The sequence below is a fragment of the Crinia signifera genome, chromosome 2, assembly GCF_055691185.1.
Source record: "Crinia signifera chromosome 2, ASM5569118v1, whole genome shotgun sequence".
NCBI classification, from domain to species: Eukaryota; Metazoa; Chordata; class Amphibia; order Anura; family Myobatrachidae; genus Crinia; species Crinia signifera.
Window position 1 is genome coordinate 119,936,125 of NC_139218.1, and position 144,179 is coordinate 120,080,303.

The 144,179-nt window shown below is 43.5% G+C and overlaps 2 protein-coding genes and 1 long non-coding RNA gene across 3 annotated transcripts; 2 read left to right on the plus strand and 1 right to left on the minus strand.

Moving 5' to 3' along the window:
- The first annotated feature begins 60,267 nt into the window (after positions 1-60,267).
- On the plus strand, positions 60,268-66,127 carry LOC146060006 (uncharacterized). Its single transcript, XM_083172774.1, has 2 exons — positions 60,268-60,831; positions 64,380-66,127. Exon 2 carries the CDS (start codon positions 64,399-64,401, stop codon positions 65,788-65,790), a length of 1,392 nt encoding a protein of 463 aa, XP_083028900.1. The 5' UTR covers positions 60,268-60,831; positions 64,380-64,398; the 3' UTR covers positions 65,791-66,127.
- Positions 66,128-70,753: 4,626 nt separating this feature from the next.
- LOC146060007 (uncharacterized) lies at positions 70,754-73,373 on the minus strand. The gene is made up of 3 exons (XR_014470353.1): positions 73,305-73,373; positions 72,836-72,949; positions 70,754-70,824 (listed from the first exon to the last, which is right to left on the minus strand). It is a non-coding gene; the product is annotated as an uncharacterized LOC146060007 (long non-coding RNA).
- A 13,275-nt stretch (positions 73,374-86,648) lies between these two features.
- On the plus strand, positions 86,649-96,157 carry LOC146060008 (uncharacterized). Its single transcript, XM_083172775.1, has 9 exons — positions 86,649-86,787; positions 87,181-87,240; positions 87,440-87,520; positions 89,321-89,398; positions 90,055-90,123; positions 91,514-91,690; positions 92,546-92,596; positions 94,540-94,578; positions 94,769-96,157. The coding sequence occupies exons 1-9, from the start codon at positions 86,778-86,780 to the stop codon at positions 94,843-94,845; spliced, it is 642 nt and encodes a 213-aa protein (XP_083028901.1). The 5' UTR covers positions 86,649-86,777; the 3' UTR covers positions 94,846-96,157.
- The last annotated feature ends 48,022 nt before the right edge of the window (positions 96,158-144,179 follow it).

A 144,179-nucleotide genomic window follows, 5' to 3' on the forward strand; every position in this document is an offset into this window, starting at 1 on the left:
GAAGAGGTGAGTTTTCAGGGAACGCTTGAAGATTTGGTGACTGGAGGGGAGTCTTATGCTGTGTACACACGGTCCGATTTCCTTTCCGATGTTGACGTTATAGTCAACATCGGATCGGCATCGGATCAACATCGGATGCAAATCGCAAGGGTTTTAACCCTTGCGATCCCGATCCGATCCCGATGCGCGTTCATGTATTGGAAGCCAGAAAGTCTTGGCTGCCTTGTCTATATAGTGCAGATCTGCACTATATAGTCAAGATAGGATGCAAATCGGATGTGCCTTAAGATCCTATCCACGATCCTATCTGATCAGATCGTGGATAGGATCTTAAGGCACATCTAACGTGTGTACACACCATTATTGTGTGTGGCAGCTTGTGGGTGCAGCCCGAAGAAAGTACTGTAATTGTGAATGGGAGATGTAGACCTTGTGAAGAGCAAAGAGGACGAGATGGGAGATATTTCAAGATAAAATAAGAGATGTACAGTACGTTGGTGTAGTTTGGTTTATGGCCAAAGTAAAAGTATTTTATATTGAATATGGTAGAATACAGGTTAATTATTATTATTATTATAATTTTATTTATAAGGCGCCACAAGTGTTTCGCAGCACCATACAAAGGAACAATACAGGGAGACAAAACTTGGCATAACATTGAATAAATAACAAAAATAGAGTACAAATAAAGAGTGCCACAGTTCAATACACATTACAGCTTAAATATAAGTAGTGAGGACTCAAACATACAACTAGAGACTTGAGACCAAAGATGGAGATGAGTATGCAGACGAAGATGGTCACTGAGTGTTTGAGTATAGGAGAGCTGTGAGTGAAATGTGAAGAGAAGCGGGCTTTGACAACAGGAGGGAAGAGGGCCCTGCTTGGAGGAGCTTACAATCTAGTAGGAAGGGGAGACAGACAGAATACAAGAGGTGCAAGCAAGTGGGTGGTGGCTAGATACAGGATATAAACAGGCAAGGGGTCGGAAAACCAGCTAGTTCACACAGTGGAAGGGTACGCTTTGATGAAAAGGTGAGTTTTCAGTGCCCGTTTGAAGCTTTGCAAGGTCGGGGAGAGTCTAATGGAGCGAGGGAGTGTGTTCCACTGAAGGGGTTCAGCACGGGCAAAGTCCTGTACTCTAGGATGGGAAGCAGTGATCAGGGTGGAGGAGAGACTACAGTCATCAGCCGACTGTAGAGGACTGGAGGGTGTATGAATGGAGATGAGGTTAGAGATATATGGAGCAATGGAATTAGAGATGGCCCTGTATGTGAGTGTGAGTTGTGTGAAGAGGATTCTGTAGGGGAATGGGAGCCAGTGCCGATTTTTTTGAGGCGGAGTGGCAGAATTAGAGTGGCGGGGGAGGGAGATAAGCCTGGCTGCAGAGTTGAGGACAGATTGGAGAGGTTGGGATCAAGCGAGACCGGTGAGGAGAGCATTACAGTAGTCAAGTCGTGAGATGACCAGTGAGTGGATGATAAGCTTAGTTGCACTCTGTGAGAGAAAGGGCCTGATGCAAGCAATGTTGCGTAACTGGAACCGGCAAGAATGGGCCAGGGCTTGGATGTGGGGTGCAAAGGAGAGGGGGGAGTCGAGAGTGACACCCAGGCAGCGGAGTTGGGGAACGGGGGAGATGATGGTGTTGTTAACAGTGATAGAGATATTAGTAGGGGGCATAGCTCTGGGTGGGGGAAAGACAATAAGTCCGGTTTTGTCCATATTCAGCTTCAGAAATCGCTCAGACACCCAGGAGAAGATGGCTGAGAGGCAGTTGGAAACCTGAGAGAAAACAGTGGGGGTCAGATCTGAAGAGGAGATGTAGATTTGGGTGTCATCAGCATAGAGGTGATATTGGAAGCCAAAAGAGTTAATAAGTGCACCCAGAGAGGAGGTATACAGGGAGAACAGAAGGGGGCCAAGGACGGAACCCTGAGGGACCCCGAAAGGAAGGATGGAAGGTGGTGAGGTGGAGCCAGAGGCAGACACTGAGAAGGAACAGTTGGAGAGGTAAGAGGAAAACCAGTTGAAGACCGCCAGAGAGGCCAATGTTTTGGAGTGTGTGGAGGAGGAGAGGGTGATCCACAGTGTCAAAGGCAGAAGATAGGTCCAAAAGGATAAGCAGGGAGAAGTGACCCTTGGATTTGGCTGACAGCAGGTCATTGGTGACTTTCACTAGGGCAGTCTCAGTGGAGTGAAGTGGGCGAAAGCCAGATTGAAGGGGTAGCTAATATGGAGGGACTGACAGAGCAGTTTTATAGATGATGAATATCTAGCAAGGCAAATCAACCTTGCAGCTATATTCATGATGGATTGTAGAGGTGGAAGTCTTTATTGTGGAAGACCAGTAAAGAGACTATTGCAATAATCACTGTGGGAGATGGTGAGAGTATGGATTAATTCAAAGGTTATATTTGGAATGAATTTATTTATATACAGTATATATATATATATATATATATATATATATATATCAGTGGCGTAACTAGAGCCCCGCAGCCCTTAGTAAGTGAGGGCGCCGGGGGGGCTGCGAGGCTTTTGTTACCCGCTGCCTCCACTTAATGCTGCCGCCGGTACCTGCTGCTGTGCCGCATCAGTCTGCGGTCCCGGCTCTCCCTGCTCTCCCGGCTCCTGCTAATGAAAACTGACACTTAGAAAACGGCTGCACCCGTACTGCAGACCATTTTTGAGTATGCTAGAGGAGGCACAGGCCTCCTCTAGCATCCTTAAAAATGGTCTGCTGTACGGGGGGGTAAGGTGTGGGGGCGGGGGGAGCTTAAATAATAGTTACACCACTGATATATATATATATATATATCGATAGTACAGAGGGTGGTTCAGGAGTTGCGCTAGTGAAGTAAAATACCAAGCTTCAACTCTGAGGTGTCCCCCCTGTTAGTGAAGGACACAGATAAAGAACATTGAAACAGAATGATCAGAGTGCGCTCCAACTGTACTACCTAACGTTTATAAATAAACATCATAATTATACAATCAGTGATTTTCCATAGATGATTTCAGATTTTCAACAATGAAACGTAGACTTCGTTCGAAAAAGCATTCTCTTTATTTTCTCTCTTTTCCATTTTCTTTTATTGAAGCGTTTGCAAAAATTCTTTACAGTTAGTTTATACACACATTACAAAGTACAAACACAAGAAAAATAAATAATATGTAGAATATCAATGCATGGCATGGGGGTTCCGGTTATTTATTTCCAATCAATATCCCCACTATTTGGTAATCCCAAATTAAATCTAAACTATTGGTATTATTTAATAATTACCTGAAAAGGATCGGTGGGTCTTGTGCATTCATACGTGTTTCATACCAAATTGTGTTCCGAAAACATTTCCATATCTTATCTTTTAAAGTATTGGGTTGGGTATTAATATAACTCCATTTTAAATACATGGTGTAATTTATTAAGAAAAAGAGTGAACGGAGGAGCTATAGGCTGTACCCAATTTTGTAAGATGCATTTCTTAGCAATTGCTTATATAATGATCAATAGTTTACGTACTCCCTTTGTAATGTGTGTACCTTCAGGCATAATTCCAAATATAGCCCATTCTGCAGTCAGGCATAAAGCCGATACTAGGTACTGTGTGGTGTATATCAGGAGCCCTGATGAAGAGACACTAGTCTCGAAACATGTCGACTCAATGTGCATTAGCTGTAGGACTGCGACTTGGACCAGGTGAGTGTATATGTGTTAGTCCGCTTTCTCCTGGATCCGGAATACCAGTTGAAAGGGTTGACCTCACATTATCACCATCTGTATCCTTATTGTACTTTAGACAGCATAATTTGTGTCAGATATTTTAATAATTTTGTTTGCTGTGTATATGGAATAAAGCATTTTTAGAAGAAAAAAAGAGGAGAAAGATACCTTTATATACTTCACACAGCTACAAACATCGTGAGTACGGGTGCGTCACCCAGTAGAAAAGATACCTTGATATGTGTATTTGTCAATTTCCAATAGTGAGTTGGGTACGCCCGATCATTAACCATAAGAACCTGAAAGATTCCTATTAATGTATCTAAGGTTAAACAGTCAGAATATAACCTATTGTGTATATATTCTTTTGCACATATTCTGCGATACTTCTAAGACGAAAGGAGGACTAAATTTAAAGAAAAAACATCTTTAAGAAAACCCTATTCCCCACAGAAAAGGGAAGTATTTTTCTAATATTTTCACTCTTTAGACCTATCTATGCCCGTATAGAGAGCGCCTATATCCTGAATTTACATTTTCTTATATATCACCTCCCCCTGCCCAGCCAGGGCTACAGTACATGCCCACCATCCACCATTACTCCACAGCCACCAGGTGACACACACCCCCGCGACTCCCCCTCCTGCAATTTGCGGGCACCCCATGCCCCCCTCTCTCGATTCATTGCACCCCCGTGACCCCCTTCCTCCAGTTATTCGTGCCCCTACCACGATTCACCGACCCACGTGCCCCCCTTCCCGCATTTCACGCCCCCGCACCCCCATCCCGCGATTCACAGACCCCCGTGCCCCCCTCCCATTATTCGCGCCCCGTGCCCCCCGTGATTCACGGCACCCCCACCCCCTCCCACGATTCACCGACCCACGTGACCCCCCTTCACGCGTTTCACGCCCCCGCGATTCATGCCACTCCTGCGCCCCCTCCCGCGATTCACTGACCCCCACAACCCACCTCCCGCAATTCGCAGACACCCGTGACACCCCTTCCTGCGATTCACGCCCCCTGCGATTCGCAGCACCCCCGTGCCCTCCCGCAATTCTCAGACCCCCGCGACCCCCCCTCCAGCGATTCGCTCCCCCCTCCCTCAATTCACGGACCACCACAACCCAGAAATTAATTATTTCCTCTTCTCTGCTATACTCACAAGTTTGCCTCAGTTTATAACATGCCTGGCTACAGTACAGCATGGCAGTTATTTCAGTTGTTGGTTTCTAGTCCAACCCAGTTTTCATTCTCCTTCCAGTGGAGTTTCTCAGATCTGATCTATGTTCATTATGAATGTTCTAGTTAACATTTATTTTTGCATACAACGGTCTTTGCATACAACGGTATTTCTCTCTTGTTCCACTTTAGGATTGCCATCTGCAAGCTCTGTAAAATCTGACATCAGGGGGTGGGGCTTAGCCTTATATACAGCAGGTGCATGTGACTAGAGTGCACGTGCATGACCTGCCATGCACATTCACTGCCTGTGCACATGTCATGCATCAGCAGCTAAGCTCCCTACTCCCCTGGCTGTGGTAGGGTAAGTGAACATTTTCTTTCACTATACCATTCCAGCATATGTCTGGAGGCTTACACCTAACCCAGCAGCTGTTGCTAGGTGGCAATCCTATTCCCTAGAACAAAGACAGTTTGCAGATCATAGATTCCTGCAAACTAGTGTAGCTGCGCTACATAAGAAACTGCTAAGAAACAATTAAACATTGGGACTGGCCTAGCAGAGAATTCACCTGCTTTTCCTCTGGGCCAATCTATATCTGTTTACAGGTACTTCCAGTTTATTTCTACAGGATTTAAATTACATTTTTTTTTTGTAAAGTCCAGTTTGTATTATAGTTAAGTGGATCAAATGCATCCCCCATTATTATGTATGCTCTATGTTACAGAATATACAATATACACTGTAAGTAATAAAAAAGTAAAAGTCGTAAATTGATGCAATGTGCTCTTTTAATTCCCCATACAAGCAAACACACATTCTAAACAATCTGCATAACATAATCCAGCACTGCTAGCTTTCTGTTGTAGGTAATCTCTGAAAGGTGAAATGATAACATGACACACAAGAAAGCTACATTACTAATATGGATTGCTTCTTTAAAACTGCACTCTTTCTTTTTGTACAGGATACAAGCTCTTTTAGTTGCTCCTTTATCATTTGAGAGTGTCTATTTTGTTACTTTCCGTGTCCACAGTGCTATCTGAAAGAGTATCTAATTGAATTAAGCCTCAATGAAAAATTGAGATAATAGATTGAAAAAATAAATCAAGTGAAAAGTCTGGTGAAGCCATTTTTCTCTTTTGATATTTCTGTTTCTTCGCTGTCCTTGGCGATCATTCTTATCAAGGACTGCAGAAGAAAAGCTGTAAGAGAATAATTTTGCTATTGAGGAGATCTACAGCATCGTCCCGACTCTGCAGCGTAATGTATGTGCCAGTCTAACCTTATAAAGATACAAGAGATCTCACCGTGCACAGGTCGAAATGTGCTGAGGAATAAGAGAGATAGTGCTGGGATAGACAATCTGTGTCGCAGAGAGAAAATGTGGATGAGAAGATGCAAAAGTTACAAAATTCTAGGGAATAGAGAAAACGAAAACAGACCTTGGTGACCACTTAACCGTTTCAGTGCCTAGTGAATTTGTCAAAATTGTTGTGAAAATTGCTAAGCAACCATTTTTATTTATCATAATGACCTGTAATGTCTATATTATATAGGAATGACCTTATATAGGAAATATAATCTTTTTTTACACATTTTTTTATTTCAATTTATAGAACAAACGGGAGCGATGCTGGTATTTTTAGCTGATATTTTGTGCATTTCTCACATAGATGTTGGCACTCAAAGGGTTAATGCAGTTCATGAAATGAACAGAAAAATGAACTAGAACATACTAGGATTTTGGGGGCTAATAAGGATATGAAGTATCATATGAACAGGTATATCAGTAATTAAAATATGTAAAAATTATATAAGACAATGGGGCAGATGTATTAAGACTTAATAAGAGATAGATACAAGGGTGATAAAGAGAGATAAACGTCCAGCCAATCAGCTCCTTACTGACTTTTTTCAAACACCGTCTGAAACATGGCAGTTAGGAGGTGATTGGCTGGACGTTTATCACCCTTGCATTTATCTCTTGTAAAGGCTTAATACATCTGCCCCATTTATACCATGGACATATATAAAACAAATAGAAATATTGAAAATGATAAAGTTTATACATTTATTACATAATAAATAACATGATTTGGCGGCCATCTTTAATCAATGAACAATCACATATAATAAAACACAAATATATAAAAATAAATATATTAACTAAGCCTCTGAATTGGTCACTTTTAAATAGAAATCATTTTAACGCTACATATGTTCTTACTAGGTGATTCATCGCGCCCTACGGGCGCTCTTCACACCGGCGTAAGGGGCTACGCCCCTTAATTTGTGAACATTTGTATTGTGAGAAATATGGTTAGAATTGTATGAAAGATGCCCTGTATTGCAGCTTCTGGCAGTGGGTGAGGGTCCAGCGTGGCAGCACAGGAGTACCGGACGGTGGCCCTGAGTCAGTGTCTCCTCCTACTGGGTGGGAGTTAGGGTGCATGAGAGCAGGAGGCTGGGATGTGAGGCATGATAGGGGTATGTGGGCAACACAGCGTCAGCGATTACCCAGTGGTGGAAGTTACGGTTCAGGAGAGCAGGAAGCTGGGTAGTGATAGGGGTGTGTGGGCATACGGGGGACTAAAGAGGGTGGTGGACACTGTGCAGCTTCTGCCAGTGGGTGAGGGTCCAGCGTGGCAGCACAGAAATACAGGAGTCAGTGTCTCCTCCGACTGGGTGGGAGTTAGGGTGCATGAGAGCAGGAGGCTGGGCGGTAAAGCATGATAGGGGAATGTGGGCAACACAGGGTGAGCGGGTCTCCACTGGCGGAAGTTACGGGGCAGGAGAACAGGAGGCAGGGCAGTGTCCTCCCACATTGATGGCAAAAGTATTCAACATCGGCCATAAACCATCGATTATTTGAAAATCATTGATGGTCGATGGGCATCCCTAGAACTGGAGGAGGGTGGGGGACAGTATGCAGCTCCCGGCAGTGGGTGAGCGTCTCCTCCCACTGGGAGGGAGTGAGCGTGCATGAGAGCAGGAGGCTGTATAATAGTGGTATGTGGGCAAGACATTGATAAAAGTTGTGGCGCTGGTGCAGAGGGCAGTGGGGAAACCTGCAGTGCGGCAGCCAGGGCCGGATTTCCCACCTAGGGGCGGTACCTGCTTGTGGTGGTACAGGATCCCCCATTGTCACGGGGGTACGTGAAATGCGGGAGCGGGGGCCGCGGTGGTCCGCTGGGGGGTGGAATTGCCGAAAGGGGGTCTGGGGGGTCTGCAAATTGCGGGAGGGGGGGTGGTGTGTGGGGATCCGCGGTTAGCGGGAGGGGGCGGGGGTCCGCAAATCGTGGGCGGGGGCGCGGGGGGGCTTGAATCGTGGGAAGGGGGGTCCGCAAATTGCGGGAGGGGGGTTGTCGGGGTTAGTGAATTGCGGGAGGGGGGGTTGCGGAGGTCCGTGAATTGCGGGAGGGGCGCGTGGGGTGCCGTGAGTCAAGGGGGGGTGGTGCGGGGGTCCGTGAATCGCGGGAGGGGGCATGAATCGCGGGAGGGGGGGTCGTGGGGGGTTCCGAATCGCAGGAAGGGGGGTATGGGGGGTGCCGTGAATTGCGTGAGGGGGGCATGAATCGCGGGAGGGGGGGTCCCCGAATGTGTGAATAACGGGGCGGTCGCAAATCGCGATAGGTGCCGAGGGGGCCCGCAAATCGCGGGAGGGGGGCGCTACGGGGGGTTTCGTGAATCGCGGGAGGGGTGGTCGTGGGGGGTTCCGAATCGCAGGAAGGGGGGTATGGTGCCGTGAATTGCGTGAGGGGGCATGAATCGTGGGAGGTGGGGTCCCCGAATGTGTGAATTAGGGGGCGGTCGCAAATCGCGAGAAGTGCCGAGGGGGCCCGTAAATCGCGGGAGGGGGGCGCTACGGGGGGTTCCGTGAATCGCAGGAGGGGGCGGCGCGAATTGCGGGAGGGGGGTCGCAAATCACAGTAGGGGGGGGTGGCGTAAATCGCGGGAGGGGGGGGTCGCGGGGGGCCCTTTTAATGCCGGGAGGGGGGGTCGCAGGGGTCCCGCGAATCGCGGGAGGGGAGGATGCAGGGGTCCTGCGAATCGCGGGAGGGGGCTCGCGGGAGGGAGGGGTCGCTGGGGTCCCGCGATTTGCGGGAGGGTCGCGGGGGGTCCCGCGTTTCGCGGGAGGTGGTGGTCGCGGAGGTCCAGCGAATCGCGGGAGGGGGTGGTCGGGTCTGGGACGGATATTAGACAGCACTTACATCGACAGCCATTACATCGACACCATTAGTTCGACAGCTCAATAGGTCGACATGGTTTTAGGTCGACATACCATTAGGTCAACATGTCATTAGGTCGACAGCTCATTAGGTCGACAGCTCATTAGGTCGACACTGCCATTAGGTCGACAGAGTCTATGTCGACAGTCAAAAGGTCGACATGGGTTTTTTCACTGTTTTTTGGCCGAAATGTCGACACCGTTGACATGGACACAGTTTGAAGTGTACCGCAGCCGCTCGCTATGCTTCGGGCACGGTGCCTCGCTGCGCTCGGCACACTATTTTATTCTCCCACCACGCCCTAGTGGATAGTAGGGCATGAAATACCGCCTGTCGGCACATGTCGGCTCAATAAACAGTGAAAAAACCCATGTCGACCTTTTGACTGTCGACATAGACACTGTCGACCTAATGGCAGTGTCGACCTAAAAACATGTCGACCTAATGAGCTGTCGACCTAATGAGCTGTCGACCTAATGAGCTGTCGACATAATGACATGTCGACCTAATGGTATGTCGACCTAAAACCATGTCGACCTATTGAGGTGTCGAACTAATGGTGTCGATGTAATGGCTGTCAATGTAAGTGCTGTCTAACAATAGTCCGGATACCGGGGTGGTCGCGGGGGTCCCGCGAATCGTGGGAGGGGGGTCGCGGGGGTCCCGCGAATCACGGGAGGGGGGGTTCGCGGGGGTCCCGCGAATCACGGGAGGGGGGGTCGCGGGGGTCCCGCGACTCGCGGGGAGGGTGGAAAGCGGGGGTCCCGCGAATCGCGGGAGGGGGGGTGCGGGGTCCTGCGAATGGCGGGAGGGGGGGTCACGGGGGTTCCGCAAATCGCGGGAGGGGGGGGTCGCGGGGGTCCCGCGAATCGCGGGAGGGGGGGTCGCGGGGGTCCCGCGAATCGCGGGAGGGGGGTCGCGGGGGTCCCGCGATTCACGGGAGGGGGGGGGTCGCGGGGGTCCCGCGATTCGCGGGAGGGGGGGTCACGGGGGTCCCGCGAATCGCGGGAGGGGGGGTCGCGGGGGGGTCCCGCAAATCGCGGGAGGGGGGGTCGCAGGGGGTCCCGCGGGGGTCCTGGCAGAGGGTAGGGATGTGCAGGAGTAATGGTGGATGGTGGCTGTGGAGTAATGGTGGATGGTGGGCGTGTACTGTAGCCCTGGCTGGGCAGGGGGAGGTGATGTCAAGGGGGTGGAACGTTAGACACATGAAAGTGAAACTGTTCTACACAGGAACGTTCTCCACAGGGGTTGAGTGACAGATCTGGCTAAATATATAAGAGATACCATATTGTAATCTGTCTATTATCCAGCTGTTGTATAGAAACAGTATCAAAGTTCCATACTGATGTTTACATTTATGACAAAACACTTGAAGTGATGGATACAGTATGTTCCCGTTCCCAAGGGGTCGGGCTGCTTTTAACCCTCAGTGGTGCCAGGACACTGTACCCACAGCGGGGCATACTGCAGTGATGAACAATCACATGCCAGGAGGCTAACACAGCTCTCACCTGCACTGCGCTCACTTCGGCATCTCTCACAGAGATGTTGGCACTCATAGTGTGAATATAGTTCATGAAAATATTGGATAGTGGCAATCATGATGAAAGCATACTTAAAAAAAATTGATTCGGTAAGTAGCGTACATTCGCCAATTACAGAGCAGTTAGACGCCTTCTGTCAGATGAGTGGATCTCACTCCCCCCTATCTTGAGCGAACGTCCGCATTTGCATGCGCATTTATGTGTACGCTCATACATCCATTCGCATGCGAGTGTACGGAGGAAAAAATTATGTCTGCCCCCTTCCCTCTCCTACCCATGCGAATGCCTCAGCGAGTATGATAATCACAGAAGGTGTACGCAGAGCAACACTGTGCACATGTATATTCACAAATACACATGCGCAGTGCCACACCCTTGGTCCCCAGAACTAATTCGGCTCTTTGCCAGCTAACCAGAATCACCCCCATAGTGCAGTATAGAAATGCAGGGTGTACTGTAGGTGCAGGAATCAATAACAAGAATTCAAAGGTCTATGGGGGTTATTCTGGTTCACTTCTTCTGGCAAATTCCTTCTTACATGGACAAAACCATGTGCACTGCAGGGGGGCAGATGCAAAATGTGCACAGAGATTTAGATTTGGGTGAGTTATTTTGTTTCTTTGCAGGGAAAATACTGACTGCTTTATTTTTACACTGCAATATAGATCTCATTTTGAAGTAAAACCCCACCCAAATCTAACTCTCTCTGCACAAGTAACATCTACCCCACCTGCAGTGCACATGGTTTTGTTCATCTAAGAAGGAATTTGCCAGAAGGAGTGAACCAGAATAATCCCCCTATGTACTAACCCTTGGAGAGAGATAAAGTGGCTGGACATAAATTTACAACCAATTAGCTCCTATCATTTTTTCAAACACAGCCTACAACATAGCAGTAAGGATGATTGGCTGATAGTTTATCTCTGTCTACTTTACAGTATCTCTCTCAAACACATAGACCTCTGAATTCTTGTTACTGATTTCTTCACACTTTCACTTGTGTACACCCTGCCTTAATATTAAACCCCTTTTGTCTATCTTCTTTGTACTAAATAACTTATTATACATTCATGACTATTCTCCTACTATATGACATGTTTGTGGGTCCCAAAGAAAATGGATAAAAGGGAAATTGCTAAAGATTAAATATACAGTGAAGGTGCTGAAGAATGGGTAGGAGTGGAATTCTTATGACACTCAGAGTACCTTGTATAATATTTAAGGCACACATATTTTATTTTTTTCTGCTCGTCAATTCCATTATGTCTCCAGCTATTTTCTGTGCTGTGAAATTACAGTGGTGTTAACATCTTCCATCCAGAACAAAATTTCCATTGTACTGGAAAGAAACCCTTCAGGTTTGGGCAGAAAATATTGTCTTTATTAAATTATTGGTGCGTGTGTCAAATCCAATAATGTGCAGCGCTGCCTGGGAACTCTAAGCACACTATGTTATTGGAATGTTTGAGAAGAAACTAATGACATTTCAGAATCCATTTAGAAATTCATCCAGCAGGAGGCATTTACAAAAGGCCCCTAATTTCAAAACGGGAATGAAGCGGCGTGCTACCATAAAAGGAATAGTAGAAATATCTACAGTATACTAGTAATCGAATGCTGATAGAAATTATCGAGTGCTGATATAAATTATGCAATCACTTTGGAATGTAATAACAATTGGTATGGAATCTGATGGCTCCCACCTGTGTCAGAGATACACAGGGGAGAGTATGGGGATCTGATAGAGATGCTTAGTGGTGGAGGTACAGATTGAACCACGCTCATCATGGGTGCGACTAGGCATGGGTGCAACTAATTTGCCAGAATGCCTGTGCATGCCAACATGTGTATACATCTTAGCTGCCCCTGCAGCCATTACGTTTACTTTAGGTGGAGTGCCCGAGTCTTAGGAAAGGGAGAAAGAGTGATGGTGGTGGTGGAGGGGGTGAGAGTAAGAGGGCATTACAGCTGGGATCCGTTCTGTGCGGAATCCTTCTGTACCCTTTTAAGGAACCTCATGTATGACCAGAAATAAGAAAGGCAGTAAATAATCCCAATCTCTTACATCTTTATCCACCACTTTCCTCAGCATGGTTTTTTTAAAAGTGTTATTAAACCTCTCCATTATCCCATTATACCCCTTTTACATGAAAACGGCAGGCCGCCACTTGGAGATGACATCATCTCCGAGTGTCAGGACCCCTGCAACATCATTGCCACGCTGGGGGCAAGCCCAGCCCCGAGGTGAATGGATGCCACACACAGGCATCCATTCACCTCCTCCCTGACTCTGCTGCTGTCTGCAGAGTAAAGTGGACAGCAGCGGAGGCTGTGTGCACCCCCGCCCAACCTCCATGTTGACTGCAGGATGCTGCCATCTGGAGGTTGGGCTTCCCCCATTGCTTTAAACCGGAGCTGGGTCGGATGACCCAGCGTACCCCTTTACACTACCCTCTACCCAGGTTCTGCCCCTGCTCTACCTTAGTCAGGACCTGGGTAGAAGTCCTGTGTAAAGGGACACAGATTAATCTCTTTTAAGCCGCTGCTGACCCGGGTCCACAAGGGAAAAACCCGGGTTTTTGTGGCAGTGTAAAATGGGTATTAGTCTGGAGGTTATACACAGTATCTTATTAGTTTTAAAAAGAAGACAAAATTATTTTATAAATTTTTTGACATAAATGGGGTACCCTGCTCAGACAGTATTTCTTCAGGGATACTCAACCTGCCAAAGACATGTACTAGTTGTCTTGCAATGGAAAATGTGGAAGTATTGCGCAATGGTATTGATTCCCAGGTATCTGGTAGTGTAATCCATTATCACTAAAATATATGATGGCCCGTTTGGATACTTTTAAAGTGTTGTGCAGTTGAGAGAGGCATAGATGGGTCAGCATTAGGAGGGATTGCTGACACCTGAGTGCCATTGGAGAAGCCAGGGGTATCTCCAGGTAAGCTGGCTCTCAGATGTTGTAAGCCATTATCATGTGGCCTTACACTGGGCTATTAGGTCCAAAAATTTGTTATTGTGCATGGGATGGGTTTGGGAGTGTGATTCCCTCTTTGTTGGTATGGCTGGTCTGCTCCAGGTTAGCACACCCTAACACTTTATTAACATTTATGTTTTTCCCTATCACATTGTATGTATTATTTTAACCACACCTTCACCTCCTTACGTAGCACTTATGTGCTTCTTATTAACACCTACTAATTTTCATTTGTGTGCTGCCCTGGAGTAGTCAGCCTGTGCCGGCATATTGGGGGCCCACACCCCAGACCCATACCCAGTGCTGCCGCCCCCTTCCCTCCTCTAACAGTGTGAATGCCTTGGCGAGTGTTATTCTTGCCAACGCATTCACACAGGGTGTTTGCACATGCGCATATTCGCGCATGAACATGTGAAAACCCCCACCATTGAAAATGGGGTCGAATTCAAACCGGACCGAACCAGTCTGAATTGGCCACATCATTTAATATTGTTTTTAAAAATTTCTCAATAAGAACCTTTTAGTCTAGGGATGCCGTAAAAACAATTATGATACCAGGATCTAACAAAGCATCTACCCAGTTCCTTCTATACAGACTATACAAATTTGCTTATTTGTCTCAACCTGGTGTGCAGTACAGGCTGCCAGAGCAAATGAAAACACTCTGTGACATAAGCAGTATCACATTGCATACATTTAGAGGTAAGTGAACAATTAGTTGCAATGTGCCCCAATCCCCCACACTGAAAATATTTGATCATATTATTATTGAGTCATTTACAGGGTAGGAACCTTTCTGGCACTGCTGGTCAACTTCCAGGTTCCAAACCCACAGTTTTAGGTTTATTCCACCTGCCTGCCAACATATTTTTCTCCTGTAACAGTCTTACCAGTGGGGTACACTTAATTGTTCCTCAGTCCCCATATACCTCTCCATCATTTCAACCAACTGGCCTGCTGTTTGAGTCTTCATTGCTCACCCACGTACGCTGAGTTGTAGGAAGAGACCATAGGTATCTATCCATAATTACCATTTCAATGATCTATGATCCTGTTAGAGACACTGGCTGTAGCCAGTAAGGTCATGAATTTGAGAGCGGGGAGGATTTTCTATTTGTTACTCCCAGCAGTGAACTTGTTGAGTTACAACACTGCGATTCCCAATTGAGTTAGAATTTCTTGACTTAAGGGTAGATTTTTCAAAAACTTATTGAGGTGGGACATAGGGGGCTAATCTGTTAAATGATGGTCCTGGAAAAGTGTCCCAAGATTATCCCAGTAAAAGGCATTTTTTTATAATATACTTCCAACCTGAATTGGGTTGCACAGTCCGAGTCCCGCAATTTCTACGCTTCGGGTTCATAGTGGGGGTGGCGTGGGTGTGCATTTAACATTGTAAGCACCCATTAGGGTTCTTATACAATTAAAAATCGTATAGGGGGCCAAAATTGCATTGCATCGCATGCGACTATATGGCATGCAATGCGATACAATGCATAAGATGCCATACGATTGAAAATCGTGGGTGCCGTGCTAGGAAACAAGTACCAAAATAATATATTTAATTCAAACTCATGAAAAATTAATAAATGAAACATACAAAAAATCATATAAACTACACAAAGCAATTATACAAAAATAATATAAAACGACAATAAAAAAGTCACTTCTAATAAGGCTATATGTGGAGAGGTAGAATTTTTTCACTTTTAATAAAGCAGCAAGAATGTCAATCAACTTGCATAAGGCCAGTAACCAAAAATGTAGCAGGAGTTTATTGTGCATCTGCTGTCTTTGGATTATCAGACAAGGCTTCAAATTCACAGCCATTCAAATGGGTCTCAATCGGCCCATTGTGTACATTTTTGCTTTTAAATGTACTGTAAATTACTTCCCTTGTGTACAGCCTTGCATAAGAAGGTGTAATCAATGAAACATCTTTAGATGCCACCATCGATTCCAGCATTAAAACTTTTACCAGTAGTCTGGTATGTGCAAATTTTCAATTTAGTCTGCCATGAGAATAATGTTTAATTACCTTCCAACATTTATGACCTTGAACTCTGTATTTACTTGCATGGCCCTTAAAAAGGTTGTGCATATATAAAAGGGGATGTGGTTTGCAGGAATGATGCGATCTTGAGTTTTCTTCACTTTCGGGGCATGCCCAACTCTCTTTGAGCTGTTGGCATGCCCCTAGAATCTCAGTCTCCCATAAATAGATATTGTGCACATGCGCACAGCATCTATTCACTGCTGAGCAACAAGTGACCTCCCAACTACCCCCCATCCCCTACATCACACATCATAGGACACTACAGCCCATGGGTGGGACAGAAGGACAGTCCCAAAAAAATGACTGTCCCTCAAAAATCGGGACAGTTGGGTGGCATGATTTTACAGCCACCCAGTCATCGCCCAGAGAACATCCAGCACTACTATGTACTATGGCTGATGTAACATATGTAGAGAGCATTACATTTGGGTGGAGTGTGTTCTCTTCAAATTGAAATCTAAATTGCAGTGTAAAAATAAAGCTGCCAGTATTTACTCTGCACAGAAGCAAAATAACTCACCCAAATGTGACTCTCTCTGCATATGTTACATCAGCTCCACCTGCAGTGTGCATGGTTTTGTCCATTAAAGAAGGAGTTTGCTTGGTAGTTCCTCATCTTTGTGGCCACAACTTAGGCCAGTTACGTTAGCCGCTTTCAGAATAGCACCATTGTCCTCTTGCGGGCTTCGCTCACCACTCTTCGGGCTCTGTCTTGCTTCACTCTGCTTCACTCTCCACAACTTTACTCAAGGTAATAGATGGTGGCGTGGACACAGGAGGGTGGTGCTGACCCAGGGTGGTGCGGGTTACGCTACATAACTTCCGTAGTGTAAGCTGTGGCCGCAAAGATGAGGAAGTACCGTTTCCTTTTGCAAACCAAACTAAATCACCTCCTAAGTGTAGAGTTTTAAAACTTACTACATTTGAGAGAAAATGTAACGTGGATATTGTGTTTCTGCAGTATCATATCCCTGAAATATTGTTTGCCATTCATTATTTATTCTAAGCTTCTGTACCACTAGACATAGTGTATGTAGTTTTGCAAGTTTATAAAAATTATATTTAATGAAGGATAATGCTGAAATATAAGAACACTTTTAGGAAGTATTAAAGAATAAGATTTTTTTCATGACTTGGAAGAAATACTGCATTATTAAAAATAGTGCATTAACTTGAGTACATTTTATGTTGCATATGCTTCCTGTAATAGAACAAAGTGAGAATTTCTTGGCTCAGTAAATCCGTGTGAAGAAAATGAGAAATTAAAATTTCCATCCAAAAAATCCAATAAAGCTTTACCCCACCCATGCAAATCATACTGTATGTACATTAAATCACTTGGATTTTTCTTATGAAACCCCTTTTTTTTTTTTTTTAAGTAAAAAAAACTTTTTAAAAATGAATGCTCCATCTAGCTCTTTGCTTTTTAATCATTTTTTTAAACTCAGTTTTCTCATAAAAATCAGATTTGGTCGTCATATCTCTTAACTTTACTGAATTTCAGGATAGTCTAATTTTTATTAGAGCATTCTGTATCCTACTCTGTGTACTACCCAGTATACCTAGCAGCGGCTCCTACCCACAATTTGCAGTGGGGCTACTACTACTCACAGCCCTGGGTGCCCCCCCCCCCCATTCTGGCTTAATTTGGCTTATAGAAAGATTAGTACATTGCCATCCTTTACTAAAATCTTGAATTATACAAACACTACTAGCATGAGTTGTTAAGCTATGAAATCATAATTCTGTATTATTTACTGACATACCTAAGGTATGTCTAAAGAATTGGGCAATGTTTGTCCTTTTTATTCAAACATTTACATCTACAATTTTTCCCATAGAGATTTCACAGGATTTTCTGTGGTTCCTTCTGCGGTGAGGAAGCAGGGATTCTGTTTGCACCGTGGGACTTTAAAATCTGTTTGTTTTGACATTTAGGGTGAAATTTACTAAGATATGAAATACACTTCACAGGAAATGTTGCTATGGGCAACCAATCAGATGCTACTTCTTATTTATTTACCACCCTCTAGAAGATAGTAGACAGGATGTGATTGGTTGCCCATAGCAGCATGTATTTCACATCTTAGTAAATATAACCCTTAATCTCTTAGTCCCTAATCTTTTAGTTCCAACTCTGCAACATCACTAATATCAAACCCTTCCACTCCCAGGATGCATCCAAAACCATTTTTGAATATACTGTATCTTACTTCAACTACTGCAACATTCTCCTCAATGGACTCTCACCCATCTTGCTCTAATTCAATTTGTAGTAAAAAATACAGATAGATATTTTTCACCACTCCCTACAGTATCTGCCTCTCCTTTTTGCCAAGCACTCTACTGACACCGCTTCTTCTGCAGAATACTTATCAAACTTCTTTCCATCTGCTCCTCACTACTCCAACTTCATCTCCTTACACGGTTCCTCCCATCCTCTCTGGTCATCCAGTGACCACCGACTTTCCTCGCCTCTTGTTAATACATCTCACATCGGAATCAAATTTCTCCTGTGCTATCTCCCACCATTGAAAAGATCCCCCACACTGAAAACTCACATGTTTATAAAAGCGTACCCAAATACTCTACTTGCACTTCTTGCACCCTCCAATTATCCCACTCCTGTTTCCTGATCATAGCACCACATTACTCCGGCTCACTCCTTATATCTTACAGTTCCTTTAGATTGCTAGTTCAATTAGCAGAACCCATCTCTCTCCTTTGCTCATTCTCTTACATACACCTACACTCTACACCTCCTCCTTGTGCTCTCCCTCCCTGCTCTCTACTCCTTCATCTGCACCCACACTAACAGGTTCATGTTTCAGATAATTTCCATTGCAACCCTTGTATCAGTGGCTATATTAAGTGGTATTTGCTACTTGTCTACTTTATTGTACTTAGTGGCGATTCTAGGGGTGGGCAAGCACAATGAGCTGTGGGCAAAGTTTCATTCACCTTGCAAGCCACCTTGCACCTTACCGCCATCATTTGCAAACTCCAATGCAGCTATTGATCCCTCCCACTTTCCCAGATTGACATTTCGGCACAATGACATTGTCATTCGCGGCATCCTGGGAGTGGCCGTGGTGAAAAAAGGATGGATTTGCAGGCAAGGAGGAGGGGCCCACTATCTCCTCACTACCTTCTTGGAAAATGGCTCTGCTCCTTGGCAAGTTGTGCACATCTTGTTCTATGGAAACACACCCAATCATATACAGAACAAAAAGTTATCCCACCTATGGCACTGCCCTTCAAAGCAGCATGAATCGTACCATAAATAAGTCAACAAATCATATATATAATGGTCAATAAGAAAAAAAGGAAAGATTACATGCTTAAAATCGTCTAATAGTTCTTAATGGAAGAGCATCTTTTTTTTATTTCAGATGACAATAGTCCATGAATGTAGACATAAAAACATAAAACAATATTATACTGTCGTGTACTATTGTCAAGACATTTTAAATCCCAAGGAAAAGGTGAGTTCAGTGCCATCCAAGGAGTCAAAGTTTCCAAATTCCATTCTGAGTGATGGGTAGAATGCTTACCTCAGAAAAGCTTGTGGCACATCCATCCCAGCCACCTGTTACAGTCAAGTCCCCTTGGGTCCCACCCAGTGGACCACAGTCAACCCTCCTGCACTCAACTCCAGATCTTCCGAGGTGAAGTATATACAGGTATCGAAAGCAGGTCAGTAGACTGCAACTGATTGGCGGTCCACCACGTATCTACCATCATTGACCACAGGATATCCAGGTCCCTTTGGATTCACACTGCTTTGACTAAAATTGAGTGGACACAACACTCCTCGGCACCTTTTCAAATATTGGAATATATTAACAGTGGCTACAGCACTTCGCACCTCCCAAAAGGAACAATATTACAGTTCCAAGTTCTGGTGGCTTCAATTTCCTTCCTGACAGTGAGACCATTTTATCTAAATACTAATATATATATATATTATGCTATTTTTTATGTACTGAATTTATGTGTATTTTGATTAAAATGTATTCTATATATCCCATGGTGTTTATTCCTCCTCAAACCAGCGCTGTGCTACCATTCTTTTCCTCTTTCTGTTTGTGGGACTAACTACCCCTCTTTTGCACAGCAGCTTGAATCTGAACCAATACCAGCGCCTGTCCATCCCCTAGGGGACCACCTTTTGCATTTCTTATATGGATTCAGTATGAAATACCGACAGTCAAAATACCGACAGCTATTGACCGACGGTCAAAATCCTGGCAAGGTCAAAATCCCGACATGGTCAAAATACCGACATTTAAAATCCCGACAAGGTCAAAATCCCGACAAAAGTCAATATCCCGACAAGTTCAAAACACTGACATTTAAAATCCCGACAAGGTCAAAATACCAACATATAGAATGTAGACAGATAAAAAAGTCAACATGACTTTCGGTCGACAGGCCGCGAGGTCGACATGGGTTTTTGACTGTTGGGATTTTGACTGCATCCCTCTTATATATTGCAGGAGATTCCATTGCACTTTACAATTGTAGACAGTAATAAATCACACTGGGTAACAGACAGACGGAGGTAAAAGGGCCCTGCTGCAAGCTTACAATCTATAGGGACAATAAAAAAACACTTTGTCTTTATAAGTAAACTCACCATGAGCTAAGGACAATGTGACGCCCCCACTTAGACCAAGCCCCTTGATCTCAGCGCCACAAAGGAAACTTCCGCTCTGAGCTTTGCAAACTCTAGATGCAGCGCCGATACTATTACTGTTCGCTGCAAGGTATTGTTTTGGTCATACTGTAGGTTCGACTCAATTAAGGTTGACAGTCAATAAATCAGCCAATATTGGTCAACAGGCCATAGGTCGACATATAAAAACTGTCGACATGGCTAAGGTCAACATGGTTAAAAGGTTCAACACAAGCAACAGGTCGACATGATAAATGTCAACATGAGTTTTACCCTTGTTTTAGATGTTTATGTTGACATAGACATATAAATTTACCATATCCCCTCGAAGGGCTCGCTTTGCGCTCCATGCTTCGGGCACAATATACATTTTTCCCTTTATGTCCACATGGTTAGATAAGTATGAAAAGAAACCTGTGTGAAAAACTCATGTCAACCTTTTGTGTGTTGACCTAAGGCATGGCAACCTTTTTTATGTGTCGACCTATGGCCTGCCAACCATTAGTGGTTGACCTATTGACTGTTGAACCTTATCACTATCGACCAGCCGACCGCATCCCATTGTTTGACCCTGTACTGTCACTGCACTGTTCTTATGGCACATATAAACACTGTTTGCTGGAACTGCTGGGTGTAGGTGCAGTCACGAAGAACTGGAAAATGCATATTCATCCCCCCCCCCCCCCCTTGAAAAGCCATGAATCCTGGCAATTTAACTCCACCGGGGAGATGCAGGGGGTCCAGCGGTATACGGGAGGGTTGCCCACCTTTCCGGGGGCCGGAGGGGACCCAATTTTTAGGAGCCTCCCAGCCATTCTGGGTGGGTAGGCAACCCTAGTATAAAATGAGCATAAAATATATACAAGTTTGTCATAAATTAAGCCTTATAACATACTATAGGTAACAAGCATGCAGTAGATTCCCACCACAATACTATAGCTGAAACAGAAATTACAAGGAGACTGCAGAGGCTTCATTTAAAAGGAAGAAGAGGCTATTGAAGCAAACAGCTAAATAATGTTCGTCAAGCTGTAATTTGAGTGTTTTCACATAGGAAGCCACTTGTTAGTCACAGTGCAAGAGACAGATAATTGAAGCTGTTCATTGTGCTTTTACAGTGGGCAATTACAGTGAAGGAGAAAATAATGTAATCATGTATGTTTATTGTAACTTAAATAGATTTTTACACTGATGTGATAGAATGCATTGCAAAAAATGGTTAGATCTTTGATTTCAGTTTTCATGTTGCTTAACCATATGTTCACGGGTCTACCTATCCTTTTAGTTCAATCATTAAATGAAATACAGTCTATTTTGCAGCTAGAACAAGCTAGCTACAGTAGCATCTACTGTACTTTGTTACAAATACTGTACATTGGACCCCTGTAGGGTGATAACATTGATAAAGGCCTACAGTATGTAATTTCATTAGTAGCCGAATCTTGTTAAAACTAGAGCTGATTAAATAAATTGTGTAGATTATAAACTTTGACTAGAATTTTAGAAGTCTACAGGGTTTATTTTACTAAGATGGGAATTCTATTGAAGATGGAATGTTGCTATTGGCAACCAATCAGAATCTACTTCTTATTTATTTAGCAGCTTATAGAAAATAATAGATAGTATCTGATTGGTTGCCTATAGCAACATCCCATCTTCAAAAGAACTCCCATCTTAGTAAATACACCTCTAGAAGTCTACTCCTTTTTTATTTTTATTGGAACTGTTAGGAATGAATAACTTTACGTTTCTATACAAATATAGGTAATCAGATATCCGGGAATGAATTTACAGTGATAATGAAAGTTTTGAATTTCTATAATTTTCTTTCAAATTGTGACACAGGTTGTTTAGGCTGCACCCCCGCAATTAAGATTATAAAGAAATACAAAATTGCATGGATATTAATATAAACCTTTTCAAATTGTGATAAAATAAGTTCCTTTATGTAACAACATTGACCCACCCTTGTTACACCACTGCTCACATAGCATGTGCTCAGTATACTCATAATACTGTATATCCGGCATTGTTGTGACCAACAGCAGTAGATAATCTGATACAAGGCTAGCAAAACGCATGTGCACTATTTTGGTAATCATAGTTATTTTTATTAAAAGTCTATTCATCGTTCCTTAAAGTCTGTGAAAACAAAACTTTCCTCTACTTTTATAGGAATGAAATTATTATTATAATGTTAATGTAGAAGGTGTTTGAGGCTAAGCAAACTCAAAACAAATAAGTCACCAGGGCCAGATGGGATTCATCTGAGGGTATTAATGGAATTAAGGGATGAACTAGCTACCCCCCTACATTATATCTTTAGCAAGTCACTATCGTCAGGTATAGTACCAAAAGATTGGAGAATAGCAGAGGTAGTGCCAATATTCAAAAAAGGAAAAAAGGAAGATCCCGCTAATTACAGACCCGTTAGTTTAACATCAATTGTGGGTAAACTATTTGAAGGATTTTTAAGGGATGGTATCCAGGAATATTTAGATCATCACCGTCTACTCAGTACTAACCAACATGGGTTCGTGAAAAATCGTTCATGCCAAACTAATCTACTAGGGTTCTATGAAGAGGTTAGCAAAAACCTTGATAATGGAAATGCTGTAGATGTGATTTTCCTAGTTTTCGCTAAAGCATTTGATACTGTCCCACACAAGAGATTGATTAATAAAATGGAGAACCTAGGATTGGGTGAAAATATCTGCAGATGGGTAGGGAATTGGCTATGTAATAGAGAACAAAGAGTGGTTGTGAATGGTGCCGTATCAGATATGATACCGGTACTAAGTGGAGTGCCCCAGGGTTCGGTTTTGGGGCCCATTTTGTTTAACATTTTTATAAACGATATTGGGATAGGGTTACTCAGCAATGTATCCATCTTTGCGGACGATACAAAACTTAGCAAAGTCATCAAATCACCAGAAGATGTCACCATGCTTCAAAATGATCTTGCAATTCTAGATGAGTGGGCAAAAAAATGGAAGATGAGGTTCAATGTAGATAAATGTAAGGTTATGCACCTTGGGAGACACAACCAGTGTGCAAGTTACAACCTTAGCAGAGAGGAACTGGGTAATTCCATACTTGAAAAGGATCTAGGAGTCCAAATAGACAGCAATCTAGGATGTAGTGCCCATTGTAATGTAGCTACAAAAAAGGCCAACAAAATTCTGGCATGTATTAAGAGGGGAATGGAAACTAGGGACTCAAGGGTAATTATGCCACTATATAAAGCATTGGTGAGACCTCACCTAGAGTACGGAGTACAGTTCTGGGCCCCACACTATAAAAAGGACATCATAGAATTAGAAAGGCCAAAGGCGAGCAACAAAGCTTATTAGGGGAATGGAGAATTTAAGCTACTGGGAGAGATTAAGCAATTTGGGACTATTTACATTAGAAAAGAGACGTTTAAGGGGGGATATGCTCAACATGTACAAGTATATCAAGGGCCAATATAAGGAACTGTCACACACCCTATTTTCTACTAGAAAGGAATCTAGGACGCGAGGGCATGAGTATAGATTAGAAGAAAAAAGATTTAATTCAGCTAGTAGAAAGAATTTCTTTACGGTCAGAACAGTCAAACTCTGGAACTCTCTTCCCAGAGAGGTGGTAACGGCTGGCTCATTAAATGCGTTCAAGGCAAAGTTGGACAAACATTTACTGGAGAAAAACATCCATGGGTACAAATAAGAAATATAATTTGTCTGTAAAATACCAGAACCTACCAAATCAGCAATGGATATCTATACCAGGTTGAACTAGATGGACGCAAGTCTTTTTTCAGCCTTACCTACTATGTAACTATGTAACAAATATCTCCTGCTTACCTCCCAGTACCGTTGTGGTCACACAGGGCTCTCACTGGCTGCTACTGCTCCGCTGGCAAAGCCAGTCCTAGGGGCCAGCTCCGCTAACTGTAGTGGTCAATGGGGGGCACTGCCGGTGTTGCTTCTGCTCATGCACTTCTGAACTGAGCCCCCCCCCCCCCCCCCGCTAGCAGTAGTACCATAACAAGTGTTGTCTAGAGAGTCGTGACTGAGGCACTGCTGGTGAGCCTGTCTGGTTGCTCCTAACAAAAAGGAAATGGTGGAATAGAGAAGAGAGCACAAAACCAATTAGCAAATACAGGATTTAACAAATATATTGTTGATAATTTGAATCAATAAAACATACTGTATAAAAAAGATTCAATTCAATATAATATATATAACCACATTCCACTTGTTTCAGTTCAGCCTCCTAATTGTGGAAATGTCCCGTAATTGCTGGGAAGAGAGTTCCTTCATTTTTCCCATAAAGTTTTTTTTTTATATGGTAAATACAATTATGTATAGATGGAGAGCATCTAAAGGTGCTAGTAATAAAAGCTCACATACACATGGGTTTAAAATGATAGGTTCAGCAATAATCACCACAGCAGTTTATACAGCGGATCCCAGGTGATCAGACATCGTTATGAAGTCTGTGGCGTCGAAACATGTTGAGGCGTGGTGGTTTCCAGTAGTGATGCTGAGAGCTGTCTTTTGATCCCTCCAGGTCCAGGAGCTGCCTGCACCTGCAGTGTGAGGCCACCTTGGATCTGCTGTATAAACTGCTGTGGTGATTATTGCTGAACCTTTTTTTTTTATTAAACTGGTTGCTATCGTTGCTGATTATAATATTCAATAAATATATAGTTATGTTTTGAAAATGTACAAACTGGTACACAGATTATATCTCACCTACCTACCTACCTGCACTTTAACCTTTGCATTTGTACATTGCATTTGGCTCTTTAACTGTGGAGTTATGCATCAGACCCCGACTGTCTGGCTACCATATCTGCTACACAGCCCTCTTAACTGTTAAATAACTTACTACTGTATGTATATAGTTGCTTGTCTGAAACAACATTTTTCTGCCAGTGGTGTTCATATTGTAATGCCAGGAACCAGGAACGTTACATCTGACACACAGTGCTGTATTCAACTGCATGGCAAGCACAGCTCAGCGTCCTCTGTTTTAGGTACGCCATGCGCTTGCCGTGCTTGTGCTTTCTGCTCCGTCCACCGCCAGCACGGCCGGTCACCCTATTCAACGCCTCAGGGGCTCGCTGCCCCTGATGGCGAAAATAGCAAAATCCGGCGCACACATTCTGCAGTGTAACGGCGGCAGGCAGGATGGCAGCACATGAGGCGCTGGCAGGGAGGGGGAGTGGCCGGTGCAGAGGACATGGCCCAGCAGCAGCAGCTGAGCTTCCCACAGACCTCTGGCTCCTGGTCTCGGCAGCCGCAGTGCTGACATCTACATAATCACCACACTGAAGCAGCAGTAGCATGTGAACACTGCTTGCTCGTGTATTGCTGCTTTAGTGTGGTGATTGTTAGTAGATGCCAGCGCTGGGGCTACCGAGACCAGAAGCAGGAGGTCAGGTTAAAGCCCCCCTGGCAGTGAGCAGTATAACCCTCCCTGGCAGTGAGTAGTTTAAACCCCCCTGGCAGTGAGCAGTTTACCACCCCCCCTCTGGCAGTGAGCATGTTAACCCGCCAGACAGAGATCATGTTAAACCCCCCCCCTGGAAAAAAGCATGTTATCCCCATCTAGCGGCAACTATAAAACGGCGAACAGGCCAAGGCTCGCTTTTCACTTTTGGACAAAAATTAGCCCTGTTCGGTGAATGAAGAGCATTGAATACTGCCCACAGTGGAGAGTACATTGTGGAAGGAGAGACGAAAGCTAGTGCCAATAGTAATGAAGCAAGGGACAGTAGTGCTGATATATACAGCATCATACAATTTATGTAGAGGTAAACATAATTTGCGAACATTTGTCAATTGCATGTAAAGTAAAGCCATTTGTGTGTGATGCTGGAGACAAAGCCTCACAAAATGAAATTAATACAGACACTATTTTTTTTAGAAACTGTGAAGATGTAATAAATGCACCTGTAATTCAGCGTGCACATGAAAATTGTGTTCTCCCCCATCAATAGATATGGGTTCCGTTTGGTCACTAAGAACATCAGCCTGGACCCAACATTCAGTACAATGACTTTATAGTTTTCATTAGAAGAAACTCAAACATGTAAATCAAACATTGTAACAATGTTAAGTGAAACCTAGAAACAGTCAATCATCAAAATAATAACTGGAAAAGCTAAGTAAATCATAGTGTTAAATGTAATAAATAGTGTAATTATTATTAACTTAATTCGTAGATACGAGGAAACTAAATTGATAAACCAAGTTCTATTCACACCGGAGTGGGCGATTTTAGGAATATTTCCTTCCCATCAACGTATGACTTTAAATAGTAAGAAACTGTTAGCCCTTAGTGCTGCGGGTCGTAAGACAAACTTAAAAGAATGGCTGGACTGCACACCTCCACAAATACCATTATTTTTGCAAAAATTAAATCTTATTTATAGAATGGATTGGATGGAAACGTTTTTGTTTAAAGAAAAAAAATAGCGGGCTCCTTGACCCTTTGGGAACCTTATACAGATAATTTGCCACTTTCCATAAGGAAACAATTGCATGGTAGGTTCAAAAATACTACAGTACCTGGTACCTTACTAAGCTAGCAACTAATAACACCTCGATAAACTTACACTGATTGTGTTTGTCTTGGGCCTGGTTTCCCTGGGCCCCTGGAATTACTACAACTAACGACCCTTCCACATCTATAAAGCTTGATATATAATGACACGTTCACATCAGTAATGCTCCTGTTCACATGTGTAATTTGCACCCACACAAACTTCACTACTTGCTATGAAACAAACTACCTGATATCATTGGACATCAGGAGACCCCATGCTGTTCAAAGATTCTGTAAGAAGAACGGAATGACTGACATAGGAAAGCAGTGTGTTAAACATTCGAGGCTGTGGATGGCCTTGGGGAAGCATGTGACTCTGGATAAGGATGCAGGGATGGTAAAGTTAGCTGGATTACAGGATTTCAGGAAGAGGAAGAGTCAGCCTCTTGTTCCTGTTCTTTTTCCCGCTCTTCCTCCAATTTCTTCGTGTTGGTGGGTGGTTTTTCTTTATGTTGACTGTTTGGTGGGAAAGAATGCCAGTTTACTTGGTTTTGGGTCTGATTTAAGGTTTGAGTGACTGTTCGTAGTTGGTTTTGATGCGCTCACCTTTGTTGACTATAGGCCTCTGCTGGATCTTCCGGGTGGGGACAGCAACACCACCCAGACAGGTGGGTAGTCAAATTAGAAGGTCAAGTGGATACAGCTTGTTGTTAGGCTGTTATTGTTTAAGTAGGATAGTTATGGCTGGGGTTAGATGATAGCTGTTCCTTGTTGGCCACCATTATTTAATACTGTACTCTTAATTAATCATTTAAGTGGAGAGTTGTTTAAATAAATTACAGCTAACATTTTCTGCCAAACCCAAGTCTCCAAGTCATTATTTTAGGAAAAGATGAGTTAAGTGTTAAGTATCAAGCAAACACAATGCCATACTGTACTTCAGTCGCTAGGATGTTTCGCTGATGAGGACTCTTAATTGGCAGTGAGATTCTTTCATTGCTGCTTTAGAACTTTCCCCAGTATGCAGTTGAATTCTTCCCTAGGAATGACTTTGAGGTCAGTATTGCTGTACAAGTCACTACATCCAGGAGGAGTATTCAGTTTTCATATAAAATGGCAATCAGGTTCATATTTGTGGGCCTTTATACTGTACAATGCAAGTATGTATCAGCTGAAACTGTACCCCACATCTAATGCATGCCAAATATACCATGCATTAAACATACAACATATAAATCAATCTTTCTGCTTAAATTATTACTGTATGTGCATATATTCGTGTGTCACTTCCAGTGAGTGGAAATTTGCATATTTGTGGGTAAATGTATTAACCTTTTCAGTTTGACATTTTATTTTATTGCATTGAGATACTGTATCAGGCCAAAAGATATTACAACAGTGTGAAACAGTAGACAGCAATCACCGTAGAGTAATACAATCATGGTAAAGAGAGACAGTACTATCTTTCAGTTTCCAGATAATTGCTGTCATAATAACAAAGACATTATGATAAAATAAACAAGTATGTTTTCAGTTGTAAATAAACATTGAAAAGGTACAGTATAGTAAACAATTTAAGGAGCATTACTGATGTGAATGTGTAATTCGTTACAGATGTGAAAGTGACGTTAGTTGTAGTTTTTCCAGGGGCCCAGGGAAACAAGTCCCAAGACAAACACAATCAGTGTAAGTCTATCGGGGTGTTATTAGTTGCTAGCTTAGTAAGGTACCAGTAAGGTACCAGGTAGTATTTTTGAACCTAGCATGCAAATGTTTCCTTATGAAAAGTGGCAAATTATCTATATAAGGTTCCAAAGGGTCAAGGAGCCCGCTCCTTTGTTGTTTAAACAACGTTTCCATCCAATACATTCTAAAAATAAAATAAAATTTTAGCAAAAATAATGGTATTTGTGGAGGCTTGCAGTCCAACTATCCTTATAAGATTGTCATGCGACCCGCCACACTGACATGTCCCGATGTACCGTGGGAGGTAAAGTTCTTAAGGTGACTGCAGGTGGATGTGCCAATGTGTATGTATCAGATGGACCATAACTTATATTAGAATATAATATGCTGCTTGTGCCCTTTTTGTGTGTGAAATACTGACAGATCTACAGTAGAATACAATCTTTAATTAGGGAATATGTGTAAAATAGATGATAGTGTAGATTTTATGGAAGCAGTGGGGGGAATGTTAGGCTGGATTAGGGTTAGATTTTGGATTTATAGTAGAATTTTATTAAATATAGATGGAGCCGCTCTCATCGGCCCTCCATCTGTTGTTGATCTTCACATCCCAGCATGCCCTGCACCAGTTTTAGGGCCAGATGTATCAAGCTTCAAAAGTGATAAAATGGAGAGTGATAAACAGCCAGCCAATCAGCTCCTACCGGTCATGTCACAGGCTGTGTTTGAAAAATAGCAGGTAGGAGCTGATTGGCTGGCTGTTTTTCACTCTCACTTTTTGAAGCTTGATACATCTGGCCCTTTGTATGTCCAAGTAGCAAAACTGTAACAGGGCATGCTGGGATATGCAGTTCAACAAAAGCTGAGGTCCCCATCCCTGTTTTAGAATGTGTAAATAAGAAGTAGATTCTGAATGGTTGCCCATAGCAACATCCTACAGATGTGTCCTCATACATCGTGGCTCACAACGCGTTTTTTAGGCCTCGGAGTCGCGAGTTGTAGATTGCGTTATGACCTGCATTATGTTCCACGCCATGTAATACATAGTTTTACCACTGGGTGACTAATGTTCTACGTTAAGACTACGGTGCCGAATACAACGATGTTGGAGTTGACATTGAGAGAATGAGAAACTGGCCAATCAACGTTCTTCCCTTTATAAAATAAAAAAAGTCCACAGTACTGTACAGTATCTTCTACAAAACGCAATGTCAGGTTGCCACGCAACTTCACACCACAGATTTTGTCCTTACTTTAGGGACAGTGTACTAGGATAAAATGTGCAGCAACAGATGTTTACGGTTATACATGTGAACAGAGCTCCCATCTTTGTAAAATCCCTCACTGTGTACTCTCCTCTCTCCTGAGTCTCATCCAGTGCAGATATTTTTCTTAAAACAAACATTATTAACAAGCAGACAAAGTGACACTTTCTGTTTGTTCTGGTATTGGCAGCTAGAGGTGATGATGTCAGAGGTAGGAGAATACACCCAATGGCAAGTGACATCTTTTCTTAATAACACCTGGCATGCAATGCAGCCATAGGCATTGGTGACATTGGGGCAGATGTATTAAGCTTTAACAAGAGATAAATCCAAGGGTGATAAGGAGAGATAAACGTCCAGCCAATCACCTGCTAACTGCCATGTTACAGCCTGTGTTTGAAAAAAGTCAGTAAGAAGCTGATTGGCTGGACGTTTATCTCTCCTCATCACCCTTGCATTTATCTCTTGTTAAGGCTTAATACATCTGCCCCATTGTTGCCAGCCATCACTGCTAGCACACTGCAGACAGAGAAACACCCTTTAGTACATATCAAAAAGCAGTATGTTCATGGATTTTCTCTATCTTTTTGTTTAGCCCCCTTATCTACACATAGTAAATGGACTCCTGTATTTTTTCAAGCATTATTTTATTGAGGTCAAGCTCGCTTAATTCATTTTATTGTGAGGACCCCAATTATTTTTGCCTATCGCTCATCTCCACCATAAGAAAGGTAGCATTTACCTTTGGTGCCCCATGGTGCCCCATGGTGCATTTACCATGGTGCCCTGGGATCACACAGGCTACTTGGCCTCAGGCTAACAGGGCTTCTCCTCTGCAGCTTTTTCTCCAGCCCATTTCCTTCACTCAACTCTCTCCCATGCCATGTGCGAAACCTCTTGAAACCTTCCCCACTCCCATGATACTCTGCTCTCCTGGTGCAGCTGCACAGTGGCCTTATTGGTGGGGCTTTAATTAAGCTCTTAGAAAGTGTCTCAGAGCAGCCTGGAGTCTTCGGTGACATGATGTCTAGAAACAGTCCTGTTAGAACAAAGGGCAGGCAATTAGGCAGAGCAGGGGGTAGAATAATAAAATTAGTCACATTTAACCCCTTGTCATCATTGTGATGTCACAGGCCCTCCAGCTGATTGCAGTTTCATGAGGGGGGGGGGGGGTGTTGAGATATGGGTGGCAGCCTTCCTGGTGGGCATATACTTGACAACAATACATTACACCCAGGCTATAACAGTACATTCCTGTGACACACACATATCGAGCTCCGGGGTATATTCCCTTAGATGCACAACACAACACTCATACACTCACAAGGGACTATTTCCCACCGCCGGTCCACATCTGGTACCTAATTAAGTCACTTTTTATTAATAAACAATTCACAATCCAGTTATGTCTGGCAGTCTGTATTTTTCTACTGAGACGCAGAAAGAGGCGGGCAAAAAATACATCACAGGATACTGGTATGACCACGTTCCATCACAATGATATAATTACCTGTATAGGTATATTAGTTTCATTAGCACTGGACAGACCTACAAGACTGCACAAACAAATTCTAGTCACCTAAACCTGGCAGTAGAGCGAAATCCAGTCATCTTGCTTATGTGAAAAATGTTAAAAGCAGTTTTCCCAAGGTCTATGGATGTAGGGGGTATGACACTGCGGACCACTCAGAGCTGGATTTAGACCTCATAGGGCAATAGGCAAGATATTGTTCTTTGGCCCCCAAAACCCAAACTCCTAATCTAATTCTAATACACTAATCCCAAACTGTTACAACAATCATAATACATTATCCATAATTACCTAACAAACCACCTGACCCTCTCCTTCAGAGAGAAAATGCTCTGTTCTTGGACTTCCCTGGTAATGTATGATTGCCATCACCTGTGGTGAGCTAGGTAATTGATAATAAAGCTGTTTCCCCACAGGTGATGGCAATCATACATTACCAGGGAAGGCTTGGAACAGAGCATTTTCTCCCTCATGGAGAGGGTCAGGTAGGCAACCCTGATATATATATATATATATATATATATATATATATATATATATATATATATACATACACACTACTGCTGCCTTTCTCTGTCCAACCTCACCAGCAGTCCTCCTGATGTTGATCATACATGATCACAAATTACATACCCCCAGATTCATCTGTATATGGGGGGTCTCTCATGCTCTTTTTAGTGGTTAAACAGATAGAAATAGTCTCCCATATGGAGGAAACCATATTGGTGACACAAATAAAGCAATGGAAGCATTGATTACCCTGTCATACATTTCATGGGGCCCATCCATGGGCATCTTAAGACCTGCCAAGCCTTAGGTGGTCACTAAGGTTCAGCTGTGGCAAATCTTTCCTAAGATCAATACAGCTGCCGTGTCATATAATCCTGTGGGACACAAATTTAAGTGGTTAACCCATTAATATGCTGAGGCTATTCCTCTTTAACAAACTAGTGTTAAGACCCCATAGAACTATTTGTATCTACTTTGTAAGACCCCAGCACACTACAGCATGTCATTGCAATGATGGTTTGTTCTATTTTGCATTATGGAATTAAAAATAACCTCATCTCACAGCGCTGAATGTAACAAAAGCATCACTTTAATGACTGTGTGACACTGCATATTTGGGATTAAAGATAAGAGCAACTAGGTCTGATGTCTTAACATTCTCATTATTCCAATAGATTTTGCAAGAGGAAATTTACATTCTTAGTTCCAAAGATTTTAAACCTTGTTCCGCTCATACATGAAAATTATGGTAATTCTTCCATTTCTGACTTTGCAATGATGAGATGAGCCTCTTAACTTTGCTGGGTATTAAATCTTCTGCAGACAAAAAGTGAGGATTTGGGCATTTTATTCTGCACGTATAGGTAATATAAGAAAACAGTCTATAAAATATCCACAGACATTTTTATTTATGTTGCACCGTAACTTTTCAGCTTCAACCTATTCCTTACTAAGAATTATAGCAAGAGTGAAATATCAAGAGTGAAATATTTCCATGAATGTAATATAAAATGTATTATTATTATTTCCCAGGAACAGCACACAACCAAAGCATACCACTGATTTGTGCATTTTAAATTTGTGTAAAATCAGCACTTCCGTAGTGTTAAATCATTTGCACTTGAACATTAAAAGTGACAAAATACATGAATGAAAAACGGCATTTACATGATCAGACACATCTCACTTAATCAGATCTGGATGGAAACACAGACAAACTATGCAAGCAACATGAACAACGTACCCGAGTTGGAGTTTGTAAGATTTTACAAACAGATATAGTGGTTCTGCTGACCAACATTATACCATCACCTAACATAACTTTGGTGAATGATGAGCCACAAGAAAAATAGCTATTGGCAGGTATATCTGCATCCAGGTGGTGGTGGTGGTTGTGGTGAGGGTTCTGGACTTCACACCCTAGCTACTTATAATGGGCTCTGTTACCTAGCTGAGATAGTACTACAATATAGAAACAACAGAGCAGGTTTACCATAAAGCCTATACAATTATAATAAATGTAATAATTATCATAAACAAGTATTTTGGTAATATTTGCTGGGTAGTTTGGGGTTTCCTGTGCCCTGGAACTGAACCCCTAAAAATGGTTAGGGACTTACCCGATGAGGTTACCTTGACGTTTGTGGGTAGGCTCATAATGTTGGCCAATTTTATGCAAATGATATATATTTATTACATTTATTTGACTTGTAATAGATGTATGGTGCACCTGCTCTCTTGTATCTGCATGCAGGTCTACCTAAATTGGAAATGCATAAACATGTCTTAAGTCTACACTTGTCCATTTGTTCCCTCCCATTATGCCTCTCCAGTAGTAAAATTTGAAATCTGCATAAACATTTTTGGTCCACAAATGTAGTATGGAAAATAAAATGCATTTTTATTTGCAAATAGATTTATGTCAAACTCTAAACCCATCATGTTTACTATGGATAAGTATGCTCAAATTGATCTGGATTCCAAGTACAGTGCCTGTCTGTAGGAAATCAAAATCAGCTTTATTGGCCAGCTATACTTGCGTATACTAGGAATTAGATTTGGATTGCTGCGCAACAGCCAGTGTAGGGACAAGTAAAGAGTGACAGTACAGGTATATATAACACATACAGATATGCACTAGCCATAGCCTGATGAGGGACACAGACATGAGGAACATACTGTATATTTACTGAGCTGTACATCACCCTGGCAGCATTCAGCGGCGCCACTCGTTGATTGCACTAGCCAGATAGGTAGACAAGTAAAAGCAGTACAGATATAGGACACATACAGAAATGCACTAGACATATTCTGATGAGGGGCACGGACATGGGGAACATATATTTACGGAGCTGTACAGCACCCAGGCAGCAATTCAGTGGGTCCACTTGGTGATTGCAACAGCCAGATAGGTAACAAGTAAAAAACAGTGCGGAACACTATAGGGGAGACAAGGGGTACATATTTTGGCTGGGTGGCACAGATCTTAGGCATCCATCAGCTTGGCTTTGCTACTTCCAGGGCAGCAGTGAGAGGGCTCAAACAGGCCATCTCCCCACGGCCAGCATGGATGGATCCAGAGGCTGGCCTGCTGTGGGGATGGGGGTGGGCCAGCGTGTCAGGGGCCCTGGCTGGAGTTGTGGCTGGAAGAAGAGCCAGTGTCGGGTGGAGGGGAGAGAGTCAGTCAATGAGGCGGTGGGGGAGTCAATGATGCTGGGGGATAATAGTTGGGCACTCTTACAGATGCTGTTACCTCCTCTCTTGGGGGGTTCTCCCGCGGGGGGGGGGCACTGCTAAGTTCACCTGGCAGGCTGGAGCAGGAACATCAAATGAGGCTCCGGCTGTCCTCCTTGGCTAGGGTCCGCAGGCGGAGAATCCCCGATGCCGGGGGACCTTCCTTCCATCCGGGGCGTAACTGGTGGTCTCCATCGGGGTCCCCTGGCCGATGGTGCTCTCTGCATCTCTGTCCTGGGGTCCACAGCACCGTCTGCCTCCGGCCGGGTGTCATCACGTCCTATGCCAGGATACTCCATCTTCCAACCTCCTCCCTCTCTGCTCGCCCCCTCTGTCTGTCTCCTGTCGCTATCTCCACCACACTTCTCGGGGTGAGGATGGGGTGCTCTGTGGATGGGAGAATGGTGCTCCACGTATATGCGACCATCCCCGGTCCCCATGTCCTTGTTTACATATCTCAGCCAATAGGAATGTCAAATCAGAATCTTCTTATCCTAATGTCTGATATTCTCCATGCGTTATGACACAATAGTGTAAAATATATTTAAATAAAATTATGGTTGACAGAAAGATATAGAGAGCGAACAGAATCCTACACCCATTAACATACAGATAAGTGAAGCAAAATCCAAATCTATCTTCCATGTGTTATAAGGATAAAAACCCCTTAGGTTAATATGCTTAAAAGTACCAAAGTGAAGATCAATAACATTTTCAACTAGTCAGCTCTCTTTCACATTGACATCTGTTTGACTGAAGCAGGTACCCCGGCCTAAAATTTCACCCATGAACCATTGCTTACTGCAGGAGGAAGGGTTCTGTGCAATGGGATCCCAAGCACCAGCATACCGATAACATCCCATTATAACAAGTGTTATGAAACTAAATCACCTGCTGAAAGGTGGCCATACACGTACAGATTACCCAGTACTTTTTGTGCTAAAATAGCATCGTTGTGCATGTGATGCAATGCTATTTTAGCACAAAAAGTACCGGGTAATCGGTATGTGTATGGGCACCTTAAGGAAGAGTTAAGTTTGGGAAAAAAATATGAGCAGCAATGCTCTTTTCAGAAAACAAGTAAATAGTATTGATTGCTATTGTACCTACTAATGCATTCTGAAAAATACATATATTCAATGTATATTCATTGTGTTTTGCAATGAATATTTAATATCTGTAGTTTCACAAAATGAGCTCATGAATTATTTCACAGCTGACTTGTGAAATACATCTGAAGGTAAGAGAAATGAGTCTATTCCAGCTTGCTGTAACACGCACCGACATTTAATCAAGTACAAATCTTGATTTTTCTGGAGTCTAACTGGGTAATAAAATTGCAAATAGCTAAATGCATGGCTAAAAAGTTTGATTATTAGCCATAATGGTATGCAGTTAGATGCAATGCTTAACTCCAAACTACAAGCCCAAAAAGCATTTATAGTGATACAGTTCGAGTATCCCGTATCCGAATATCCGTTATCCGAATTATTCCGAAATACGGACATTCCAGAAAGTGAAAAAAAAATTTTTTTTTGCTAAAAACTCACTGGGGACATGATATGTAACTGGCACTATATATGTGCAAGACAATGATTGCTTGGCATTTAAATTCAGTGCTGAGATAGTACACACATTTTGTTTCACGTTTTGAAACCTTGTTTTTTGAACAATTAAAATATGTTTGTGTGTATTTTATGTGGTAATAAAATATATTTGTGTGTATATTATGTGTTTATACAGCATAAATGCAAGATACTTCAAAATACATCATTGAAATATTAAAATATTCCGAAATACGGAATAATCCGTTATCCAAAATTCTCCTGGTCCCGAGCATTTTGGATACGGGATACTCAACCTGTATATAACTTTACACTCGTGACAGGGGTACAGTTGTTTATTTACCATTCAGCTGCTATTAACTATCCTCTCAATCTAGCCATAATGTTCATTCCAATCAACAAAACTATTTCTCAAGAACCCATTTATAGAGAATTACAATCAAATCTACCGTTACTGCATTCTAGTTGTTATGATGAATTAAGAAAATCCTCTTGTTTACCTCTTTCACTGGAATCATCATTTAAATAATGTAGTGTGACTGCATAATACGTTCTGTAGGATGTAATGATAAAGCACATTAATTCTCTGTATGCCATACCAAATCACATCATTAATCAGTTATTTTCGAGAAGCAGGCACAGTGCAATAATGCAAATCTATACTTCCGTCTAAATGTGACGACACTTATAAAATAACAAGCACACACGCAGTACAATTACCTAATAAATCGCTCACGGTTTAGGATGACACTGTGCTTCCATAAACACAATGTGCAAAATCAAGCATTGATAACTGGTAAGACTAAATAAATCACAATTACCTTAGTATGGACAGTGGAATGCTCTACTCGTCTGTCAATTTAGTATTAAAGAGGAATCAAAGTATCAATGTAAATATATTGATAGCAAATTAAACTAAGTATTTTTTATTTGCTTTTTCAAAATGTTGCTGCTGATCTACTTTTTATCGTTTTAGCTGCATCATTTTATTTTGACATTCCTAAAATTATATCAGTATTCTAATTCCAGCCCTTTATCATAATCAGAGAACAATGGGGCAGATGTATTAAGCCTTAACAAGAGATAAATGCAAGGGTGAGATAAACGTCCAGCCAATCAGCTCCTTACTGACTTTTTTCAAACACAGCCTGTAACATGGCAGTTGGCAGGTGATTGGCTGGATGTTTATCTCTCTTTATCACCCTTGCATTTATCTCTTGTTAAGGCTTTATACATCTGCCCCAGTATATAAAGGTACTATTAAGGCGGGTAATGAAATGTTGTCAGGTATTAAACTTTTAAGATGTATCTTACAACTTACAAATAAATACTGCGTTAGTATGAGTTGTCCATATCTTACAGTACATGCAACTCAATAGATACATTTAAGGCCACGATTTTAATGACATTATGCATTTTTTTGCTGTACAATACAGTATGTAGTTGTACAGTATAAAGCTCTTAATCAGGCCCATAAAGTGCAGTGGACAACATACAAAAGGACACACTTATGGGTAATATGGGGAGCCATCAGAAATAAGAAAAAGAGATTGTCCAGTTAGGGACAACTTATTATAATTAATTCTAAAAAATGATCTGCAGCACCTGTGGGCGCAAGACAAATGATTGTGTTATCACTGTCCAAACCTCCCACTCCAGAATCAAATCTAAACCACATTTATGCATTACATGGCACACATGTCTATGTGACAGCATACCTCCCAACATTGCAGTGTTTGAAATCAAGAGACATTGCTAGCCGGAGGCACACCCAGCTGAAAAGGGGGCAGAGCTTTGTGGTGAGAGAGATGGAGCCTCAAGGCAACCCCCCAATTGTACCACTGTGGGGGCACGCCCAGCCTTTCCAGGACTCTGGAAAAAGAAAAGTGTACCAGCGCTGGCTGAAAACTAAAAAATAATAATATAGAGCGTTATCCTTTACAAAATTTATTTGTCAATAAAACATGCTAAAAATAGCTGTACCGTAGTAATTTAGGTATGCTTTTGTATAAAACAGGGGGTTACAATAAAAATATCAATGACATGAAAGGACATTTAATATGCATCATAGTAATTATATTGAACGGGCATTGAGTGTATATTACCACAAGGATGTCGCAGGTGGTAGTCCCATAAAGCAGCAGGTAGCCAGGTGGCCAAAAGCAGTCCCAAAACACAGAGTCCAATGGTGGAATTAGGTTCCTCTGGTGGGAAAAGATGGTAAACCTGGAGGATGATTGAGTTTTCCGGTCGCTGCCTCGGATGATGAGTCCGGATGGGATGGTGCAAACTGCACAAAGCGTGGGTCCGTTGTGGTATAGATTGAGCCCGGTAGGATGATGCAGTATAGGTAATGTCCAGTTTATGAAGGGCTCAACGCGTTTCTCTGGGTCAAACACCCAGCTTCTTCAGGAGCAAGTATGCATGTGTCTCAATACTGAGCTGTATAAATACCCTGGTGGTAATTACCAAATTAGGTGCAGCTGTACAATGTAAATAGATATTAGGATACCGTTCATTAAAGTAAATAAAATGACATAAAACCAGAAGGCAGATAGAATAAGGCAATTGAAAAAAAGTATATGTTTATAATAATAATAGTGAAAAGTGGTTTTTAAACCATTTAATTTGCAAATTCAATCCGTGTCATGTGACTTGTAATGGTCACATGACCCGGAAGTCACATAGAAATACATATTTATCCAGTTTCAATAATATATACCACGTACTTTAATGAAAGAAAAAAAAAGTAAAAACTATTTTAAAGCATATATCCTTGTATCTATCTCTATCCACTCGCTCCTCAAATACAGAGCGAGCTGAACATCTATAGTATGCCTCATTACATGAGAGGTATATATTATTGAAACTGGATAAATATGTATTTCTATGTGACTTCCGGGTCATGTGACCATTACAAGTCACATGACACAGATTGAATTTGCAAATTAAATGGTTTAAAAACCACTTTTCACTATTATTATTATAAACATATACTTTTTTTCAATTGCCTTATTCTATCTGCCTTCTGGTTTTATGTCATTTTATTTACTTTAATGAACGGTATCCTAATATCTATTTACATTGTACAGCTGCACCTAATTTGGTAATTACCACCAGGGTATTTATACAGCTCAGTATTGAGACACATGCATACTTGCTCCTGAAGAAGCTGGGTGTTTGACCCAGAGAAACGCGTTGAGCCCTTCATAAACTGGACATTACCTATACTGCATCATCCTACCGGGCTCAATCTATACCACAACGGACCCACGCTTTGTGCAGTTTGCACCATCCCATCCGGACTCATCATCCGAGGCAGCGACCGGAAAACTCAATCATCCTCCAGGTTTACCATCTTTTCCCACCAGAGGAACCTAATTCCACCATTGGACTCTGTGTTTTGGGACTGCTTTTGGCCACCTGGCTACCTGCTGCTTTATGGGACTACCACCTGCGACATCCTTGTGGTAATATACACTCAATGCCCGTTCAATATATTTACTATGATGCATATTAAATGTCCTTTCATGTCATTGATATTTTTATTGTAACCCCCTGTTTTATACAAAAGCCCAGGGGCTGGCTGGCAACTTTCAGCCTGGGGGGCAACACAAGCAAGTGGCCCATCACCATCGCCATTGTTTCACCACCCTATCCTCTCCCGTCTAGTATGCAGCAAGGATTAAACAATCCTTCCCCCCACACACACACATACAACAGAAACAGGGAAAGTGCGCGCCTAATAAAAATTTACACTGTGATGCCCATTACACCTAAAGCCATCACTGTAATGCTAATTACACATAATGCCACACACCGTAATGCCCATTACACATAAAGCCATCACAGACGTAATGCCAATTAAAGATAATGCCACACCGTAATGCCCAAACATAATGCCACACACTGTAATGCCCATTACACATAATGCCAACAGCGTAATCCCCATTACACATAAAGCCAACACCGTAATGCCCATTACACATAAAGCCATCACCGTAATGCCAATTAAACATAATGCCACACACCGTAATGCCCATTACACATAATGCCACACCGTAATGCCCATTACACATAATGCCACACCGTAATGCCCATTACATATAATGCCACACACCGAAATGCCCATTACACATAATGCCAACACCGAAATGCCCATTACACATAATGCCAACATCGTAATGCCCATTACACATAAAACCATCACCGTAATGCCCATTAAACATAATGCCACACACCGTAATGCCCATTACACATAATGCCACACCGTAATGCCCATTACACATAATGCCACACCTTAATGCCAATTACATATAATGCCACACACCGAATGCCCATAACACATAATGCCAACACCGTAATGCCCATTACACATAATGTCATCACCATAATACCCATTACACATAATACCAGCAACGTAATGCCCATAAAACATAATGCCAATACCGTAATGCCCATTAAACTAAATAATTATACCAGTACTACAGTAGCAGAAGAAAACTCTGGAAAACTCTGGGCCTGATTCAGATGTCGATGCTGCTGTATGCAACACTGCATTATATGTTTTAAAGAAAATATTTCTGCCTCTCTTGCTGCCTATCCTGAGACAAAGTGAGAAGTAAAGAGAGACCGAGAATGCATGTGTAATGCTGTGTACACACGGAGCAATATATCGCTGAGCAATTTATTGCTCAGTGTCCTGTTTTCAAGCAATATATTGCTCAATGTCTCCTTTTCATCAGCGACCAGAGATGATCGCTGATGAGAAGGAGAAACTGGGGGAAACAGGTGACTGCCGGGGAAAGCGCTGGTGGCAGGAGCATGCTCCTGCGACAAGCGACCATTGCAGGGCTGGCCACGGGAGCGCGCTCCCGGCAATTTATCGCCCATAGCACATGAAATCACTGGCAATATGGTCGCTCAGCGACCATATTGCCAGCGATATGTGCGAAATATCGCCCCGTGTGTACACAGCTTAAGAGACAGAGGGGCGGAGTGTGTGAGACAGAGGTGGGAGAGAGAGTGGGAATGTGTGTGAGAGGGAGAGTGTGAGGAATGAAAAGAGAGTTTGTGAGAGAGACAGACAGGGAGAGAGTGTGAGGGAGAAAGGGCAACCAGTTGCATGCGCCATCAGTGGCGTAAGGTCCTTGACCGGAGGCAAGATAAATGTTGGTCTACCACAGTCCCCTCACCAATGTATACAGTATCTATATACACACACATAGACACCTCTGTCACTCAATAAAAACACACACCTCTGTCCCACTGATGTGTCACAGCTCCCGATGTGTGTCCCGGCCCCCTCAAGAGGGGGCTTGTGGGTCATCTGGCTACTGTGAGAGGTGGTTTGCTTGTCGTCTGGCTACTGTGAAAGGTGGCTTGCGGGTCGTCTGGCTCCTGTTCTATCACTTAAAAACCCTCAAAACCCCTCACTTAAATACACCACATACCTGTTTCACTAAAAACACACATGCACATACAACTTTCACTGCACACACTCAGGGTAGTATTCAATGCGGCCGGCGAGGGGGTTAAACAGTGAGGATCGCAGAAAACCAGCGATCATCCCTGTTTAACCCCCTCGCCAGCCGCTTGCCCTATTCAACGTTCTGGGGGAATCCTCGCCATCACAGGACGGCAAGGATTCCCCCAAACAGCGAGACCCGCGGCTAATGCAGTGAACCCGCTGTATATAGCCGCGAGTCTCGCAGCTTCTGCAGCCGCATCCGCCAATTCTCCCTCGCTCAAAAATTGGAGCGAGGGGGAATTGGCGTATGAAGGGGGTGAGTTTAATACTGACAGGGTGAGTGTTGATAGCGAGCAGGAAGCCCTGCTCGCTGTCGCCGCTTGCCCACAGCATTGAATACATCCCACACACCTCTGTCACTTTAAAAAACATACATACACCTCATTCACTAATAAACATCAATCACAGGCCTCTTAAAAAAATAAAAAAACGTGCAGAACATATACAGTACCATTATATTACACACATCCCCCATATTACAGCCAATACATTATGCACACCAGCCCCCCCATATTACAGCCTGTCCACATATCCATAACATTATATTACATTATGTAGCCCCCTGCCCCCCCTTCCCCACACACTGATATATTATACACTCCCCTCACACTGTGATGCATCATACACCCTCCCCCCCTCCAAACACTGTGTTACATTATACATCCTCCCCCCCAAAAAAACACTGTGATACATTATACACTCCCCCCCCCCCCACACACACACACACACACACACTGTGATACATTATACAACCCCCCCCCCCACACACACACACACTGTGTTACATTATACACCCTTCCCCTCCCCCCTCTGCATTAAATTATACACACACACACATTATACACAGCCTCCCTCTCCCCCAGTACACACTCACATGTCTGTGTTGCTCCTTCCTGGGAGGAGCAGGGACTTCCTGGAGAAGGTCTGAGGGAGGCAGCTGACAGCAGCATAGGAGCAGGGACAGAGAGCAGGGCTGGCCTGATGGATGGAGCCTGAGCCTCCTGCCGTGCTCAGTGTTTGCGGTGGGCGGGGCCAGCCTCCGGGAAGCAGCAGAGGCAAGCCCTGGCTGTCAGCTCTCTGTCAGCGATTTAAATAGCGCGCCAGCGCTACCCGAATCCGCACTTCCGGGTAGCGCTGGCCGCACTGTTCTCTTCTGACAGACACTAGAGGTATAGCAGTACCTCTAGTGTCTGTCTCCTATAAGGTGGCGGCCATTTTGGGAGAGGCCGTCACCTTACATTCGTAAGCTTGTGCTGAACACACGGAGGTGGCCGGAGGCTGCTGCGATGATGGCTGGGCTGCGGCAGCGTGTGCAAGATGCACACAGCGGCCCAGCCAGTAGATAGTCATACCGGCCTGGGGGGCATGTGGCACTCTGCCCCCCGGCCCAGCCCGCCTCTGCAAAAGCATACCTAAATTACTACGGTACAGCTATTTTTAGCATGTTTTATTGACAAATAAATTTTGTAAAGGATACCGCTCTATATTATTATTTTTTAGTTTTCAGCCAGCGCTGGTACACTTTTCTTTTTCCTCTTTACCCACCACGAGACCTGACAAGTCTCAGTACCAGCTGCAGATAGTAGCGCACTGATCATACAACCGCTGTATCTTCTTTCCAGGACTCTATATGCTTTCTCTTTATGCTTATTCTACCAAGTTCCTGTGAATAGATGCTGGGAATTGGTACCATGCCCAGTGCACAGCATCTATTCGTATGCTGCTCCGCAGAGCAGTGGTGACAGTACTCCCTTCACTCTACTCATCCCACACCCCTTGGGACACTGTGGCTCACTGGAGGGACAGCATTAAGGTCCCAGAAAAATGCTCGTACCATGTCCCACTCTGAAGAGTCTAATACAATTAACTCCATGCTTTTCACTCCCATATCTAATTCTGGGATTATCTCAATACACCACAAGTTATTCTGCTAAACCCTCCATTTGCCTCAGAACTGGTTTCTCCCATTGTTTAGATATTTTCCCACACTGATGATTTAATTCAATATCTCCTATATATTTAGCCAGATCTGTCAATCATGTGTGTATAATGCTGGGCGGAGTTTTGAACTCCGCCCCCTTCCAGCGTTATACACAGAGCCCAGCAAGACACAGATCTGGCCTTCCTTTTAAAGTACAGCACAGTCAGCAGAGTCACCCACCGAAACTCACATATACCTCTGCATACCTCCCAACTTCTGCAGATGAGAGACACTTGCGCCGCTGAAAAGGGGACGTGGTCTATGCTAAATAGGTTGCGCCATATACAAATTAGTCGTGATTAGGTCACACGCATGCGCACAGCATCTATTCAATTCAGGCTGGAGGGACTCCCAACTGACCCCCCCCCCACCACGGACACTGCCGGCCCCGGGTGGGACACAGGACCGTCCCAAATAAAGGGACGGTCCCGTGAAAAATGGGACAGTTGGGAGGTTGCCTTTGCGTGCTGCGGCCAGTGCTGGATTTACTAAACTGGGAAGCGGGAGGTCCCCCCGCATGGTCCCCCTGCCCCCTCCTCCCGTGCTGCCAAGCTCCGGAGCGTCAGACCTGGAAGTGTGCGTACTGCGGCCAGTGATGGCTGTGTTACTTTCACCGGGGAGCAGGAGACACAGAGGATGAGCTGAGCCAGTGGGGCCAGTGCACATGGAGTGGGGCTGCGCCGGCTGCATTCCAGTTTAAGGCTGACAGTGGTGAAGGTGCAGGATCAGGGGGAACATGAAGGTGGTCTGGGATTCAGGCGACACAAGGAACACCTGAGGATGGGGGTTGTCCTCCTGTCAGTGCTGCCAGTGGAAGGGGGGTAGGTAGGCTGTTGGCTCATGTGGATAATATCAAGGCAAAAGGCTGACATATCACTTGGAGAATGAAGGTGTAAGGGATTTTGTGGGATTCGGGGTGTGATAGTTGATGTGGAAAATTAGTGTGGGGGGGGGGCACTAGCTGATGGGAATAATTGGGATAGCACCCCCGGACACCCTCCCGCACCCTCAGCAGCACTGCATGCACACCTCCTACACAGTGGCGTAACTATACATTTTGCTCGCCCCAGCCAAAAACGTTGTGGTCCCCTTCCCCGGGGTCCTCTCCAGCGTGTTTTCCCAGTGTGTGACATGATGACGTCACACGCATAATGGAGAAGCTGAAGCAGGATAGAGGCAGAGAGACCAGCAGACACTGCTGCTTCCCCTGGCTCCGACGCATACCAGGCTGCCCATCTGCCTGCCCCTCCTGTACACAGAAGCCAATAGCTGAATCTGTATTCAGAGTTGCAAGCTAAGCAAAAAAAAAGCCATGCTGCACTGCAGTGGGGTCGATGCAACCACGCACAGATAGACCCAGACTTGGGTGGGACACATTTTTTCTGTGCAGGGTAAATACTGTCTGCTTTTGCATGCAGCCCAACAATGTTAGACAGCTATATTTTTACAGTGTAATTTAGATTTCAGTTTTAATATACCCGAGTCCTGCACATGCCACATCAGCCCCACATGCAGTGAAACATGGCCTCACCCAGCCAGCTCCCATATTTTATAATTCTTTATTTTAAAATGGTCAACCAACAGAGAAACAAACATAGAAACACAAGGGCCACAATATCCCAATACAGACCAAATTTTCAAAACATATTAGGAAATAAAAGAGGAAGTGGATATTCGAGGGTGATAGAAGGTATGGGAGGTAGGTGAAGAAAAGGAAGCAAAGGGGGACCATGAAACAGTATCGGAAAAGGTAGCTATACAAGTATCATCCAATAAAAAGAAAAGACAGCAACATGGTGGTGGAATTTCAGAAACAAAGAGGGGGTGGTATATGTTACCCTTGGGTCTATCTGTGAAATTAACATTCAGGAAGAAGGGCATGAGGGCCTACATTCGGCATGTAACCAAGGCACCAAACTTGGGTAAAAATATGACCTTGATCATGGAGATAATAACTTATTTCCTCCATTGCAGCAACATGCCAAATCTAGGTCTTAAGTGCAGCGAGAAGAGGAAATCTCTCAGGGTTGTGCATGGCTAGTTTTTTTAGAGAATTTATTGAGACCTTGAGGGGGGGGGGGGGGGGGGATATCACAACAACAATTTCCAGGGATCTTTTGGTACCAGTGTCACTAGGAGAGAGTTCAATAAGCCATCATTGAACTCCTGCAGCCACACCCAGGCAACAGTTGGGTGATGAAGACGGAAGCATTTTATTAAGTCTCTCAGGTATATAATACCAGTGATAGTAGATCTTATACGCAGTCTCTTTAATGCTGGTAGCAATAGAGATTTTGCCGATCCCTAGTCGCATGTTGTCCCAGGCCTCATCATCGGAAAATATTGTTCCCAGGCAATTTCATGGGGTCTCAAGGAGGGTAGGCTAGCATTGAGAAGGAGCAATTTCAGATATCAAGCCCTTACATAAGGGGCAGTGTTTACAAAGAGTTTTAAAAGGTGTAAGATCTCGCAGAACAAGGGAGGAGGTTAGGGAATAAAGAAAATGTCAAATATGGAGGTATTCAAAAGGGTTAAGTATCAGGGATGTTTTCTGTTATAGTGTAGATAAAGACAGCCATTGACCCTAGTTGGAAAAGTCAGCAGGAAATGTAACCTTGGTCCAGTTATGAAACCTTGTGGTAGAAGAACCAGGGGGTAACAGGAGATTGTGCCAAATAGGAGTCAAGGGAGATAAGATTCATCTTATGGGAGTACGAATCCCAGAGTTTAATATTACATTTATTGTAGGGAGCCATTTAGATGTAGCAGGTAGCATCATGGCTTCTGACTTGGAATAAATAATTTTGTAGCCGGACACTGTGCTGTAAGGGAGGTAAAGTTAAGGGAAGGAGGTCACTGGTTGAGTCAAGGAAAGGGTTGAGTCAAGGAAAGGAGAATATCATCTGCAAAGAGAGATATCTTGAGACTGGTGTGGTCCACTTGCACACCACGTATATTGGGATGGGCTTTAATTTGGGAAGCAAGCGGTTCAATTATAAGGGCAAAAATTAGGAGGGATAGGGGGGCACCACTGTCGAGTAATATTACAAATACAAATCGGAACGAAAGGTATCCCAGAATATGCAGAAGCTAAAGCCAGGAGACCACGAGAAAGTCACCAGAGGTACCGAAAGCCTCAAGAGCCAGCTTCAGAAAACTCCAGGATAAAAATTTTAAATTTTGACATAAATGGAGGGTCCAGGACTTTGGGAAATTTTTACGTTACATGCTAAAAAGACTATTCAACTCCCTTTCTAAATCTATGCACTAGAATTAATGTCTATAAATGTATTGATACATTTTAGGTTGTTATCTAAGCTTAAAGCAGATTTTGGGGCATTTTTTTTTCATTTTAAAGGAGATACTGTATATAGTGCTCTTTATACAGTATATAAAGTGTAATGGTCTAAACTAAAGGTTAAAGCTGCAGTTACGTTAAACAACTGTTTTAGTCACACCTAGCCTTGAGTTTTTTTACTATGGCCAAGAATCTTTTTTTGTGTGCACATTTTCGCCTGCAACGTTATCGTATTCACAGCAATGTGAATAAGGCATTAGCAGAACTTGCTGATTAAAATGTTAGTCACATGGGATTCAGTTGATCTCATGTGCCATCTGCCATGCACAAAATGCCTTAACTTATCTGTACATACTTTTTGATGTATATATATATATATATATATATATATATATATATATATATATATATATATATATACGGGAAGAAAAGATAGGGGTGCGCTAAATATACCACACTGTGGCTTTACATACAATGAATCAGATAAAATAAATAAAAGCAAGTAACATTTATTGAAAGGTTAAGTCCAGCATTCAGTTTTCATTTCACAGATTTTTTATGTGCCACATATAATTCAGATCCGCTGCCCAACGCGTTTCGTCCCTTGGGACTTCATCAGGGGCGATGAACAAATCGAAGCTAAAGTGTGAAGATATCTCCTTTGTATAATGTGGTCGAAGCTCTCTAGAAAGTTTATTAGGATTACCAATTTTTGAAGAGAAGAACTCTCTCAGGTTACGATTTTTATACAGAAAGATGTTCTGTTATATCCCACCACGTTTAGGTGATCTTAGTCTCTCGGGCTCAATTTTTGTGAGTTCACACAGAAGAATAGGTGTTCTACACGCAGTCTCTCCTATCACAGTAGGGGGTATGCAGCTTCAGATTTAAAATTTAAAATTAGTCTTCAGCAGACCGAAATAAATCCAAATGCAAAAGACTGTTTTGCAATTTCAACAGCCTCTGAATGTTAGCAAAGCCAAGAATCACAGGATCTCTAGGAGCCAGACACACGTCTTCCCTTTTAAAGGTGTTTCTTTTAATTGCTGTATAATGGAGGAGGACCAGCTGACAATGCCGACACAGCAGGAAAATCCAGTGCCGATTATCACGGTGACACCAAGGGGTGAGACCCTGTTATTTTCTGTGGCTCAAGTTTCTGAGATCCTCTTCACTGAGGACATTCCAGAGGAATCTGACTTTTCAAACGCTGAGGACATTTATCACAATCTGTTAAGGCTTCGCAAAAGAGAGACTGACTACCTGTTACATGGTTCATCTTTATCCGATTATTATCGGGAAAACTCATACCCCGCGGTTTCAGAGTGAGAAACACTCCTACAATTGGAAGGATGAATCCGGAATTTTGTAGGAGGTGGGTAGCTATACTGAATAGATGTAGCTTTGATTTAATGCTGCTCGTAATAAAAGAATCCGGGAAGGAACTGAAAGCAGTCAGATCTAAGTTTGAATCAATTACCTCTCTAAACCAAGACAAATTGACAGATACCAACTACGACAAATGGTGGTCAAAATTGTCCACTCAATGTGATCAATACCGCAAGGAACTTCTGCGTTTCAAAAGATCCACACTTATCACGGTGAAACAAGACTATGAAAGCAATATGGTGTACAGATGGCTAAGTGGCAACCATGAACAGTTTTGGGGCCAGCGACAAACCAAAAGACAATCCTGGCGCAATAAGAAAACTAGATAAGATCAAGGACAATCATCTCAATCTGACAGTGACTTTATGGTCATGCATTCTGATGAACCATCTACATCAGTACATACACATCTTCCTTTAGGGGTACGCACCCAAAAAGCACGGGAAAAAGACGCCAAAGAACCAGAACCAGAAGAGGTGGTCAAACCCAAAGGCTCAAGAAAAGTAACCAACAAAAAGAGCAATTAATATTCAACTTATCATCACGGGTACTAACTCAGTCGGAATTGACATTGCTTAACAAAGGTTTGTCCTTTGTACCTACATCAGCACATAAAGACTTTGAATGGCAAATCGATATGCATCGTACGAATAGGGGTCTGCGCCTAAAAGAGTTTTTTCAAAATTCTAAAGAACTAAACAAACTTTCTTCTAAGGAACAATTTTGCAACAAAAGAATTAAATCTAAGTTTGAACCTCTCTCTACTAATGCTTCGATTAAAACATATACCCGCATGTTGGATCAAACCATGAGTAAATACACCCAGGCTAACACACAAATTAATTACAACCTTTCTAGATCTGGGAGAAAAGCCCTACTTACCCTTAGTAAGGATAAATCGATTACAATCCGCCCTGCGGATAAAGGCAGGGGCATTGTCTTGCAGGATACTGAAACATATAGATCTGTTTTGCTGGAACACCTGTCTGATACCTCTACCTATCAGAAATTGACCAAAGATCCAACAATTGAATATCAGAAGGAACTTACTTCAGTATTAACAGGCTTTGTAAACCAGCATAAAATTGATCAAAGACTTTGTGAGGCGCTAACTCAGAAATTTCCCATCATACTGATTTTATATTCTTTACCAAAATTACATAAAAATTCCACTGAACCTCCACCTCGACCTATCATCTCTGCATGAGGATCCTTATTCCATCCGGTTTCTGAGTTCCTGGACTTAATTATACAGCCATTCCTTTCGTCTAAAAACACATTTCTAAAGGATACCACTACCTTTTTGAACCTACTGGACAGCAAAGCCAAAAATACATTGAATACAGACACTGTTTTATGTGTATTAGATGTGAACAGTCTATACACCTGTATCCCCCATCATTTGCGATTACAGGCCATGAGAATCTTTATTGATGAATTAGGTGAAAGATTTGACTTTGATAAACAAGTGTTCTTAACCCTTCTCTAATTGGTGCTGAGCAGGAATTTTTTTAGGTTTGATGGATGTCACTACCTACAAGTGTCGGGGTGTGCGATGGGGTCCCCTGTGGCCACATCGTACGCAAATATCTTTATGTTCCATCTGGAACAATTGTTATTTTTTCAAAATGAGATTTTTGCAAGTCATATTTCGATGTTTTCTCGATATATCGATGACATTTTCTTGTTGTGGCAAGGTGAGGTTAAATTTTTTATGACATGCATCAACAATGCTCACTCACCGGTTAAATTCACTTGCAAAAGTAGTACGAGCCAAGTTGACTTCCTCAATGTATGTGTCTCTTTAAATAACAATACCTTAAAGACGTCAATCTTTTATAAGCCCACGGACAGGAATACGTTACTACAATTTGGTAGTCAACACCCTCCCTCCTTAAAACGTGGATTACCGTATTCACAAATGTTAAGGGCGGCCCGAATAACTAGTGACCATTCTACATTATTTAATGAATTAGAAATTATTAGAAACAAATTTTTTGTCCGGGGTTACAATAATAAAAATCTATTGGAAAGTCAGCAGAAGGTCCTAAAACTGAATAGACAATGTCTATTACAACCTAAATTTAAACCACAGAATGAGGAGAGATTTACATGGGTGACTACATATGATACTTCTAGTGCAGTAATCCCCAAAGCTACTCGTGCAATCTGGCCGATAATAGCAACAGATGCCAAATTGCCGGGTCTTCAGAAAAAAAGACCTATGACATCATATCGCCGCAATCGAAATCTGCGCGATTATTTAGTACATGCAGATATTACTAAATACCAATCTCCTGTTTATTCTTGTAAAAAACCTGGTTGCTATCGGTGCCCCTCATGCACCACCTGCAATTATTTAATTACCGGGGATTCCTTCTGCCACCCCCATTCGGGTAGAAAATACAAAATGAATCACGTATTGACATGTAATACTCAATTTGTTGTTTATATGATTATTTGCCCCTGCGGCAAACATTATGTGGGGATGACAACACGCACTTTCAAGGAAAGAATGGGCCTCCATTAAAGCTGCGTTGATGGGGAAACCGATGGAGCAGCCCGTGGCAGCCCATTTTCGAGAAGCAGGCCATCAGTTATCTACTCTAAGATATAAAATCATAGATCATATCCCCCCTCTCCCTAGGGGTGGAGACAGAGCCAATCTTTTGCTCAAACGTGAATCATTTTGGATTCATACTCTTCAAACTGTGTCCCCTAAAGGTCTTAATGAACGTATTTCATGGAACAGTATCATGTATTAATGTTTGGTATTATAAATTGCATCTGCATATCCCACTGTGCTGAAATTGTAATACTGTACTCCTCATTAACAGCCTTCTTTTAATTTGTTAACAGCCGGAGCCACGTTGCTATGACAGCGGAGACGCTATAGTATTGCCTCATGAATATTCATTAACTGATGACATCATTCGGGAGCGACAGCTACGCCCCAGTGAAGCGTGCTGCCCAGCAGCCCGGCTCCATCTGTGTGTCACTCTTGGTGGTGATATAAGGTGAGCGTTTACATGTATGTATTACTTGATGTTCTGACGACGGGGACTGACGTTCCCCGAAACGTTAAATAAAACTTTGCAATTTCTTCAAATTCCGTGGTGCCGCCTCAGTGCTTCTCTGCTAAGTACTCTTGGTATTTATATATATATGGATGCTTATATATGGATGCTTACTCCACTGTCCTGGTTTGCAGTGGAGTAAGCATCCATATTCGCCTACTGCGGATTCTACTATATCTGTTTTTATTTGCTGAGTGTATGAAAGGAAGCCCTTTCCTTCTAGTCTGTGGGTTAAGTCCACACCTTGGACCCCATCCCCTTGGTTATATACACCTCTTGTTCTCTGAAAGAGTTATATTTGGATTTTTATCCTTGGCGTTAAGCTCCCATACCCACCCACCCGCACTGATTTTAACAGTACGTGTAAAGGAACACTGTCCTATTTTACCTCTGTCTGGATTTCTGGCCTTATTTGGCCTTGCCTTTGCCCCTGATGAAGTCGTGTAGACGAAACGCGTTGGGCTTCTAATAAAGAACTGCTTTTCATATTCGATGTCTTCGGTATTATTTTGAAGTATACGAACACTCCGTTGAATACAAGTGACTGCAGGATCACACCAATTTGGGACTATTTACCCTTTCTGGCTAGGTGGTACCATTAGAGCGCACTCTGGACAACCCCCCCCTTGCATTCTATCTTCTGTCTCTCACTAACAGGAGAGTCGTTCCAGAGGTGCAGCTGGTCGAAAGACCCACTCTAAGCGCAATTCCTGACCACATTGTATGTTTTATATATATATATATATATATATATATATATATATATATATATATGTGTGTTATCTTTATCACTTCTCACCCTTGGCATCTAACAAGTTTCTCAAAGTCTTTAACTTGTTTCAATTCCTCCATTCATGTTTAAATAATTTCACAGTCAGGTTTGATATAAATCTCTCTACTTAATTTAATAGACAGTATTTGTTCATAATATCTTTATTCAAATATTTTTTTGGGAATATTCTTATGTTATTGTTTTGTAATATTTTTAATGTGCGAAAGCTGTTCAGTATTGAATATTTTAGAAAATTGTAATTGAATAATCATCCCTTATTGAAATCAAATATTATGATGTTGTATGGAGATAACAAAGAAACACATTTATGATAAGCTAGGTTTAAAAACCTACAATACTAATTGTTTATGGTACAGTATATAGTAAGGATTTATTTAATGTTCTGTACTTGATAAAAAATGAATAGTGACCAAATGACTGTACCTATAATGATTTTTCAAAAAGTAATGCTCCTATGCAAAGTTTTTAAAGACAATGTTTAATATACCGTATATACTCGAGTATAAGTCGACCCGAATATAAGCGGAGGCACCTAATTTTACAACAAAAAACTGGGAAAACGTATTGACACAAGTGGGACCCTCACTCAAGTATAAGCCGAGGGGGGCTTTTTCAGCATAAAAATGTTCTAAAAAAGTAGGCTTATACTCAAGTATATATGGTATTTCCTAAATTCTAAATTGTGTTCTATGTTCAGATATTCTTTTCTATTTGTCTACTTGTCCTTGCGGAATCTAAGGTTATAGAAAAAAGGGCTTAGCCAATGGATCCAAAAGCACTTATGTTCCTGAAGAAACCACTTACTGAAGAAACGAACAGCTGCTCATAAAAGACTTTTAAATCATAGATGCAGACTTGGGGCAGAATTGACTAAAAGCAAAATGCAGCTAAAACTCTGAAAAAACTCTGTGTTTTGACTGCATTTTCTATATCTACAAAGCTCCAAAATGCAATACTTTTCAGAACTTGGACCTGTTAGGCAACATCATTATAGATGGTATTTCCTAATAAAAAGCATGTGTGCTTCTTTTCACAGAATTTCAATCAGATCCCTCCCAGCTTCCCAATGAGTGCCATCCAACACATGCACAGAACTACTCCTAGGTCATAAACCCAAAAGTCCAATCATCACAAAGAACAGCACATTTCACATTTTTTAGACACATGCCGTCAATATTAATGCAGGTATGCAGCCAATAATGCAGATATCCAAAATGCAAAGCATAGCACATCTGACTATTCTAATACTTTCACAAGGGAGCTAGTTTCCCATACATGTTTCTTTCATTAGAGCACTATGTTATTTTATATTAATTTTAGGAATCATTTGGTTTGAAAATGTAATCTCACCAACAACAAAATGTAATGTAGCCCGAGTTTGGCGGTAATGCGGGATGCTGCCCGAACGTGGATGTTTTATTAAAGGGGCAATCACTTACAAGGCATTGCTTGTAAGTGATGGCATGGTTTTGCATGTAACGTCCAAGTTCGGCTGGCATCCCGCACTGCTACCAAATTACATTCCTCTCCAAGAGTTTTATACTATGATTTTTATTTTCGACTTTTGAAAAGGAAAGACTTCTATTTCTGTGTAGATTAGGGTATGTAAACTGTGGAGCTTCCCCTTCAAGTCATATAAGGGTTTATATTGTTAGTCTGGTCCACTTTCTGTACAGTAAATAAGGTAGGGCATAAATGCAAAACATCTTTTCTTTTTTCTTCTATAAAGTATTTTTTATGTATTTTAAGAATGTAATTAAGTTAAAATGTATTTAGTCCCCTTCAACTCAGGTTCTATATATTATAATTTGCAGCTGTCATTTAGCAAAAAAATAAGAAATCTTTATCCTCCCAGATATACAGTATCATTGGCGAGCCTCCAGCAAAGGGGCTCCAGTAGTAGGCAATCTTGTTGACTGCTGAGAAGTTATGTGATCACATTCGTATCATATTACTTCCTTATTTGCCCCCTCAGCTGTGCTACTGCACATGTGCTTAACAGATGTCAGCACACGAGGTGCCACTACCTTCTATTTCACCTTTGAGAGCCTAGTTTGACTATGCCCCTGGAATGTATGTCTGTTAAATTATTATATTATTGTATTATACATTAATAACAATTTAATATTATGACCGGGATGTTCTAACATCCGCCACCCATTTTTGCCCCCCTCTGCCGGGTACCACATTTTTATTAATCGCATATGCGCTAACGTATGTGAATAGTAACGCAAGGGACAGCTCTTGAGATAAGAGCTGTCCCTTATGATGTGGCTCCGGTGCTGGACTTCCAGATCTTAGACTTGAGAGTCCCTCTGCACATGCGCTTAGTGACAATGCGGGCCGCGGGGCATGCTGGGAGAGATCCATGATGGATCCCTCACACAGTGCTGCGGTAAGAAGCCCATAGGCTTCTCCAGGGAATCACCAACTTCTGCTGACGATTCCCTCCACAGCAAAGACCCCACGGAGAGGGGTTAGAGAATTAGGAAATGCGGTAAAAACCCTGATAATGGTGTTTTTACCTCATTTTTGCGTTAGTGCATCCCGCCCTATGGGTGACATTCTATGGGATGAGATTTGTGTTTTTTGGCGAATATTAGTAAAAAAAATGGCGACATCGCATTTTTCCTTGAAATCGCATATTTAATAGGAGGCGCTAAGGGACGGATATCGCATATTATGTGCGATAACTCATGCGGACCAAAAGTGTGAGAAAAAAAATCGCATTTTTATCGCATCCAGATGTTTTCGTACAGAAAAGTATACAAATCGCTTATTTAATGGGATGCGTTTTTGCAAATCGCACTTTTAAGGTGTCTAATAATCGCACTTTTTTCAGACCAGGTTCTGTTGGGCGATTTGGCCCAGAACTCACTTTGGTCAAGTGCACAAATGGTTAATTTCAACACAGGTGCACTCAATTTCACTCAGAAACACCCCTACATATACCCCAACATCATTAAGGACACCTGTGAGGGTTTGAGACATGGAGATTTTGAAGAGTGGTTTGGAGTTGCTCATTTGTGATGTGGCCCATTTGGAGGAGCTGCGCAGGAGGGAGGAAGCTGCACACTAGATCCAGGTAGCCCCCCGACTACTGCGTACCCCACGTATGTATCGTGCTCGGCTGTACCTGGACTCCCTCTCGGATCAACAGGTTGTGGGGATGTTTAGGCTGAACCGCAATAACCTGTTGGACTTATATGAGCAGGTGAGAGATGATTTGGACCCTTTCGGGGGAGGCAACTATGCAGTGTCTGGGCTGCAGAAATTAATGTGTACCCTCTACTATTTGGCCACAGGCTCCACTCAGTCTGTGACCTCATGGTCCTTGGGGGTATCACAGCCCACTTTCTCTAAGCATTTTACTCAAGTGTTACTTGCTTTAAAGAAGTTGTGGCGGACATACATCAGATTCCCACTTTCTGAGTTGGAGTGGCAGGACCACAAGGTGGCTTTCTATAGACTCTCAGCAGTCTGTCACGTGCTGGGAGCTATAGACTGCACACACATTGGGATTAGGGCACTGCACGTGCGGGGATACGTCTATGTCAATCGGCGTGGGCGGCACTCTTTGAACGTTCAGGTGGTATGTGATGCTCATCTCAAAATCCTAAGTGTTGTAGCAGGCTTCCCTGGGAACTGCCATGACGCCTATATTCTGAGGCACTCAGCCCTCTGCAACCGATTCAACCAACAACAAATGCCAGAGGGCTGGCTACTTGGTAAGTACATTTTTACATATTACCCTCTCTGTCCTTATTTGTACCTGCTCAAATGTGTGTGTTTCAAGTTTCACAAGCATATTGCTCTTGTCCCACTGTCTCCTGTTTGCACAATGCACATACCTTACCATATAAGGCAATAACTTCCTATCTGTGTTTTAGGTGACTCAGGATATGGGTGTATTTCCTGGCTCATGACACCTTTGCGCTCCCCAGAGGGCCTTGCACAGCACCGGTATAATGAATCCCATATTGCAACCCGCAATGTGGTGGAGCATACATTTGGCGTATTGAAAAGTAGATTCCGGTGTTTGGACTGGTCATCTGGTACGCTGCTTTACCACCCAGCAAAAGTACTGATGATCGTCTAGGCTTGCTGCATGTTAAACAACATAGCCCTGTCCCAACCTGCCTATGTGGAGGAGGAACATGCAGCAGTCGTGCAGGAAGCCCAACCTACCACACCTCGGGTAGTGAGGGGTACGCATAGGGGGAATCTGGTGCGTACACAAATCATCAGGCGTTACTTTTCTGGTAAGCACATGTGCCCTGTATTTCAACTTGTACCTTTGATATAAGTGTACTCATTAACAAATAATTTAGCAATACCATCTGTTTCCACCCACATTTAGCCTAATACACAGAGCCCAACTGATGCAGCTGTTGGTGCTGACCTATCCCTTGCTGTAATCAACCTTGTAAGTACATTTGTAACATGTATGAATTAAGTTTGCTCTAAAACATGGCTCACCTGATGTTGTGGAACTACACGTGCCAGCATGCCCTGACACACTATAACCATTACAGTCCAAACAATGAGTGCCAGAGCTTGCTGGAATATGTAGTTCCACAACCTTTGACGGGCCAGAAGTTACCCAACACTACTTTTCAGCAATCCCATTGTTATATTCCATTACACTATGTCATATTTCACACAACAATTGCTTTAAAAATAATACACAGACAAAATGGTATGCGTTTAGACATTTTTACTGCAGTATAGTATGTCATAAACAACCTGCATTTTTGTCACTCAAACATTCGAACTGTCGGGGGTTGTAACAAGATGTATTGCATATTAGATGCAAATTAAAAATGTATAAAAAAATATGAATTATTTTCTCCCTCCATCAGGCCACCCTAAACCACTTCTTGAAGCTGCACCCAGGCCACCCCGGGTCCTAATACTCCGACGGGGTGGGGAAGTGGGGGAGCCACTTACTGGGGTGCTAGATACACTACTCAGTGTAGATGCTGCTGCACCTATGACATTGCCTTCCATCTGCTGAAGTTGTGCCTGCATACCTATTAAGGCATTGGTCTGCGCTGTGCACGATTGGCTAAGTTCAGCTATACTTTACGCAAGGCTGCCAATATGGCTATTCTGTTCCCATACAGCATAAGTAAGATCTGCAAAACGGGTGTCAATGCTATTAGCCATGCGCACATGAGCCCGTACACTCCTTGAAATTTTTCTTAATTGAAGAAAAGTGTGACGCATGTACCCCTGGATGTTTCCTATTTGCAGGCTTTGGGAGGCCATAAATTCTATTTGTTTCTCCTTGAAATTTACCAAGGAGTTAGCTACTTGTGCAGCAGAAGCTGCTGTATGGGGTGTGTTTGTGGGTGGGGGTGGGTTGGGTTGGGAGTCACCCCACTTGTGGGAAGATCACTCTGTGATGACGTCTGTATTTCCTCCTCAGCCGCTAAGGTCTCCACGGGTTCGAGAATGATGTCCATTTCATCCAACATCATCATAGAGGATTCTGTTGGTTGTGTTCCTAGTTGTACAGTACCTGTGGATACAGATGAAGAGGTAAGTACTGATGCATATATAGGTGATTCTCTCTTCAGTACTGTTTTTGAAAGGGCTTGAGATGCTGAACGCACATACCTAGGGGTGTTATGTACTTACACATGTACCCCGATACTGCATGTAACATTGACATTAATAATAAGTGAGATGGCTAGGTCAGATTACATTCATTTCCGTTGCAATGTAGCAGCAGGAGATGAATGTAGTGTGAGATATTGTTGATGATACATGGGTGTGTGTACTGTATGTGTAATGGTCTGTTTTTTGTTCATTTACCTGCTTCCACAGATTCTGCTCCAACGGGCCTTCTTTTCTTTGATGCGTGAGCACTTCGGGATGGACAATCTGTGAAAGGAAAGATGGGCAGCCTTTATGTACCTTGCAATGGATAAGCATTTATGGCAAAAATGCATTGAAATGACATTACTGGACAATACTTCCTTTGATTAAGGACTACATTATTTAGTCCCCACATTATTTGACATATGTTTTTCACCTGAATTTTTTGTTAGATTATTATTAAACTTTTTGACACATTACAACTGGTGGATAATCTGTGGTATGTAGGCATGGCAGCTTAACCACCAGTACACCAATGTTTTTTGGGCCACATACATGTTAAGCTGCTAGAAATAATGTTAAAGTGTTGATCAATATCAGCAGTTGTGGAACTACAAGGCACAGCATTATGACCAATTTGAAAGTAGGAGCAGGCAATTTTTTGTGCTTGACCTTGCTGGGCTATGTAGTTCCACAGCAGCACTTTACTTAGCATAACAATACAAGTGAACATTACAGTTTGAAAACATTGCCATGTATGTTTAAGATTGCATGTGGTCACACTTACCAGCTCTGGATGGCGTTGGCGACCTATCGGTATCCGCTACGTGCATGCCAGGCAGGACCTCAGGGGGTATGATTCTTTTGAGCTTGACCTCATAGGAGGTGTAGCATACAATGGTGGGGCTTCCTCCGCCAGTCTTGGTGGCCTCCTCCAACTCCATGGCCATTTTACTTTTGAGCTGTCTCTTGATGTCGTTGAACCTCTTCTTGACATTTCTGACCAGGCGCTTGTGCTGACTTACAGCGTTTACCACCTGGGTGATGTCCTTCCACATACAGTTATGGCCTGGTACATCGTGGCTGCGTTGCGCATACAGTGCGCCATGCAAATCGCGCCTGGATCGCGCCTGCTCCTTGCGCTATAGTCCCGTTATAGATCGCGTTATAACGTAACGTAATCTTGTAAATGTAACCTGCACTTACACTCATTGACCACCAGATGTCACTTTTCCCAAACAGTACAGCGCATGCGTAAAAATCTCTTCTACAAAACAGTGGCCGCCACGACTTTTCACTACGGATTTTGTCCTTACTTTACGGACAGATTGTTTTGTATTTATTCGCAGAAGCAGCTACGTACGGTCATTTATGTAATTGGTACAGAAGCCATGCTAACCTTTGCTATTGCTGGATGACTACTTAAAACATTATTTGAGGACCTACAGTATCATACTTTACACTACGGATTTTGTCCTTACTTTACGGACAGAGTTCTTTTCTTTTATTCGCAGCCGCAGTGACGTACTGGATGGTCATGAACTGTATTTGATTGGTGCAGAAGCCATGCTAACCATCTGCCAGGAGTAAAATCACAGGCAATAGTGGCCTAGCGGGTAGAGGCACGGCTTCACTATCTCAGTATCAGTAGTTCGATCCTCAGTTGATTACATTATATTTTTATTTTTTAAACGTTTTTTTTCGCAAAATAGATTTAGCTTTTCAGGTAAAACTCCTTGCCTTGAGGACCGTGTTTCGGGATAAAATTCGCTAACCATTGCTAACCAGCCACTTTTCACTACGGATTTTGTCCTTACTTTACGGACAGATTGTTTTGTATTTATTCGCAGAAGCAGCTACGTACGGTCATTTATGTAATTGGTACAGAAGCCATGCTAACCTTTGCTATTGCTGGATGACTACTTTAAACATTATTTGAGGACCTACAGTATCATACTTTACACTACGGATTTTGTCCTTACTTTACGGACAGATTGTTAGTACAGTATTTATTCGCAGAAGCAGCTACGTACGGTCATTTATGTAATTGGTACAGAAGCCATGCTAACCTTTGCTATTGCTGGATGACTACTTAAAACATTATTTGAGGACCTACAGTATCATACTTTACACTACGGATTTTGTCCTTACTTTACGGACAGAGTTCTTTTCTTTTATTCGCAGCCGCAGTGACGTACTGGATGGTCATGAACTGTATTTGATTGGTGCAGAAGCCATGCTAACCATCTGCCAGCAGTAAAATCACAGGCAATAGTGGCCTAGCGGGTAGAGGCACGGCTTCACTATCTCAGTATCAGTAGTTCGATCCTCAGTTGGTTACATTATATTTTTATTTTTTAAACGTTCTTTTTTTTTTTTTTTTTAAACTAATACAGTTACAGTAGTTGGTGCTTATCAAAATCTTTCGGACTTTTCCACAAACAAAAACGATAGTTAATACCCATACTGTACATACTGTACTGCGCTACAGAGAACGTTTTTTTTCAGCAACAATAGATTTCTCCAAACTCAGACACAGACCGACACCTCAGACAATAAGATGTTGATTGCAGTCATACTGTATGTTAATTTCAGTCTGCCTTTTTGTTTCGCTGGTAATTGTACATAATTCAAATGCACCTATCAGCTTCATGAAGGATTTCCTTTGTCTCTGCCAGCATAAATTCAGCTACAGTACATTAAAATTGTCAAACAATCCAGTTTGTTTTTCTGCATCTAAACCGTGTAGAATTGCTACGGATCGTCTCTTCATCTCTTGCCTGTATACAAGCACGAGATTCTACCTGTACACCTGGACTATTCATTCTGCTGAATCCAAAGTCAAGTTGTTGCTGCTTTCGTGTTTCTACCGTTTTACCATCATACTGCCTTCCTTCCGCAAGAACACTACTGTATCTTCTCGCTGGAGCAGTAAGTACACTATACAGTAGTACAGTCATTTGTACATTTCACTGATTGCTGCATTACAGTATACAGTAAGCAGCACTACAAAACGGTCCCTGCGCGGAAGCGCTCGGTTCCCACCCTTCCCTGAATGAAGCTGTTTCCCTTCTTTCCCTACTGTTCAAATGCACCCGGTGCAGAATACTGTATACTGTACAAGTGCCATTTAGAATATTGTACAATGTGTTAAAATTGCCTGGTGTGTATGGGCCGCAAATCCCCGACTAGCGATGACAGTACTCTATTAGGGTGGGCTACTGTAGGCTGCTACTGTAAATACTAGTTCTCTTCGTAATACCATTGGTGTAATACCGTAAAACACGTATTTTTTCCTCAAACGAGGGGACCGGTGTTTTTCTCATGTTTACAGACTGTTTCGCAGAGTCAGTCAGTAATAGGAGCACATGTGATACAGTATCGTGATTTTCAGCCATGTTGGGAATCGAGATGGCTGCACAGTGCAGTAGAGATAGCGCCATGTGGAATATTGTACAATGTGTTAAAATTGCCTAGTGTGTATGGGACGCAGATCCCCCGCTACATTTGCGAGGGCAGGATCAACTTTCCCTCCCCCTTACTGCACTTCTGCTTCAGGTACTGTACCATACAGTAAGTACCATAATGAACAGTGCATGATTCTCTTGAGGACCATACAGTACACACTAAACGTTTTTCATCTGAAAATTGCCTGGTGTGTATGGTCCAGAGTTCCCCGACTAGCGATGAGAATACTTTATTAGGCTACTGCAGGCTGCCGCAATGGGTATTGTCCGTATAATGTGTAATAAATCCTGGATTGGGGTATTGTCAGTAATATTGTTGTAATACCGTAAATAACGGATCATTTGGCATTTTTTCCCGCATACTGTACTTGTAATTGAAGTAGTCACAGCAATAGGATCACGTGGTATCGTGATTTTCCGCCATTTTAGGGATCAACATGGATGCCACATACAGTACAGTGCAGTGCAGTAGAGATACTGTAGCGCCATTTAGAATATTGTACGTGTTAAAATTGCCTGGTGTGTATAGGCCGCAGATCCCCGACTAGCGATGACAATACTCTATTAGGGTGGGCTACTACTGGCAGGCTGCTACTATGGGTATTCTCGTATAATCTGTGCAACTGTAAATACTGTTGGTGTAATACTGTAAATACTGTATACTGTAGTAACGTATTTTTTCGCAGTTTGGGGATTTTTGCGCATATTAATAGACTACTGTATTTCGCAGACTCAGTCATACTGTTTGTGTAAAAAATCCCCTAGCTGTGTACAAAATCCCCTAGCTGTGGGTGTTCGTATTGTAATACTGTACAGTAATTACTGTACAGTAATACTAGATTACAGGTATCCGGAGAACCAGAATACTGTACCAGTTTATTTTTTTATTTTTTTTATTACATTTTTTATTAATTCATTGCATTATTATTATACAGCAGGAACAGCATGTGGTGTCATTGCATTATTATTATTACAGTATACAGAGGGAGCAGCCTGTGGTGTCATGGCATTACTTTTATATTATACAGGGGGAGCAGCCTGTGGTGTCATGGCATTATTATTATACAGAGGGAGCAGCCTGTGGTGTCATGGCATAATGCCATGACACCACAGTCTGCTCCCCCTGTACAATAATAATTATGACACCACAGGTGGCTCCCCCTGTATAATATACAGTAAAATGAATGCCATGACACCACTGGCTGCTCCCTCTGTATAATAATAATAATGCAATGACACCACATGCTGTTCCTGCTGTACTGTATAATAATAATGCAATGACACCACAGGCTACTCCCGCTGTATAATATACAGTAACAATAGTAATACCATGACACAAATTATTATACAGGGGGAGCAGCCTGTGGTGTCATTGCATTATTATTATACAGAGGGAGCAGCCTGTGGTGTCATGGCATTACTTTTATATTATACAGGGGTAGCAGCCTGTGGTGTCATGGCATTATTATTATGCAGAGGGAGCAGCCTGTGGTGTCATGGCATAATGCCATGACACCACAGGCTGCTCCCCCTGTACAATAATAATGACACCACAGGGTGCTCCACCTGTATAATATAAAAGTAATGCCATGATCACAGGCTGCTCCCCCTGTATAATAATTTGTGTCATGGCATTACTATTATTAATAGTAATGCCATGACACAAATTATTATACAGGGGGAGCAGCCTGTGGTGTCATTGCATTATTACAGATACTGTATGTCGTTTTAGATCATGTTAACTTACTACTATCCTGTGTTTTATCCTCGACCAGGCTCCTCCTGTCCTGCTGCGGCTCCACACATTTCTGTTCCCCTCTCTGCGGCCTCCTGAAGCGTCCCCCACGAGTTGCTCTGCGGGCGGCCCCAGCCTTCCTCCAGTCTCTGAGTGCAGACGCGTGGGTGGGAGGCGTCAACGTCATGACGTCCACACCGCACCCAGCGTCTGCCGACTGCCACTGGGGATAAGAGGGAACAGGCTGCCGGCCGGAGCCCTCCTCCACGTAGCCGTGGAGGCCGGCGGCCATGTTGCTGTGGCCTCAGACATCATTTAAAAAACCACAGTAACATGGCCGCCGGCAGTGAAAAAACAAACAAACGGCAATGCGGCCTCAGAAACGGGCGCGGCCCGCAGCACACCTGCCAGAGCGGCCTGGGGGGCAGATGGCATCCTGCCCCCCGGCCCAGCCCGCCCCTGCCTCCACCCCTCCTAGTCTGTCTGTCTAAGCCCCATCTGTTAACGTACTGTACTTTTGTTTATCGCTTCATCCCTTTTATTGAAAAAAAAAGCTCATGTCTATGCAGTACGGTCACATAATTTTCGGTACTTGTGACTTACAGTATCTGGGCAGCCAATGTTGAAATTGTATGCCAGTACCCTAAGCATGCGATTTGATGCGATTTCCCTTGAAATTCCTTTGAAGAGAAAATTGCTGTTGCATTGTATGCTATTGTATTGCATGCGATGCGATTTGATGCGATTTTAATACTGTACTGTATGTACAGATGTACCCAGATGCCTGTTTCATACAGTATGTGAAATGGCCCCCCAGACCCCATTTTTAATTGTATTCCCACCCTGATGGCTAAATGCCCCCATTGTTAACGCCACCCCACTATCAACGCCAACCCGAAGCGTGGCGAGCGGCGGCGTTACGCGTCCTCCGACCTTTTCATACCCCCACAATCCACGTCGGCGTGGAGTTGATTTTATATAGTGTGGCGAGCGCAAGTGGGGTGGCGTTAACAATGGGGGCATTTAGCCATCAGGGTGGGAATACAATAAAAAATGGGGTCAATTGTATGATTGTATGCAATGCAATTTGACGCGATTTTAGGTGCGATGAAGAAAATCAGGCGCCCAAATAAGTCACAAGTACTGTACCTACTGTAATTTTCACTACTGTAATACCATAATACAATACTGTATGCTACTGTATTGTACTGTAACTAATGTACTGTACTGTACAGTATGTACTGTATTAACTTGAATCTTATTGTTGTGTATTGTAGAGTGCACTGCCTACTGAAGATGGTGAAAACAAAAAAATTCTATTCTGGAGAACCTACACTTGCATGTCCCAAGAGAATGGCTGCATTAGTGCCAAACATTAAAAATAATATCGTTAAGAAGAAAGCAGGAAAAGAAAATATTCCTGTTGTCAAACTACGGAAAAATGCCAAGGCCAAGAACAAGTCTTTGTTCGCGACTATAGGAGAATCTCACGATGACTGTCTGGTGCAAGACATTAACACTGATGCACAGCAAGACATTAACACAGTGACAGATGTGTCAGTTCCCGTAGATAATGACTTGCACCCTTTGGAGCTTCACATTACACCTCTGGAACAAAAATCTCAATCACCGTCCCGTAGGAAACTTAACTTTCTGGATCACAACCCACCACAATGTAGCTGCACAGGGCTGGTGAGAGACATTTTGGGCAAGATGACCCACCTGGAAACCCAAAACAATGGACTGTCTGTACATGTGGATGAACTGAAAGCGGAAATTCATGTACTGACAGGACAAATTAAAGTGCTGTCAGGAGGTCTGATTGACATGCTTGCTCAAGCCAAACAATGGCAAGCTGCTACAGGGCCACCCATTACACCCACAACATCTAATCCAGTACAATCACAATTTGACTGCCCTGATGCATTTGAAACAGAGGATTTTGACTTGGAAATGACCCAACCAACCACATCTTTCCACTTTTCGGATTTGGAGATGACACCAGCTTCATCCAACCGATTGGCCAGCCCTAGCATGGACACAGAAACTGTTTTACCAAATGAATTGGTGAACATGGACACAACACCAGTGTCATCTCACTGGTTGCCTGCCACACATAATGCTTCAGATACACAACAACGTCAGACCAACTTAACAAGTACCCCACTGACATCTCACTGGTTGGCTGACAGACACAATGCACCATCCCAAGCCTCTAACAACATGGACACTGCAATGGTTGCATCATCCCAATTGTCCCCTGGAAATATGATCGTCGCAACCTTACCTCAACATCAAAGAACATCACCTCTACATGAAAGAACACCTAGAATCATACCCAAAGAATTGTGCGCTGTGGGGATTTCCTTGCCTGACATGCCGCTCAAAGTCATCACAGCTGAGGGTGTCAACACTCTCTTTAAAGCAGCGAAGATGGAAATGCACCGTTATGCACAACAGATTTTCCAAGAGCATGTTTCTTTTGACCTGTATAAGAATTGGTGCAATCGGGTCAATTATGATGGGCAACGTAATAAATTTGCAATCCCAGAAAATCTGCGCCTCGATATAGTGACACGGCTCATGGGGAAATTTGAGCTTACAAAGGCTGATTGTACAAAGATAAAGGACACTATAAATGGATTGCTACGGATGCCCAGAGTTACACGCTGGACGTGCTTACTGTAGCACAGCAACTGGAGACGTCTCTTCAAACTGGCATCTACTGTACTCACAGAACAAAGGACTGGCAATGAAATGGAAAAAAAGTACGTTTATGATCTTACTGTACTGTATTTCTCTCCCTCTCTCCCATCCCCTTCCAACATACAGTACTGTATCTCTCTCTCCCCCCCCCCCTGACATCCTTGTGACCATTCAGTACTAACGCTATTCTCTTTTCTTCTCTCCCCATGCCACTCTACAATGAGCAAAATCAAGCGAGTTTGGGACCGAGAACAAAGGACTGGCAATGAAATGGAAAAAAAGTACGTTTATGATCTTACTGTACATTACTGTATCTCTCTCCCTCTCTCCCATCCCCTTCCCCTGCCAACATTTCCCCCCCCCCCCCCCCCCCGAAACCCTTGTGACCATTCAGTACTAATGCTACTGTATTCTTTTTTCTTCAACCCTTATCCACCACATGCCACTCTACAATGAGCAAAATCAAGCGAGTTTGGGACCGAGAACAAAGGACTGGCAATGAAATGGAAAAAAAGTACGTTTATGATCTTACTGTACATTACTGTATCTCTCTCCCTCTCTCCCATCCCCTTCCCCTGCCAACATGTTTCCCCCCCCCCCCCCGAAACCCTTGTGACCATTCAGTACTAATGCTATTCTTTTTTCTTCAACTCTTATCCACCACATGCCACTCTACAATGAGCAAAATCAAGCGAGTTTGGGACTGAGAACAAAGGACTGGCAATGAAATGGAAAAAAAGTACGTTTATGATCTTACTGTACATTACTGTATCTCTCTCCCTCTCTCCCATCCCCTTCCCCTGCCAACATGTGTCTCCCCCCCCCCCCCCCCCCGAAACCCTTGTGACCATTCAGTACTAACGTTATTCTTTATTCTTCTCTCCCATTATCCACCACATGCCACTCTACCATGAGCAAAATCAAGCGTGTTTGGGACCGAGAACAAAGGACTGGCAATGAAATGGAAAAAAAGTACGTTTATGATCTTACTGTACATTATCTCTCTCCCTCTCTCCCATCCCCTTCCCCTGCCAACATGTCCCCCCCCCCCCCCCCCCCGAAACCCTTGTGACCATTCAGTACTAATGCTATTCTTTATTCTTCTCCCCTTATCCACCACATGCCACTCTACAATGAGCAAAATCAAGCGAGTTTGGGACCGAGAACAAAGGACTGGCAATGAAATGGAAAAAAAGTACGTTTATGATCTTACTGTACATTACTGTATCTCTCTCCCTCTCTCCCATCCCCTTCCCCTGCCAACATGTGTCTCCCCCCCCCCCCCCGAAACCCTTGTGACCATTCAGTACTAACGTTATTCTTTATTCTTCTCTCCCATTATCCACCATGACACTCTACCATGAGCAAAATCAAGCGTGTTTGGGACCGAGAACAAAGGACTGGCAATGAAATGGAAAAAAAGTACGTTTATGATCTTACTGTACTGTACATTATCTCTCTCCCTCTCTCCCATCCCCTTCCCCTGCCAACATGTCCCCCCCCCCCCCCCGAAACCCTTGTGACCATTCAGTACTAACGCTATTCTTTTTTCTTCTCCCCTTATCCACCACATGCCACTCTACAATGAGCAAAATCAAGCGTGTTTTGGATAGAGAACAAAGGACAGCCACGCCTTGCAAAAAGCTTTGTTGTGACCAACAGTACTTTAAATTATTGTACCTAAAATACTGTATGACTTTGTCCTGTTTAAATTAATGTGCTGTGTTTTTTTTATTTTATTTTTTATTATACTGTATTTGAAGTCCCCACACATGATTCAAATTGTACAGTATGGTACTGTGTAAAGAAGTTTTGGAAAGATGTACTGTACTGACACCTGCCCAGTAGACTGTACTGTAATAATTACAAACTGCAAACCATCTTTAATGAAACGTACTGACAGTAATGATTGTTATAAATTTTTTATTAAAAAAAAAAAAAAAATTATATTAATTCTAATAATAAATTGAAAATCCGATTTATTATCATCTGCAGCATTTGCAACACTCTTCTTAATTCTTCTGTGAAAATAAACAAACAAACAATGTACAGTTTTAGAACAGAAATACTGTACATGTTGAATACTGTACTTTACAGTACAGTAAGCATTACTATTACTACAGTATACTGTACTGTACTGTACTTTACCTCTATCCATGGGTGGATTTGGATGAGGGGTGGAGGCTGCCTCGTCCTCTTGTACCCTTGGCACTGTGGAAAAATGAGAAAATATGCTTTAAAAATAAAGTTTTTATTACTGTAGTATTATTATTATTACTTGTAATACACTAGTTACTGTATGGTTATTGCTGTAAAGTACAGTAAGTGTGCGATATGACGTGCAGCATATGGCAGCAGCTCAAAAGGGAAGGAGGCTGCTGCCAGGGCAATAAGATGTAATCCCTGGCATCGAGCAATAAATCCCTGGCATCAAGCATGTAACATCTAGCAATGAGAATGCACTGTAGGTAATACCACTTTCACATCGCAGACCCGTTTTAAAAACCGGTATTTTAAACCGGTAATTAAAACGGGTCAGAGCCTTAATAGTGGCCAGATTACCGTTTTAAATGCAGGTTTCAGTGTCATTCACATTGCAGTTGAAACGTTTCATTCTGAACACGTTTCAAGGCAGTGTGTGACCATTGCCTGTCATTATTGCCTGTCGGCAGCAGCGCGGAGGGGAGGAAGAGTGTCACAGTCTGAGTGCTGTTGCTGCTGCTGTCTATCCACTCGTCCCTTCTTATTTACATCAACTTGCTGCCGCCGCCCCCACCGTGCACTGTAATAGCATCACTGCCGCCGCTGCCTGTCAGGCTGGGCGGCTGGGGAAGAGCGACCTAGAGCCGGGCTGCTGCCTGTAATCCCCACCCTGCATGGATGCGCCGCCGCACGGTTAGCCCCTGTACCAATGCACAGCGTCCGTGCGGCCATGTAAGCGGCTCCTGTGCGGTACTCGCCGTGTGACAGTGCCTGACAGTCACGCAGCGGCCGCTGCCTTCGTCCCCGCAGCGCTGCCCTTGTGTTCATCCCTGGTACATAGCCGCATTCCCCGCCGCACGCTTCCCGATGCCGAGGAGATGCAGAGCCGGAAGATGGTAGAGATGAAGCCGGAGGGCACCGTGCTGGGGAGCGGGGAGAGCGCACTGGCCCTGTCCGCCCGGCAGCACTGCGAGCTCATCCAGAACATGATCGACATCTCCATGTCCAACCTGCGGGGGCTCCGCACGCAGTATGCCGCCTCTAACGACCTCACGCAGCAGGAGATCCGGACCCTGGAGGTGGGTAATAATGGGCAGCAGCTGCCTCCCTGCCGCTCCCTGTCCTGTGACTATAGAGAGAGGGTGCAGCAGTAATGCCCCGCAGCGGGGCTAGTAGTGGGAACTATACTGGGATGTGCTTGTGTTGTTTGCCTGAAATACCGTTTCAGACAAACTGTACACATTCACATTGCAGAAAAAACGGCAAGGAACCGTGTAGGACTCTGCTTTTTACACGGTTCGAAATGCCAGTTAAATTGAAACGGTAAATCGGCTGTGGTGCATTCACAGTGCAGCCTTAAACGTTTTAAAAAGGGAAAAAAACGGCAATATACCGTTTTAAAAGTGCGATGTGAAAGGGGTATAAGCCGCAGTTGTGTGGCATAATACTGTACAGTACAGTATGTAATGGGCATTACGGTATTTGGCATAATGTGTGTCAAATAATGTGTAATGGGCAATACAGTACAGTACAGTATGTGGCCTAATGTGTAATGGCCATTATAGTGTATAGCATTCTGTGTAATGGCCATTACTGTGTGTACCATTATGTGTGATGGGCAGCATGGTGTGTGGCATAATGTGTAATGGGCATCACGGTGTGAGGCTTAATGTTGAATGGGCATCACGGTCTGAGGCATAATGTGTAATGTCTGTGTGACATGTAATAGGCATTACGAAGTGTGAGGTGTACCATGTAATGGGCATCACAGTGAGGGCATCACAGTTTGCAGTGCAATGGGCATTACGGTGTGTGGCATAACGTGTAACGGTGTATTGTTACGGTATATTACGGACACTGTCCTTAAAGGTGTATTCGCAGATTAGAGACAGAGTACTGCGAAGGGATCTATTATTAAGGTACAGTATTGGTTCTTTGGTGTATAATACACAATAAAGGTACGCTACGCTGCGCCACGATTTGTTCGCACATACTGTACCTACTGTAGGTATAAAAGGTACGCTGGTTACGGACATAATACGTAACCTAGGCTTTTCACTTACAGTATTGTCCTTTGGTCATAATAAATCAACATTAACAATTGGTGGGGGGGCCTGTAGAATGCCCGCAGGGTACACAAACTCAAAAAAGAAATGACAGGACTTACTCTCAGACGGAGCGGCTGAGGCGCTGGGGGCTGTTATGGTGCCCTGGTCTGCAATCGGAGTCACTGTGGGAAAATGTCAAAAATGAGAACAAGTGCTGTTTACTGTTAATAAACTTACCGTACTCTTATTACTGTAAATAGGGCGGGGGTGGCTTTACAAAAAGGCGTGGACTGAATTTTATAAAGTGCTGCGCCCGCCATACTATACTTTAGATGATCCACTCTGCTCCAAAGTGGATAAGACACATACTGTACTGTACTGTAATGTACCGCTGCGCATTCCCTGCTTACGGCTGCCCTGGATAGTGGTTGTTTCAAAAGGAGGCATTTGCCAGTGCAGTACCGGATGTACACTAGTACTGCCAGTGGCAATTGCCTCCTTTTGTGCATCAGAGGCATTGGCGCAACGCTCCACCCCCACCCCCCTGACATGGACACAACGCTGACTACGCAGGGCTGCGCTAGGCTGCCATTGGCCCACGCTACCAGCGTGGGCCAATGACACGCCAACAAAAGACACAATTACAGTAGGAGAGAAAGAAAAAAAAAAAACACAAACTCAATAAAGAAATGACAGGACTTACTCTCAGACGGAGCGGCTGAGGCGGTGGGGGCTGTTATGGTGCCCTGGTCTGCAATCGGAGTCACTGTGGGAAAATGTCAAAAATGAGAACAAGTGCTGTTTACTGTTAATAAACTTACCGTACTCTTAGTACTGTAAATAGGGCGGGGGTGGCTTTACAAAAATGACGTGCAGCACAGGGCCGGCGCCACCACTAGGCAGCCTTAGGCATTTGCCTAGGGCGCCGGCCACTGGAGGGCGGCACTTGGGAGCCCCTCATGGAGCAAGTTCACCGGTAGTGCCACAGCGGCAGCGGCGCCCGCACCACCCCCCCATGGAGCACGGTGAGGACAGTGGCGCTCGCACCGTCCGCAAACCCCCGTGGAGCCTGGTGAGTTAACAAAGCCCGCATCCCCACACCCCGCCCCTCATGGAGGGACTCGGCAGCAGCGGCCGCATTCGCTCCCTTTCCCCTTCCCTTTGTAAACTCTCCCCCTTGTGTAACTTGTGTAGCGTGTGTGTGGGGGGAGGTGGAGCGACCCGCCGCAACTCTCCTCCTCTCCCCCCGCCTGTCATGAGCGACTCAGCGGCCGCATCTCACCCCCCCCCCCCCCCCGCCCCGGAGCAGGTGAGCGGCGGGGGGGGGGGGGGTGTATGCGGGCGCTCCCCCCCTCCCCCTGCCTGGGGCGCTGCCGTACCTGGCACCGGCCCTGGTGCAGCATATGGCAGCAGCTCAAAAGGGAAGGAGGCTGCTGTGGCTCTGGCATGTGGGAATGCAGTTTAAAAAGGAAGAAGGCTGCGGCTCCGGCAGGTATCTGATACGAAGAGTGCTTAATGCTTTCCGAAAGTGTGTGCAGTGTGCCCCCAAGCAATGAGCATGAAACTTCCACTGTCAATTAGCATTTAACCACCCCCTTCTCAGGTAGCATGGAACCCCTGGTAAAATGCATGTTACCCCTGGAAATGAGCAGTTCACCCCACCCCCCTGGCAATTAGCATTTCACACCCTCTGGCAACGAGCATGAGACACCTGGAATGGAGCATGTAGACCAGGGCAATAAGATGTACTGTAATCCCTGGCATCGAGCAATAAATCCCTGGCATCAAGCATGTAACATCTAGCAATGAGAATGCACTGTAGGTAAGCCGCAGTTAATACTGTACAGTACAGTATGTAATGGGCATTACGGTGTGTGGCATAATGTGTGTCAAATAATGTGTAATGGGCAATACAGTATGTGGCCTAATGTGTAATGGCCATTATAGTGTATAGCATTCTGTGTAATGGCCATTACTGTGTGTACCATTATGTGTGATGGGCAGCATGGTGTGTGGCATAATGTGTAATGGGCATCACGGTGTGAGGCTTAATGTTGAATGGGCATCACGGTCTGAGGCATAATGTGTAATGTCTGTGTGACATGTAATAGGCATTACGAAGTGTGAGGTGTACCATGTAATGGGCATCACAGTGAGGGCATCACAGTTTGCAGTGCAATGGGCATTACGGTGTGTGGCATAACGTGTAATGGGCATTATGGCATGTGGTATACAGTACTACAGTATGTATTGGCTGTGTGACATGTAATCGGCATTACGGTGTAAATTTTTGACGTGCACCATTGGAACGCACATTTTCTATTATCCCTGTTTTACAAACATTGGTCAAGCCCTGGCATAATGTGTCATGGGCAGTATGGTGTGTAGCATTACTGTATGTAAAATGGTCATTACTGTGTGTAGCATTACAGTATGAGTGTTGGCCATTATGGTGTGTGGCATTATGTGTAATTGGCATTACTGTACTGTATGTTGGGTGGCATTATGTGGAATGGGCATTACTGTGTGTGGCATTATGTGGAATGGACATTACTGTGCATGGCATTACAGTACAGTATGTGGAATTGGCATTACTGTGTGTGTAATTACAGTACTGTATCTCTAATGGGCATTAAAGTGTGTGGCATTTTGTGTAATAATAGGCGGTGATGGACATGTCCAGTGATTGACATGCCCCTTGAATGGTGCACCCCCTAATAAAATGGGCTACGCACACCTACTATACTGTACAGTATGCGCAGCAATGCTTACAGTACCTTCTTCATGGCGGATGGAAGCACAGGGACTGTTATATTGGAAGGGGTAAAGAGGACGAGGAGGGGTGTCCAGCCACATCAAGGGCAGGGTGCCCTGGTCTGCAATCGGAGTCACTGTGGGAAAATGTCAAAAATGAGAACAAGGATGGATTGTATGGTCGACCGAAAGATTGTCGACAGTCATAAGGTCGACATACTGCAAGGTCGACAGGTGTCTAGGACGACATGGGATAAGATCGACAGGTCATCAGGTCGACACAAGCATTAGGTCGACATGGTCTAGGTCGGCAGTCAAAAAGTTCACCATTGAGTTTTTCATTATTGTTGACTGAATGTCGACACAGTCAACATGGACAATAGAAAAGTGCATTGCGTCCCCTCAGCCTCGGCCAAAGGCACGCCAAGAAAATACACAAGTTGGAAAGGAAGAAAAAATACACAAACTCAATAAAGAAATGACAGGACTTACTTTCAGACGGAGCGGCTGAGGCTGTAACGGCCCGCAAGGTCAGGGTGTCCTCCTCGCCTTCAAGCGGTGGCACTGTGTGAAGATGAGAAAAATGAGAAAGTGTGCTGTTTAAATAAAGTTACTGTACTCATTACTGGGTTTACAAAAAGGCGTGGACTGGATTTTATAAAGTGCTGCGGCCGCTATACAGTAGTGTACTTTATAAAATCAACTCCGCTCCAAAGTGGATAGGACCGCTGCGCTTGGTATGGTCGACCGAAAGATTGTCGACAGTCATAAGGTCGACATACTGCAAGGTCGACAGGTGTCTAGGACGACATGGGATAAGATCGACAGGTCATCAGGTCGACACAAGCATTAGGTCGACATGGTCTAGGTCGGCAGTCAAAAAGTTCACCATTGAGTTTTTCATTATTGTTGACTGAATGTCGACACAGTCAACATGGACAATAGAAAAGTGCATTGCGTCCCCTCAGCCTCGGCCAAAGGCACGCCAAGAAAATACACAAGTTGGAAAGGAAGAAAAAATACACAAACTCAATAAAGAAATGACAGGACTTACTTTCAGACGGAGCGGCTGAGGCTGTAACGGCCCGCAAGGTCAGGGTGTCCTCCTCGCCTTCAAGCGGTGGCACTGTGTGAAGATGAGAAAAATGAGAAAGTGTGCTGTTTAAATAAAGTTACTGTACTCATTACTGGGTTTACAAAAAGGCGTGGACTGGATTTTATAAAGTGCTGCGGCCGCTATACAGTAGTGTACTTTATAAAATCAACTCCGCTCCAAAGTGGATAGGACCGCTGCGCTTGGTATGGTCGACCGAAAGATTGTCGACAGTCATAAGGTCGACATACTGCAAGGTCGACAGGTGTCTAGGACGACATGGGATAAGATCGACAGGTCATCAGGTCGACACAAGCATTAGGTCGACATGGTCTAGGTCGGCAGTCAAAAAGTTCACCATTGAGTTTTTCATTATTGTTGACTGAATGTCGACACAGTCAACATGGACAATAGAAAAGTGCATTGCGTCCCCTCAGCCTCGGCCAAAGGCACGCCAAGAAAATACACAAGTTGGAAAGGAAGAAAAAATACACAAACTCAATAAAGAAATGACAGGACTTACTTTCAGACGGAGCGGCTGAGGCTGTAACGGCCCGCAAGGTCAGGGTGTCCTCCTCGCCTTCAAGCGGTGGCACTGTGTGAAGATGAGAAAAATGAGAAAGTGTGCTGTTTAAATAAAGTTACTGTACTCATTACTGGGTTTACAAAAAGGCGTGGACTGGATTTTATAAAGTGCTGCGGCCGCTATACAGTAGTGTACTTTATAAAATCAACTCCGCTCCAAAGTGGATAGGACCGCTGCGCTTGGTATGGTCGACCGAAAGATTGTCGACAGTCATAAGGTCGACATACTGCAAGGTCGACAGGTGTCTAGGACGACATGGGATAAGATCGACAGGTCATCAGGTCGACACAAGCATTAGGTCGACATGGTCTAGGTCGGCAGTCAAAAAGTTCACCATTGAGTTTTTCATTATTGTTGACTGAATGTCGACACAGTCAACATGGACAATAGAAAAGTGCATTGCGTCCCCTCAGCCTCGGCCAAAGGCACGCCAAGAAAATACACAAGTTGGAAAGGAAGAAAAAATACACAAACTCAATAAAGAAATGACAGGACTTACTTTCAGACGGAGCGGCTGAGGCTGTAACGGCCCGCAAGGTCAGGGTGTCCTCCTCGCCTTCAAGCGGTGGCACTGTGTGAAGATGAGAAAAATGAGAAAGTGTGCTGTTTAAATAAAGTTACTGTACTCATTACTGGGTTTACAAAAAGGCGTGGACTGGATTTTATAAAGTGCTGCGGCCGCTATACAGTAGTGTACTTTATAAAATCAACTCCGCTCCAAAGTGGATAGGACCGCTGCGCTTGGTATGGTCGACCGAAAGATTGTCGACAGTCATAAGGTCGACATACTGCAAGGTCGACAGGTGTCTAGGACGACATGGGATAAGATCGACAGGTCATCAGGTCGACACAAGCATTAGGTCGACATGGTCTAGGTCGGCAGTCAAAAAGTTCACCATTGAGTTTTTCATTATTGTTGACTGAATGTCGACACAGTCAACATGGACAATAGAAAAGTGCATTGCGTCCCCTCAGCCTCGGCCAAAGGCACGCCAAGAAAATACACAAGTTGGAAAGGAAGAAGAAATACACAAACTCAATAAAGAAATGACAGGACTTACTTTCAGACGGAGCGGCTGAGGCTGTAACGGCCCGCAAGGTCAGGGTGTCCTCCTCGCCTTCAAGCGGTGGCACTGTGTGAAGATGAGAAAAATGAGAAAGTGTGCTGTTTAAATAAAGTTACTGTACTCATTACTGGGTTTACAAAAAGGCGTGGACTGGATTTTATAAAGTGCTGCGGCCGCTATACAGTAGTGTACTTTATAAAATCAACTCCGCTCCAAAGTGGATAGGACCGCTGCGCTTGGTATGGTCGACCGAAAGATTGTCGACAGTCATAAGGTCGACATACTGCAAGGTCGACAGGTGTCTAGGACGACATGGGATAAGATCGACAGGTCATCAGGTCGACACAAGCATTAGGTCGACATGGTCTAGGTCGGCAGTCAAAAAGTTCACCATTGAGTTTTTCATTATTGTTGACTGAATGTCGACACAGTCAACATGGACAATAGAAAAGTGCATTGCGTCCCCTCAGCCTCGGCCAAAGGCACGCCAAGAAAATACACAAGTTGGAAAGGAAGAAAAAATACACAAACTCAATAAAGAAATGACAGGACTTACTTTCAGACGGAGCGGCTGAGGCTGTAACGGCCCGCAAGGTCAGGGTGTCCTCCTCGCCTTCAAGCGGTGGCACTGTGTGAAGATGAGAAAAATGAGAAAGTGTGCTGTTTAAATAAAGTTACTGTACTCATTACTGGGTTTACAAAAAGGCGTGGACTGGATTTTATAAAGTGCTGCGGCCGCTATACAGTAGTGTACTTTATAAAATCAACTCCGCTCCAAAGTGGATAGGACCGCTGCGCTTGGTATGGTCGACCGAAAGATTGTCGACAGTCATAAGGTCGACATACTGCAAGGTCGACAGGTGTCTAGGACGACATGGGATAAGATCGACAGGTCATCAGGTCGACACAAGCATTAGGTCGACATGGTCTAGGTCGGCAGTCAAAAAGTTCACCATTGAGTTTTTCATTATTGTTGACTGAATGTCGACACAGTCAACATGGACAATAGAAAAGTGCATTGCGTCCCCTCAGCCTCGGCCAAAGGCACGCCAAGAAAATACACAAGTTGGAAAGGAAGAAAAAATACACAAACTCAATAAAGAAATGACAGGACTTACTTTCAGACGGAGCGGCTGAGGCTGTAACGGCCCGCAAGGTCAGGGTGTCCTCCTCGCCTTCAAGCGGTGGCACTGTGTGAAGATGAGAAAAATGAGAAAGTGTGCTGTTTAAATAAAGTTACTGTACTCATTACTGGGTTTACAAAAAGGCGTGGACTGGATTTTATAAAGTGCTGCGGCCGCTATACAGTAGTGTACTTTATAAAATCAACTCCGCTCCAAAGTGGATAGGACCGCTGCGCTTGGTATGGTCGACCGAAAGATTGTCGACAGTCATAAGGTCGACATACTGCAAGGTCGACAGGTGTCTAGGACGACATGGGATAAGATCGACAGGTCATCAGGTCGACACAAGCATTAGGTCGACATGGTCTAGGTCGGCAGTCAAAAAGTTCACCATTGAGTTTTTCATTATTGTTGACTGAATGTCGACACAGTCAACATGGACAATAGAAAAGTGCATTGCGTCCCCTCAGCCTCGGCCAAAGGCACGCCAAGAAAATACACAAGTTGGAAAGGAAGAAAAAATACACAAACTCAATAAAGAAATGACAGGACTTACTTTCAGACGGAGCGGCTGAGGCTGTAACGGCCCGCAAGGTCAGGGTGTCCTCCTCGCCTTCAAGCGGTGGCACTGTGTGAAGATGAGAAAAATGAGAAAGTGTGCTGTTTAAATAAAGTTACTGTACTCATTACTGGGTTTACAAAAAGGCGTGGACTGGATTTTATAAAGTGCTGCGGCCGCTATACAGTAGTGTACTTTATAAAATCAACTCCGCTCCAAAGTGGATAGGACCGCTGCGCTTGGTATGGTCGACCGAAAGATTGTCGACAGTCATAAGGTCGACATACTGCAAGGTCGACAGGTGTCTAGGACGACATGGGATAAGATCGACAGGTCATCAGGTCGACACAAGCATTAGGTCGACATGGTCTAGGTCGGCAGTCAAAAAGTTCACCATTGAGTTTTTCATTATTGTTGACTGAATGTCGACACAGTCAACATGGACAATAGAAAAGTGCATTGCGTCCCCTCAGCCTCGGCCAAAGGCACGCCAAGAAAATACACAAGTTGGAAAGGAAGAAGAAATACACAAACTCAATAAAGAAATGACAGGACTTACTTTCAGACGGAGCGGCTGAGGCTGTAACGGCCCGCAAGGTCAGGGTGTCCTCCTCGCCTTCAAGCGGTGGCACTGTGTGAAGATGAGAAAAATGAGAAAGTGTGCTGTTTAAATAAAGTTACTGTACTCATTACTGGGTTTACAAAAAGGCGTGGACTGGATTTTATAAAGTGCTGCGGCCGCTATACAGTAGTGTACTTTATAAAATCAACTCCGCTCCAAAGTGGATAGGACCGCTGCGCTTGATATGGTCGACCGAAAGATTGTCGACAGTCATAAGGTCGACATACTGCAAGGTCGACAGGTGTCTAGGACGACATGGGATAAGATCGACAGGTCATCAGGTCGACACAAGCATTAGGTCGACATGGTCTAGGTCGGCAGTCAAAAGGTCAACATGGGGTTTTTCCACTGTTTTTTTTTACCCGAATGTCGACATACAGTACTGTAGTTTTAAGTGTCCATGCACTCGGCACACTATTTTATTCTCCCACAATGCCCCAGTGCAGTGATGGCTAACCTTAACACTCCAGCTGTTGTTGAACTACACATCCCAGCATGCCCTGCATCAGTTTTAGCATGGCCAAATAGTAAAACTGTAGCAGGGCATGCTGGGATGTGTAGTTCAATAACAGCTGGAGTGTCAAGGTTAGCCATCACTGCCCTAGTGGATATTAGGGCATGAAATACCGCCTGTCGGCTCTTTAAACAGTGAAAAATCCTATGCCGACCTAATGACTTGTTGACCTTGTCCCATGTGGACCTTGCAGTATGTCGACCTAGTGGTGAGGCCCTAATGACTGTCGACCATCTTTAGGTCGACCAACTGAATGCTGCTGCAGGGGCAGAGGACTGGGGGGGGCACATGGGTGATGCTGCACTTTTATACCGCTACAGTATGTGCGCTTCATCACTGAATACTGTATAACTTTTTGACAAAATATTTTGCTAAATAAACCAACCAACATTTTTCAATGCTAACATTTCATGTCTTTTAATTTTTATTTAAATCATCGAGGGAAGGTTGGCTTCAGTTTCTCACAAATACAGTATCCTATAAACGACAATACATTAGTGGGGGTTGGTGGTGGAGAGCTTTAACACATAGAAATGCTAATGAGTTAGTGTACTTGGAATGGGGAGGCTAATAGTGTGATTTTTCCTTTCACAGATACAAGATTCAAATGTAAATGTCCTTTTTAGACAATGCAGTCTTTAGACAATGCAGGTTTATAGCGACCCTTAATCAAATTACTGTATCTGTCTGCACTTAACACTACAGAAAGGAGGTTGAACTGGCATCTCTAGTACAATGCAGCTTTGAAAAGGGGAATCCAGTCATCACATTTGAAGAAAACTTTCAGATTTTCACAAATACAGTACAGTACAGGTTGAGTATCCCCTATCCGAAATGCTCAGGACCGCGAGCATTTTGGATAGGGGAATTTTCCGGTTTTTGGAATATTTTTTTTGCAGCCATACTTACCTGTCCCCTGATGGTCCCCGGGCGTCCCTCGGCGTCCGCGCAGTCCGCGGGCGTCCACAGCAGGCCTCCGACATCTTCTCCTGGTCTCCAGCGGTCCCAGGAATGCATTGCGCGAGTGTGCGCGCGCAATGCATTCCTGGGACCGCTGGAGACCCTGGAGAAGATGCCGGAAGCCTGCTGTGGACGCCCGGGGACTTGGTAAGTATGAAAAGAGGGTTAGGGGTTAAAAAATAGAAAAAAAAATTCAAATGATTCCAAAAACCACGGTAAGAAATGGCAGGACTTACTCTCAAACTGGGCAGCGGCTGCGCCTGTTGAGCCGGATGGGGCGGCTGTAGCGGCCTGCAAACTTTCAAGCGGAGGCACTGTGGGAAAATTAGAAAAATTAGAAAATGTGCTGTTTTCATAAAGTTACTCTACTCTTATTACTGTAAATGGGGAAGGGGTGGGTTTACAAAAAGGCGTGGACTGGATTTTATAAAGTGCTGCGGATGCCATACTGTACGTTATAAAATCCACTCCCCACCAAAGTGGATAGGACACATACCGCTTGCCACGCTTCCACTTGATGACAAAAGTGCCCTTTCCCTCCTCCTCCTCTGACGTCCTGTGTAAAAATAACATTTACAGTATACTGTAGTGTCCTTTCAAACATTAGTACAGTAAAGTACAAGTACTGTATTTTATTATCCCACCACGCTCTAGTGCACGGGTGTCAAACACAAGGCCCATGGGCCAAATCTGGCCCGCAAGACCTCGACATGTGGCCCACGCAGCCTTCACCTACAGTATTACAGCATTCCCGCCAGCCAATGTTTGTACCGTCATGTGATCAGGGACATCATCCATCAGACTTTGGCCTGGGTAATTTGTACCCCCTACCCCTTTCTCTCGGCACCCCTGATAATACCACACAGTAATGCCCCTTACACATGACACATGTTATTAATGTCCTTACTGTATAACCATAATGCCCCTTACACATTATAATAGATATATACAGTATACAGTATATACTGTACACTGTATACAGTATATACTGTATATACAGTATATATATATATATTTATTATCTATAAATATAATATATATATTATATATATATAGATATATAGATATATATATTTAACTATATACTGTACAGTATATACATAAATATATCTATAATATAAATACACTTGTGGGCAATCTCACATTGATGGCAGTGGTCTCATTTTATAAAAGTTTTAACAACTGCTTTTTTTTTTAACATACTGTATGAGGAGGCAGCGGCTGGGGACCCTGGAAGCTGCTGCGGGGGTGCGGGGGCATCCAGGCAGACATGTCAGGTGGGCGTGTGGCCGGAAGGACCTGCGGGCGGAGGGGTGCCCAGCAGCCTGATGAAATTGTGGCCATTCGGAGGGGTACTGTAGCCGGAATTTAGGTGCATGTTGGGGGAGGGAGCAGGGGGAGGCGGCGGGGCGGCATGCGGGCTGAAAGTGGCTAATCTTTCAGCCCGTGCTGCGTACACACATAATCCGATAGACCGGCGGGTACTTGTGTAGTTTCACGGCGCCACTAAATCGCATGCGATATCACATGCGATTTAATACTGTACCTGTTCATATCCCCACTATCCGCTGTGGCGTGGAGTTGATTTTATATAGTGTGGCGAGCGCAGCGAGACACCGAGCCCGAAACTTGGCGAGCGCCGCAAGGGGACACGGAATGCGATATCAGTAATGTACCATAATCCGTGTCCGCTCGCCACGCTTCGGGTTCAGTGGCTCGCTGCGCTCGCCACACTGTATAATTTCGACTCCACGCCGTAGTGGATAGTCGGGAAATAAACAGGTATTAAATTGCGTTTGATATCGCATGCAAAATCGCATTTCTCCGAATATACTCCGCCCAGCGATCAATTCTGAATCAGGACCCAAAAACTGAAATGCACAGAATAATATGGCCCCTTCTCCCACCCTTGGAAATCAAACCCAGCCCATTATGTACAGTAAATAGCCTTTTACATGAAAGATTTTCAGCAAAGTCTTTCACCTCCTGAACATCTCTTGCTCTTTTGGGAAAATAGATCAGTGTGTACGCACTACTTTGGTGACAGATATATCTATCAAAGATTTTGGCAAAGTCTTTTGAAATGAAAATCTTCAAGTGTGTATGGGCCTTAACAGGAGTAGTGTACAGTACTTACTGGCGACGGAACGGCGCAGGGCCTCCAGCTTCGCAGGCTGCCTTGTGACTAGGTCACTCCATTTTCTTTGGAGTGACCTAATCCTGCGCAGCCGGCAGTACTTGCGCATTATTATCCTGCGCGCATCCTTATAAGCATTGCGCTTCTCCCGGTTACTGCTCAGAGGCTTGTCCCGGCAGCTAACCAAAATGATCAGCTCTGCGTAGCTGTAACGCTGTCTCTGTCTCTGAGCAGAATCCATTTTGGAAGTGAACACTCCCCAGCGCATGACACAAAACGCAGGACACATGGTAGTCAGTAGGCTAAAGTAATCAATCCAGTACTGTACAGTACTATACAGTGAATGAGTTTCTTAACTTTAATAAAATTGTGTCTTCATACCGTACAGTACAGTATATGGGAGGCCTCATACTGTATTAATTTAATTTAATAAACTGTGCGTTGCAGCTGCTACAGTATTATTCCTGCGATTAATACTGTACAGTATGTACAGTTTATGCGGCGCAAGTTTCTTCTGCGAATTTTTCCATATTTAGTGGAGGGTTTCCGTAATCTGTGAAGGCTGTACGGCGTTTAGGTTTATGCGGCGCAAGTTTGTTATGCGAATTTTTCCGTGTTTAGTGGAATTTGTACTGCGAATTTTTCCGTTTTTAGTGGAGGGCTTCCGTTTTTTGTTTGACATGTGACCTGTGTCGACATGTGACATGCGTGGAAGGCGGCCACCATTACAGTATACTGTAGACAACATGGCGCACAGAAACAGAAACTTCTGTGATGCGGAGCTCCTGATTTTGCTGCGGCATGTGGACAAATCCTTGGCCAGTAATGCAGAGAAGAACAGCGCATACAGGAGCGCAAAGGAGGAGATTTTGGAAGTCCTGCACAGGGATAGGAGTATCCTCTCGCTGCAGAAGAGGTGGAGTGACCTGCTTCGGAGGCAGCCAGATAAACTGGCCAAATTGAGGGCCAAGCTGAGCAGAGGTACTGTACAGTACATGACATTAACAAAATTAAAGTACATTAGTACTGTAGTACAGTATTTACTGTTATTATAGCGGGTATGGATAATTGGATAGACACAAACGCAAGGGGACGCGGACACCTGTGAAGCCCGCGTGGGTAAGCGTTTATCTGTACAGGTACATATCCGTGTCCCCTCGCGGTGCTTGCTGGGCTCGGTGGCTCGCTGCGCTCGCCACACTTTCTGTTCTAAACTCCACGGCAACGTGGATAGTGGGGTTATGAAAAGGTCGTTGGACACGTAACGCCGCCCCTCGTGGGCTCGCTGCGCTCGCCACGCTTCGGGTCGGCGTTGGTAGTGGGGGTGGTTTACTATGAAAAAAGGTAATCGGGACATCGGTCAGAATGAACTTAGGTCTACAGTCATTAGGTCGACTGTCAGGAAGGTCGACATGGGCCAAGGTGGACATGTGATTAGATTGACACAAGCATTACAGTATGTCAACATTCAAAAGGTCGACATGGTATATTCCAGTGTATTCCAATGCAGGGCCGCACGCTCCACCAGGTCCCGCCACCCAAGACCACACGGACACTTGTCCGTGTGAAATCATGTATGGGGGCGGGCAGCTGACATCCGGCGATGTCAGATGCCCGCCCCCTACACACGCGCCCCCTTTTACACGCCCCTCACGCCCCTCTACGCCCCCTGTGCGGCGTGTAAAGAATACGTGCGGCGAAATCGCCTGCACATGCGCAGAGTGACCATCGGCGGGATGACCGCATGCGGAGAAATCTGCACCGATCAGAATAAGGCCCATTGTCTGGCGGGAATGCTGTAATAGTAGGTGTGTTGACCAAATGAAATGTCGACCTTGACCAAAGTCGACCAAAACCCATGTCGACCTTGCTTTCTGTCGACCTAGTGGTGTTGACCCAATGCACTAATGTTTGAAAGGACACTACAGTATACTGTAAATGTTATTTTTACACAGGACTTCAGAGGAGGAGGAGGAGGGAAATGCAGGCCGATACAGCCCCCACCGCCTCAACAAGCGGCGCCGCTCCATCTGAGAGTAAGTCCTGTCATTTCTTTATTGAGTTTGTGTATTTTTTCTTCAGGGGGGTGGGGGTGGAGCGTTGCGCCAAGGCCTCTGATGCACAAAAGGAGGCAATTGCCACTGGCAGTACTAGTGTACAGTACATCCGGTACTGCACTGGCAAATGCCTCCTTTTGAAACAACCACTATCCAGGGCAGCCGTAAGCAGGGAATGCGCAGCGGTACTGTATGTGTCCTATCCACTTTGGAGCAGAGTGGATTTTCTAAAGTACAGTATGGCGGGCGCAGCACTTTATAAAATCCAGTCCACGCCTTTTTGTAAACCCAGTAATGAGTACAGTAACTTTATTTAAACAGCACACTTTCTCATTTTTCTCATCTTCACACAGTGCCTCCGCTTGAAGGCGAGGAGGACACCCTGACCTTGCGGGCCGTTACAGCCTCAGCCGCTCCGTCTGAAAGTAAGTCCTGTCATTTCTTTATTGAGTTTGTGTATTTTTTCTTCCTTTCCAACTTGTGTATTTTCTTGGCGTGCCTTTGGCCGAGGCTGAGGGGACGCAATGCACTTTTCTATTGTCCATGTTGACTGTGTCGACATTCAGTCAACAATAATGAAAAACTCAATGGTGAACTTTTTGACTGCCGACCTAGACCATGTCGACCTAATGCTTGTGTCGACCTGATGACCTGTCGATCTTATCCCATGTCGTCCTAGACACCTGTCGACCTTGCAGTATGTCGACCTTATGACTGTCGACAATCTTTCGGTCAACCATACCAAGCGCAGCGGTCCTATCCACTTTGGAGCGGAGTTGATTTTATAAAGTACACTACTGTATAGCGGCCGCAGCACTTTATAAAATCCAGTCCACGCCTTTTTGTAAACCCAGTAATGAGTACAGTAACTTTATTTAAACAGCACACTTTCTCATTTTTCTCATCTTCACACAGTGCCACCGCTTGAAGGCGAGGAGGACACCCTGACCTTGCGGGCCGTTACAGCCTCAGCCGCTCCGTCTGAAAGTAAGTCCTGTCATTTCTTTATTGAGTTTGTGTATTTTTTCTTCCTTTCCAACTTGTGTATTTTCTTGGCGTGCCTTTGGCCGAGGCTGAGGGGACGCAATGCACTTTTCTATTGTCCATGTTGACTGTGTCGACATTCAGTCAACAATAATGAAAAACTCAATGGTGAACTTTTTGACTGCCGACCTAGACCATGTCGACCTAATGCTTGTGTCGACCTGATGACCTGTCGATCTTATCCCATGTCGTCCTAGACACCTGTCGACCTTGCAGTATGTCGACCTTATGACTGTCGACAATCTTTCGGTCGACCATACCAAGCGCAGCGGTCCTATCCACTTTGGAGCGGAGTTGATTTTATAAAGTACACTACTGTATAGCGGCCGCAGCACTTTATAAAATCCAGTCCACGCCTTTTTGTAAACCCAGTAATGAGTACAGTAACTTTATTTAAACAGCACACTTTCTCATTTTTCTCATCTTCACACAGTGCCACCGCTTGAAGGCGAGGAGGACACCCTGACCTTGCGGGCCGTTACAGCCTCAGCCGCTCCGTCTGAAAGTAAGTCCTGTCATTTCTTTATTGAGTTTGTGTATTTTTTCTTCCTTTCCAACTTGTGTATTTTCTTGGCGTGCCTTTGGCCGAGGCTGAGGGGACGCAATGCACTTTTCTATTGTCCATGTTGACTGTGTCGACATTCAGTCAACAATAATGAAAAACTCAATGGTGAACTTTTTGACTGCCGACCTAGACCATGTTGACCTAATGCTTGTGTCGACCTGATGACCTGTCGATCTTATCCCATGTCGTCCTAGACACCTGTCGACCTTGCAGTATGTCGACCTTATGACTGTCGACAATCTTTCGGTCGACCATACCAAGCGCAGCGGTCCTATCCACTTTGGAGCGGAGTTGATTTTATAAAGTACACTACTGTATAGCGGCCGCAGCACTTTATAAAATCCAGTCCACGCCTTTTTGTAAACCCAGTAATGAGTACAGTAACTTTATTTAAACAGCACACTTTCTCATTTTTCTCATCTTCACACAGTGCCACCGCTTGAAGGCGAGGAGGACACCCTGACCTTGCGGGCCGTTACAGCCTCAGCCGCTCCGTCTGAAAGTAAGTCCTGTCATTTCTTTATTGAGTTTGTGTATTTTTTCTTCCTTTCCAACTTGTGTATTTTCTTGGCGTGCCTTTGGCCGAGGCTGAGGGGACGCAATGCACTTTTCTATTGTCCATGTTGACTGTGTCGACATTCAGTCAACAATAATGAAAAACTCAATGGTGAACTTTTTGACTGTCGACCTAGACCATGTCGACCTAATGCTTGTGTCGACCTGATGACCTGTCGATCTTATCCCATGTCGACCTAGACACCTGTCGACCTTGCAGTATGTCGACCTTATGACTGTCGACAATCTTTCGGTCGACCATACCAAGCGCAGCGTTCCTATCCACTTTGGAGCGGAGTTGATTTTATAAAGTACAGTACACTACTGTATAGCGGCCGCAGCACTTTATAAAATCCAGTCCACGCCTTTTTGTAAACCCAGTAATGAGTACAGTAACTTTATTTAAACAGCACACTTTCTCATTTTTCTCATCTTCACACAGTGCCACCGCTTGAAGGCGAGGAGGACACCCTGACCTTGCGGGCCGTTACAGCCTCAGCCGCTCCGTCTGAAAGTAAGTCCTGTCATTTCTTTATTGAGTTTGTGTATTTTTTCTTCCTTTCCAACTTGTGTATTTTCTTGGCGTGCCTTTGGCCGAGGCTGAGGGGACGCAATGCACTTTTCTATTGTCCATGTTGACTGTGTCGACATTCAGTCAACAATAATGAAAAACTCAATGGTGAACTTTTTGACTGTCGACCTAGACCATGTCGACCTAATGCTTGTGTCGACCTGATGACCTGTCGATCTTATCCCATGTCGACCTAGACACCTGTCGACCTTGCAGTATGTCGACCTTATGACTGTCGACAATCTTTCGGTCGACCATACCAAGCGCAGCGGTCCTATCCACTTTGGAGCGGAGTTGATTTTATAAAGTACACTACTGTATAGCGGCCGCAGCACTTTATAAAATCCAGTCCACGCCTTTTTGTAAAGCCACCCCAGCCCCATTTACAGTAATAAGAGTACGGTAAGTTACTTGTTCTCATTTTTGACATTTTCCCACAGTGACTCCGATTGAAGACCAGGGCACCCTGCCCTGCGGGCATGCTACAGGCCCCCCCTCAAGCATCGCCACGATGCTAAGCAGTAAGTCCTGTCATTTCTTTATTGTGTTTTGTGTTTGTGTGTTTGAACTTGTGTAGTTTTTTGCCGTGCCGTTGGGCGACGCTGTCAGCATCGGCCAACGGCAGCCTAGCACAGTCAGCGTAGTGTCCCCACGGGAGCCCTGCACAATTACCGTAATGTCCCCGTCAGGTACTGTAGCTCTGCGTCTCGTGCACAAAGGGGGTGGGAGTGGAGGCGTGCGGTACGTCTGATGCACGACGTTTTGACCTAGACATTATTTATCTACAGTATACAGTACTGCAATACTGTATACTCTACCATAACCTCAGTGATTACAGTAGTGTGTGTGAACTAATGTTTCAAAGGACACTACAGTACAGTATACTGTAATGTACTGTAATTATTTTTACACAGGACTTCAGAGGAGGATGGAAAGGGTACCCCCAAGAAGGTCCCCTCAAACTTTGGCAGCCAGTAAGTGTCCTCCCGACCTGTTCATACAGTACCCCCAGTATCCACGTTGACGTGGAGTCTATTTTATCAAGTGTGGTGGGCACAGCACTTTATTGAAAACAGTCCACGGCTTTTTTTTTTAACACCCCCTCCTCCCCATTTAGAGTAAGAATAATAACTTTACAGTATTTTAACAGCACATTTTATCATTTCCCCACAGTGCCAAGCCTAGAGGAAGACCAGGGCACCCTGCCCTTGCGGGCCGTTACAGCCCCCAGCGCCTCAGCCGCTCCGTCTGACAGTAAGTCCTGTCATTTGTTTATTGAGTTTGTGTATTTTTTCTTCCTTTCCAACTTGTGTCTTTTGTTGGCGTGCCGTTGGCCGAGGCTGAGGGGACGCAATGCACTTTTCTAGTGTCCATGTTGACTGTGTCGACATTCAGTCAACAATAATGAAAAACTCGATGGTGAACTTTTTGAATGTTGACCATACCCATGTCGACCTAATAATTTAGTTTTCCTAATGACCATGTCTCCCTAACCCATGTTGACCTTCAGTCATGTCGACCTTCATGCTTGTCAACCTTCAGTGGTCGACCTAATGCTTGTAGACCTACAGTAATGTCTGTCTTTCCTATGACCCATCTTTGTTTGCTACTACAGTACAGTATACAGGTTGAGTATCCGGTATCCGGACATCCCTTATCCGAATGATTCCAAAAACCGTGGTTTTTGGAATCATTCGAATTTTTTTTTATTTTTTATTTTTCAACCCCTAACCCTCTTTTCATACTTACCAAGTCCCCGGGCGTCCACAGCAGGCCTCCGGCATCTTCTCCAGGGTCTCCAGCGGTCCCAGGAATGCATTGCGCGAGTGTGTGCGCGCGCCGGTGACGTCACCAGCTCCCGCACCCATAGACCTCACGGACACTTGTCCGTGTAAAAGCATGTATGGGGCCGGGCAGCTGACATCCGGCGATGTCAGATGCCCGCCCCCAACACATGCGTCACAGCCTCATTACCATGCGTACGCCCCGCGTTTGCATGGGAACGCCCATGAAACGCGGGGCGTATGCATAGGGAAATGAGGCTACAGTAAGTAGTCCCTCACGCCCCTATCCACCCCCTTTGCGGCGTTAAAAAAAATTGTGCGGCGATTTCGCCTGCACATGCGCAGATCGAAAACATCGGCGGAACGGCCGCATGCGGCCGTTACCGCTTAGATCAGATTAAGGGCCTGTATACTGTATTTGTGAAAATCTGAAAGTTTTCTTCAAATGTGATGACTGGATTCCCCTTTTCAAAGCTGCATACTGTACTAGAGATGACAGTTCACCCTCCTTTCTGTAGTGTTAAGTGCAGACCGATAATTTGATTAAGGGTCACTATAAACCTGGACTGCATTGTCTAAAAAGGACATTTACATTTGAATCTTGTATCTGTGAAAGGAAAAATCACACTATTAGCCTCCCCACTCCAAGTACACTAACTCATTAGCATTTCTATGTGTTAAAGCTCTCCACCACCAACCCCCACTAATGTATTGTCGTTTATAGGATACTGTATTTGTGAGAAACTGAAGCCAACCTTCCCTCGATGATTTAAATAAAAATTAAAAGACATGAAATGTTAGCATTGAAAAATGTTGGTTGGTTTATTTAGCAAAATATTTTGTCAAAAAGTTATACAGTATTCAGTGATGAAGCGCACATACTGTAGCGGTATAAAAGTGCAGCATCACCCATGTGCTCCCCCCAGTCCTCTGCCCCTGCAGCAGCATTCAGTTGGTCGACCTAAAGATGGTCGACAGTCATTAGGGCCTCACCACTAGGTCGACATACTGCAAGGTCAACAAGTCATTAGGTCGGCATAGGATTTTTCACTGTTTAAAGAGCCGACAGGCGGTATTTCATGCCCTAATATCCACTAGGGCAGTGATGGCTAACCTTGACACTCCAGCTGTTAATGAACTACACATCCCAGCATGCCCTGCTACAGTTTTACTATTTGGCCATGCTAAAACTGATTTTTGTAAACCCAGTAATGAGTACAGTAACTTTATTTAAACAGCACACTTTCTCATTTTTCTCATCTTCACATAGTGCCTCCGCTTGAAGACCAGGGCACCCTGCCCTTGCGGGCCGTTACAGCCCCCAGCGCCTCAGCCGCTCCGTCTGACAGTAAGTCCTGTCATTTGTTTATTGAGTTTGTGTATTTTTTCTTCCTTTCCAACTTGTGTCTTTTGTTGGCGTGCCGTTGGCCGAGGCTGAGGGGACGCAATGCACTTTTCTAGTGTCCATGTTGACTGTGTCGACATTCAGTCAACAATAATGAAAAACTCGATGGTGAACTTTTTGAATGTTGACCATACCCATGTCGACCTAATAATTTAGTTTTCCTAATGACCATGTCTCCCTAACCCATGTTGACCTTCAGTCATGTCGACCTTCATGCATGTCAACCTTCAGTGGTCGACCTAATGCTTGTAGATGATGGCTAACCTTGACACTCCAGCTGTTAATGAACTACACATCCCAGCATGCCCTGCTACAGTTTTACTATTTGGCCATGCTAAAACTGATGCAGGGCATGCTGGGATGTGTACTGTAGTTCAACAACAGCTGGAGTGTTAAGGTTAGCCATCACTGCACTGGGGCATTGTGTGAGAATAAAATAGTGTGCCGAGTGCATGGACACTTAAAACTACAGTACAGTATGTCGACATTCGGATAAAAATGTCGACCTTTTGACTGTCGACCTAGACCATGTCGACCTAATGCTTGTGTCTGGCGTGCCGTTGGCCGTTTGCTAATTGCGGTGACATGTCTTCCAACAGCCCAGCAACCCCCTCAACAAGTGGGAGCTCCCAGACAGCTCTGGAGAGGCCGTATCAGCCCTCCACCTAGTAAGTACAGTACATGTTTTTGTTTACAGTATTTGTTAGTTTTTCTCTCTATGGGGCTGCATCAGATGTTACAGTATTGTACAGTGGTGCAAGTAGAATTTTTTTCTTGGTGGTACTGATAGCTTCCACCAAAAATGGGCGTGGCCATGTGTCATGAGGGGGCATGGTCACACAAAGCTAGGGGAGTGACTTATACCCACTTTAAACCAAAATCCTTGGTTAGACCTGATCTTTGTACACAGGAGTTTCCAGGGTTGAACCCAGCTTTATACCCCATTTACACAGCACTATGTCCCAGGTCGGACCCAGGTCTGCGCCATTTATACTGAACCTGGGTCAGCCCTGCTTTTCTCTTTGGATGACATTAAAAAATGTCCATTTTAGGACTGATAAACTTCCAGTCAACCTTCCGTCATTGATTAAAAAAATAAAATAAAAAAGACATGAAAAGTTAGCATTGAAAAATGTCGGTTTGTTTATTTTGTTAAATATTTGTTCAAAAAGTTTTATTCAGTGCTCAAGGACACATAGCGGTATAAAAGTACAGCATCAACCATGTGAGCTCCCCTGTGGAACCTGGGGTGGGACCATTTACACCACCCACGACCCAGGTCCAACCAGTGTTTAACTTCGGTCAGGACCTGGGTAGGAAACCAGTGTTACTGGACCAGGGTGGCCCCTTTTACACCAACACTGACCTGTGTCCAACCTGGGTTTCTCACTTGGTGTAAAAGGGGTATTAATGACAATAGTAGCATGGCATTGGGAGACAGGGAATGAGAAACAGGGAATGACTGGGGGTGGGTTGGCTCTTGCTTGGGGAGAGCCGGGCAGCTTGTACTGTACTGTACTTACAATTGTGGAGCCTGCTCTTCATGCTGTCGGCACCGTGTGACAGGCTAAATCAGCAGTAGCCAGTAGCTGCATACAGCACCAATCATAACACTGGGTGGGCGGGCTGCGGATGCATTACAGTATATTTAGACTTACAATAAAAATAGAATTGACAGTGGGTCAGGGAATACAGTAAGTGGTACTGCGTACCTGCAACATACAGTATTTCTCCGTACCACGCCGTACCCCCTTACTTGCAACACTGGTACTGTATCTCTACCAGTACAGTACAGTACAGTATATTATGGAGCCAAGTGCTGCTAATATACCCCACCTCCCTTCCATGCCCTCTTACACATGCGCAGAAATACTGTACAAGTGTGTCTGCTTGTGCTCACCTCTGAATTAGGCACTCTGTCTCTCTTCACCCCTCTCTACTGTACAGCATACAGTATCCTCTACGCTCAAGACTTTATTGTTACCTATTGTATTTATTGTTACCTAGTATACTGTACTGTATCAGCAAGCTCAAATTTTGGTGCAATTTTTTTTACAGACCTGCAATACCCAGAGGTGCCAAAGGAGGACAGTATGGACACCTGCAGTATGGACACCTGGAGCTGTTCATCCCCGGAGCCCCAGGAAAATTGGAGCTACTGTTCCTGCCGCTCGGAGGAAGAAAGCGAGGTGGCAGCAGCGCTTCCTCCTGCATCCAGCAGAACTCCCCCAGGGTGTAAGTACTGTACTCATGGCCAGCAACAGCAATCCTGGGGCCCCATAAATTGATCTCTCTGGGGCCCCTTCCCCATCAAGCATAGTAGTGGTGTGGAGCAGGGGGGGAGTAATAGTGTGGAGAAGGGAGGGAGGGAGGGAGTAATAATGCAGAGCAGGAGGGAGGGTGGGAGTAATAGTGCGGAGCAGGGAGGGAGGGAGGATAGGAGTAGTAGTGTGGAGCAGGGAGGGAAGGTGGGAGTAATGGTGTGGAGCATTGAGGGAGTTGTGGAGTCCACCTGTAAAGCCATATACAGTACAGTACTGTACTGTACTGTACCTGTGCACTACAAAATTCCCTCAATATTGCCATTCTGTATACTGTACAGAATGACCCATACTGTATGAAGAATGCCCCCCTTTAGTGCCTACAGTAATTACAGTATGCATTCAACCCCCCCCCCCCCCATCACCTAATGCACAATGCCCCCTGACTTGTGTAATGCCTTCATTCATCAACACTCACTGCTGCAACTGCTTCTGCTGCATTGAATACTGGCCTACAGTATGGATAGCTGTCCTGAGATTCTGTCTCCAGGAGCAGCTGAAATGGGAGCTGCTCCATCTGTACATTACCGTACACAGAAAGTTGTGCTCCACTATGACAATTCTTATGACTTTATTGGTGTTCATACAGTACTGTACAGTACACTAGTGTACAGTACTGTATGTGCTGCAGTATGAGACACTATTGTTCAGTACTGTACAGTAAAGTACTGTATTTGTACTGTACTGTACAGTACCGTATGTACTGTACAATATGCTGTACTGTATTACTATTGTTACAGAAAATGATCAAACATTTCTTTTTCCACAGTGCATTCCCCTTGGCTACCTTGGCAGTACGAACAAACTCCTCCCCAACCATGTAAGTAGTAGTAGTAGCAGTACGTTTATTTATTAGGCGCCACCAGTGGCGCCGGAAGGGGGGGGGCGAGGGGGCAGCTTGCCCCCCCCAAAATTACTGAGGCGCTAAAGCAGCTGTGCGGGCGGCTGATTAATCAGTAATATAGGCGGGCGGGCGGTGGGCTGATTAAGCTTGATCCAGCCTCCCGCCCGTCCGCCTACAGTATATTACTGATTAATCGCAGCCGCCCGCCCGCACAGCTGCTTTAGCGCCTCAGCAAGAATCCGATTCCTATTCGCAGCCGTCCGCCCACATGGATGACTTCTGCGGGGAGATGTTGAGAACCAGCGCCCGCCAATCACAGTGGCTGTGATGCGTCCACAGTGATTGGCGGGCGTGATGCGGGCCGTAGGGAGGGAGACTGGTCGCGTGGATCAGTGCATGGGCGGGAGCCGCGGGAGCATCCTACAACAGCCGCAGCAGCAGCCATCACGCTGTGCTGCCACAACTAAAACTTAAAGGTAAATGCTGCTCCTCTCACCCTCCCTTCCCCAGTGACTGACAGATCCAGGGGTTGTCATTTACCCCTGGATTCACACCCAAACAGGTTTATGTAATTATGTCTGATTATCATAATCAGACATAATCACATAAATCTGTTTGGGGGTGACAGTGCCACTTTTTCCACTTTTTACGAGTAAATGACAACCCCTGGATTAATGTCAGTCCTGGTGTCTCTGGCCACATGTACTGTATATGCCGCTGCCCGGTGTATAATGCCCACGTGTACAGAATATGCCGCTGCCCTGTGTATAATGCCCATGCGTAAATGCCGCTGCCTAGTGTATAATGCCCACGCATATACAGTATGCCGCTGCCCTGTGTATAATGCCCACGTGTACAGTATATGCCGCTGCCAGTGTGTATAGTGCCCGGGGGTAACATATAGCAATTTAGGGTGCGCCAAAATGAGATTATATCTTGCCCCCCCCCCCAACCTAAAAACGTTCCAGCGCCCCTGGGCGCCACAAAGTGTCCACAGCGCCGTACATACAGTACTGTAGCAAACAAAAAAGCAAATTACAAGGTAACGTACTGTACAGGGTGTGTTGAAAATTACAGCATACTGTAAATAGGGGTACAGTATACTGTAGCTGGTAGAACTAAAATCAGCATCAGTTCAGAAGTACTGTACTGTAGGTGTTGAAATGAAGTACAGTACAGTAGATGAAGGGAACAACAGGAGAGGAGCACAGGTGAGGTAAAGAGGTACTGTAGGGTGAGTACTGGAGGAAGGAGGGCCCTACTCATAAGAGTTAACAGACTACAGTAAAAGGAGGACGAACGAAAAACAATAGGATACTGTACTGTAAGTACTGTAGGAACAGATGGGAACGGAGGCATGATAGGAGGATCAAAAGAGGTTAGGAGGAGGGATAGGCTAGTCGAAAAAAGTGGGTTTTGAGGGAGCGCTTGAAGGAGGTAAGGGAATCAGAAAGCCTGATACAGTAGGTGGCGGGAGGTTGTTCCAGGAGGCAGAGGTAGAGTGGCGGGAGAGGAAGATGAGCCTAGCAGCAGCGTTAATAATGGATTGGAGTGGTGCAAGGCGTGTTCGAGGTAACCCAGAGAGAAGGATGTTGCAGTAGTCAAGGCGGGAGATGACAAGAGAGTGAATGAGAATTTTGGTCGTGTCAGTGGAGAGGAATGGTCTGATGCGTGAGATGTTGCGTAGGTTAAAACGGCAAGACTTGGAGAGAGCACGAATGTGGGGGGTGAAAGAGAGGGAGGAGTCAATGATGACACCAAGGCCGCGCGTTTGGTCGGTGGAGGTGATCTCGGTTTCACCAATGCTGATGAAGATACTGTAGTGGGAAAAAGGGTACTGTACAGTATGTTCGGGGGATGGAAGATTAGAAGTTTAGTTTTAAACTAGTAGTAAACTGACAGTGCTTTTTTTTTTACAGCAACTCCTGCACCATCAATTCAGGATGAAGACCAACAAGGTACAGTACAGTTTTGTACTTCTTAATACTGTAACTTACAGTACAGGTGTTTTTAAACCTTTTTTTTTTACAGTAATTAAGGCTTTCACCACTGTCTCTCAACTTAATTCCCCACACGGTGCCTTGTAACTGTAAAGTACTCAACTTGTATTACTGTTCTAAAACTGTTAATTTTTTTTTATTTTCACAGATGCCATACGAAGTGAAATCGGGAGACTGATTGCGACCGAAAATGAAGTTTTTAATTATATTTTAAAAAATATATAAATAATTTATTTTGTTTTAAATGTGCAGTGCTATTTATTTGTGTTACTACAGTATCCATCTTAGTAGTAGACTACTTTTTTTTTTGTGGTTGATCACCCCGCCCATGGAAACGGAGCCACCAGGGCAATCCCTGGCCCGCCAGCCGGCCGACCCCAGCGCGCAGCATGTCACTTGCCATCTCCCCAGCACTGGCACAGTGGGGGTTGAGGTGAGCGAGCTGGCTGCCTCACTAATCCACTGTCCCTTTGCAGCATTGGGCATCTGGCAGCGGGTACTGTATACTGGGATTTACAGTAAGATTGGACTCCATGCAAAGCAGCAGAGATTTGGAGACAGGGAAGTTATAAAACAAGTCCCATTCTACCCACCCCCCCACCCCCCCTTAATGGAATTACTGCGGTGAATTACAAGGTGAGCAGGAGCCGGACAGCCAACACAATAATCTCCCCTGGTCTCCTTCACGCTGCCGGACAGCCTCTGCACTAATCCCCGCTGGTCTTCCACGCAGCCACACATCCCAGAGCATGGGCTCTGCCGACCTGCAGCAGCGGCAACGCTGCTCTCTCCCCCCGGCTGCTGAAGCTCACGCTCCACTGGAAGCACCCTCCCCCTTCACCTCTCCCGTGGTCATCTTCTTCCTCCCGGGTTCCATTGGCAGCACAAAGAAGAAGGCTGGCTCTATACCTAGCAGCTACAGTAACTGCGGAACACAACAGACACAGGTACTCCCACTCCCCTGCTCTCTCTCACACTGTGCATCTACAGTATACAGTACCCTGCTCTCTCTCACACTGTGCATCTATCCCCTGCTCTCTCTCACACTGTACACCTATCCCCTGTTCTCTCTCCCACTGTCTCCCTATCCCCTGCTCTCTCTCCCACTGTCTCTCTATGGCCCCCATTTATCATTGATTGCATTTACAATGCGATCTGGGCGGAATATTACAGTACCTCCAGGATCGCATTGTAAAATGCGATCATACAGTATCACCGGGATGTACTGTATCACCTGCTGTGCGCAGGGACAGGGCTACGAAAGGGGGGCTGATACATCGGGCAGCTTCGCATCCCCCATAGAAACCTATGGGGGATGCGGCCGGCGGTGCTGCAGGGGGGGATCGCAGCAGGGATCGGAGATTCCTGCTGCGGTCCACCTTAATACTGTACATTTCAGTGCTACAGTACTTAATATTTGTGCATCTGTATCCCCTGCTCTCTCTCCCACTGTCTCTCTATATCCCCTGCTCTCTCTCTCTCACACTCTCTCCCCAATGAACCCCGCCCCCCCAGCATTATACACACACACACACACACACACACACACACAAAAGCCAAATACTGTACTACAGTATATGCACCCGCACCCCCTGACACACTTCCCAGGTCACAGCACAGACACACAGGTGTACTCATTACTCACTGACACACTTCTGCAGAGTGCGCACAATGCCTGCTACCCTCTCCAGCCGCGACCTCCAAGCTACAACTCCCCTCACAGCCGCAAAGCCGCCTACTACCTCCGCAGTGCCGCTACCCTGACACCCACCACTGCACTCAACTCTCCGCCGCTGCCTGCTACAGTACTTCAGCACCTGCAAGGACTACCGGTACTTTATTGACAAAACACAGCATTGACCAAAAATATTGTACAGTACATTACAGCACTTCATTTTTCTTAAAACATACAGTACAGTACAATACAGTGCAGGAGAAGTGTTATTTACAGTATGCATGTAATGTACATTACATTACATTTCATTCAATGACGTCAGGCAAGACCCTGTACAGATGGTTTGCAGTTTGTCTGGGGACTTAACGTAGAATACGGTATAATAATAAAAAAGTACAGTAATTCAATCAGTCCTAACACAGTATTTTAAGTAAAGTACAGTATTTTACAGTAGGTGACAAGAAAGCTTTTTCCAAGGCAGTGGGTGTCTCTTTTGTCCCAAACACGCTTGATTTTGCTCATGGTAGAGTGGTATGGGGAGAGAAGAAAAAAAGAATAGCGTTAGTACTGAATGGTCACAAGGATTTCAGGGGGGGGGGGGGGGGAGACACATGTTGGCAGGGGAAGAGGAGGGGATAGAGGGAGAGAGATACAGTAATGTTCAGTAAGTTCATGGGTGACATTTACAGTATTAGAGATCGATGGTGGGTTTTTGGCGATTTTTATCGCCAAAACGGCCGTTTTTTCATTGTTTTCCCAAATCCATTTTTTTAATGGGTGGCGATTTGCGGCATACTGTAAATCGCACTTTTCTAAAAGTGCGATTATTTTTAACTCCGGAATTCGCATTCGTGTGCTTTATTTTAACATTCTTTTTACAGGTGGGCTACTAGTCCCAGTGGGCCTATTAATGCCCCGCATGCTGGGACTTGTGGTTCCCCAAGTCCCAGCCTGCTTGGGGAGGTCTGCTGGCACTTGCAGTTCTCCTGTATTAAGCAATGCTAGGAATGACAATTTAACCCTATCAGGCCGGCGTCCAATGGCCAGGGACGCCGGTGACAGCCCCGGGCTTCAGCCCTGGACGGGTGAAGGCTGGGGGGGGGGACCCCTTTATTGGGGGGGTCCCCACTCCTCCAGGTACCACTTTTCATGCCGGAATACACACCTCATTAAATATTCTAGTTCTGGAAAAAAAAGCGATTTAAAAAAACGGCGATAAAGGGCGATTTGAGCAAAAATCGCATTTTCGGAAAAACGGTAAACACAATAAATCTCGCCCCATAAACTTACTTTTTTCCATTTCATTGCCTGTCCTTTGCTCTCTGTCCCAAACACGCTTGATTTTGCTCATACTGTAGTATAGTGGCATGTGGTGGATAAGGGGAGAAGAAAAAAGAATAGCGTTAGTACTGAATGGTCACAAGGGTTTCGGGGGGGGGGGGGAGACACATGTTGGCAGGGGAAGGGGATGGGAGAGAGGGAGAGAGATATAGTAATGTACAGTAAGATCATAAACGTACTTTTTTTCCATTTCATTGCCAGTCCTTTGTTCACTGTCCCAAACTCGCTTGATTTTGCTCATGGTAGAGTGGCATGTGGTGGATACAGTAAGGGGAGAAGAAAAAAGAATAGCGTTAGTACTGAATGGTCACAAGGGTTTCGGGGGGGGGGGGGAGACACATGTTGGCAGGGGAAGGGGATGGGAGAGAGGGAGAGAGATATAGTAATGTACAGTAAGATCATAAACGTACTTTTTTTCCATTTCATTGCCAGTCCTTTGTTCACTGTCCCAAACTCGCTTGATTTTGCTCATGGTAGAGTGGCATGTGGTGGATAATGGGAGAGAAGAATAAAGAATAACGTTAGTACTGAATGGTCACAAGGGTTTCGGGGGGGGGGGGGGGGGGGGGAGACACATGTTGGCAGGGGAAGGGGATGGGAGAGAGGGAGAGAGATACAGTAATGTACAGTAAGATCATAAACGTACTTTTTTTCCATTTCATTGCCAGTCCTTTGTTCTCAGTCCCAAACTCGCTTGATTTTGCTCATTGTAGAGTGGCATGTGGTGGATAAGAGTTGAAGAAAAAAGAATAGCATTAGTACTGAATGGTCACAAGGGTTTCGGGGGGGGGGGGGGAAACATGTTGGCAGGGGAAGGGGATGGGAGAGAGGGAGAGAGATAATGTACAGTAAGATCATAAACTTACTTTTTTTCCATTTCATTGCCAGTCCTTTGTTCTCTGGCCCAAACACGCTTGATTTTGCTCATGGTAGAGTAGAAAAAATAATAGCGAGGGAGAGATACAGTACACATGACAATCTGTAAGAGTGTTGTACAGTAAGATCATAAACTTACTGTACTTTTTTCAGGCCAGTGGTTCTTCCTTGTTCTCTGACCCAAGCAAACTGCAATGTGTAGTACATGTCAAGTAAACATTGAAGGGAGGGAAATACAGTAAGTTGTGAGGTGGACAGCGAGTAAAAGGAGAGGTACTGTACTGTACAGTACAGTATACTGTACTGTAAGAGACTGCTGCGAGGGGTTCATTTTTACAGGTACAGTACTTTATACTGTATTATACAGTACTGGAGAATCTACTTAGCAGTTGCATGCCCATTTCGCTCAATGACGACAGGCAAGACGGTGTCCAGATGGTTTATGTACTTAATACACTGGACACGTGTCAGTTTTTTTTCCCAAAAAGTCCTGATCCCATCCAAAAGTTCTTGTTTATTTTTCGGTTTCACTTCATTCCTGATGAACTTCTTCATTTGTGCCCAGACCATTTCAATTGGGTTCATGTCCGGTGACCTAAAGTATACGTAGTACAGTACATACAAAAGTTAAGTACTACTGTATTAACATACTGTACAGTACAGTAGTAATAAAATCACGACTGTACAATAAGTAGTGTACTGTAGTTCAGTAAATGCTGTTCGAATAATACTCACTCTGGTGGTGTGCGTTGCCAAATTATTCCTCTCTCTTCCATGTATTTTGCAGAAGCAGAATGTTTTGGGTCATTATCTTGGAATACTCTGTGTCCAGATGGATAGTATTTTCTGATAAATGGCACCAAAACACGATCGACTATTTGTTCTTGGAAGAAGATCTTATCCATAATCCCTACAGAGATACAGTACAGTAAGATGCCATTAACATGTACACATTTCAGGGTTCTGAGTTGTTTAAAACTACAGTACAGTAGAAATGTACAGTACAGTACCTTCAAAAACTAACATAGGTCCAGCACCCCTGCGAGATATACCTCCCCATACGTGGACTTTTAATGGAAACTTTGCTCGTGGTTTCAATGAGATAAAGGTAGGTTTGCAGAAGGACATTCTTGAGAACCTCTCCATAGAAACAGAAGTTTCATCTGTGAAAAGTACATCATTAAATTTTTCGGCACTGTCAATCCACTGTTGAGCTTGTATCACTCTCTTTTCTTTATTGACATCTCTTATCATGGGATGCAGCCTAGAGGTACAGTAAGTAAAGAAAAATTAGGACCATTGAGGCATTAAATGCTTATGACTTGCAGTATACAGTATTGTAAAATTAAGGTTGATGTACTGTACAGTACAGTATTTTACATTACCTTGTGCGACAATATCTCCATCCCATTGTTCTTCGCATCCGTTTCACACTGGAAACTGAAACGTCCATATCATAGTCCGAATGAAGAATGTTTTTTATTTTTCCAGCAGTACGCTCATCATCACCACAAGTTAATTCTTCTACAATCTTTTGGACTTTCCTATAGTACAGTATAACACAGACAAAAATGATTGTACAGCATACTGTACAGTACAGCAGGCATGCCCAAACTGTGGACCTCCAGCTGTTGTGAAACTACACATCTGTATCTTTCTCTAATAGCAAATCGATGGCACAGCATGATGGCAATTGTACAGTAGTTTCACAACGGCTGGAGGGCCACAGCTTGAAGCCGCCTGGTACAGTACAGTATACAGTAGTAATGTACAGTACAGTAATTATAGAATCTGCTAATACTGTATAGAGTACTGTACTTACAATGTGCAGTGAGAAGAAGTTCTGTATCTGGGGCGCATCCTCATAGAAGCATGATTGCGCACAGTCTGTAAATGAACTTCAGTACCACTTTCTTTCAGCCAAGCCTGGATCTCTCGTGTTGTCTTGTTATCTTGCTTCATCTTGACGATGATCTGGCTCATTTCTTTGGTGATTTTTGGCGGCATGTTTAATCTCAGGAACTGTGGAGACAAGATACTGTACAGTAATGTACCGTAAATACAGTACTGACCAGTAATGGAAATTTTGGTACTTCGGCAACAAGTCGACTGGCTGTCAGCCGGGCAGGCAGGAGTGAAGTTGGGGCCGGACGTGCTGCCAGTAGGGTTGCCTTCCCTTAATTAGTGGTATGCGATGCGATGATAATAGACAAGTACCAAATACAGTACAGTCTCCAGGATTAAAGGGATGAGGTGGCAACCCTAGCGGCCGGTAATGTGTGGCTCATAACAACACAGAGCAGGGGGAAGGAGCAGGGACAGGAGAAGGGGAGGCGCAGAGGCGGTCCGCAAGTTGAAAGCACGCGCGGTGTACACACACACACAGCGATGATGGATGAAAAATTATCCATCATCGCTGGCATGCTGGTCAAATCAGCAGACGGGAGACTTTGCTAGTGTTGTGTCTCCCATTGGTGGCCTACACTATACACACTTGGAGATTTACTGTAGATCTGAAAATTGGCAAAAAGTAGCATGATTAAAAAAAAATGGGGTACTTGTGTATTATCAAGGCGCCCACCATTTCCATCGCAGGGCATTGTACAACCAAAAATCGCATCGCATGTGATATGAAGCGATAGGACCGATTTGTAATTGTACAGGCAACCAGATGAGTACCCTGATGGGTAATGACTATTTTAAATGCACCACCATTGTTAACGAGACCCCATTATCAACACCAACCCGAAGCGTGGCGAGCGCAGCCAGCCCGCGAGGGGCGGCGGTACGCGTCCTCTGACCTTTTTATACCCCCACTACACACGTCGGCGTGGAGTTTGGAGTTGATTTTACAGTACAGTATATAGAGCGCAGCGAGCCACTGAACCTGAAGCGTGACGAGCGCAGCAAGACCCGTGAGGGGACGCGTAATACTTGTGAAGTAATGCGCGTGCCCTCGCGGGGCTCGCTGCGCGCGCCACGCTACAGTGTATACTGTACTGTACAGTAAGATCAACTTCACGCCGACGTGGATAGTGTGGGTATGAAAAGGTCAGAGGATGCGTACTGCCGCCCCTCGTACTTACAATACGAACACCCACAGCTAGGGGATTTTGTACACAGCTAGGGTATTTTTTTACACAAATACAGTACAGTATGAGTGCAAAATAGCGAAAAAATACGTTATTTACAGTATTACACCAATTGTATTACGGAGAGAACTAGTATTTAGCAGCCTAAAGTAGCCCACCCTAATAGAGTACTGTCATCGCTAGTCGGGGATCTGCGGCCCATACACACCAGGCAATTTTAACACATTGTACAATATTCTCAATGGCGCTATCTCTACTGCACTGCACTGAACGTGTAAGGCATCAAAAATCACGATATCACTACCACTGTAGATACTGTATACAGTAAGTCTGCGAAACAGACTCTAGTATTTATGGACAGTGGGGCAGGTGTATTAAGCTTTAACAAGAGGTACTGTAAATCCAAGGGTGATAAGGAGAGATAAACATCCAGCCAATCACCTCCTAACTGCCATGTTACAGGCTGTGTTTGAAAAAAGTCAGAAAGGAGATGATTGGCTGGACGTTTATCTCTCCTTATCACCCTTGGATTGAATCTCTTGTTAACGCTTAATACTGTACATCTGCCCCAATACTCATAGCGGCAGCCTGCAGTATCTGAATACAGTATACACAGCAAGCGATGGTATACAGTATTCTGCACCGGGTGCATTTGAACAGTAGGAAAAGAAGGGAAACAGCTTCATTCAGGGAAGGGTGGGAACCGAGCGCTTCCGCGCAGGGACCGTTTTGTAGTGCTGCTTACTGTATACTGTAATGCAGCAATCAGTGAAATGTACAAAAGACTGTACTACTGTATAGTGTACTTACTGTACTGCTCCAGCGAGAAGATACAGTAGTGTTCTTGCGGAAGGAAGGCAGTATGATGGTAAAACGGTAGAAACACGAAAGCAGCAACAACTTGACTTTGGATTCAGCAGAATGAATAGTCCAGGTGTACAGGTAGAATCTCGTGCTTGTATACAGGCAAGAGATGAAGAGACGATCCGTAGCAATTCTACACGGTTTAGATGCAGAAAAAAAAACTGGATTGTTTGACAATTTTAATGTAGCTGAATTTATGCTGGCAGAGACAAAGGAAATCCTTCATGAAGCTGATAGGTGCATTTGAATTATGTACAATTACCAGCGAAACAAAAAGGCAGACTGAAATTAACATATGACTGCAATCAACATCTTATTGTCTGAGGTGTCGGTCTGTGTCTGAGTTTGGAGAAATCTACTGTATTGTTGCTGAAAAAAAACGTTCTCTGTAGCGCAGTACAGTATGTACAGTATGGGTATTAACTATCGTTTTTGTTTGTGGAAAAGTCCGAAAGATTTTGATAAGCACCAACTACTGTAACTGTATTAGTTTAAAAAAAAAAAAAAAAAGAACGTTTAAAAAATAAAAATATAATGTACAGTAACCAACTGAGGATCGAACTACTGATACTGAGATAGTGAAGCCGTGCCTCTACCCGCTAGGCCACTATTGCCTGTGATTTTACTGCTGGCAGATGGTTAGCATGGCTTCTGCACCAATCAAATACAGTTCATGACCATCCAGTACGTCACTGCGGCTGCGAATAAAAGAAAAGAACTCTGTCCGTAAAGTAAGGACAAAATCCGTAGTGTAAAGTATGATACTGTAGGTCCTCAAATAAAGTTTTAAGTAGTCATCCAGCAATAGCAAAGGTTAGCATGTCTTCTGTACCAATTACATAAATGACCGTACGTAGCTGCTTCTGCGAATAAATACAAAACAATCTGTCCGTAAAGTAAGGACAAAATCCGTAGTGAAAAGTGGCTGGTTAGCAATGGTTAGCGAATTTTATCCCGAAACACGGTCCTCAAGGCAAGGAGTTTTACCTGAAAAGCTAAATCTATTTTGCGAAAAAAAACGTTTAAAAAATAAAAATATAATGTAATCAACTGAGGATCGAACAACTGATACTGAGATAGTGAAGCCGTGCCTCTACCCGCTAGGCCACTATTGCCTGTGACTTCATTCCTGGCAGATGGTTAACATGGCTTCTGCACCAATCAAATACAGTTCATGACCATCCAGTACGTCACTGCGGCTGCGAATAAAAGAAAAGAACTCTGTCCGTAAAGTAAGGACAAAATCCGTAGTGTAAAGTACCTGTACTGTATGATACTGTAGGTCCTCAAATAATGTTTTAAGTAGTCATCCAGCAATAGCAAAGGTTAGCATGGCTTCTGTACCAATTACATAAATGACCGTACGTACAGTAGCTGCTAATGCGAATAAATACTGTACTAACAATCTGTCCGTAAAGTAAGGACAAAATCCGTAGTGTAAAGTACAGTATGATACTGTAGGTCCTCAAATAATGTTTTAAGTAGTCATCCAGCAATAGCAAAGGTTAGCATGGCTTCTGTACCAATTACATAAATGACCGTACGTAGCTGCTTCTGCGAATAAATACAAAACAATCTGTCCGTAAAGTAAGGACAAAATCCGTAGTGAAAAGTGGCTGGTTAGCAATGGTTAGCGAATTTAATCCCGAAACACGGTCCTCAAGGCAAGGAGTTTTACCTGAAAAGCTAAATCTATTTTGCGAAAAAAAACGTTTAAAAAATAAAAATATAATGTAATCAACTGAGGATCGAACTACTGATACTGAGATAGTGAAGCCGTGCCTCTACCCGCTAGGCCACTATTGCCTGTGATTTTACTCCTGGCAGATGGTTAGCATGGCTTCTGCACCAATCAAATACAGTTCATGACCATCCAGTACGTCACTGCGGCTGCGAATAAAAGAAAAGAACTCTGTCCGTAAACTAAGGACAAAATCCGTAGTGTAAAGTATGATACTGTAGGTCCTCAAATAAAGTTTTAAGTAGTCATCCAGCAATAGCAAAGGTTAGCATGTCTTCTGTACCAATTACATAAATGACCGTACGTAGCTGCTTCTGCGAATAAATACAAAACAATCTGTCCGTAAAGTAAGGACAAAATCCGTAGTGAAAAGTGGTTAGCAAAAATCCGTAGCGTAAAGTCTTAACGTGGAGCATTAGTCACCCAGTGGTTAAACTATGTATTGCATGGCGTGGTACATAACGCAGGACATAACGTGATCTGCAACTCGCGAGTCAGAGCCCTCAATGGCGCGTTGTAAACCACGATGTACCAGGCCATAACTGTAGCCCTTTTCCGCTGTGCAGTGGTCTTGTAGTGACTTTTCCCCAGTAACCGGTCAAACACGGGCATGATAGCCCGGACAAGCGCAGCATTTTCCTCGTATGAGAATCTGACCTTTCAGACACTTTTTGTGCGGCGAGCTTCTACCTCCTCCTCATTTTCTACTCCAGCCATGTACCCCTCCTCCTCCATGCCAGTGTCTTCCTCCCCCTCACCTCCATCTTCCTCCACCTCTGACATGTGGCCCTCCTGCAGCTGCTCTGGGGTATGGAATAGGTCCTGGGTATAGGATGGGGATGCCAGCGGATCCTCCACCTCCTCCTGCTGGGGCTGGTCCGCCAGGGCCTGGTCTGGGGCTGGCCTTGCTGTGGCCATGCTGCCTGCCACACTGCTGCCACTCCCTGTAATGGAGGACGACCTCAGCAGTCCTCTGCTGCCTCTCCCACTTGGCTGGCTGCTGCCACTGCTCCCTCTGCCACTTCTCCCTCTGCCACTGCTCCCTCTGCCACTGCTTACTCTGCCACTCCTCACTCTGCCACTCCTAACTCTGCCACCAACACCTCTTCCTCTGCTCACACTGCCACTGCTCCTCTCCATGCTCCTTACTTCCTATCAAAGAGTGAAATGGCGCCAGTGCCCCTTTATATATGGGGTGTGATGCATAATGGAGGGGACAGAGGTGGGCCAATAGGTTAGGGGGTCTTAGTCATGCGGAGACAGTCTTGTAAATCACACTCCGGTTGGTCCAAAACTCGCACATGACCGGCGGAAGAAATCACACTTTTTTGTGTCATAAAATCGCACCACTTCGCCGCAAATCGCACTACATCGCACTTTTCAGCCTCCAAATCGCATCCCATTAAATATGCAAATTATTACCAAAAAATGCGAATTAAAAAAGTGCGAAGAGCGGCGATGTGGTGCGAGATAAAAAAATGTGCATTTATCTCATCCCATAGAATGTCACCCTATGTCTCCAACTGAAAGACTTTGTAAGTTATCATTTATTTGTATTCACATTTTTCTATGCAGACTGCTATACTTTGTGTCTTAGAAAGCTTGGTGGCTGATACATGCTGATGCTTTAATGATGTTTTTGAGTTTGTCCAAGAACTTAACGATGCCACAAAAAGAAGTAAAAATGGATTTTTAGATATTAATTAAATTCCCAAACAGGTATCACTACCAAATGTTTACATTTTTTACCAAAAAGTCCAATATTTTTGTTTACAAAATAAAACAAATGATAATTAGCGTACGTACAAAAAAAAATTATAATAATAATAATAAACACTTATTTTTCTGTGGGATAATCTAATGGTGTGTACACACGGTGAGATATGCTGTGCTATGTGAGTCCCGATACGAGTAGATCGCATCGGGACTCGCATCGCACGGCATGCATGTAATGGCACATTTTTGACTATATAGTGCAGATCTGCACTATATAGTCAAGGCAGCCAAGACTATCTGCCTTGCGATATGTGAACGCGCATAGGGATTGCAAGGGTTAAAACCCTTGTGATCTGCAGGAGATCTGCATGCAATGCCGACACAATGTTAACTATATTGTCAACATCGGGAGGCATATCTCACCATGTGTACACACTTTTAGGTAAAGCGGTACTTGTTTCCTAGCACGGCACCACCAATGTAGATTGTATGACATTGGGTGTGTAAAATCGGTCGCATCGCATGCGATGCGACAGATTTTACCTGATTTTTAATTGTACAGCCACCCTGATGGCTGATTCCTATGTGAAATGACCCCCCCAGACCCGATTTTTCATTGTATACCCACCCTGATGGGTAATTACTATGTGAAATGCCCCCCCATTGTTAATGCCACACCACGATCAACGCCAACCTGAAGCATGGCAAGAGCAGCGAGCTCGCGAAGGGGCAGTGGTACGCGTCCTCTGACCTTTTCATACCCCCACTATCCACGTCAGCGTGGAGTTGATTTTATATAGTGTGGCAAGCGCAGCGAGCCACGGACCTCAAAGCGTGGCGAGCGCAGCGAGCCCTGCGAGAGAACGCGCATTAATTCACATGTGTTCACGTGCGCTCGCCACACTATATAAAGTCAACACCACGCCGACGTGGATAGTGGGGGTATGAAAAGGTCGGAGGACGCGTACCGCCGGACCTCGCAGGCTCGCTGCGCTCGCCACGCTTCGGGTTGCCATTGATCGTGGCATGGCGCTAACAATCGGGGGGGGCATTTGACATACATACTAATTAACCATCATGGTGGATATACAATTAAAAATCGGATATGGGGGGGCATTTTACATTGTAATCTGCCATCAGGGTGGCTGTACACTGTAAAATCGGGTCGGTGGCGTTGCATCGCATCGCATGCCATTGTAATGGCATGCAGTGCGACCGATTTTAAAATTGTAGGGGAACGTCTTTAAACCCCGAAAATCGGGTCGGTCGGCTCTGATCGGGTCCCATCGTATACCTTAAGTTATGGTATGCGATGGGACCCGATGGGACCCGATGGGCACCGTGCTAGGAAACAAGTACCGGTAAAGCTGTGCAGACCCGATCAATTTTATTTTTACGTTATTTAAGCATTTCATAGTCAGTGAACAAGAATGTGAATAAAAAGTATACAATAGACAAGTGACTATTAAGTGCTAATGCCTTCCCATATCAGTATTTTTTCTTCACTTTAATCAAAAGTCCTTTAACTCTGTTTGAATACGGATTTAAAACATCTAATGTCATCATCTTGACAAGCAGCTTAAAGTATTTTCAGTGTCTGTAAATGCCATATTGGTGTTGAAATATAGCCATACCAAATCCAATCTCTAATGAAAAGCAGGTACTTGTGAGTTATCCGGGCGCCCGATTTTTGGTCGTATACGCATCGCGTCGCATCGCATGGCATCGTATGTTAACCAAATGGCATGCGATGCGACGCGACGAGATGACCACCCGAACCTGATTTCGCATCGCGTCGCATCGTATGTTAACCAAATGGCATGCGATGCGACGCGACGAGATGACCACCCGAACCCGATTTTACATCGGGTACCATGTAAAGTGATCACGTCGCATCGCATGTTAACCACATGGCATGCGAAGCGATGCGATACCACCCGATTTTAGCAGTGTAAAACCCCCAAGAAAGTGTCCCAAAAAGTGACACAATGTCAGTCCCATCCCCATTGTTAACGCCACTCCACTATCAACGTGAACCCGAAGCGTGGCGAGCGCAGCGAGCCCGCGAGGGGCGGCGGTACGCGTCCTCCGACCTTTTCATGCCCTACTATCCACTAGGGCGTGGAGTGAGAATATAATAGTGTGGCGAGCGCAGCGAGCCACCGAGCCCGAAGCGTGGCGAGCGCAGCGAGCCCCGCGAGGGGACGCGGATACCTTCACAGTTATACGCGTCCCCTCGCGGGCTTCACAGGTGTCCGCTTCGGGCTCGGTGGCTCGCTGCGCTCGCCACACTATTATATTCTCACTCCACGCCCTAGTGGATAGTAGGGCATGAAAAGGTCGGAGGACGCGTACCGCCGCCCCTCGCGGGCTCGCTGCGCTCGCCACGCTTCGGGTTCACGTTGATAGTGGAGTGGCTGTGAGCATCCAATATCATTCATCAATATCATGCATATCTGACACATTAAGGACAACTGAATTAAAGGGAATAACTGTGTAATTAACATATTAATGAAATAAATTAGAATAACAAACAATCACAAAGCACACAATAATCAATCAACATCATTATTTATCAAGTAACGTGAGCGCATGCAGAATGCGCTCAAATGCGCTGTCTCCCGCCAGGCACTTTCGCCACACGAACTCCTGCATGTAGGAATCAAGATGATGGCGGGCTGTGCCCCGCTGGCGTTTGTTGCGCCATTTTGCACAACCCCACAGTCTCTCAATGTTCTGGGTGTGTGCACCAGTCTCTGGGTCTACAAAATTAAACCGATGATTGACCCGCAAGTGGCTGTAACCAGCCCGCTCCAGTTCAGTAGTTTGGTAGGCGCGCCAGCAATCACTGACGATGGTGCTGCCAGGTGCCACGTGCTCCACAATTGCACCGAGGAGAGTGGGTGCATCTCGCTTGGCAACTGCGACCATGAAACAGTCCCCTGTCTCCCGGCACACTCCTCCGAACACCCACTGCTGTGGGAGTACTCTGCCAACATTGGCTTTGCGCTTCACAAACAGTGTTTCATCAACCTCCACCATTTGCCCTGGGCCTCCAATCTGCCGTTGAGGCTGTGCCATCAAGTCACATTGGCATGCCTCCCGCATCAAGGCGTTATAAAAAATGGTGCTTTTGTTGCATAGCTTTAAATTCTTAGCACAGAACTCTATTGACGTCAGTTCATCGCACCAGCACCAGATGAAGCGCAGGATAGTCATGAATGGGAGCCTGCACCCAGGATAGAATAGGGAGGCCCGCAGACTCTGTTTTTTGCTGCAACTTTTAATGTAGCAGCGCCATTTGCGCTCTTTCAGGGACAGGCGCATAGGGTGGCCATTTGGGCATGTGGCAGTCAATGGGAGCAGCCCTTTCTCCTGCAGGAATACGACTGTCTCTTCCTCAGTTTTTGGGAGGCTGAAGATGCCATCAACCAAAGCCATTTTGGGAATAATGGTGTAAGGGCCAAAATGGGGCAGGTGTAAGGGGCCAAATGGGGCAATATTGGGGCAAATGTCCAAAAATTCACCTCAGAAATATACACCAACGCTGTAAAACACTATCTCTCTCTGTAAATCACTTGCTCTCTCCTCTGGAAACTACCTCACACTGTTTTTCTGCCAGATGTGCCAGAGGGCGGGTTTAAAAATGGGCGGGAAGTGTTAACATCGCGTCGCGTCGCATCTCATACCATACAATAAGGCATACGATGCGACGCGATGGCAAAACGCGTCGCGTCGTATCGCATCGCATCGTATGCCTTATTATAATGGCATGCGATGACCACATCGGGCGCCCGGATAACTCACAAGTACCGAAAAGCATTATCTATTATACTGTAGCATCAATAACAAAATCACCCACAGTACCTTTGCTTTAACAAATGCCCCATGTCTTTTGCTAAAAGTCTTCTAACAAGTTCTGCTTGGCTGCTGCAAAGACAAAATTGATATGTTCATATTTCCATAGCTGACAAATTATGATTTCAACTGACTCAAATAACGATTTAAATACCTTAGGATCTTATGTTACCTGCAGTGCATACACTGAACCTTTGACCCAGTTTTCTTCTTTGATATTTGTGAGGGTACGAGTTCCTCAATCACTCAGACACCGAGCAGATGAAACCAGAAGAATGGTTTATTTTCCACAGCACGCACAAATAGACAATAAACAGTGGCAAAGGTAAATTGCAGAGTAGAAAGATATTCAGGTAGCAGGCCCAAACAGACAGTCCTTGTATAGTCACAGTCCCAGATCAGTTCCACACAGCAGTGATAGCCGAAACCTGTGTAAATCCACACAACACAGACGCTCCACACCAGAGCTTGGTAGGATGCCCCCTTCCCGGGCAAACGATGTGTTCCACAAGATCCAGTGAAGGGTAGGACCCCTGAGACCGGATTGCGACTAACATACTGAGCTGGCAGGTGTACAAGTCATTTTAAAAACTTCCAATTTCCCACGCTTCTCCATACCATCAGTGGGCTTGCACTCAATCCCTATTGGTGGATTCAAGTCAGGTTTATCCCCCCTCCCAGGTACTGCTGCTGCCCATCTGCTTCTGCCCCCTGCTGGGGTCGGTTCCAGAAAGTCTGGAAGTAGCCAAGATATGCATAGCAGAGTCAACACAAGATATAAAACACAGTCTGATTACATTATGTGGTGGTCACCCCCTGTGGACAACCCTCCTGTTGATAGTAGGGGAATTTGATCACCCCCTGTGGTGATTGTCCTTCAGCTATCCCCCTCATGTAAACAGCAGGAACAATAATCGGCTGATTACATTATGGGCTGATCACCCCCTGTGGTGGCCGGTTCCACAAAGTCTGCTAGAGCCCAGAGGTTTGCAAAGAATTGTAAACCCCCCTGTGGAGATTGCCCCTCAGCTTCCACCCTCCTGTGATAGCAGGAACAAAAGTATGGTAATGGGACATAACCTTTTGGTGACTTATTTCCTGGGTATTTCCTGGCAGACCATATTAGGGCGAGAGCGATCTGATCTGGAACTACACACACATATAGGGAGTATATAGACATATATGGAGAACAAGAGGGTACCGACGGACTAAAATAGTACATTAATTACTACACCTAATAAAATATAGTAATTACAGATTTACAGTGAATCTGATAACCTCACATTCCTTCCCCTACTATTGTAGTCCCGGTACCCAGCTGTTCAGGAACCAATAACAACCTGGAATAGCGGGATGCAGAGCCGAGAATCTGGGGTTTGGATATACCACCTGAGTCCCACAGGGTGACATCATACCAAACCCATCTTGTAAAAGGCGGCTGGTTTGCAGAACCAGCAAGGGCATGATTACAGTCTAAGTCATACATTGGAACTAACAAGGGCTGTAGCAATTCCTCTTCTTCGGATTCTGGGTACCCCCCCTCTGCAACATTGTAACCTACTAATACTTTTGCCTCGGGCACAATGGGGCAGGGACCACTTTCCACCTCCCCCTCTTGCCCAAGGAACAGGGGCCAAACAGCAGGCCAATATAGGGGCTCTGGCCCTGGCACTTCCACCACCCCGTCATGTCCTTCCTCCCCCAAACCCAAACTAGGGGCATGGCACATTTCAGTCCAGCATTTGGTCTCAATGTCCAGGGCTGAGGAGGGACCCTCCATCACAAACAATTCCGCTGGTGGCTGCAGGACAGGCTGTGTCAGCTCTGTCCCCTTAAAAGCCAGATGCTCACCTGCAGCTACTTCTGCGCACACCTCCTTCTCCGCGATAGCCTCCTTCCCCAGCTGAGTATGCTGGGCAGCCCGAAACACGACGTCATCTGTGACTGGTGGGCTGGTGGCCTGGATGTTGTCGGATACTCCTCTAACCACGGCGATCTCTTCTTGGACGCAGTCCTCATAGATCCCCTGGCAGCAGGATAATAGCTCTGCATCTCCCACCTCAGCAAAAGGGAAGCAGTAGTGCAGCTCCTCCCTAGGATGGGGGAGAAGCAATTGCAAACGGTGCCTTTCATCACGCCCCCTGCGACACTGATCTTGCCATGCTGGGGTATCCAGGAGCCCCCGATCAATCGCCTCTTCCTCTGCCACCACGAAGCACTCCTCCAGACACTGCAATTGTTCCCACACACTCAACTGGGCACCGAAATGGAGGATCCAGGCTCGATAATCAGCAAATGCATTTGTAGGATCTCCCTGATCGTGAAGGATCTGCTGAAGGATTTCCCCGCGAGTGCAGGATTGGATGGGTATACCTCGCAGCTGACCTTCTGCTATCAGCTCCTCCATACTCATTTCTTCAAGGGCAGTTAGGGGCCCCCCTGACAACGACCCTTCTCTTGCGGTAACAATTAATTCTGTGGCAGACCCCTCGGTTGTCTGCCCAGATTGCAGTAGCCCCCTTCTAGACCTTTCCTCTGGTTCTATCTGGGGCATCAATTTATTCTGGACTTGTCCTTCAGCCTCAGAATATTGTCCTCTTTGTAGCATCTGGGTAACTGTAGCAATCACTTCCTCTGTAAATTCTACAAACTCTGGCTCTCCTAGCAGATTCCAAGAAGTGGCCTCACCTTTACAGTGCAGGAATGCATCCCCCAGGTAACACACTTTGTCCTGTATGCTGGATACTCTCCACCCGCTGACCATCTGCTGAGCGTCTTCCCAGTACTTCCAGATATACTGCATTTTCCTGACAATAAATAACAGATCCGGCTTCCCAGCCTGCCGATACACTGAAGAACCTCCATCCCTGAGCTCCTCTGCTACAGGGGTCTTGAGGCATCGATTTTCTTTCCTTGGAAACATTTTCCCTTTCACAGGACTGACACCTGCTCACTTGCTGAACATCACCTTATTGCATTTTCCGTTTCCTTACATATGGTCTGATCCTCTGTTCTCTGTGCTTTCTGTGCTCGATGGTTGGTGTCTGAATGATCCCACTGTCGCTGCCGCCAAATGTGAGGGTACGAGTTCCTCAATCACTCAGACACCGAGCAGATGAAACCAGAAGAATGGTTTATTTTCCACAGCACGCACAAATAGACAATAAACAGTGGCAAAGGTAAATTGCAGAGTAGAAAGATATTCAGGTAGCAGGCCCAAACAGACAGTCCTTGTATAGTCACAGTCCCAGATCAGTTCCACACAGCAGTGATAGCCGAAACCTGTGTAAATCCACACAACACAGACGCTCCACACCAGAGCTTGGTAGGATGCCCCCTTCCCGGGCAAACGATGTGTTCCACAAGATCCAGTGAAGGGTAGGACCCCTGAGACCGGATTGCGACTAACATACTGAGCTGGCAGGTGTACAAGTCATTTTAAAAACTTCCAATTTCCCACGCTTCTCCATACCATCAGTGGGCTTGCACTCAATCCCTATTGGTGGATTCAAGTCAGGTTTATCCCCCCTCCCAGGTACTGCTGCTGCCCATCTGCTTCTGCCCCCTGCTGGGGTCGGTTCCAGAAAGTCTGGAAGTAGCCAAGATATGCATAGCAGAGTCAACACAAGATATAAAACACAGTCTGATTACATTATGTGGTGGTCACCCCCTGTGGACAACCCTCCTGTTGATAGTAGGGGAATTTGATCACCCCCTGTGGTGATTGTCCTTCAGCTATCCCCCTCATGTAAACAGCAGGAACAATAATCGGCTGATTACATTATGGGCTGATCACCCCCTGTGGTGGCCGGTTCCACAAAGTCTGCTAGAGCCCAGAGGTTTGCAAAGAATTGTAAACCCCCCTGTGGAGATTGCCCCTCAGCTTCCACCCTCCTGTGATAGCAGGAACAAAAGTATGGTAATGGGACATAACCTTTTGGTGACTTATTTCCTGGGTATTTCCTGGCAGACCATATTAGGGCGAGAGCGATCTGATCTGGAACTACACACACATATAGGGAGTATATAGACATATATGGAGAACAAGAGGGTACCGACGGACTAAAATAGTACATTAATTACTACACCTAATAAAATATAGTAATTACAGATTTACAGTGAATCTGATAACCTCACAATATTTTCTAAAAAAGATGATAGTTTTTAAGGGATGTGATGGATTAAATAACCTAAAACGGTGGGGTTCCTGCAACAATAAGTCTTACCTTTACTATTTCTGCTGTAAATTGACTTAGGTTAAAAAAAAAATACATATATTTTGTAAAATATAATAACTTTACATCCTACTCTTCATAAAACTATATATACTGTACAGAGGAATTTAAAGGTCAAACTACATTGCTTAATAAGTACAGACCTTTGATTGTAAGACTATGAGGGAAATTTATTAAGAAAGCCGATAACAAGCAGTCCAAATTGCAGAAATACGGGGGGGGGGGGGGGATTCAAATGGGACCAGAACCAGCCTCTTGGCATTGTCAGGGTTCCCAAAATACAGGGGACAAAAGGAGTAGGGTTCCCCCGTATTTCAGAGACCAGCACTGTGCTCAAATGCCAGTGGTGTCATGCCACTGCTGGGGGATGCTTTTTACAAGGTCCCCCAGCCAGTGCATGTGCACCCTGGCTGGTCAGCCTGAGCTATGTCCCTGGTGGAGTGGGGACCCCCCAATAAAGGAATCCCCTCTCCATGAAGCGTGGGGCAGTCCCCACCACCCCAGGTCTGTGGGTGGCAGACTGATGGAGTGAAAAGTAAAAAAAAGAAAAGGTTATTGGGTTCTGTAGTAGAACTACAGGGTCCAGCAAGCCTCCTCCACTTGCTCGGTCTTGGAGAACCACAAGTCTCCCACATGCCGGGCTTAAATATGCCCGCTGGGACTTGTAGTCCATCTACAGAACCATAAACATACCCACACCTGTAACAATAAAACTTTAAAACATAATACATATATTCATACATACTTCCTTATAGGGCCAACGTAGACCTGTCCTCTAGAATCCACATCGGTGCCTGTGAAAAAAAGATTATACTCACCATCCCATCCAGTGAAGACTGCGTCGTCTTCGGTCCATGTAGCATCCAATGGTCAAAAAAACAAAAATGAATATCTGGCTCCAGTGGAATGAGGGAGCTGCAAGTGTGTTGACACTTGCAATGCCTCCCTGAGAATGAGGGATTCTCAGTCACCGCTCTTCCCTCAGCCAATCAGGAGTGGGCTCCAGTGGATAGGCTCTGCGCAGCTCCATAGAAAGCCCATGTTATGAATTTAACATGGGCTTCTATGGTGGGAACCGACAACTCAGGCTGACCACAAGTGCCCTTAATTATTTATTTATGTTTCTACTTTTTTACACAGAGAAGCTTGCATGGATCTGACTGATCAGCCAAATATGCCTGGAAAAATGAGGAGTATTTTCCAGTCTTATTTTCTGCTGAGTTACTGGCTGAATTCAGCAGTACGAATGATAGTAAATTAGCACACCACCATAGAACAATGACTTGATAAAGTCATCTGTGGATGACGAAACGCATCAGAGCACACCCCCAACTGGACCCTGTGGATTACAATTATTTGTCTCATCTTGGACCAGCTCTTACACATTCAAAGAGGACACTGGACTCCTTATACAAGGGACACCACCACCTGTTAATTTCTGTGAGGCCCTCCATTCCGTGAGACGTGTAACATCTTTCCTCACAAGGAGAGAACATTACATCCGGCTCCAAAATCAGGTTTATGGACACCCGACAATTCCAATATATCCAACCTCAATACGAGAGCATCATCAGGAACAAGTGAGATATATCCACATGATACTGCACTTTATTCCAAGGTCCATATAGGGGTGAATATTGTCACTTTCGCAAATTTTTAATACTGTGTTTTATATTTGTGTTTTATTTGTATTAATTTATTCATGTCTAAATATATTAAATTGATTATTTGCTAAATGTAATACCCAATTGGTCAATTATCCATTTATTAGTTAGCGCTCCACCAACCGTTTTCTTTTTCCATATTCCTATTATATAGGGGCCTTACCACCCCCAGGTGTGAGCAGCTCGGAAAGCTACACTCATCTCTCTAAGCGCCCTACATAAGCATAGCCATCTAGGTAGCTAGGCTTATAAACTTTTTTCTTCCCGCATTAGCGAAACTGTTGGACCCCATGGTATACCCAGTTTCTGTACATAGTACTCGTTGTTGTAGGTAAAGTAATTCTTCTTTAAGGTGTACTCCAAAATCTGAATGAAAAAATCAATCCATGGACCTTTGAATAATGGGTTCCCCTCCAGCAATTTCCTGGTGGCAGCTAGCCCTTTGTCGTGGGGTATGTTTGTGTATAAGGACACAACATCAATACACGCCAGTATGCAAGGGGTCCTAAATTTCTTAACAATAGTAATAGACTGGTGGTGTCTTTCAAGAAGGTGTGCTCATTTTGTACAACAAGCTGCAAAAAGTAATCGAGGTATTTGGCGATGGTGCCAAACAGCGAGTCCCAGGGCTGCTATAATGGGGTGCCCCGGGGGGGCATACCGGATTTTTATGGACCTTGGGGAGGTTGTACAGGATAGGGACTACTGGATATGGTACCGTGAGGACCTCTTTGGTGGACTTGCTGATGATGTTGTTCTGGACAGCCTCAGCCCAAACTATCGATGTCCTTTTTAAATGACACTGTGGGGTCATGATCAATTTTCTGGTACACCGACGTGTCTCTTAGTTGCCTATAGATTTCACTCACGTATTGGTCCCTATCCTGTAACACAATCACTCCCCCTTTGTCAGCCGACCGAATTATCACTTGATGATTGTCGCTAAGAGATTTCAATGCCATAAATTCCTCTTTGGATAAATTAGATATACATATACAATTGGATATACATATACATACATATATACATACATATCTAATAGTTTTCATGGTCCAAAAGTTTAGTTAATATAAACATTTATAATTATTTTTCTGTAATATATTGCAGAGGGTGTCTGCTCCCTTTACACCAAACACAAAAGAAACCAGTAAACTTGTTTAGTCATTACTGGTAATTTTACTATTTTTATAACAGTCAATTTTATATATCTTATGTCATGCTTTACAAAATTCGAGTCAAAATGAGATGGAGATTCATTCAGTTTTTCTGCAGTTTTTCTCAAGCAACTGTAATGTTTAACGTTATTATTGTAAGTTTAGGTTACAGTTCTTATCAGTCAGGGTATGTGCCAGAAAAAAGCAGGTAATACACTTGTAATATTGTGTTTCAGTGCATATTCTTTGTTGTATTAAATACCAAATAATTTTTTTTAGCATCATTACAGTAAATTAGCCTATTACTTACAGTCTTTTGTAAGGCTGAAGCCACAACTCTCAGCTCCTAGATCTGAAACATCCAGGATATGATCCGTATCCAGAGAGCTCTTACATTTGTAAGATACAGCTTTTTATCTAAGTCATCATCTTAAAAAAAATGAATTGACGATGATTGGGTGGAGGACATTCCCTATTCTTCTCCAGTCAATCTATATTGACTTTCAGTATACAAAATGGTGGTGCACTGGAATAATAAGGTTGGATCAAATGAGTATTTACAATAGTAATATATGTATTTAGTTATCTCAAATAAGCAAGAATTATACAACTAAAATACAACAATATGCATTAAAAATAAATAAACAACACTAGAAAAGTGTAACATTAAAAGATAGGGCATATAAAAGAGGCAATGGTACTTCGTTTTGTAATCCCGCTTGTTCCGATAGTGCTCTGTTTGGAATGAGTTGTAGTCCACAAAGGTCCGATTAAAGATGGACAGTTGTAAAATGGCTGGACGAGGTGGCGCTGGAGGATGTTAGGTTTCCAAGCTAGGATGACAACATTACAATCTTGCAGATCAACAATCCAGAATTTGGCAGATGGTGGTGTCCCAATATCTATAATTATGAAGCATGCAGTAACCTGATCAAGTGTCAATCGCAATTAAGGAGCTGATTCAATGTAGGGAAATGTCCAAGTAACCTCAAATGTCCAATGGTTAAAACAAGTGTAGTACTTCCTGATGCGTTTCTTTGTCAGCGGACAACTTTTTCAAAGGTGACTATTTTACTAAAAGGAACACAAAAACTTTTTGTGGAGCTTTTGGGAGAAAATATTTTACCCCTCTACCATTTTCCAGATATCTTCCTGAAGCTGACATATTCCATTGGAACACAGAATGCAAGTTGCTCATGTAGGATGTAAATCTCATTTGCTGGTCCTTTTTTCTATAATTTAAAATGTTCTGTAGATTGTTGTGGCACCTTACTGTATAAAATAATAATAATAACAATAATAATAATAATAATAATAATAATAATAATATGGGACCTTTCCATGCAATGAAGAACCTACTGCAATGAGGTTTTAGTGAACCGAGTGCAAATTGTATTTGGATTTCTTACACCTGTATAATTATTTATCATTTATTTATTTATATAGTGCATGTAGTCTTTTATAGAGTATATTCCAGTCATTCACATTAGATGTATTAGCATGATTAGTTTGACAATAATTTTGGGAAAGAGATTGCCCCCCCCCCCCCCTCCCCACAGTTTCATAATACTGTATGAACAAGAGCTTATTTTTATCTTACATCAGCCAATCATCTCTCTCCATCTATTGGCTATTCCAAGATAGCTGTGGTAGGGACATTTCCTAAAACATTGCTCTTTAAATTTGACACTCCTATAGGACCTACACATGGGGATAAGGCCTATTTTCTAAGCGATCTGAATAGATTTGACTAGATCGCTTAGAAATTAAGCACACATCACTGTAAGTCTAGGGCCCATAGCGATATCGATGCACGGCCCCACACGTCACTAATGCCGGGAGATGTAGACCATGCATGCAGGATAAATCTAGTAAGATCACTGTGCAAAAGACTGCACATCGCCCATGTTTTGTAAAACAAGCGATAGCGATCAGCAATCTACGTTTTTCGCTTGCTTAACTGAAATCACCTATGCTTAATCGCTTAGCATAATCACTGGCACACATCGCTGGCACATCACTGACACTTTCTGATCTACATTCCGGGAAGCTCAATGGAAGTTGCCATGCTAAATCGCTGGCACAATTCACTACGGTGTAGTCCCCATTACTGTTACTAAACATTCAATGAAGAAAGTGCACTACATTGTGACTTAACCTATTTGTAAATCAAATTAAATACATTTTTGATAAAAAAATTATTAGACTGGGTGTGATTTGTGGTGTACACGGATATATAATTATATAGTCATACTGTATCTAGAAAATCGATATTCATTAACATTTTTAGAAATATCATTATGTTTGCATATATGTTTTTAAAGGTATCATAGCATTAATTAATTTCCCTTATCAAGTTGCGCTTCAACAAAAAGTTATTTCTTTGCTAGTACGTTTTGCACTACATAACAATTAAAACTTGAATTCCATGTTCCAATTGATGGATCTATTTTCAGAGTTAGTTCTTCCTTAGAACAATGCTATATGTATATAGGTACACTTTGTTTTTAGCATCTGCATAATTACATAATATACATTAATGAGAGTGGTATTGTAACTTGGGAACTGTTTGTGCTACAAAGATATGGCAAATTTTAGCATTTTTCTTTGGCGCCCATGACCTGGAATCTCATTAATGATAAATAGCCCCGAAATAGATTCTGTATCTTCACAATATACTGCAGCAATGAGAGTTTCTTTTAGGTACTTAAGAACACTGTTTTGTAAAAGAAGCCGCATAAAGCCTCTTAATATTTTACATTAGAATTTTAAATGTGGTGCTAGTACTTCCTATTTGTGTCATTCTCACATATTATATTCTAGTTCAATTCACATATGCAGCTATTGCTTAGTTGAACATTTAGTGGGTATGTATCAGTATATTGTATATACTGTATAACTTGCATCCAAATACTCAGGTTTTTGCTTGCATTCCATTTATTTTAAACTAGTGGATTGTTTATAATTCTACTAGTTAAATGCCCATCAAAATGACGGCTTCTGCAATGTACTTTCACTTTCAGCTGTGACAACTTTTACCCTCCGAACTCTCTACTTCACCCCGTCGCTATCTGCTCCTACCTCTAATCTCTGTCTTCACAGCTCCCTCTCTCCATATCCAGCAAGTTGGAAACTAATCAGTGTCCCTGCAAAAATTGATTTCATAGAGGTGAGGAGTAGTTAGCCTTTTATAGCTATCTATCTATATACATATAGATGGATATATATATATATATATATATATATATATATAGGTACAGACGAGGATTGCGGCACACCATTCACTTAAACAGGAACTAATTTTTATTGCATGAAAGCAACGTTTCAATGCCTAACATGGCATTTTCATCAAAGCCTGATGAAAATGCCATGTTAGGCATTGAAACGTTGCTTTCATGCAATAAAAATTAGTTCCTGTTATAGGGAATGGTGTGCCGCAATCCTCGTCTGTACCTACCTATCTCTTCTTGCGGGCACCCATGCAGCAACTATTCTAGGAGGCTGTGCCGGACACCCAGGATCGTTATATATATATATATATATATATATATCTGGCAGAGGTGTGGCACTCAAGGCTTCCAGTAAGAATTCAGACAGAGACGTATCTTTAGAGAAAAGGAGTCTGTACAATTGCGCAAAATATACCAAAGCTGCTAGGAGCACTAACCAAGTTACACCAAAGCTTGAGACAAATAGTACAAAAAAAAAGTGTCAGTGTTCCAGGCGAGATACAAGATATCTACACTTACACTTTTAAGTGACAAAGTTTCTCCTATATGGAGATATCATGAACCCAGTTCTTTTTCACGAGTGATGTAATTGATCACTTAGTTCTTTTTCTAGAAGAGAAATGACATTTTAATTAAATAATTAAATTTCACATCAACGCCTTTAATGGTGATTTCTCTGACTTTATTTGGTCCTTTTACAATTCTGCAGAGGAGACACATTCCACATCTGTAAAACCCTTTAGTACGGTCAGTGGTTCTTGGAACAACCTCCAGACAACTTTTAACCAACTTATCCTTAAGGGATGGGGCTTTTCTATATATGAAGCCAGGATACTTTGGAATCTGTTGACCTATAACTGGATCATTTCTCAGAATTTTCCAGTTCTTTTTGAAGACATTTTCAATCTTTCTAAATTCAGGGTTATAGTCTGTGATGAATGACCATTAATTTTTTTTTCCTTATTTTTATCTTTCAGTAAATCTCTTCTGTTGACAAGATCTACTTTTGTTTTAGCCAACTCCAAGTCTTTACCCTCATTTCCTTTTACCAGGAAACGGTTAGACATGTCTTTTACTTTTCATAAACATCATTATCAGTACAGTTACTTTTCACACGTAGAAATTGGCCGTATGGAATTCCCTCCAACCAATTCCTATGGTGTTGACTGTTGCGTTCAATGTAACTGTTTGAATCTGTTGCCTTAATGTGATTACTGGTACAGATTCTATTTTCCTGTATATAGATGTTCAGATCTAGGAACACTATTTTTTTAGTGCTCCACACGAAAACAAGGTTCAAATTAAAATCATTTTGATTGAGATTGTTAAAAAATTGTAAAAGAGTGCTTTCGTTCCCTTTCCATACCAAAAAAATATCGTTGATATAGCGTTGCCAGGAGACCAGATTCGCCCCCAGCTCTGGGCCGGACCAGATGTTAAGGTCCTCCCAGTATGCCATATATAAATTAGCGAAGCTGGGGGCGAATCTGTTCCCCATCGCCGTACCAATCAACTGAAGATAAAAATTACCGTTGAAGTAAAAATAATTATTTTTTCAAGATAAAAGTAATACTTTCTAAAATGAAATCCTTTACTTCCTGTGACAATGCAGATTGGTTCAAAAAGTATTCTACTGCTGTTGAACCTTTAACTGGATCAATGATGGTATACAAAATGGAAACGTCACCACTGGCCAGGAAGTACCCATCCTGCCATTCACTTTGATCCATTTTGTTTAGGACATCTTTGGTGTCCTTTAAATATGCCCTTGTGGTTTCTTACCAAGGGTTGTAGATAGAAATCCACAAGGGCTGACAGGTTAGAGGTCATGCTGTTCGTCCCCGACACAATGGGTCTGCCAGGAGGGTTTGAGGGGTTCTTATGAACCTTCGGTAAGACATAAATAGTAGGTACCGAAGGTTCCTTAATTGTTACAAATTCAAACTCAGCTTTAGTGAGTACCCCATTTTGGAGAGCTCTAATCAGGAACTCATCCAATTGTTTTTTAATACGGACAGAGGGATCTGATTTAAGCTTTTTATAAGTCTCACCACTCTCTAGCTGTCAATTGATTTCTTTAATGTAATCCACTTGGTTTAAAATGACCACCCTCCCCCACCCCACCCCCCCCCCCGCCTTTATCGGCGGGTTTTATTACTGTTCCGGTGTCATCTTTAAGAGATTTAATTGCTTGGATTTCTTTAGATGTTAAATTTTTAAGCTTTTTCCTGTCTTTTTGTACCACAGAATTAAGCTCTTCGGCCACGATCTTATTAAAACTCAATCGATAAAGCAGCCCTTCATATATGAAGGATAAAATGTCGATTTTCCCCTGTAGCCTGACCCGGATGGACCTCCGGTGTCTGGGTCAAGATCGACATTTTCTTTTTCCTTTTCAGCAAAAAATTTCTTTATGGTAATTTTATGTGTACATTTTTGTAAATCTATAAACAATTTCAATGGGTCTGCCTCGTTCATTGGGGCAAATTTTAGCCCCTTTTTCAGGACTTTCTCTTCCTCTATTGTGAGGACCCTATTGCTAAGATTAAAGATTTTTCCTTCTTCTATTTCTGAAGGAGGGACCTCAATGGGAATATTAGTTTTATTTTTCCTTTTTGCTTTCTTAATACCTCCTCTTTTCCCTTGTTTAGTCTTTTTATTTATTAATTCCGGAAACTTCCTTTTGTTTTTCTTCCCCATTCTAAAAAGGCATTCTTGGTTCCTCCTCTCTTCCCAAAGTTTCAAATTTATTGGTCGAGTAATGATGTTGATAATTTTCCCTGTTATGTTCGACATGGTAATCACCGTTAGTTGTTCTATCATTTGGTCCTGATCTAAAGAACCTCCCCCTTTTTCTTTTTGGCGGTATCACATAGGGGGTCTCTAAATGATTCCTTTGGGGATACCTTGGGGTTTCTCTGATTCTAGATTGTTGGTTGCGTGGGGGTTCCTTCTCTATAACTTGTTTCTTTTTAACTGATCTTCTCCACTTAGGAGTTTTCTGCGCCTTTTCAACTAAAGGGGTTTCTATATCTACTTCTTTTGGATTAAGAATACCTTCTTTGATTTTTTTGATCTCTATGATATTTTTTTGTTTTTCTTGCTCTTAAATATTTTGTTTCTTTATTGATTTTTCTGATTATTCTCTCCTCACTATTTTTATATTCTTCCAAATTTGCAAATGGTTTTATCATAAGTTGGAGAGCATTAATTTCATTGTTTATCTTGTTAAGAGACAAACGTCTTTCTTTGATACGCAATTTGCACTGTAAATCATGTAGTTCAATTTGCCACTTCAATGGTTCAAAGTTATTTGTAGGCACAAACGATAAGCCTTTAGATAATAGGCTAACTTCGCTTGTCAACAGCGTATAGCTGGACAAATTGTAAATCACTGTCAACCCGTTAGAGGCGGTCTCCCTCTTCTGGAGCCTCTTCCCCTGGCCACCACGGTGGGTGCGGGAATGCTTGGAATTTTTTGCTTTGAGCGGGTTGTTGTGCCTAAAGGGCCCCCCTCTGTTGACTAAAGCTGTTGCCCACATAGTCACTATTGGTGGTTGAACCCCCTCATTAGACGTATCATCATTGGCAATGAATTTCCGACCTCTACGGAAAAATGGTTTTCTGGGGAAACCTGCATTCCTGGGTTCCTGTTATTGCTAATCAACTGGTAGACAGTGTGATTGTCGTAATCTGCTTCAACTTTAGGAAATTTTTCTTTTTTAAAGCGGATCAAGTCTCTCTTGTAAATCTGCAAGGGGAACTATGTTGTTAAAAATAGAGAGCCAGTGTATCATGCAGTTGAATACACTGGCGCCCTTCGGGTTAAACGACCAGTTGGGCTTAAATTGTTTTTGATTGCTCAGTGAGTCATTTCTGCTAGTTTATTGTATTGTGTATGATTAGTGTACTACTTACAGGTATGGCAAATGTTTACAGTCCCTTGATCTCATTGGAATCACTTGGTTTCCTTGACAACAGGAAAACCTTTGATGATGTCACTCTACTGCGTCCCTGCCAGGTGCATGGTCCCGGACCCGGGAAACGCTGCTCACAAGGATAGTGTGGCTTGTTATAAAAGGTATGTGTCTGTCTTTTTGTAAGCTTGATAAAAATGTGTAATAACATTGAAACGTTGCTTTGCAAGAGAGGGGTCAGCCGTTTCTTCATTGATGGATTCCGAGTGTGCAGTCAAGAGTTGAATACATATATATATATATCCTGATGAAAATTTCGATAAAGAAATTGAAATGTTGATAAAGATACGTCTCTTAGTACAACAGAAAAAAGTGTCAGTGTTCCAGGCGTTAAGGTCAGAGCGATACACGATATCGACACTTACACTTTTAAGTGACAAAATTTCTCCTATATGGAGATATCGTGAACCCAGTTCTTTTTCATGAGTGATGTAATTGATCCCTTAGTTCTTTTTCTCTTCTGTATTCTCTCACCATTTGTGTGTACAGTGCTGCAGGATGTTTACATATAAAGAAACAAGGAGATAATTAATAAAAGATCTCTTTGTGGCTAATGATAAAGAGAGCAACTGTAGTGATAAAGATCTCACATCACTTTTAGGAAAATTGGAGAACTTAATATTAAAAGAGAATCGTTTGTAGTGGGAAATTATCACACTCGAGAAGTACCAATCTGAGCACCTAATACCGAAGGGCTTAAAAATTGAGAAAACACCTCCTTTATCAATAGTCCAGAGTTTGAAGTCGAATGGAATAAAGTTCTCGATACGCAATTTGATGCGCAAATTGCGTATCAAAGAATTCTTTGAAAAAAAAACCTTCGGTAAATCAGGAGGTGGATCCTATACCCAAGCGGGTCCGCAAATTATTCAAAGTTTGACCCACCCTCGTCAAATGCGACTATAAAAACCTTCATGAGACAATTAGAACAACATTCCTCCCCAGAACCCACTATTCTAGATGGGTTTAATAGAAGTAACCTGACTAAAGATGAATGGACTTCGCTACATCGTTTATCATCAAATTAAGATCTAATCTATATGATATGATATGATAGTTAAGATGCAACCTTCTATTGATAACAAGAAATACAGTATAGGCACCCTATTTACTCAGAATTAATTAATTAATACCTTGGCAAAGTGCATGATGTTAAACACACGTTAGCATCTCCTGTGATTGTCCTATCAACTTTGATAACATATTCTTGAGTTTCTACTGTATGATACGGCAGGGGTTTATCTGATGTAGCTATAATAGGCAAGACAAATATTTAGACATCCACAGATACTCTAATTAATAAAAGCACAATTTAGAACAAACATTATTCAGTCCTCTTTTCCTTCATATAGGGCCAGATGTACTAAACTTGAAAAGTTATAAAATGGAGAATGATAAACCATCACCCAGCTTCTACCCAGGGCTGCCACCAGAAATTTTGAGGCCTGGGACTGATTTTCAGTCCGGGCCCCCCCATACCCAGGCACTGTGGATGAGCTGACAGTGCGGGCTGTAGCATGCAGACCCTTCTCCTCCCTTCACTTACTGCACAACTCAGGAGGTCCCAAAGCACAGCCTGGCTTCTTCAATGCAGGACACCAGCAGCCAATTAAAATGAAGCACCGGTGGGGGAGTCACTAAGAGCTCATGTACTGGCAGCCGCTAACTGTACACAAGCTCTGATTGGCTCAAAGCCGGTGCAGCATTTTAATTGGCTGCTGGCTTCCTGCATTGAAGAAGCCAGGCTGTACTTTGAGACCTGCTTAGGACTGAGCGCAGCCCTGCTTTTCCTCCTCTTCCTGTTCCTTTTCCTCTACCACCTCCTTTTCCTTCTCCTTGTCTTCATCTTCCTCCTCCTCTTCCTTCTCTTCCTCTTCCCCCCTCTTCCTCCTCCCCCTCCCCCTCCCATTACAAAGTACATAAACAAAAGAACCTGAAAACATAAGAAAAGAGTGCAAAAGGCTAACATCACAATATGTTACTCAACATATGGTACAAGCTATATCAACACTGCAGAATATGCAGTCAAATTATTTATTCTAAGCAAAAAAATTAAAAAACTTGTTTCAGTGCAGACTGGTCAGATTTAAAATGTGCATAGATATTTAAATTTAGGAGCATGTCATACATGTATCCTTTTAAGCTATTTTCTGGGCAAGCCCAGATACATCATGACGATTATTGTATGGTGTATGGAATCAGGCTTGTCATAAGAAATTGTAGGGCCCAAACTCAAAAAATAGGCAGGCCCTCCACCCTTGGAAATATACTACTTTTCATGCAAAGTAGCAAACTATAACTTCTTTAGACAAACTGAAGTTTAAGGCAAAACTTAAAATCATTTACTGCTGCCCCTGTCATACTCTGCCTCTCCCTGTCTCGTCCTGTCAACCTCTGCCTCTCCCTGTCACCCAGTGTTGTGTTGTATATTGTGAACTTGTGTTGGGGTGGAGGAGAAAGCCCCAAAGTATATTTTTGCCCACACTGATAATTTATTTATTTACATTTTCTTATTTAGCAAAGCAGATTCCTTTGCACTTTACAAATGTTGACAACACTGAAAGAACAAACTAAGTAAAACAGACAGACATAAAGGTTGGAGGTCCCTGCTGCAAGCTTAAAATCTATAGGGTAATAGGAGGGAAACAAGGACAGGCACCAGTAATAGCATAGCAGACCCATCAAGTTGAAAGTCCAGAAGGGAAGATATTTAATACATAAGTGCCTCAGAGGGTTATGCGTGTGGAACTTATATATGATAGGCTTGTCTGAAGAGGTGAGTTTTCAGGGAACGCTTGAAAGTTTGGAGGCTAGTGGAGAGTCTTATTGTGCATGGAAGGGCATTCCATAGGATGGGTGCATCTCTATGAAAGTCCTATAACAGTGTGGGAGCTAGTGATCCGTGAAGAAGAGAGACACAGATATTGTGCAGAGTGGAGAGAGCGAGTTAGGAGATTTTGAGGGAGATTCTCTAAAGCAGAAATGCGGTAAAAATCCCGTTATCTGGGTTTTTACCACATTTCTGTATGCTCTATGGCCCGTTCGTCTGGCGATTACCTGTTGAATGGTGTACGGAAGGGGTTCTGGGGTGGCTGCGCTGTAGACTTGGTAGAAGTGGGTCGGCTGCGGGGTGTAGGAGGTATACTACAGGGTACCTCTTTGAAGAGAAATGGTATGCGATATGCACCCTTAGGTGCCACCCTGCGCTCAGTATCACTTAGCCTTACTGTTATGTGTGTTATGTGTTTAAACGGTGCTTTATATATCACATAACAGTAAGGCTAAGTGATACTGAGCGCAGGGTGGCACCTAAGGGTGCATATCGCATACGATTACCTGTTGAAGCTTACCTGTTGAAGCTTACCTGTTGAAGCCTATGGGCTTCTTACCGCAGCGCTACTGTGAGAGATCTGTCACGGATCCCTCCCGGCATGCCCTCCGCCATCGCCGTCACTCTGCGCATGCGCAAATGGACTCCCGGGTCACAGACCCAAAAGTCCAGTGCCGGCACCGCATCGCAAGGGACAGCTCTTATCGCAAGAACTGTCCCTTGCATTAATAACCGCATATGTTAGAGCATATGCCGTTATTAACAATGCGGTGGTGAAGGGGGGTAATAATGGGCAGCGGATGTTACAACATCCCGCTCTTTGTGATAAGTGAAGAGATATAGGTTGGTGTGGATTGGTTTAAAGCTTTGTATGTGAGTAGATAAGCAGTGTTAGTTTTCATTTTCTATCAAGATGCTATCTCTGGTGCTGGAAGGGATCCAGAACTCTACACAAACTCAACTCTTGGCAGCCTGCATTTCAGTCAACATTCCCACAACATGCCACACTCTGATTGGCAGTAGAAGACAAGGGCAGGCCCCCATCTGTGTCTGAGTTCTGCAGTCCCCCCTTGATGGCAGCCCTGTATGGAATACAAATAATGTGCATAAAAAGCAAAATAGGGCTGACATGCACATTACTGATTTTGTGTAAAATTGTAGGAACACTTGGAGAAACAGTCATAGGAATAGTCCAATATACCCTCAGACAGAGGCGGAACTACCATTGGTGCAGCAGGTGCATATTGTGAACTTGGGTTGGACTTAAGGAGGGGGCCCAAATTATATTTTTTCACCTGGGCCAAACACTTACAAGTTCCGCCACTGCCCTCAGACAACACTATTACTTGACCATAGACTGTGAAATTGAATGATGTGATTCCTTTGTAACAGATTAAAACTAAATCAAGGGTGCACACGCACACTACAAAAATATATATAAAGTATTGATGTACTATAAATTAAATGATCACATCTATGACTGTATCTATGAGTACCCACCTTTACAGCCTTACACCACACTCATGCGGTAGGGGGGTGCCATTGGACTGCTGTGCGCCTAGGATGCTTGCATCTGCCCAGGGAAAAATGTACACCTGGTAGCATTTACTTTTCTCTTGACCAATGACAAATGTATGGAAGAGTTAGTAACAGGTGGCTCACACTGGCCTCTCTATTCTAGATTATATAGAACAGAAATAATGACAATGTTTTAGCAAGTTCCGAGTTCCTATGAATGTGTTTTATGGCTTGCAATTCAGTTTGTGAAGGTCATTTCATAAAAATGTGTCGGCATTCAAAAAAAATGTTTTAAAAAGTTGTTTTTGAACACAACTGTCTTTTAAAAAGTCATTTTGAACAGTCTAAAAGGAACCTATTAAATTCCTGTCAAAAAACTTTTTTTTTTTAGATTCTTATTTTCATATACTTGTTTATTTCAAGTGAACACAATTAAAAGCACAATGATTGATCATGTAGCATCATGACCTTTAGATCAAATACTTCTACCTGTGGAGTGAAAAATACCAATATCTGTAATAGAACTATGTAAATTAAAATACAGTATACTGTATTGTTTACGGTATTAAAACATTCTGCAATGATTCAACCAGATGGCAACAATTGAATCCAGTCAGATTGTAACCACTGTAGTGTTCCTTTATTTTCTTCACACTAGGAAAAGGAGTGCCAGCGGTTAAATTTTTAATGATACATTATCTTGTATCTGTTTGTCTTTCAACAGTGGCTTCGTATGTTAATTATTGCACAAAATACAAAAGAGCTGAGATAAAATGAAAGAAGTTTGTTTGTAAGTATATACCATATTATTACTAAAAATAATAATGATAATAATGACTATGTGATATAAACAGCACTGTAACTAACACTCGCGATATCCTATACTTGCCCCGCCCTCTTTGCGTGTGACATCACGCACAGGGGACAGGGTCACCAGCACCTGGATACCACAGCGGTCTCAGGAGTCAGGGCTGCCGTGGAGGGCATTACAGCCGTGCTACTGGCTTGCAGGTTGCCATGCATTCTGAAATCCAGGTGCAGAGGTGCGGAGGTGGTGTACCACTCGACCACACGTAGGTACAGCCCTGGATATAGATATGCATTTATATTAGAAAATGATTTACGGGTGTGTTTCTATTATTCTGCATTTCTTTTGCCAAAAAGCCTTAGTATGCAAAAGCTGATAACAAATATCCATTGGTAAATGGACATTTAGATACACATATATATATGACTCCCAAAGGTGGTCATTTATCAACTCTCCCAGCTGCAAAACTAGGGCAAGCTGTACTAAATCTATCTTGTAAAAGCATCCCAATTGAAATCAATGAGATGTTATATACAGTGCAGTATATTTAACTCAGTGTGTTGGAGAAGAGACAGTGATAAATGACGGCACTAAGTTGTTTCACAGCCTTCCTCAGCAGACTGTGAAACTGTATTCTTGCTGCTCATTTCATATAAAATTAAATTGAATCTTGTTTAGAATTCAGATGGCATCTCAGGCCCAGCGATATTAGCTAAATATGTAATGTTTGAAAAAAAACAATGTATAGAAATGCCATTAACAAAACCATTGGGTTTTTTATATGTAAACCAAAACCACCTTTAGAAAACTTAAGGTTTCATGATTAAAGGATAACCATCCAAAATGTAGCCAGCACTTCTTGAACGTTTGAATGCAACTATTGTAACTAGAAGTTAAAAACAAGAGATACATACTGTAAATACTTTTTTGTCATTGTAAAAACAACAACATTACCATCCAGCTTATCCCCACTTTTGAATACAGTTAAGTACAATGTATCCAGTGTCATAACTACCAAGGGATTCGGCATGAAATACCGACGGTCAAAATCCCAACGGTCAAAATAACTACAGCTATTGACCGACTGTCAAAATCCCGACAAGGGAAAAATCCAGATATGGTCAAAATACCGACATTTAAAATCCCAACAAGGTGAAAATCCCGTCAAGGTCAAAATCCATACAAGGTCAAAATCCAGACATTTAAAATCCCGACAAGGTCAAAATACTGACATATAGAATGTAGACAGGTGAAAAAGTCAACATGACTTCCGGTCGAATGGTCGGGAGGTTGACATGAGTTTTTCAGTATTTTTGACCCGAATGTTGACACAGTCGATATGGACACAGTTGGAAGACAACCGCAGCCCCTCACATCGCTTGCTTCACTTGCAGTGCTTCAGGCACGGTGCCTCGCTGCGCTCGGCACACTATTTTAGTCTCCCACCATGCCCTAGTGGATGGTAGGGCATGAAATACCGTCTTTTTATGTTCTATATGGTTTTCTGCGTTTTTCAAAGAAATTTTTTTAGAAGAATTTAAGAAAATTGTTTTAAACGTCTTATGCCCCCCTTTTTTACTCTTCCCTTTTCCCTTTATTGTTAAAAAAAAACACCTTGAAAAAGCACCTTTACCACTAAGAGCACTTTATGGGATGGTGAAATATATGGTCCTGTAACAATCTATAGGGTGATATTAAGAGATAAGAATATGTATTCTAAATATATTTAATTTTTCCAGCTTACAGGTTCGAATAAACCTACACCAAAGGTCCATTTGGGTAGGAATATAAATCCTGGTGAAAGAACATCAATGGAAATAATTCTATCTTTATGATTCCATATAAGGGTTATAGAATATGGAGGTGCATTCCAGCGGGTATACAAACTTAATGGATTTTAAGATGGAGGTGCGTTCCACCTAGAGATGACAAACAGGAAGCAGGACGGTGTTTGCGCTCCATAGGACTAAGTAAAGAGCGTCCCACAAAAGCAGTGAGGATTCCCAGTTCCTATGATGCGCACCACCGGCGAGATGTGTTCCACCTTAAGCCGCTTGACTTCCGCTTTACATGGCAAGTCAGACTCACTCGAATGGACTGGGGAAGGAACGTGCCGTATAGACGGAGAGAACTTCCGCTTTTGCGATGCATTCCACAGGAGAGAGATGCGTTCCACCTGGTACCTTCTGACTTCAGGGCGGACGCATTTCGGTAGAAATACAATCCAGCACAATCATTTTAAACCAGTTTTTAAGCTATTCGATTACTTTATATATTTGTGCATATTACAGATACTAAGTGGAATATGAATTTTAACATAGATCAACTTTAGAGTTAAGTTTTATTTGTAATTGATAAAATATGTGGAGGTTTGACCCGGTGACCCGGATAGACATTAGAGAATAGGTAAAAATATAGGAAGTGACCCACTCTTCAATGTACTGCCTGATGAAGGGACATACTGTCCTGATACGCGTTACAGCAGCCTGGAGTGTGTCACTGAAGGAGTATTTTAACCAGACCTGGACCTTTGAAGCACCTGGGACCCCTGGTTTTTCCGGAGAACCGGGGTTATCTAAGAATTACAAGATCTTTCTACAGGCGCTTGAAAAGCCAGAATCTGGTAAACCACTACCTTAATAGTTTTTTTGGATACAGCAACAGGATTGCTTATATGTGTTTTGTGTGATATTGTTCTAATGCTTGTTATAAATAAAATGTTGTTATAATATCACACTATGATATAATTTTTATCTTTCATATTCCTCCATCATACCAATCAATGGAGAGCCTCTAGTTAGGCGAAGAACTCTAAAATAAGGAGAGTATAATTCTTTTTATTATTTTTTTATTTTGTCACTAAATTTTTTACCCTCACTCTATCTTTTGGAACGGTGTCAGCGCACAAGATCACTTATAACTTGTACACATTTAAGCTCACGGTTACTAAGGGAGTAGCCCTATTGATCAGTTCTGCAGACATCAGTGTTCAGCGCATAGTGTCTAGACTCAAACCAAACATAAAAGAATGAAATACTGCCTGTCGGCACATGCCGGGTCAAAAAACAGAGAAAAAACCCAAGTCGACCTCGCGACCTGTCGTCATGTTGACTTTTTCACCTGTCTACATTCTATATGTCGGTATTTTGACCTTATCGGGATTGTAAATGTCGGTATTTTGACCTTGTCGGGATTTTGACCTTGTCAGGATTTTAAGTGTCGGTATTTTGACCTTGTTGGGATTTTGACCATTGGTCAATGGTTGTTGGTATTTTGACCGTCAGGAATTTGACTGCATCCCCTACTATGTATGCAAGGGGTGCAGCTGCTATGGGGCCTGGGCTGCCTCCAGGGCCCACCCAGTCTTGCACAGACAGGGGAGTAGTTTGCATAACTGTCACAGCAAGCATAGCAGCCAGTGGGGAACTTTGCAAGCAGAGTGGCATGTGGAGAACATCATGAGAAGAGGGTGACAAAACAGCCCTTGTCTAGAGAAAGACAGTATTTGTCAGCCATGTGCAGGGGAGCCGCTGGCACCACAGCTGCACAGTAATGCTTGTGCTGAACTGAACTGCAAGGTAGCCAAGAGGTTTTCTCCTCCTTGTCAACACAGAATCACAGCATCCAGCAACCTGCCATAATGTCTATAAGAGGGCTTTCCCTGACATAGTATGTTTAAAGGGCTAACAGGTTTACAAGGAAATCTTGCTGGTGTAATGTGTTTAATGTGCTACCTGACATAATATTTATATGGGGTTCTACCCTGTGTTTAAGGGGCTCTACATGGCATCCTGTTTTTAAGGGGCTTTACCTTGCATATTTTGTGTGGCATAATGTGAATAATGGACACTACCATGTGGTGTAATGTGCATTGGCACAATTCTAAGGCTATGCTCCTTCCACATGATACCACACACTTATATTTTTCCCTTCTATAACCACTGTTTCTATTTTAAATATAGAAAGGGGGGGTACTAATTCTCTTTCTGGCACAGGGCAACAAAATGTCTAGTTATGTCACCTCATATTTTCTGTACTGCAGGTGGGGCTACAGACATTATAAACACTCTGGGGTTCACAGAAGAAAACAAGTGCAGCAGCATGCATCTTGAGAATAAATTAAAAATAATTACAGATTGGATGATCTTGTATCGAGAATGTTTAATAACATTTAATAAGATTTAAAAAGTGCACATATAGCGTATAAGAACAATAAAACATATAAGGACACCCCAATAGTATGCTAGATATCACCAGAGAGTCTGTTCCTATTATACCCCTGGGAAAGACTTTGAATAAGGATAGTTACCACCCTTAATAGGATACGAGAGTCCTCCAACAGTCCTCAATGCGGTCGGTCCAAGATGGCACAAATTACCGATGACCGCAGGATGGTTGGTATGTCCAGTCCACAAGTCTGTGGTTATGGGGACTATCTGCAGAAGATGGCTGCGATAAATGCAAGATGATGGTGGTAGTAGTTCTCTTTAAGAAAATCAAGGGGTCCCAGAGGTTGATTCAGACTTCAGTGGTGAAAGAATATGTCGTGATCACTCAAACTCTGCCCCAACTGCACCCATTATTCTAGAGATGTGCAGGTTCTGATTTACTCTGCGCCAATCAGTAATTTGTGCCATCTTGGACCGACCACATTGAGGACTGTTGGAGGACTCTCGTACCCTATTAAGGGTGATAACTATTCAAAGTCTTTCCCAGGGGTATAATAGGAATGGACTCTCCGGTGATATCTAGCATACTATTGGGTGTCCTTATATTTATTTATTTATTTATTAACATTTTCTTATATAGCGCAGCATATTCCGTTGCGCTTTACAATAGCAGACAGTGATACAACAAAACAGGGTATTTACAAGACAGTCAAAATGTAGGAGGGCCCTGCTCGCAAGCTTACAATCTATAGGGAAATAGGCATTGATACATAAGGATAGATACTGTATTCTTTATTGCATCGATTCCACCAGAACGCAAGGTTCTATGACTGGTTCTGGAATTTGATAAGCTTGCCTGAAGAGATGAGTTTTTAGGGAATGCTTATAGGTTTGGAGACTGGAGGAGAGTCTTATTGTGCTTGGGAGGGCATTCCACAGAGTGGGTGCAGCCCGAAGAAAGTCCTGCAGTCGGGAATGGGAGCGAGTAATGAGTGTGGATGAGAGACGCAGATCTTGGGAGGAGCGTAGAGGTCGTGTTGGATGATATTTTGAGATAAGAGAAGATATGTATGTTGGTGTAGTTTGGTTTATGGCTTTGTGTGTAAGTAAAAGAATTTTGTATTGAATACGGTAGAATACAGGTAACCAATGAAGTGACTGACAGAGTAGCTTTGCAGACGATGAACGTCTGGCTAGGAAGATTAGCCGTTTTACTGTTCTTATATGTGCACTTTTTAAATCTTATTAAATGTTATTAAATATTCTCGATACAAGATCATCCAATCTAAAATTATTTTTCATTTATTCTCAAGATTGTGCGCTGCTACACTTGTTTTCTTCTGGGGTTTTTTTTACGGGACTAACTATCCCTATCAACAAACAGCTGCAGGAATTTGTACTCCTGTTGAGTGCCTCCCAGCTCTGTCCCTTAGGGTCAGTTCTAAATATTCTTTCTACTCTGAGGTTCACATCTGGGGTGCAAGTCCAGCCAAAACCCCACCAGGGCATCATATAAATAAAATACAGCAGTGAAAGCAACTACAGTACTAGCGTTAAGGTGTCAAATATAGTCAAAAAAATTTGAAAAACTGGGAACCTATGTGTTAAGTAGCGTTGCTCTGTTTTGCATGATGTGTATGCAGATTATGTCACACACAATATAAAAGCATCAAATGAATCAGCACAGTCACCTGGTACGTTCTAGCTGCTTCTAAGTCACATGTATTTGCAAAATAAACAAAAAAGACGCCCAATGCTGGTGGAGATGCATAGGGACTCCCGCTGTATGGTGAATTAAGGCTAGATGTTTGAGGACACATCTGTATCCTTATTGTTACACAGTTATTTGAACTGCTCATACTTTAGTATACAGGAAAATACGATAATGGTAGTAGGCCTTAGCTATCAGCATTTGACTTGCTGATTGCAAATATACTGCATGCTGAAGCTGTTAAATTATTTTCTGGGACTGCTCTTGCATATATTATGATTTTGTGAGCATATTTTTGCATAGTTTTTTCAGTTTAACCTAACAGTGATTGCATTTTCTGTCTAAAAATTAATGTTGAAGACGTGTGTGTAGGAGGAACTTACTGTACGTATGCCTGTATGTTACAGGTATAAACTTGCACACATATTTTAAGTTTTGCAACTTTGCACATGTATTCAATTGTATAATTTTTAGTGAATACATTTCATACCTACGATCTTGGGTACAAGGTTATTCATGTTTAATGTAAGAAGGAACATGAGAGGAATACCTAAATTCCAAAGATTGATTTGGGAACATTGTAACCTTGGAGGGTGATTTGAAAAAATACTTATTGTAACCTGAATGAATATGTATATGTAGAATGCATACCAATGAGTCCACTGGTTTGAACGAAATTACAGACTTACTGTACATAAATGTAAGTATATCCATTAAAGGGTTGTTCATTGTATTTAAATGTAGGAATTTTTCTTCAAGAACAGCATAGGAATCCATACCATTAGGTTATTCATGTGCTGTTAATAGACTATCTAGTTAATTTTTAAGAGGAAAAACCTATCATATATAGTGCCAGCTACTTAATTTATTGCCCCATTTATATTTGGCTACTGAAATGCCTTAGTTGCAGTGCAAGGTTAACATTTACAGCTTTCCAATGTCAAAATGCCAGTCATCCTGGCCTAAGTTTATGGTTCTCCTGAAGCAGACCTCATTTACTGCTAATAGCTGCAAAATTAAGTGAAGCCACGTTCATATGAATGCTTCCTTCCGCTCTGCTTTTCCAGCCAATGAAACAACGTCCTAAAGCTGCACATAGCCTTCGAGTTTCGTACAATGTTTTCTCTCCTCAACCATTTCTCTATTTTCACTGTTCCATTCTATTTGTAACTTCAACATTCCATTTTTGGACAATATTTAATACCAAATGTTATATTTAGTATGTTTTTTAATGTGCTTGGCATATCGAGAATGGGTACAGGGCATGCAGTGCACACCCGCTCCTGGGTCCAGAGGGGCCCACTCCGCACACCCTGCACTTGCCTAATTATACATACCCCTCTGGCATCCTACTTTGGCTGGCCCTGGTGACATCAATTGTCAGAAAACTGTTGCAGCTGCTATTTCCCCTGTGATTTCCACATGCGGAGTAGATCTGTGTTTAGGAATAATGTACAGATACAATTTTTACACATACACCGAAGACTCTGGTCGAAGATAGAGTCTACAGTGCTGCAGCTGCTGACAGAGAGACAGTATCCCCTGCTCTCTTAATTTGACACTGCTTTGTCGAGTTAGCAGTCAGATATAAAACATCAAGATACAGTAGAAAGAGAAAATCGGGCGCAATATAGGTGTGCCAAATTAAATAACAGACTTAAAATCACCAAAAATTGGAAATGCAGCTCCCAATAGTAACTTGGAGTTAATTACTTGCTAAAAATGGTTTCTAATGGGAGAGAGCGCAATACCAATTTTATATCTTATAAAAAGTGTATTTATTGTACAAACATAACAATAAAAATCAACATTTAATAATTATAATAAAAAAGGTATATCATTTCATTTTGTAAAAATCAACCAGCATAGCCACATCTTTTAATATTTATGTAGCCCAATTTGAGGCAATTTTTAGTGTTCCTTAAAGGTTAATGCACTTAATATGAAGAGTGTTCACATAGATATATTTACCATCTGTATTTTATTTTTATGGGTCAGCCCTGATCCTCCTATCTTGGAGGAAGCCCTTGTGTGGATGGGCTCTATCAGAGCTGTGGTCAGCGCCACTGGAATGGGCAGCAGTTTTGGAAATTTAGATACCGGCTGTAACGTCTTCTTCATCTGAGGGGTATGGAGCTGCAGTCTCCTTTCCATTGCTAAGTGTGAGCCGAATAGCATACAATAGTCCCAGCCAATGACACTAAACTCCACTGTCTGCCCGGCTGCTCACTCCTCCTGGCATCCAAGCAGGCAGGTGGCGTGGGCGTAGAATCAGTTGCTGTAGCTGTGGGATGTGCAGGTAAAGGAAAAAGACGGACACAAGGGGATTCTCCCAAGCTGGAGGTGAAGGCCGCAGTGCTGATTGATTTAACCCCTTTATTGACGCATTTCTCCGCTAAGTAAGTCTCTGAGGTTTCCTCAGAAGATATTGGGGTCAAATCTCTCACTATTTAAATGCTCAGTGGCCAATCAGAATTTTCTGGTGATCATAATCTTCAGGTGTGGAGGTAACCCTCTCTAGTAGCTTGGAATCACCTGGTATGTATATACTAATTTTAAACTTCATTACATAAATCAGTAAAATAAATATGTATATGTGTCTTTTCTGAATTTCTTTTCTAACAAAAAATGTTTACTATTATAAAGCAGAATATAAATGGCAACTTCTGACTTTTTTAGATTACTATTTTTATTTTTATTTTGTTATCACTACTAATTGGAGACTTTGACTTTAGCACCCAGTTCTAAGCCTAAATAGAGACAGAAGGTGTCATGGCTCACCCAGGAGAGTGCTGGGCTCCAACAGGGATACAGGAGCAGAGCAGGGGTTCAAATTCCCTGACAGAAAGAAAGTGTTTTCCAACATTATATCATTATTAGATTTTTTATTTCTAGGTCAAGATTAAATTATTTTTTTATTCAATAAATGTTTATCAAACATCCATAATTGATCAATAAATGCTTTTCCGAAAAAAACGAGGGGAAGGGGAAAATGGTCTGTCCTATAAATGGAATGTCCTCATAGTAATTAGACCCAGAGCCATATAAGAAATATATACAGTATATAGGGGGTTATTCTAGTTCATTCTTTCTGACAAAATCCTTCTTAGATGGACAAAACCATGTGCACTGCAGGTGGGGCAGATGTAACTTGTGCAGAGAGAATTAGATTTGGGTGGGGTTTTACTTCAAAGTGAGATCTATATTGCAGTGTAAAATAAAGCAGTCAGTATTTTCCCTGCACAGAAACAAAATAACTCACCCAAATCTAATTCTATCTGCACATGTTACATCTGCCCCCCCTGCAGTGCACATGGTTTTGTCCATCTAAGAAGGATTTTGTCAGAAAGAATGAACTAGAATAAACCCCCTAGTGATAATCGTATACCATACTAATGATCAAACACATGTGTTTCTCCATAATAATCAACCATAATCTAAGCGTAATTGTTAAATATACATAGGAGTAAAGAAATAATTGTATGATTGAAAATGATTTAACTAAAAACCCATATACTTAGCAAGAAACATGCAAAATGGGATAGCTGACCGTTAACATAAATTGTTCAGTTCAATTGATTCATTCATGCATGCAGGAAAGAGAGTGTCTAGAGTATATATCCAGTAGGCCTCGTGTTTGCACAGGATATTGAAGCGGTCCTCTCCCCGACAAGTAGGGTCCACCGCCTCAATGCCCTGTATGCACAGCACATCAGTTTGACCTTTATGTTTCATTTTGACATGTCTTAAGAGACTGTAGGTCCTCAGTTCGGTACTTGTGTATTTTGGAGGCGCCCGATTTCAGCATTGTACGATGAACGTATCGCATCGCATGCCATGTACCCGATGGCATGCGATGCGATACGATTTTGACCCCCTATGCGATGAAAAATCGTATAAGCACCCTAAGGGGTGCTTACAATGTTTAATGCACCCCCACGTCACCCCCCCACTATAAACGTGAACCCGAAGCGTGGCGAGCGTAGCGAGCCCGCGAGGGGCGGCGGTACGCGTCCTAAGACCTTTTCATACCCCCACGAGGGTACGCGTCCTACGACCTTTTCATACCCCCACTATCCACGTTGGCGTGGAGTTGAGAATAGAAAGTGTGGCAAGCGCAGCGAGCCACTGAGCCCGAAGCGTGGCGAGCGCACACGGATACCTTCACAGGTATACACGTCCCCTGGCGGGCTTCACAGGTGTCCGCGTCCCACACTTTCTATTCTCAACTCCACGCCGACGTGGATAGTGGGGGTATGAAAAGGTCGTAGGACGCGTACCGCCGCCCCTCGCGGGCTCGCCACGCTTCGGGTTCACGTTTATAGTGGGGGGGTGGCGTGGGGGTGCATTTAACATTGTAAGCACCCATTAGGGTGCTTAACATTGTATAAGCATCCATTAGGGTGCTTATACAATTTTTAATCGCATCGCATCGTATGGCATTGTATGCCATGTACAATGGCATACAATTTGAAAATTGTATGCCATCGTACACTATGGCACGAAATCGCGTCGCATCGCATACCATCGCATGCGTTATGGTATACGATGCGATGGGCGCCGCCAAAATACACAAGTACCCTCAGTTCCTTCTTGACACTTATCCTATGTTCAAGGAATCTTATGTTTAGGGTCCAGGTTGTCCTGATGGTAACTATATCTATGCAAATAATCTTCATATTAAGTGCATTTACCTTTAAGGAGCACAAAAAATTATATATACCAAACTTCAACAGTTACCATCTTTACCTGATAATTGCTGGTTATGCACCCTTGATGTTGTCAGCCTGTACACCAGTATCCCCCATGATGCTGGTGTGCAGGCGGCACGCAGGTTGCTGACCAATCATTCCTTGTACAAAGGCCCCAAGATTGAGTTTTTCATACAGTTATTAGAACTCACACTCAAAAGGAATTATTTCCTGTTTGATAGTAAATGGTATATTCAACTGCAGGGGTGTGCAATGGGATCTTGTGTGGCGCCGGCGTTCGCGAATACATTCATATTTGATTTCGAGCATGAAATGTTTTTGTAGAACCCGGACGTCGCCACCAAGATCCCATTCTTCATCCGCTACATAGATGATCTGCTGCTCATTTGGTTGGGCAGTGAGACTGAATTCCAGGACCTCATGGAAAGGGTGAACCTATCTGACACCCCGATTAGGTTCACATATTGCATGAGTAGGACCAGTGTCAACTATCTGGATGTATGTATTTCCCTGAGGGAGAATCACATACATACCAGCTTGTATAAGAAAGAAACTGATCGTAACACGATTTATCACTATCAGAGCTCTCACCCGGTGTCCACCAAAAAAGGTTTACCCTATTCCCAATTTTTAAGAATCCACAGGATTTCGGATGATATCACGAATACCGAAAAAGAAATTGATCTCATGATCGACCAATTTCGGGTACGTGGATATCATCTGAATGATCTACTTCTGGCCAAAAATAAAGCTTTATCTGTACCCAGGGAACAGACCCTTAAGCCCAAGGGTAGACAGGAGAGTACGTGTAAAAAACTTCCCTTTGTCCAGAAATTCCACTCGGGTAGCCAGGACATCAATAAAAAGATCAAATCTTTTTGGCCAATGGTAACCTCTGATAGGGACATCAGAGGCCTTAGAGATTATAGCATCATGCCCAGTTATGCACGCACTCACAACCTAAAAGATTGGCTTGTGCATAACGATATATCTGCCTTCAAAGCCCCCCAGCCGAGTAACTTCCTTACCAAGAAGCCGGGCTGTTACAGGTGCACAGGTTGCACCTTTTGTAGCTTCATGGAAGTGGGTGAGACCTTCAACCACCCACATTCAGGCATTAAAATTCCCATCAGGCAGGTGGTGACCTGTACTTCGACGCACGTCGTCTATTTCCTGCACTGTCCTTGTGGTCTTTACTATATTGGTAAGACCACAAGGCAGTTCAAGGAAAGGATGGCGATGCATCGCTCTTCGATTCGCCAATCGTTAAGTGGCAAAAAAATCGATGCTGAACAGCCGGTGGCGCGCCACTTTCGTGAGTTTGGCCACGGCTTATCCACTCTATGGTACAAAATTATAGAACAGGTCCCCCAAAAAAATCAGAGGAGGGAATAGGTCAAAGATCCTCTTACAACATGAATCAAGGTGGATCTTTAAACTGAGAACCGTAGCTCCAGTGGGCTTGAATGAAAATTTACCCTTATCGTGTTTTTTATGATCATGTTTAGGATGTATGCTTATTTCTTGTTTCTTGTTGGACTTCCTCTCTGCTGAGGTCCTGTGTTTTTGCTGCAATTCTTATTTCTCATGTACCTCCATTCACTTGTAAATTTACTGTATTGACTGCCTTTGTTTTTTGTTTTTTTTGAGAATAGTCATAAGATTTATTCCTGTACTGCCAGTTAGGCGCATCACGTGCTTCATGGACACGGAGATGCTTTTTCAGCAGGCACTGTTTTGCCAGTATTTTTCTTTTGTATAGAGGACAGCTCCAGTACCATCAAATTAGGTACTGTCCACTATTATTTTGCTTAATATGTTACTGGGAAGGAATGTACTGATGTTTATACAGTATCGTATCTCTGCCCTCCCATTGATATTGGCCATCTAAAATATTTTTTTGGCCTATTATTCATGTATATTGCTGTCCCTTAGTGCATTTTCCATGTATAGTTTACTGGATTTCTACACGTTTTTAAATGTATGTATTTCTTCACTTTTTGTAGTGTGGTTGCTAGGCAACCCGTCTCCAGACCCCGGAAGTCCCTGGCTGTGCATTAGCATGGCAGTGAGTGTCATCACGTGCACCCCGCAGCGTGCGTCGCCGGCTGGTGACGTGGATGGACCTGGAAGTAGGAGGCGTGAGGTAACACACGGTGTTTGGCATAAAAGGTATGTTTTTTCATTGTTTCAACGATCTTGACAAAGGTTAATAAACCGAAACGTTGATCGCACGCTGTTGCTGTACATTCTATGTTCATTGAATCCACCGAGTGCTGCTCCGCCATCCCCGTTTATCGGATCATCCTGATACATAGTAGCCGGTCAGGCTACAGAGAAGGCACCGGGGCAACTATGTTCCATCTGTTGGAGTGCCGGATCATCACCCTGTATATATATATATATATATATATATATATATATATATATATATATATATATATATATATATATATATATATATAAATGTGGCTATGCTGTTTGTTTTTTGAAATATGAAATTATAAACCATTTTTCATTATAATTAAAAATTGTTGATTTTTATTGTTTTGTGTGTGCAATAAATAAACATGTTATAAGAATTTAAATTGGTCTTGCGCTCTCTCCCATTAGAAACCAGATATAAAACATCATCATTATATCTGACTGCTAAGTCGCTGAAATCTCTGCACTTTTAAAAATTTGCTACTTATTGCATGTGGACCATAGTGTAGAAAGGGAACAGGAACAATGGCGGTATCAACTCACTTTCACCTTTGATGTAGCAGCAGGGAATTCCATGGAGAACACTTATGGTCAATTTACAAATGGAAAAGTGCAAAATTCTGCAAACAATGGGCCTAATTCAGGCCTGACCGATAATGGGCCTTATTTTGGTTCATTCTTTCTGACAAAATCCTTCTTAGATGGACAAAACCATGTGCACTGCAGGGGGGGGCAGATGTAACATGTGCAGAGAGAATTAATTTGGGTGAGTAATTTTGTTTCTGTGCAGGGAAAATACTGACTGCTTTATTTTTACACTGCAATATAGATCTCACTTTGAAGTAAAACCCCACCCAAATCTAATTCTCTCTGCACATGTTACATCTGCCCCACCTGCAGTGCACATGGTTTTGCCCATCTAAGAAGGATTTTGTCAGAAAGAATGAACCAAAATAAGGCCCAATGTGAGAATTTAGAGAGGGTTGTGAGGAGAAAGATGATGCACAGACAGAAAGAGAAGATGCTCCTTGCATAATTGCGAGAGATTTGTGAATGGATCCCTTTTACTGCATGTAAACTGATTAAATAAAGGGCTGCTCAGGTATCACAAAGCCACTTCCTTTATGATGTACAAGCAGTGACAAATGTAAGTCTACAGTATCAATCAACAGGCAGAATTCCTAGGAACAGCCCACAAGTAAATATTTGACATCTCCACTGTTGGGGGCCAAAAGACACATGTGGTACCAAAGAAAATGCAGATTGGGGAACAGGCAGCAGAAAAGATAGGAGGAGGACATTAAAAGGGAAGGGAGGAAATGGGAGGGAAGGAAAGGGTAGAAGGATATTATCCAAGAGTCTAAAAAAGTACCAAACAATATAAGCCCTTGTTTCCCTCCACCTACAGAAAGCTCCATAATTGTTTTGCACTATTTATATCAACTCTTATGGGGGAGCCACACCAACTGCGGCTCCAAGCATTGCCAAACATCACCTGCTGGGACTCACTGGCAGTTGGTGTTGCTCTCCTATTTGAATTGTGGACCATTCTGCAGCCCCATCTCTGGAGCCACCATTGGTAAGACACACTCTCCTCCAGAACAGCATGAAATCAATTTGCTGGAAATATTCCTTAGAAATTCTGGTTTATGTCAACATCACACTGTTGCTTTGGCTGTTTTTGCTGCACATCCGTGCTCTGAACCTTGCATTGGATTGAGAAGTATTGAGGATGGAGACCATTGGAATACACCAAATGATCATGTTTCCTGAACTAGTTTAGTTTGAGATTAAGGAGCAAATGTAATAGCTGGCATTGTGTGGGAGAGAAAAGGCCATCATAGGAAAGTGATTTCCTGGTCTCTGTAGAGGAAATGTGATGGCCAACTTGTGAGACCCCCCATGGTCATACAGCCAACTGATGGTGTCAGAGATTATCCAAATACTACATCCTAGGATGCAGTTTGGATCAATAATGAAAGTATAAAAAATAATTACATGTTGCCTGATTTCAGCTGTTTTGTAGCATATCAGGACAAAATGACTTTGTTGATTGTGGTGTGTATGATTAAATTACCCTTGTTGGCATGGTCTTCTTTTCATCTTGTTTAATGTTTAATTTTAAGATTAATAACTTCCAACTGTCCTAATTACTGCGGGACAGTTCCACTGTAATCTAGAGT

What these genes read in the sequence shown, in the direction of transcription:
- LOC146060008 (XM_083172775.1), top strand. An exon ending in CTCAGCCGCTCCGTCTGACA is followed by an intron (nt 87,521 to 89,320) that starts GTAAGTCCTGTC and finishes ATCTTCACATAG; the next exon opens with TGCCTCCGCTTGAAGACCAG. An exon ending in ACAAACTCCTCCCCAACCAT is followed by an intron (nt 92,597 to 94,539) that starts GTAAGTAGTAGT and finishes TTTTTTTTACAG; the next exon opens with CAACTCCTGCACCATCAATT.
- LOC146060006 (XM_083172774.1), top strand. Translation starts at nt 64,399, where the DNA reads ATGGTGAAAACAAAAAAATTCTATTCTGGAGAACCTACACTTGCATGT.